Below are 144,179 nucleotides of genomic sequence, written 5' to 3' on the forward strand. Positions count from 1 at the left end.
TTTACATATATTTAAATTAAAATAGTTTATTTATTTTTAATTTAAATATTGTTAAAATATGATTTTATTACCAAACATCTTCTAATTTAGCTAATTTTTTATAATAAAAAAAGCTTACAATTATTTTTATCTACATATTTTTTAATAAATAATTGTTAACCGAGTTAAATGGTTGGTCTCAACTTAACGAGTTGTGTCTTCCGAGACGACGCGGTCTCTTGAGCTTGAGTACGATACGAGGAGAACGCGAACCGAGTTTTGAAACCATGCTTTGATAAGTCGAAACCGTGTTTCAAGACTGGTGGCTTTGAAACCAAAATATATAGAACAAGTCCTCGTCTTCTTCGCGCAAACGCTTTTTTACAATATATATATAATCTTCCCATCAATCGATCGAAGGAGTTGCAGAGATTTTCCTTAAAACCAATCGATCCTTCAACCAGTAAAAAAAAAATGTCTAAGAACGATGAGCCAGCAATTGGGATCCCATACGCCGCGAGCTACCAAGCTCCGCTACCTCAGCAACATCAGGGGTTCCACGTGGGAGTAAACCCATACCAGCACGGGATGATCCCACCAAACGCCGTTTATCACGATCCGAAGGGAATTCCGTTACAACAGACGATATACAGAGACACTCCTGCTCCCTTTAATTGCGTATACTGTGGGAGTTCTGGCGTCACCACCGTTAAGTAAGATCTCAAGCTTTCGTTACGTTAGGGTTTCTGTTTATGTGCTCTTTCAGTGATCTTTGTCTTAGTTGTTGATTGAAGTTTGGTGAAATTCGTGCTCTGAAATGGATTTCTTTGGGAAAAAAACACAAGGAAGAATTGGGGCTAATTGGATGATTCTGGAAAAAAAAATTAGGGTTCTTTAGATTTTTCAAAGGAAAGATTTGGGATTGAAGCAATTAAAAATTTTCAATTTCGAAATACCATAATCTGGAGAGGTTTTTTTTTCTTTTTTTGGATGATTTTGTAATTAAAGATGTTTCAGTTATTGATTGATTTGTTAGAATTCACACTCTGAAATTGATTTCTGGTCGATAAAGAAAGATTTGAGACTAATTGGATGATTCTGGAAAAAAAATATGGTTCATTAAATGTTTTGAAGGAAAGATTTTGGATTGAAGAAATTGAAAGTTCTCAATTTGGAAATATCATAATCTGGAAAGGGTTTTTTTTCCCTGGATGATTTTTTATACTATGTATGGATTGAGAGAAGTGGAGAGAAGAGAAACTCAGTTTCTCTCCACCATGTTTGGATTGACAGGAGGGAAGGTCTCCTTTTTATTATGTGATTGAGGTTCTGAGGTCCCCCAATCTTTGAGGTTCATGTGGGTATTTAATGAAATATTAGCTCTCCATTAAATAACTTAAACCATTTGATTCTCACATTTCCATTATCTGTGAAGAAATTTGTACCAGTCCATACCATCGAACTGCAAAAAAAAAATTAGTAGCTCATGAAATGGCTAATTTAATTAGAAATTTACTAATATTTTAAATAAATAAATAACTTTTCAAGATTTGTGTCAGTTTTTTTGTGCATCTTCTTGGACAAATTAATTATTCTTGTTTATGCGTACAACTTTTTTTTTTTTTTTTTCTTTCTTATCATGTATATTGGGATAGTCTTATTTTGTTACTCAATAGTTTCTTGGAGGATGGAGGGAGTTGTCTGGTTAAGGTTTGGACATTCATGAACTAAGTCCTTTTACTGTAATCTGAGCCACATATAGTTTAACAAAGGATTGAAAAGTGGCAAGAGTGGATGATCCATCATCCATCAATATTTTCTTAACCATATGAAATATTTTGGATCTTTTGAAATATCTTGCAATACAATAGTTATATGACTGGTGTTTTTTTTATTCCGATTGTATCTACACACATAATTACATTATTCAGGTTTCTAACTCAACGATAGAGTACTCGGCTTTTAAGTGCTGCAAGAATCTTTTATATATTTGGATGAATGAATGGATTTGTCCTGATAATAGCTTTTGAACACACTGCCAACTTCATCCTAATTTCCGTAGAAAAAGAGGGGTCACTTGCGGACGGAACCTGTTACAAGCATTGGGATGAGAGGTGTTTTGTATGGGATGAAAAATGCATTTTACAGTACAAGTCTAAACAGATCTTTTAATTTATCAACCTTAGTCCCTTCCTGTTGTTTGGTGTCATTCGACCTCTTCACTAGTTCACCTTCTGATTTCCTTAGCTTATTTCTTCACTTCTTTCACCCTTATTAGCATGTGACTTTGTTGAATTATTTCATTGGTTCTCATTTCAATATTTGTCGCTTACTTTATACATGCCTATGACATGATTATTAGATGAAAAATTATCATCGTGGTTACAATAATATCTTAGAGAACTACATTCTGCAAACCAAATATAGCCTAAGTGTTTGGAGTAATGACTTGGTTTAATATGTTGTTTACATTGTTCAATTACTCAATTTGCAGATGGGAAGCTTTCGGAGGCCCTAAAGAGAGTTAGACATTGTGCTAAACATTTTTCAATATATGGGCTAGAAGTTTCGGGATGGCTGATATTTTGTGAGGATGATCTCTATGGTGAGGAGATCCTCCTCACAAAAAATCAGCCCATTCTGAAACTTCTAACCGCTTCAAAAGTGATTTATAAATAATTGGCGGTCCACAATTCTTCAACTTATAAACTGGGGTTTGAAGTTTCATAATGTGCTGGTTTTTTGTGATGATGATCTCCTCGCCATAGAGATCATACTCACAAAAAATCGGCCCGTTCCAGAACTTTAACCCATATATTGAAACATGTTTGGCCTCCAAAACTCACCTTTGCTTATAGTTGCTCTCTTGAAATGTTTTGTTTTAGGACAAGAATGATTGTTTTGTTGTGCAACTCAGCTAACAACAGAACTAATACTAGTTGGTACCAACCCCAGCCAAGTCATTACCTATTTATTGTAGGATGGTGCCATTTTTTTTTTATCTCCACCTTTCTCTCTTCTCATCTCCGAATTGTCAATGTTAACATTCTCTCCCCCTTTCCTTTCACATGTTGTCTAGCAGCATTGAAGAAATCAAGTAGTAATTGAGTAGACTGATTTTTTTTAAAAAAAAGTGGTAATAGGGGAACTCTGTCTGCTTCAAAATCATTGCTAATCTTTGTTGCTAGTTCGACACATGGGACTTGCCATGTCTATACGTTATCAGTGATCATATATATTTAAGTCCTCTGACTTGGTCTCACATCAGTAATCCCTCACTCCGCATAGAAGAAACCATTGTTCCAAAACCAAGACAACTAAACTGCCTGAAGCAAGAATGTACACAGAAGTTGTGATTCTTGATGTGTATGTGGAAACACACCTATTTAGTAATACATGAAAAATATTTTGACATATTCATTTTTGTGTAATAGATATTTAAATCATCATTTACTCACTTCACAATCTTGTGTTTATGGTTTTAATTTCACACGTGATTATAAGATTGTGATGTAACAATGCAATGCAGATCAAAACTTAGTTTGGCAGCTGTTGTCGGTTGCATGATGCCGATGATGCTTGGATTCTGCTTTCTTTGCCCATCAATGGACTGTCTCTGGCATAAATATCACTACTGCCCAAGCTGCAAAGAAAAGGTGAAATATTCGTAATTAAGTTGTGCCCAATCTGCTATTTTTATTACCGGTTTGGTGTACCAAATGTTCTTGACTGAGTAATTGAGTCTTCCTCTGAACTGTTTTGACCAACTCCAATGCCTTTGTTAGGTTGCCGATTTTGAGAAGTCAGATCCATGCATTGTGGTGGATCCTCCGCAGTGGACCCAGCAGAGCTTTGCAGTTCCAGCTTGATGATTACTTGTTTATTGGCTCATGAACTTGCTTTGGTGGTGCTGTGTGAGAATTTTTCACCCTTTTATTAAGTACTGAATTGGTTTCCATGTAGGGAGACGGTGATCGAGCCAATTCAGGGAATTTATTCTTCTTTATATATATACTATTAATGATGCCAATAGGGTTGATTACACTATAATACCAATAGTTGTTAATATAATTAAAAAGGCAAGTGACGCTGTTGTGTCATACATATATAAAATAATTGAATTAAGGACTAATAGGATTTTAAGTGTGATGATGAATTGAAAATTTTGCACGCACTAGGTTACCTTGACACCCAACCTTATTTTCGAAATTGGGCCCAGATTGTGCACCCAGGCTTGGAATTCTAAAATCTACATAGTGGATAGTTTTTTTATTTTATCTTTTTACGACACAAAGTCAAAGCTTCTTACCAGATTCGTTCGTTCTATATTAGATCAAATTGTGAAACAAACTAGTTTGTTGTACAGTTTGCACTGGGTTTGGGGAATATGGCTGACCAATTTGTGAATAGAAACGTTCTCTGGTTCACTGAATTTCGACATTGTGTTAAGCGAAGCAAATAGTGAAGATATAACATTTATTTTTGAGAAATGTGATGCTCAGTGTTTTCTATTATTTTGGTTTATTTTTAAATTTTGATTAATTGTTGTTTATATATTAAAGTCAAAATTAATGTAGAGGGTGTCACCAACTCATGAGCGGAAAATTAGTTAATTACAGGACCTGAACATTTTGATAAATTTCACGTTTTTATCCTCATGATGTCGGCTAAACATTTGTATCTTATATATGGGTTGGGATATGTAGACTCCTAAGAATGAAACACATGATCCAAACCCATTAAACACAAATTCCGATGGTTGAGATTTGTGAGTATCTTGATAACACAAATCTTGGAGATAACTTATCTCGAGAAGTTTTAATCATTAGATTTTGCATTTAAGGGGTTGGGATCTTGTGTTTTTCCATGAATCAAGGAATCTTCACCCCGTATATGTATATGGGGCATGTACGGCACCTTACTATTTACCCTACGTGTTTTGTCTTACATGGGTTAGTTATATATATATATATGGGGCGTTCAATGGCCAACTTTTTGGCAAACCTTTTGGCAAAACATTTTTCAAAACATGAGTTAGAGGTTTTGGAATGGGCTGATTTTTGGTGAGATGATCTCTAATCCTCACCAAAAATCAGCCCATTCCAAAACTTATAACCCATGTTTACAAGCTGAAAAATCGTGGACCGTCCAAATTTTGTAAACTGTTTTTGATGGGGTTAAAAGTTTTGGAATGGGCTGATTTTTGGCGATGATGATCTCCTCACCGTAGAGATCATCCTCACCAAAAATCAGCTCATTCCAAAACCTCTAACTCATGTTTTGCCAAAAAGTTGGCCACTGAACGCCCCCCTATATATATAGATATATATATGAGGCATGTTTGGCACCCTACCATTTGCCTTACATTTTTTATCCTACATAGGTTAGAAATTATGGAATTTTGAAATGGGCTGATTTTTTTGTGATAATAATCTCTATGATGAGAAGATCATCCTCACCAAAAATCAGCCCATTTTGAAGCTTCTAACCCTATAAAAAGTGGTTTACAAAAAATGGACGGCCCACGATTCTTCAACTTGTACATGTGGGGCTAGAAGCTTCGGAATGGGCTGATTTTTGATGAGGATGATCTTCTCACCCTAAAGACCATTCTCGTTAAAAATTAGCACATTCTAAAACTTCTAACCCATGTAGGGCAAAACACGTAGGGCAAAAAGTAGGGTGCCGAACATTTTCATATATATATGGATTTTGTTACTAACACAATAAAATGCAATAAATACACTTAGGAAATTGGATTTTGTTCCAAAAATGGCCTTAAAAGAATTATTTTTTTACCAAAATACCTAGTGATTCCAATTTCCACAGTGTATTTATTATAACTATGCCACATATATATATTGGTTGGGATTAGCAGACTCGTGAAACATGAACTCATGTTCACACACAAGTAGGACCATGTTTATGCAAGATCCAATGATAGGGATAAAAGATGTATCCTGACAATATGTTTGGATTTCTAAGATACGTCTCAACCATTGGAACTTGTATATACATGGTCCGAATTGTGTGTGAGTATATGAGTTCATGAGTCTAGGATCCCGACCCTATAAATATATATGTTCTCTCTACTTATAGAAATCGGATTTGTTTTAGAATGAAAAACCAAAAAGTCAAATTCAAATCAGGCGAGTCGAAGAATCAGGTATAATAGGGCCAAATCATATATATTCATCCCACACGTTTTAGTTCCAATTGTTTCGTAGGGAGAAAATGCACGTTGAGACATGTATGTAATGCTTGCACCTTTGCAGCTCTTGTTTCATTTGTTTGTTGGATTTTGATGAGGTAGTACCCAACCAGGTATTGACTAGGTCGTGTTCGAAAATTTTGTGCTTTTAGTCCGATCCGAATTTAATTTGTTTGAAAGGTCCTTAACCTAATTTTTAGGGCCCATGGGCTGAATTGACAGCCTGGTTCCGGTGATTCATTTGGTGCCACGTGTATGAGCTAATTCAGAAGCGATTTCGAGGCAACAGCGACACTGGGAATTGAACCCGTATTGACTATTTAGACATGAAAAGGTCTTATCATTTCTTATAATGACAAATGTGTCCTAACATCATACACGACGCCGTCTTAATTGGAATAATTCTGTCACTCTCAGTCGTCGTAAAAGGTTCCCCATAAAAGATCATGAAAAAGGTCTCAATAATTATCTCTCTGTCTCTCTCTCTCTCTCTAGCGTTATTGTATCTGTCTCTCTCTCTCTCTCTCTAGCGTTATTGTATCTGTCTAACTTTATTGTACAGGCATGTTGGACTGTCAATGGATCGGGTCTGGCTTGGATCGGACCAAGAACCAATCTGATCAGATATATCGGACCCATGTTAGGTAAGACATTTTATCAAATCTTGACATTAGGAACCAAATCCAATTACAAAATACAAATAAACTTCACATAATTAGTTTAAAATATGAATTAATTTACATAATTCTTCACATTTTATTGGATCAGGACACTATTAATTAAAAAATAACTCAATCAAATTACATCACATTGTGGTGTCTTAAGACATCATCATCTGATGCCCGACAAAATTTTAAGAATATAATTTAAAGAGATTTACAAGACTGATCAAAGTGTTGCATTTTTATTACAAAAACTCTTTTATAATTCTCACAATTTCAATGAATCCTTACTTTATGAGGTTTGTTACCCACAAAATTTTACTTAATCAAGATTGTTATTTAGTAAACCATGGATTAGGGATCTATGTTATAAAATTCAAATTGACATGAATGATCTATTATATAATATTCTTTGGAGTGGATCATAATCTCGTCTATTTGTGGTATCCAAAAATATAATCTCATGTCATAAGCTTATAATAAAATTACAACAGATAAATCTGTCCCGTAATTCTCTTTATAATTTACATAACTTCTGCATTTTATCCTATCTTCAGTCCATGGCCAAGTGAAAAGAAATTCAATCAAAACGCATAAGCTTTAGAATCAAAATTATTGGAACAGAAATAGGTTGGATTTTGGGACTAACTAAATCCGTTGCCAACCAATCACATGTGACGTACTGCCACCTCCATATGATTCAATCACTAGCGTTCTAAGGTAATCAGGACCGTACATTAGTTGAACTGTATCTTGAAATGACCATGACACTGTTTTCTTCGACATGTCTGATAGGTTGCACATGGTCTAATTCGTTGAATCTTGTGATGATTGGGGTATTAATAATATTCCTAAGAACAATGATTTTCTGACACCATTATGACATATATACCCTTTTATTGATTTTATGTTATATGAACTTCAAGATCGCATTGGAGACTAATGGAATCATAAAAGATTCTCTACAATGGAAGTCTTGTAATCCACTAAAAATTAGTCTCAACGTGCCCCTATTGACATTATTAACTAAAAATGTAAAGATAGAAAAATATCATATAAACTAATAGATTTTTTACCATTCCATCTGAACATTTTGCATTATCAATTTCTCGAGTATATAGGTTAAAAATTAGGATTTCAAGGTCTCGATGAAATGCATTTAATTAGAAAGAACAACGACAAACTGACTCTCCCCTGTGTCATAGTGCCCTTCTACTCTCTTGATTTGGCATGTCTATACAATCATGAAGTTTTCTCGGGATACACAATTGCACATCCCTATAAGTATGTGTAGTTGTATATTTCGAGGAAAATCTATGATTTTGTGCACATGCCTCATTGGGAGAGTAGGGGCAAGTATGTTAAAAGGAGAGTCAAGAAATCACGACTCAAATAGAAATTATAATGCATGCAAATTTAATAAGTGTAATGGGTCCCACGTATTAGAAGGGTTTTACCTCTTATAAAATGCCCTTAAAAGGTAAATTTTTCTCGACAAGTTGTAAACGGATTTTTTATGTCAAATTCTTTTAGAATCATGCATGAGTGACCTCAAGCGAATCTCATATTGCACTTCTTGACATGAAAGTGGATACAAACCATAGATGTTTTCACACATATCTCGATGAAAAGTATCTATGATTCTCGTACACTTTCACGTCAAGAAGTGCGATATGAGATTCCAACTTGAGGTCACTTTAGCATTATTCATTCTTTTATTAATATTCCTAGTTTTCTTCCTTAGAATTAACATTTTGCTATATTTTTATTATTTTTAACCGTTGGGGAGGAAGCCGAAAAGTCCAACAAAAAATTTGGTACTAAAAATGGTACAGAACAAAAGACAAGAATGTTATAACTTCTAAGGTGAAAAGTTACTTTAAAAAAAATATTAATATCATTTTATAAGAGAAGGGAGATACTTTTATGACTGTTGATAATTTTGACGACTTTTAGTGGACTGACTTAACACACGGTGATGTGGAATCACATAATTTATTAAAAGGAATAAACAAAAAAAGGAGTTTCTCTCTCTTGCCAGTAGTGAAAAAAGGAAACTTTCAAATCTAATCACCTTGTGACATTTAAAATCATGATCCGATGAAATGGGATTATAGAGGATAATATTATATGAAGTTTTTATTTCAAAAAAAAAATAATAAATATTCACCGTTGAATTTTATTTTTAAATGTTGGTGTTTGGTAGCCATTCGTTTTAAACATCATGGATCAAGTTCAAAAAACAATTGTTTTTAATTTTATTTATTTATTAATTTGAATATTTTCATAAAATCTAGATATCTGTGTTGTTGGATTGTCGATGTGATAATCAATGTGGGTCCATCGCTCCTTTTTAAGATTTGAAATCTAAATACAAATATATATATATATATATATGGGCAAAGAACATGCAAGAAAGAGAAACTTTCTCTCCTTTTTTTTAATAAGTTATGTGCTTCCATGTCAACGTGTGTCAATAAGTCCACCAAAGTCTGTCATATTATTTGCACTCAACCTTTATTTCAAGAATAATGATAAACATACTCCCCCTCTACTCTCCTTACGTGGCCTGCACATCGAATCATAATTTTTCCTTGGGATACACAATGACACATCCTCATAAATATATGCAGTTGAGTATCTATAGTAATAATAATAATAATAAAATTATATGGTTCTATGCACATGCCACATCAAAAGAGTAGAGGGGGAGTATGTCAAAAGGAGAGTCAGAAAACCACGACACTTATTTCAAATAGATAAGGTTCGATATGCTCATTACTTATATTTAGGATGGTAAAATTCTAAAAAACCCAACTTTTGGTATGTAAGTTTACAAAATATGAGCAAATTATTAAGCCAATGGATCTCAATACTCTATAGTGTGTTCTTCTTGTAGCACTTTTTCCACAATTGAGTGAGCCTAAGGTTGAAAAAAATATCTCTTCAGGCTTTTTTCATGACCTATATTCTACTTAAAAAATAAAAATAGTTTTTTTTCACTAACCAAGGACTTTGAAAATGGATGGCCACCGATCCGAAATTTAAATAGAGAGATTTTGTTATCTTATCAATGCGATGGTCTCTCAATCGTTCAAAAATGTTACACAGTGCTATGGGCAAAAACTACCACAGAGGATCCGCTCCCTTATTTCTCATACAACTTCAAATCATGATTCATCGATAGTGGGGTCATAATCTAACGAACATTCTAAAATGAATTTTTTTTAAAAAAAATCCATTGATGAGAATGATCATATATTAAAATGAGAGAGCTATCAGTGGCACAACAACTTTTACTTATTATACTCAATTTCTTAAATTATTAATCACACCCCAATTATAGCTCATATAAAATCCTAAATCCCAAAAATAGAAATTTATACACCAAAAAAAGAGAATTTCTATTGGCGAATATGATGGAATTTAGAGTTCGGTACACTGTTCATTTTACTTCCCAAAATACACATTTGTCCTTTTTATAACCTACAAACTAGTGAGTTCGTCACTTTTAATACATCTACGAAGTCATAGATGTTCTACCGAATTCATTGATATAAAAGTGACGAATTCACTCAAAATGCATATTTTGAAAATTAAAATGAATAATGTATCAAAACTGGAATTTGGATATAAGTTGCGCACATTTATGAAAAAATCCATCCACTTATTTTCTATATTTTTAATTGGGGTGTAATAAGTAAAAGTTACGGTGCCAATAGCAACTATTTAATATAATCATGACAAGATTTCCTGGACAATAAATATACCCATAGAAATTATAATCTCACATTGTATTATAAACATACTCAAATTATATATTCATCAGGAATAGAAGTCGTGATAATCTCTGACATATGCCCCCATCACAAAATCGTAGATCATTGACCTTGGGATACAAAAGACAAAGATTTATCATATAACTTAATTTGAATGAAAATAATTTTTTCAAAATTACCTACTTGATAATATTTTGTTTATTGTAGTTTACTTATATTTATTAATATTACTTTCCTTACATGAAAGGAACTCATGAGATTCTTAATGTTCAACACCATTAACTTTGAATAAAGTTCTAGTGGGCCAAATGATATAATAATGAATCGTGATTTTTTTATTCGAAAATTTTCAGTTTGTACACGATTGAAGTGGCAAGGGAACAGAACCATAGATCTTTTTCTTTGGGATACACAAGGGAAACGATCACTGGTTATGTGCCCTTGCCATGTCAATCGAGTACAAACCGAGTGAAAATTTCCTATTTAGAAAATCATTAGCGTATGATAATCACACATACACATACGCATACACACAATAAAATCAAACTTGGTTTGAAGATCGTTAACCTACGTGTGAAATTTGTCTAATTGATCAAAGTCTTTCTCAAAAATTTCAAATTGCTCAACTCTAGAAATATCTCACACAATTAAATCATTTTTTTTAATCAAAATACCCTTAAATAGGAAACATGTTTTTCTAATAAATAAACATGTGGTGGTAAGTATCACATATTTTTTCAAATTTCTTAATTGAGAATGATCTCTTCTTTATATTTATCAGGAAACTAATTAAAATTTTTCCCAAGAGACATAATAAAACAAAAAAATAATCTACTTGAACTACAACAACAAAATATAAAATTTAGTCTTCTCTTTTTTTTTTTTCTTTTTCATCACGATTTATATTCATTCTTAATTGTTCATATATATTTTAAATTATTTGTAGAGTACACATCATTTTCATTGAATTTATCAAACCTTCTTCAACAATGCTAATAAAAAAGATCGAATTATTATATCGTGGGAGGTGAAACTGAGATCTGACTTGGCAAGTGCAAGAACCATAGATTTCCTCGGGATACACAACCATACATCCTAAGGAGAAAAAATCTATTTTAAATTTTGAATATTGCTCAAGTATTTGAATAAATCGATTTTAAATTGATTAAATTTTTTTAAAAAGATGATCAATAAGACAAAATACAAGATAAAATGTGTACCTCCACTAAGAATTAGGATCCGTGATAAAAACGAATATGACACGTGGCACTTTTGGGCTTAAAGGGTCATTTGGCCATGGTCACGAGAGCACATTATTGTAGAATATCAAATAAAGGAATCAACTTGGTCGACAGATTCATAACATCTAGAAGCACAATATCCTGACACGTGGCAATTGAAAATGAGGTTAAGAACTACTGTCTTGTGGGGACCACATAGAAGATTTCATGATTTTTCGAAATAAATAATATTTAGATGGGGCCCATTGAATAAGAATTACAATGAATTAGACAACAAGTACCGAAACAGTTGTCACGTGTTAGGTAGAGTTAGGGCTTATTAGCTCAGTCCACGTGGCACTATTACATCATTTTGTGAATTAAATAACAATATTTCTATATGCAACAAATGCAATATTTTGAAATGTGTATCCATGCAAAAATAGTAATTTTTTAATTGTAATACTCAAAATAGTTTTCTTTAAAAAAAATATTTAAAAATTTAATTATTTAAAAAAAATTTAGATATTTCAAATTTTTTACTCCTCCCTATAAATGATGCATAGGCTATCTTCCTGCTTGTAGCCTAAGCTATGAATCATCTCATGAATGAGAAATTGTCAACCAATTAAACGATATAAAATGCTCTAGGATTTTATAAACATGGACAATCCTGAGGGGTTGGCTAAATGTAAATTTCGGAACGATAAGCAAATAATTCTCATAGATCGTGCGTTTCTCTGGGGCCACTCGTGAGAAAGCACCTTCACTTACCTTATGTGTGTAATGTATGGGCGTTGCACAAACCCTGAGACTAATCTTTGGACAAGACCATGATCTATAAACTGGACAAAATCTAGATACAAACTGGCCCATTGTTGTTTACAGGGATACTCGGTTATCAAAAAAATAAAATAAATGATAGGATGAACACATTTTTTTATTATAATAAATTAGATATTTCAGAGATGAATTCTTTTTAAAGAAATTTCATGTATTTTCATTGGTCAACGCATACCAACCCTATAAATAATGTGAGACTTAAAAAGGGTAATCAATAGCTAAGTATATGGTTTTTGGCATTAATTTATTGGCTTATGTAACATTTACAAACTTATAAACAATATCAATGACTTTATAATTCATGATCTTTGTATGATAGGCACTATGACTCAGTCCAAATAATATATATTTAAAAGAGCGGCCCTCCATTCACAAAATCAACATATATGTTAAAAAGTGAATTATAATGAGGGTAATTGAAGAAAGAGCTCTCTCAATTCAATCAAGAACGTAACGTAAAGCTCCATGAAATCAACCTAATAATGTATTATTACATTTCAACCATAATCCAACCAAATAATACTTGGATTGAGCCTTTGTTGGATCAGATTCTTATAAGATTTTGTTATTAGGATCCAAATCCGATCCAAGTATAATCAGATGAGGCCTGCATCAGATCAAATCGGATTTAATATTGAAAATATAAATAAATTCATATATTTGATTTCGAATTGGTCTAATATAATCTCATCAAAACCCTAATCCTTGATCCATATTCAATGTTAGTAGTTTTGAACTTGATCTAACTAGTTGAAAACCTTAATTGTTCCCATGTTTCATTACAATATTGCATAGTTTTAGTAGAGATTTTCTAGAACATTCTAATCAAGTTGCTCTATTGAGTCAAGTTTATCGTGTAAGCACAACATCCAATGCTTTGTATTTTATATGTATCTCAATAATACATATCCCAATGATAATTATCTCGAGAATAATTTTTAACTATTGGATTTTGTGGTTACACAATCAAGATCACGTGTTATTTCTTGAGTCAATAGAACCCAAACTTATTATCAATGGTAAATTTTAAATTGAAATATGTATTATTGGTATTTTTTTTACTGCATAGACTATGAATTATTACATCTATCATGTTTCCTTCTAGTGATTAATCCTTGTAAATATAAGATTTTCGTTTTCGAAAATCTTTACTACTTGGATTTGGAGTCGCCACTATTTTTTTTTAGAAAATGGTGTAAATGGGCATTCGAAAAGAAGTTTTGTAAAAATCATTTTAATAGTGACTTTCGTATAGTTAATGACTATTGGTCTACCTAAGATCTAGGTAAGGGGGTCCATATAAGGGAATAGGGAAGGTGTTAGGCACCTTACTCCTTCCACCATTAGCGGTAACCTTGTATTCGATCATTTTGAAAAATAAAGATAAAAGTCAATAAAATTGATTTGTGCCCTCAAGTGCGAGGGGCTTTAATTTCGATTTAAACCGAAGAAAGCTTCCTTATTGATAAATGAATCCTATCATGGTCCATAGCTTTGGACATCTTAAAAAATATAGACTTTTTTTGGAAGAATGGTTATGTAAAGGGGTAGGTATTTTGATTTATAAAAGATGAAAGATATGATGACACATAGTAAAAAAGTATGAAGATGTATGAGTTAGGTGAGTTGATTAAGGAGAAGGGGTGTGGAGGGTATATAAATGACTTGTGAAGTGTTTTGAAGGTAATGTAATAGGGACAGGTGGTGGCATGTGGTATGGTGTTGGAATAGTAATGTGATGATAATGATTTCTTTTGGGAAGTTGGTTGTCAAGGTGACATGCATGTATCCACCTTAATGATCAAGGGTTGTTGACTGATTATGATCATAAACATGAGTATGTGTTTGGGTTAGAGTAGGGGCCTAGGCTTAGGATTGGATAATGGTTTATATTGGTAGCATTTAGGGTTGGTTTAGGTTCATTGGGCTTAAGGGTTGGGTTGAACTTGATTAGGTTAAGTTAGAATGATGATAAATTGAGAAGAGAATGGGTTTAGATAAACCTTATTGTGGGTCCATAGGATTATTAAGAGTTTTAGGGTCTTTGATTTGAATAAAAATGTCGAATTTTGAATATTTTGGTTTTAGACTCGTTGAATATTTTTTGACAAAAATATATATATTTTTTAATCCTTTTCGAGCTGGGCCCGTTCAAATTAGGGGTGTCTACAATCCTTAAAAGAATTTTTTTAATATTCAAAAGCATGAATAGTTTCGATGAATGATTACATCAATCATGTTTTCTTTTAATGTTATAACTTTTATATGAATTCTAATAGGATTTTATGCATTATTGTTCAAAAGCTTCAATAGTGTCAATGAATGATTACATCAATCATGCATCCTTCTAGTGATATAATCTATATAAGAATTCTAATTGGATTTCCGCATTAATTTCCAAGATCATCAATGAGTATATATTTTTTAAAACACATGTTGATTTTTGAATAATGATGATAGGTTTTGGATAGATACTTGTTATACATTATAAACAACAAAATCAAGCATTAATTTCTCGAGAAGATATACGATCATAATAATATATCATAGTCGATATCAAATTCTCGAGAATTGATCACTTTTGAACATAATGACCAAAAAACACCGTTTTTTTTTTAATGCATCTTGTACCTCTGACGATTAAAACATAAATAATAAAAAAAATACAAATTTTCCCAAATGTCGTATTTTTTTAACATTTAAAACAAGTGTTTTTTTTCTTCTTTTTTTGCTTCAGAAAATACAAATAAATAACTAAAGATTTTTTTTTTTAGTGAGAGATTTTATACATAATAAAACTTGGTGATTCATAAATGTAGAAATACGAGATATGATGATAATATCCTAATGTTGGGATTTTTCATTTATTTTTAAAATTTATTACTTTGAACGAAAGATATGTTGATGAGTAAATTTTTTTTTCTAGGTATCCTAGCATGTATGATTATGTTTGAGATCATGTTATATTGGAAATATAAAATAAATATCTTATATATGAATTTTGTTAAAATGAAAATTAGATTTTATACCCAAAAAACCCTTAAAATTTTATTTTTTACCAGAAATATCTTCAGACACGTTAACAATACCCCTTATATTACTAAATATATACAATTTTCATAATTCTTTAAATATTTTTTATATTTACTGTTTGATCGTTTTTTCCTCATTTTCTATGTTTTTCACCTTTTTCGTTTTAGACCCGTACTCCGACTTTACCACTATACCTTGGACAAGAGACAGTAACATTGGAAAGTTACGTTCGCGACTTTTTAGTGGGGTCTCTTCATTGAGACAAGACCAAGTCAGCAATCTTAGATTTTCAGCTTTAGATGTTTCTCTCTCTCTCTCTCTCTTATAGTAAACTTTAAGGAAAATTCTGAATTAGCATTGAAATTGACTTTATTTCATACATTGCTGACGTAGATATGTCTAAGGAGCCATAGATCTTTTCATCGAGATACGAGTGTGAAACATCTATGGTTTTTGCACACCAATGACCCAAACGATGTCAATTTCGATGTAACTCCAGCGCTACCAAACTTTAAAGATACACCAACAGAGAAGTAAAAGTTACCTCTTTCCCGCGTTTAATATTTTCCCGGGTGAAGTGGATGTAATAACGTCTTGTTTTCGTAGAAGTAAATTGACAGAAATACCCCTACCCTTGAATGGATAAATAATCTTTGGCTGTTATAATGATACAATGATGGATATATCTTAATTCACAATCTTTAATATTATAATAAGATATGGGTATTGTTTAATGAAATTCGAATTAAATAGTTTTATTGATTTAAAAATATTACATTCCATGTGAATGAGGTATCAAGTTTGGGATATGTGTTGACCAATTGACTTTTCATCGTAATAAAACAATCAATTGACTTATACATAGAATTGGAGAGTCTTCGAGGTGTCAATTTGAAATTGAATATATATATATAGGATCCCATATAAATTGATTTTTATGTAAAAAATGATTACGAACAAACCTCCCAAGTGATCATTTGCTGAACAAAAAAGTAAATTCAGAGGGGTTGACTCCATGACAATTTTAGATTGATAAGTGGTTAATGCTCATAGGTCGTGAGTTCGATACCCAATATGAGCATTAATTCCTCAGGGATCACAGTCGTTAGTTCGATACCCAATGTGAGCATGGACTTGATTGGTAGGATAACTATGATATCGAATGAGGAACAAATATTCATTTTTTGAATTTTATGTGCTGAACTGATGAACCAATGGAAACTCTCACATGTATATGAAAAGCAATAGTGATTAGTTAGTGGAGAGAGCTTCGGAACGATTTAAGTGCTTGGATTTTACTTTTTTTTTTCTTCAATACACATGACATATTGCCATAGGTTTATCAACTTTGCACATAAAATTCAAAACAACAAATCTCTGTACCCAAATGAGTGATACACAAAATTAAGAGGTCAACTGATATTGACATTCTTGTAACAAATTGGATATTTGAAAAATCTATAAATAGATAATAAGAGCAAGAGATGTGTAATTCCAAATCATATTTCTTTCATGATTGTCATATTTAATCTTGTAATTTTTATAAAGTAAGATTTATTTTTAAGTTTTTTTTATTTTTCTTTTAATTCTTTAGAATTTTTATTTGAATTTTCATTGGAATCCATTTGGACACTCCTTCGATATCATATGATTTTTTTAATTATTTAACTTTAATTCTTACTTTTTAGAGTTTGACTAGCTTTACTAACATAGTGAAGAAAAAAAGGCCTTACTAAGTCTCATCCACAGTCTAAGGGTTCTCGAGATTCATAAAACAAGTCCTCAAGATATTATTTAACGCATCTCGATATCTTTTTGACGGTGGATGAGATTTAACAGAGCCTTTTACCTCATTATCTTAGTAAGGAAAGCATTTCTCTACTTTTTATGCTCATTCATTTTACTAGTATTTTTCTATAATAATAATAATAATAATTCAAAGTTAGGTGTTTACCCTTTATAGAATATTCGATATTAGGTTGTAATTATTTTATTTTATCAACAAATATATTTAAAAGGTTAAATCTGTCATTTAGAAACACAAGCACATGTACATGAACTATAAATAATTTAAGTCCCGTTTGGTTCCAAATAATAACGTAGTTTAATAATGTTCATTAAAGTCAGTAAGCCCCAAAGTGGGGCCCACACTCCTCCGCGTAACCCTAAATTAACACTTAAGCCCAAAATCCAAACTGCACTATTTTGCAGATTCATGTCCTGTAGTTGCCCAACACTGCCAATTCATCGTTGTCACCTTCGTTACTTCTCTCTCTCTCTCTCTCTCTCTCTCTCTACTGTAACCACCAAAAACCAGAAAACCGCCATGAAAATACCAGAAAACCACCATCTTCATCTCTCAAACCATCTAATCTCATCTCTAATGGAAGAAATCCCACACATACAGAACTTCAAAGGAAAATGGTCTGTAATCAGAAACAAACTCAAAGATCTCCCAACTCAACTTAAAGATCTATCCGATTTCCCTAATTTCTCTTCCAATCTTCTTTCTTCTGAGCTCTTACAGAACATATCTCAAACCCTAACTGACGCTCTTGAACTTGCAAAGAAGTGTAGAAACCCTAATCTATCTGCAGGAAAGCTCAGAACTCAAAGCGATATCGATTCGATTGCAGCGAAGCTCGATCAACATATCAAAGATAGTGATCTTTTGATCAGGAGTGGTGTTCTTCAAGAGAACTTTGTTGGTTCGTCTGCAACGGTGAGTTCGAAAAGAGAACCTGTCCGAGCTGAGGCGAGAAATCTGATAACTCGGTTACAGATCGGTAACTCCGAGTCGAAGAATGTCGCCATGGATTCGTTGCTTGGATTGCTTCATGAGGACGATAAGAACGTGTTGATCGCTGTTGCGCAGGGAGCGGTGCCTGTGTTGGTTCGGTTGTTGGATTCGAGTTGTGTGGTTATTAAGGAGAAAGCTGTTTCGGCGATTTCTAGGGTTTCTATGGTTGATAGTAGCAAACATGTTCTGGTTGCTGAGGGGCTTTTGCTTCTAAATCATCTTCTTCGAGTTCTTGAATCTGGTAGTGGGTTTGCAAAGGAGAAAGCTTGTGTAGCTCTTCAAAGTTTGAGCTTTTCGAAGGAGAACGCTAGGGCTATTGGATCGAGAGGTGGAATTTCTTCTCTTTTGGAGATTTGCCAAGATGGAACACCTAGTTCTCAAGCTGTTGCAGCAGGAGTATTGAGAAATCTTGCTGGGTTTCATGAAATCAAACTGAATTTTATCGAGGAAAACGCAATTCCAGTTCTTATTGGACTTTTGGCTTCAGGGACTTCTCTAGCTCAAGAGAACTCAATTGGGTGTCTCTGTAATTTAGTATCAGAGGATGAAAATTTGAAGCTTTTGGTTGTAAGGGAAGGTGGAATTGAGTGTTTGAAGAATTTCTGGGATTCGAATCCAATGGTTCGGAGTCTTGAAGTTGCTGTTGGTTTGTTGAGGGACTTGGCTTCTTACAGGCCTATTGCTGAAAATCTTGTTTCAAAAGGGTTTATACCTCGAATGATGGGGGTGTTGAGTTGTGAGGTTTCGGGGGTCAGAATTGCGGCCTCGAGAGCTGTTTATGAGCTCGGGTTTTCCTCGAAAACGAGAAAAGAGATTGGAGAATCTGGGTGTATTTCTCCTTTGGTTAAGATGTTGGATGCTAAGGCAGTAGAAGAGAAAGAATCGGCCGCAAAGGCACTATCTTCTCTAATGCAATATGCAGGAAACAGAAGGGTTTTTCGGAAGGAAGAGAGAGGTATATTGGGTACAATTCAGCTTCTTGATCCTTCCATCCATAATTTAGAGAAAAAATACCCAATTTTGATTTTGCTTTTAAATGCTCAATCAAAAAAGTGTAGAAAACAGATGGTTGCAGCAGGGGTTTGTGTGTATTTGCAAAAACTTGTTGAAATGGAGATCGAAGGAGCTAATAAGCTTCTGGAAAGCCTTGGAAGAGGTAAGCTTTGGGGTGTTTTTGCAAGAACATGAGAGAAGGAAATACAAATCTAAATATTGGTTTATTGACAGAAAAAAGCTTCATAGTTCTCTGTTTCACGGAGGGGGCATGTGAGCCTCTCTTGATTTGTATGTACATTAGTATGTACTTATGTCTTCATTTTATCACTTATTTGTTTCCTTTCTTCTGCAAATCCTTGATTATGAACTGTTACTGTAATTGCTGGTGTATACATTTGTGTAGAGAATCTTGGTTTGCTAACTTAAAATGCAATAAATGAAGATTGTTGTTTCTTTTCTGTGCTCATGGTTTCTTCTTTGCTAGCTTGATGAATTAACTGTGCAATTTTTTTATTTTTTATTTTTACTTTCTCTAGCTTTATTGTTGTCAAGTAGATTGATATCCTTTTATTTCTTTAAAAATCATTGAGATACCCAATTTTATGATAAATAGGCCAGAATGTTAACCAACTACTCCAAAGGACCGATCTGTTGGAGAGGGGGAGAACTATGAATATAAGAGGGTCACGGGGCTTAATTGGGGTATGACGAGAGTAGAGGAAAATATACACTCTAACAATCCCCCTCAACCGTAAGGGTAGAAATAATCAATCGAACCCGTGCCTATACGAACCTAGCACTTTGAAAGAGAGGGGGAGGGGGGACTATGAATATAAGAGGGTCATGAGGCTTAACTGGGGTATGATACACCCGAGAGTGACAGAAAATATACTCTCAACACAGAACTCTGGCAAATGCGGGGAAGACATGACAACAATGGAGTGTAGTGCTTCATGGACTCCTTTTTTACAGTCTCTTGTGTATGTGTAAAGTCTTCCATGGGTCTGGTATGAGGACTAGGTCTTTTTGTTTTAGTTGTTCTATGTTCTTTTCAATCGGAATTATGGTAGGAATGTAGGATAATACTTTGAGTTTATCATGGAGGGCACTTGCAGAGAACGCACTCTATTGTGGGGTTCATGGACACCATTTCCTGGGGTCTTATATTAGAGGATCCTAGATCTAAAGCCAACCCAATTGAGTGATCATAATCACACAGCCTATTGATATCTTTTTCTGAAGTATTTGTTGTCCGCCCTTATTATAAGGTAATGTGATAGATTGGATGATCACTATCTGATTGCATTTTGATGTGCCCACAGTGCGAACCAGCTATGGTACTATACTCGTGAATATACATATAAGGAAGAAGTGAAAAACCATCGAGGTAGGAATCGTAGAAGATCCTACAACTCTCAAGTCATAGGCATTGGGCGATCGAGGTACTATGTATCTTAGAATTGTTTTATTAAGTTGATTTATTGTAAAACTTGGTGCATCACGAAAGGCCTCATCTATGTGTACCTTGGTCTGACGTAAACTATTGTTACCATTTACTAGGGTTCCAAGTCTTCATATAGTTGTAGGACTTGTTCTGAACCCCTTGATGCTTCGTTGCTTTGAGTTGAAACCCTAGCCTTCAATTTTTTGCTTGGCCTTTTCTTTTGGGTGAGGGGATGGTAGGTATGGGTTAGTAATTAGTAGGTTAGTGGGTGAAGACTTTTTTTGAGTTCTCCAGGTTAGTAGCATTAAACATATGACTTCACCAATTTAGTAAAGCTGGGATGTTCACCAACCTCCCATGGTTGTTCCCAGGTCAATAAGAGATGGAAATATGGATATTTAGAAGCTTTGGATATTGTTGTTGTGTCTTATTTCTTCTGCCTCTTAATCTCACCTCATCTTATTGATTGAAGGACTAAAGGAACCAAGACTTCTGAGAGTTGTAGTTTGAGTCTATGGTACATAAACATTCTGGGGGTAAGTGAGAGCAAATGAAACAGGAGGTTTGATCTGTCTTCTTGAACAGGAAAGGAGAGACTCGGGAGTTGGGATCAGTATCTAGTTTCCGAGGTTCAATGTAAAAAAACATGGGCATGTAGCACAGAGAATATTTGGTTTGTTGTAGCAAGATGGGTAGAACTGTGAGTGGAGAAAGACTGATTTATGTTTGGAGCACTAGGAGAAGAAGAGGAAAGAATACCCCCTTTAATGCAAACTCAGGAAACTATAATAGGCATAGATGTATATGTTATTTGTGGGTTTTTATATGTTATTTGATAGAAATTGAGAGAAAGTGAGAAAATAGAACAAATTACTTCCTATTCTATTATTTTCTCTTCTTTTATCTACTATCTATCCAGACGGCGTGGAGAGAAAGTTGCTTTATGTTCTCTTCTCTTCTCTCCGTCTCTCTCAATCCAAACAGACTGTAACATTAGAATTCTGAGCTTACTTTAACCAAGCAAAGCATCTCTATGGGAACTAGGTCTTCTTTGCTCCCTCTGTTAGAAGCTGATGTTAAATACCTCTTTTTTACTTAAATGATTTCTGTTTTATATTCTTCTCAAAAATGTACTCTTTAATCTGTTGAGGATACAATCAATTGTGTATCTATCAGAAATCTTGGTATCTAAAGATTTTTTTTCATTTTTAATTAAATATTTTTTTAGTGATCTTGACTTACCCATCCATGATTTGATTAATGTCCACCTTGTTTTCAAACTGATGACATGCCCCTTGACCTATGTTTTGTACGATAGACTAGGGTAAAATGACCTAAATGTCCCTTGACCTAGAAATCTTGATTTTTTACCCAAAAATCCATCCTTCTATCACTACAAAATTTTATATCATGTTCTTGAGAGTTGAAGGTTGAAGAAGATAGAATTTATGAGGTTGCTAAATAGGGTTTATTTTGGGAGAAAATGAAGGTGTTTTCGCATTTTACATTAGGGGATGAAGATAGTTCATACTTCTATGTTCATATTAGGTCAAGGAGGGTATGTTATTAGTTTGAAAACAATATGACCGAAAATCACTTTCGGCAATAGATTGAATTTCAAGGAAAATATAATTACAACAAAAATTACATTTTCAAGAAAAATACTTTTAACATTTTCACATAGAAAATGTAAAACGGATATTGGGCATTCTACTAAAAAAATTTCGCAATCATTTACCAGTGGAATGATTTCATCTTTATTTAATTTAAGTAAAAATTAAATAAAAATAAAGAAGAAAATTCAATTGGTTTTGATTAAAAAAAAAATTGGACGAAAAAGTGATTGACTTTTTAAATCACCTCTATTTTCGATTACAGTTTTCATAAAAAACACTTCAACAACTCTTGCCAAAAGACTTTTGGCTAATAATATGTCCTTTATCACCAAGCATGTGCATTCATACTGTGACAGTTCAAATTAGATCCTTTTAATATTGTATTTTAATGGGAAATATTTCTTTAATCCAAAAGAAAATCAGGCCATTAAATAATTTTTTTTATGTACTGTGGATATCTAATTTTATTAAAATTTCCATTAAAGATTTTAAAAGTCCTTGTAGACCCTTTTTTTTTTCCTCTCTCTATCTAGATACCATTATCATCATACTTGTCAACCTAGACTTGAAAAATTGGTGAGAGAATTATTTTTCTTGAAAAATGTGATTTTTGAGTATGTAAGTACGTTTTCCTTGATGATTTTCTAACTTGGGAATCTACACTGCGTTTGGATAGAGCTTCTTGACGACTTCTGCTCTTGCGGGGAACTAGCAAACATTTGGATAGATTTTTACTTTGGCGTGGAGAGGTTTTTGCTCTTGCGGGGAGAGGTTTTTTGCTCTTTGTGGAGAAGCTTCAAAGATCTGCTCTTCCGCGAAGAGGTTTTTTGCTCTTGCGGGGAGTGATTGAGCTTTTGCTCTTGCACGGAGAGGTGTATCCACACAGGCCCTAGTCTCTCCAACAAAATAATTTTTGAGTTGTGCTAGAGTTACCTCAAGATTGGACCTCACATCACACATCTTGACGTAAAAGTGGACAAGACCCATAGATGCCTTTTCACTCATATCTTGAGAAAAGTGTCTATGATTCCCATACACTTTCACATCAAAGTGCGCGATGTGAGATCCAATCTTAAGGTCACTTCAACATTATTCATAATTTTTCTGTCTCCTAATTTTATTTTCTCATGATGATCCATCCTTACTGTCAAATCAACTTTCTTTTTGACATTATTTTTCATGTAATCAAACAATGGATTTCATGTTCAATCATTTTGTTTTAAGAATTCATACTCCCTTGAAACTAAATCCCCTTCATGCCCTCACAGTTTGTTTGTTTGTTTGTTTTTTTGGGATTTCTACATTTTTTATTCAATTGTTGGGTTTGGAGATTTTTTATCCTGTTCGATTTTGTTTCGATCCACCTTCTTTGCAGCTAATCTTCGAGTTCATCCATAAACATGTCGAAGATATCATTTATTTACAAGATTTAAAAAAACACAAGTGTTAATTTTTTTCTTGTCTTTATGAGAGAAGACCCCAACCATTTACATATTTATTTTCCCTTAAAATTGAAATAACTCTCTCCAAGTCTTAGTTTTTCAACTTCATTACTAATTCTCATTTTGAAAAATCATTTATTTTAATATGAGATCTACTGTGAATTTGGAGATACCTATTTCAATATGATTATAAAAGAAAATTGCAAAGAAAATAAAGAATAAACTAAAAAAATCATGATTTACGTGGTTCAATTACATGCTTAGGTTATAGATAAATCCAATCTTCTTCACTAAAAAATTAATGGAGAAGAATATAAGAAATAAACACTAAAAGTTTTAATTCCAATCCCAAACCCTGAAATCCTTGTACACCCCTCTTCCTATCCCACTCAAAACCTAGAAGAAGAAAATACCTAATTTAATTTAAAAAAAACCTCCCAATATTACTAGTTATGGTGTACAAAACAAGAACCTATCATAATCGTTAGATTAAATCTTAATTTAACGATTGAGATAAAAGGCACAATAAATAATTTGAGATCTTCCCTCATTTGCAATTAGTTGTATACGTTAAATAATAATAATAATAAAAAAGTAGAGTATCAAAAGTGTCAAAAATAAAAGAGTCAAGATAATCTTACTACCCTACGTGGCATACTCAATCGACTACCTGACGTGACAAGTTCGAGAATCGTTGATTTGCACTCTTTGGGAAATATGATTCCCTCAAGATACGTGGAAGTGCAGTTGTGTATCTCGAGGAGCACAGATCTATGGTTCTCGAACTTGTCACGTCAGGGTAGTCGATTGAGTTTGTCATGTGGGATAGTCAGATTATCATGACTCAAAACAAAATATTACTTTTAAAAGATAAAAATATCTCTCATTTGCCATCCATAACATCCATTCATTTTGTAGATAAAATATAAAATAATTATTGTGCTCAAGTGGATTTTAAAAAAAGTCCAACACAATTAACATTATGCAATCTATATGTTGAAAATCATGATTTTTTAATTTTTTTTTTCACTTTTATTTATTTATTTTAAATTTAAAATTGGACTTTAAAATAACGCAAAAGAAAACAACAAGGTTAAGTCTTATTTGATTTTATTTTTTATACTATTAGAAATTATATATTTTTAAGAAATATATAATTTTAAAAGTATAAAATGTAATGTTGAAAATGTAAAAAAATAAATAAAAGATGGATGATTTTGAGAGAATTTTTTTTTTCACTCTAAGTTGCCAATAAGGGCATTTAGATCATTAGGGGGAGGATGCTATTAGTTCATTTCAGAAGTTGTTCCAGTTAAGAAAAATAGAAATAATAGAAAACAAAAAAGAAAGGAACAAGATAAAATCACACACAGAAACACTAAGATTTGACGTGATTTTCTCAAGATTGAGGTATATCCAAGGATCACACCAATTCTAATATGAAGAGAAAACTTGCAATTATAGATTACAAATTTTATCGAAAAAAGAATTATATACCATAAAAAAATAATTAGAATTTTACATATAGTAGTAAAATTATAAAAATACCATTAAGAAATTTTTTGGACGGGCCTCGCTTCCCAAATGCCTCCTTCCTTGTTGTCGACGCACGCTATTAGGATAGTAAGCAAGCTACGTTACTTGCATTCTAGAAACGGTAACTTTCGCGACATCACTGAAAATCCTATTTAATCTTCTTAGATATACCACTGAAACAAAGTGATTTCATTTTGTCTCTGTTTTCTTTTTAGATTTCAAGGATGAGCTAGCCGATCCTAACATCATTTATGAGGAGTCGAACGACAAAACCTCTTCCCTGTCAATGTCAAGTTCAATTGTCGAGCATTGTATTAAATGATGAATAATACACCTTGATGATAGGTACCATCAAGCCCTAAAAAATATAACATTTCGAATCCGATTTATTTATTAAATGAATCGAATATAAATTATCCGGATTTAAATTTAAATTCAAATATTAATATATGATATCCAAACCATTTGAGTTGAGATGGCAAGTATATTTTTTTGGATCCAATTCGGATATAATTATCCGGTTACCCAAAAAAAAATCCGTTGACTGGTCTATTATGCACGTGCAGTTCACACGAAACCTTATCCAAAACAAGATTTCGACTCAAAAGCTAAAAAAAAGGGTAAAATGTCTGCTTCTATCTATAGTTTTTTTTTTTTTTTAATAGTCAGAATGACTAATATGAAATTAGATCTAATTATATAAATGCCACCTGTCCTTAGAAAAGTATACCATTGCACTTAAGTACCAATCCAAGTGTCCCACGTGTTTTCTTTCTCGGTCAACAAATCACCAAAGTTAATATCATGTTTCTCGGTCAACAAATCACCAAATATCACGTGTAACGTGTTCTAACTTCTACGTGAAAGTTTCCTCTTTCATTAATCTTTACTTCGACTGTCACTTGTCCACATATATATTGGTGTGTTGTAAGTAATCGTTGGTGTGCAACCCCTTTAATTTAACAACAAATTTGTAGTTTTCGAACAAAATTTGACGCGTAGCTTTCTTGACTTCTTTCACTGTCGAAGAGATTTTTTTTTGGTCAAATATCGATTAGGGTTTCTGAGATTAAGTAAGGTTTCTAGGGTTTCTTCTCTTCCCCTGAAATGGCTAAGAACCCAAAATCAAGAACTCTCTGTGATTTTTGCAGCGAAGAGATCGCAGTTCTGTACTGTAGAGCTGATTCGGCGAAGCTTTGCTTATTCTGCGATCAACATGTGCACTTGGCGAACGATTTGTCTCGTAAACATCTTCGATCGCAGATCTGTGATAATTGTAGTTCAGAACCAGTTTCGATTCGATGTTCGACTGATAATCTTGTTCTTTGCCAAGATTGCGATTGGGATGCTCATGGTACTGTTCGATCTCCTCCTCGCATGAGCGAAATCCAGTTGAAGGATTCTCTGGTTGTCCTTCGCCTCTTGAACTTGCTTCGAATTGGGGATTTGATCTAACTGATAAGAAATCGCAACCTTTACAAGGTTGTAATAATTCGATGTTCTCCAATTGGTCTTCTCTTGATTCAATTCTGTCTGTCGATTCATGGATGTACAAATCCTCAGAAATTACTCTTCAGGATCTGATGTCGCCCAGTAGCAATGCGACGTCGGGCCCTAGTGTTCCTTGTGCTGAGATTCCTGCTCTGTCGAAGAGGCAGAATCCGAGATGTGGAAAGCACAAACAAGTGATTTTCAAGCAGTTAATGGAGCTAGTTGAGCGAGATCTGATCCGTGGAGATCGATCGGTTGACGAATTGGGTTCGAGATCACCTTGTAGGAGTGGAAAACAGGGGAGTATCGAAGATCTTGAACCACAAAATAGGATCGATGAGACTATAGATGACATTCAGTTATTGCAAGAGCGAACACCATATACGGCTTTGCTTATGTCGACTGTGCCGACAGATCTAACCGAGAAGGATCATTTAGTAGTTCAAGAGAATAATCTTTGGGACTGCAATGCCACCACTGCTCAGTCCAGTCAGGTTTTTTTTTTCAAGCACCTTCTTTGTTGTATCAGTTGGTGTGATAAATTTGCACCATTTTCATGTTTTTCCTTACTTTGAGATACATTCTGTTGTTGGGTTTAATTAGTTTAGCTTACAATATAATGATTCTTATATGTGAGGAGCTCAATGATTGACAGGGTCGAATCACCGTGAAACAAAGAACTTTGGATTCACAAGGAAAATAAGATAAATAATTATCTAAATGATGGAAAATATATCCCACCATTGTTTAAATAGACTCCACTCTCAGACTTCTAATTTGACTCCACTACTATTACAAAACCGTCAAGTTGCCAAATGTAGTAATAAAATTATAATTCTCCTAAAAAAACTTCCATTTTATCCTTTAAAATACTTAGCACAATAGATAAGAGAGTCATATTAGAAAAAAAAAAAAAATTAACACCTCAGCCCTCTTGTGATCTTGACTTAGATCTGATTAAAATTTTTTGTTCTTGAGATCCATGTCTTTACAAATGAACGGCTACTAAACTCCCAATGTTTTAAGTTTGGGATTTAATTGCATTGCTGATGTGGCGCTCTTTCAACCGTTGAAAGTGTGCTACAGAGGATCCGCTTCTACTAAAAAAAATTTGGATTCAAAATACCTCTAAATATACTAAAACAAGGATTACTACTAATAGGAATTGTAACCCAAAAATTGCATTTTTACCATGGTATGACCTTTTTTTATATGCTTGTAAAATGTGCCCAACGGCCTATGGCTGTGTTTCTATTGTAGTGCTCTTATTATTATAATAAAAGTCATTATGGCTAACAATCACAAACTAAGGTGTGCGTTTAGTCTTTCGGTCCATCTTCTTGGTCCTGTCTCTCTATATAGTCTTATGTGGCCTGTTTTACATCAATTGTATAGATTTTCTCAATCATATTCTATCTATATGTGATTTCTCTACTCACACATGTCTTGATCATTTTTTAAGAATATGGTTAGGGGCCAAACGTAATCAAGAAAACTCATGTTTCCCCTCTTTTTTTTTCCAGAGTTTTAGTTCTTTGGTTTGTTTTCAGAGGGCCACACATATGAAAATTTAATCTAGAAAATATATCTATCGATTTCTTAATTGTCAGGAAAAGAAAGAGACTATAGGACTCATCATAATAATGTTGTTCAAAAGCTGTAGTGAAGGTTTTTTTGATAGCATTCAACCTTCCATAATTTTCATTACCTTTGGGTAGCTTCCCGAACAAACTCTGGCTCATAAAACAATTTTTTTGTTTTTGTTTTTGTTTTTTGGGAACAGAAATTAATTTTATTTAGCTTTATCACTAAGAAATGTTCTGATGGGATTCTGATTTAATCAATTATACTTATTAAAAATTATACTTTTTTGTTGCATCTTTGTTTGGTTACTTCTTTCTTGCGCTATCCTCCATTTGTCTTCTCAAATTTTTTTAGAGTAAAAATCAAATAAAGTTGGTTCAATACTTAAATATTTGTTTCATTTGATCTAAGTTATTCATTTCCTTGCAGATATGGGATTTTCATTTAGGGATATCGAGGGATCATGAAGCGCCCAACCAACTAGAAGGTGGATATGGTACAAGCGGTTCGGATTTTTTGATACAGAATTATGGTGAATTTATTAAAAGAACTCCCTTGGAAACTACAAAAGTTGTAGAAGACTCATACGAGATGAACTGCTCTACCATACATGAGGATATCAAATCACAAAATGTATGCCATTCTAACTGAAGTGATATTTGTAGGAATTTATCTAATTGGAATATGTTGATTCCTTTATTGTGGAATGTAACCCGTTCTCTTTATGCATGTATTTAGGAAAAAAAGGTGGTTCGATCTTTGCTTGGTTTACAAATCATTTCCATGTTCAATGTGAAATGTGGTATTATGTTTTTGCCAAGTAGTAAGTAATGTTTGATACAATAAGATACAAGATATAGAATATTTGATCTGTTTGGGCCTAACTACCGAATCAATTGCATTCATGGAATCCCCACACCTCATAATGAAATATGGAGACAAAGGTTCATTTGCTGTTAAATTCATATAAGTAGATTGGCTGTTCTCATCTGTGTATGTGATGGTATGATATCACATAACATCTCATGAAGTAAATTTGTTATATTCTGTTTCATCCTCTGGACAGCCGAATTCAACATAATTGATTGGAAAAATTGCAGGATAACTCAGCAGGCCAGAGACCAACAACCTCCGAAAGCAACAACGTATCGGGTTTCAATTTGGCTAGACCCACCAAAGATATCCATTTCTTGGAACAGCCTATCTTGGTTAGAGGTGAAACTGCAAGAGAAACAACCAAGGTTGACATGGATTTGCTAGCACAGAACAGAGGCAATGCCATGTTACGTTACAAGGAGAAAAAGAAAAGTCGAAGGCATGATCTCCCTTAGTACTCATTTCCTTTTTTTCCCCTCTTCTTTCATGTTTAAATTACAATTGTGCTTTCTTTCTTCCAGAATTTCAAACTATTTTAAGTTTATATCAATTAAACCATGAGCAGGTATGATAAGCACATCCGGTACGAGTCTAGGAAGGCCAGGGCCGATACTAGGAAGCGAGTTAAGGGGCGATTTGTCAAGGCTAATGAAGCTCATGATGTTGAAATTAGCAGTTGAAAGGAACTTAAATGAGCTTCTACCATGTTATCTGTATACTGATGTTCCAGCTGCCCTAGAGGTATGTTGATTTGATCCAAGCAATTTTGTGTGGGTATAACGGAGTTCACTTCTATGGCGCCTTCATTCCTATATGATGTATAGAGTTCGTATAGAGTTTCTTACCAATGTGAAACTCTAAACATCGTAAGTTTTTTTTAGTGCATCTAGAACCAAGTTTTTCCGATAATAAACTTGTCACTATGGGTTATGCCAGTGCTTTCATCAAACTATAAATTATTTTCGTGGTTTGACAAGAATTGATCAATCTAATGATTATCTAACGCCAATTGTAATTCAGTCAAAAATGAAATTACAAAATTGAATAAAGAGAATTCTTACATTTCACATAACTTCACGGAAACAAACAGCCGCCATGCATAGAAACCAAAACTTCTACACAACAAATTTCTTCTCATATTAACAACAAAGCTGATTTAATGGTTTGGGCCCTGTGATCTGATCGATATGAATGCAGACGAAACCGTGAGGATCACGGAGAGAAAGACAGCCACAAAAGACAAGGTGATTGAAATCTGGACTCTTTCACAGAACACGTTTAAGTGGTCACAAATGGGCACCCAACCAGTATAGTTGTTTCCATTACGACCCAGAAACCCGATTGTAGTTGCAGCCGTGCATGCTGTGAGCAACAACACCATCACCTCCTGACAAGAAAAAAATTAAAAGGTTCATATGTCATTATCTCTTCGCAAAGACTTAAAACAAGTTTTACGTATATGGTTCTCTATCTATGTGGTTCTTACAAAATCCATAATAAACAGGATGAAATATTTCTTTGGATTTGAAATGGGTATGATAACAAAAACCATTGACAGCAGAATGAGCACAAGAGCAGTGGCATTTGCAACCACATAGAACCTGTAATATTGAAACACGGTGAAGAAGAGAAATGATGTTAGATGGAGAAGAAAAGTTTCCAAAATTAGAGGATTTTGTTTCTTTTGTGGGATTTGTTTGATCTTATTACTTGAAGGGTGTCGAGTCGGTGTACTTGGCATTGATCATTATGTTTAGAAACTCTGTGGTTTGCTTACTAGTGACCGTCAGCCATATTACACACAAAGTGGCTACAATACCGAAAATTCTCCAGAGAGTTTGGCACAAATGACATCCTTTAATAATTTTCTGAGGTGGGTTTGCCTCAGATTCGTCCCTGTTATTCTCCATTAGCTGATCTTGAAAAAAAAAAATAGAAATACCAGAAGAATGCAGGAGAAGAGAGAGAGAAGGAAACAGAGCAGGAGTTAATTATAAGCTTGAAAGAGCGTCTAAGAGAGCAATAAGTCGTAGAAGTTGGACTGTTAATAGTAGACCGAGTCTTCGTTCTTACGAAGACTTCGCTTTAGGGAGAAAAGTTGAAATTCTGTTACAAATCCAATTGACAAATACAAAATGACCACAATACCCTCGTCTACAACTAAAAAACAAAATCCCTGATTTCTTGTTTCTTCCTTAAAATCAGTCAACTTGGATTCTTGATTAATTATTTTAACCAGTCATCTTAACTTTAATATTTTATCTACTTCCAACTTTCAAAGCTCATCTCAAGAAAGAATTTTTGTGGAGGTTGATAACAAGAAAATTCTGGTTTTGAGAAGAAAAATCAAATTGGAGTTTTTAATTTAAATGATTGATTTTTTTGGTAGAAAAATTTAAGTTTTTAAACAAGGGCTAGGTTGAAAATGATGGATACATTGAGATGAACAGTTTGAAGGTGACTGATTTTGGAAAGAAAAAAAAAAAAAAAATTTGGCTAGAGTTTGAAAATAAGGGCATTTATGTTATAGAACATTAATATATAATAATAAAAATCGAATAATGTTGAAGTGACCTCAAGAATGAAGATTGTACCTCATATCTCACCAAATTTAATTAGAACCTTGATATCTGATTGAGCAACGGGTGTTGGAAAAGTGGTGTTATACATTTGTTCTTCCTTTATTAACAGTTTTTTTTTTTTTTTTTTTAAATCCGTTTTTGAAAAAATAAAATAGAGCGACCGTTTTAATAGGCACTCCAGTATAAATTGGGTGTCAATGGGTTGATTCGATTCCTAAGAAAATTAGAATAATAACAACTTATATTTTTTTCGATTTCGATTCTTATTGATTCTGGGTCCGAAACCACCAAGAAATACTAGTTGATTTCAATTATTAAAAGTCAAATGGGAAAAAATGTTTCAAAATCATTCTTAAAAAAAATCCTTCTAATGAATAATAACATATTATCTATAAAATATTTTAATATAATTTGTTACACTAAAAATATGATTTTAATGATTATTTTTTTCAAAAATTAAAATTCATCTCCTTACAAGTAATAAACTTTAAGAAGAGAAGACCCATTTTAAGTTCCAATGTTTAGTTTATATGACAAAATTGAAGAACTTTATATAATATATTTTTATTTTAAAATATAGGAAAATTTTAAATCACGAATAATGTAAAAATAATTGATAAAATAAATTGATTCTCGTTACCCATTGGATGAGAGATAGAACCTTAATGATTCTCATCCTATCGATTCGGTTCCATAGTATACCCGGCCTTAATTGGTTCTAATGGAAAGGGAATCCAAACCGGTGTTTTTTGGTTTCCGGGTAAATGGGTATCCATTGACAGCCCCTAGATGTAATTATGTAGAGAAAAATTGAAAATGGTAGAATATAAATGACTAATTATTTTGCTGACAAAGTTGTAAGTAAATTTGCTTACAAACAACAATTTGACATGTGACACAAATGATGTAAACATTAGGAGAGAAAATTTCCCTCTCCTGTCCATGATGGAAAATGAAAATTTCCTAATGTGATCATCTTGTGGAATTAAAAAACATAATCAGATGCAATGTGGTTGTAGAAGATTAAATTTGATGATCCTTTTATATATATATATAAAAAAAAAGATTATTTTTCACTGTAGAAATTTATCTTTAAATTTGGGTGGTCGGTAGCCATCCATTTTCAACTCCTTGGATCAAGCTCAAATTTTTGTTTTTGTTTTTGAATGTGAGTTTTTTCATGAAATTTAGAAGGAAACGGTGTTCTTCGAATGCTAATGTGATAAGGTAGTAATGATTAGATTTTAAAAATAAAAAAATTAATGAACTAAAATAGTTTCAATGTTTTTGGGGTTCGATTTCATTGGAATGATTTAAACAACTAAATAAAATCATGGATCTCTAGGTCGCACTAGAGAATTGTTATTATGCAAATAGATCTAGGTAGTGTGAATAAAATTGAGCCCCAATTGATCTTACTCAGGACCAAAAATAAAAATAAAATATTATAAAGGAATTTTATACTAGAAAATGCTGTCATTGGGTATTGAACTCACGACGGTTCTAGTCCATTCCTCTAAAACTCTTCAATCTCTTTGGGTGTTCTTCGAAATATCTTTACAATCTGCTTCTACCTTAAGTCATACGTAAGCCTTCAAACCCAATAAACACCCAAGATTTGTTGCATTATTAATGGGCCGGTTTTTGGATGATAGGCCTTGACTGGCCCACTTTGGACCAGCTTTGTGTAGTTCAATAGATAGACCCATTTAGTTATCTAGATGGGTTGGGCTATCTAGGCCGAACTTTATGTTTATGGATGGGCTTGGGCTTGACAGATATGTGTGTCAGGACTCAGGAGACCAGAACCAGCCCGATAATATATTTTATAATTCTGATTCAGATTACATATACGAAAAATTATAGTTTGACCCAGTCCAACCGGTAATTAGGCTTGAATACTAGTAGATCGGGCCAAGCTAGGACATAGGGGATTTTTTTTGGCCCAGCACAGCCATTAGAAATGAAGGTCTTGGGTAAGATTTCTAGGCCCAACAAGTACAATGTCATTTAGGGGCCAACCGGCCCATTTCACCATAACTCTTACTCTATCGTACAACTTATCAAACAAAAATATGCTACAAAATGGAATGACCGACTCAAATTGAACCCTTTCCTAACTATGATAGTGAGGAAAAAGGAGTTATTAAGCCTCATCCACCGTCAAAAAAAAAAAAAAAAAAGACCTCGAGATTTGTTATGAGTCTCAAAATTATTTTTGCACATCTCGAGGTCTTTTGATGGTGGATGAGGCTTAGTAAGGCCTTTTTTTTAATCCTCATATTCATTAAACTGGGCCCACTGAGCCATCAATGTTGGGCCCACCTCATTGTGGACTAACACCCCAAAGATTCAAATTTCAACCTCTGACTGGCTTATTATATTTCCACGTGGAATTTTTTAAAATAAAATTATGGATACACTATTGTAGGTCATCATATCAACGAGTACTTGCATGCTCAATATGCCATTTATATCAGCACGTTTCCCTAACCCACATTCCACAAAACAAAATTGCTAGGGATTCCCACTGAAACAGATCCCTATCTGAGTTTCATCCTACAAATCAAACCTCGATTATTCTAATTTTTTTTTTTTTTTTAATCAGAAAAATATAATAGAAAAGTCATATAATACAAAAAAAAGATTTAGAAATTCAAACACACATATCTATATATAACTTAAAACATCCATGGTTCCATCATCCATATATGAACATCACTTCAAACACACTTTCTCACTCTCTCTCTCTGTCTAAATTAATTAAACTATATAGATTCTAATCTCTTGGACTAGTAGAAAAGATGATAGATACTAACATATTATCCTCGTCACTGTTTCTATTTTTAAGGTCCGTGTCGGACGTTCTTCAAGACCCGAAAACAACAAACCAAAACGACACGAACACAGAACACATTAAAAACAGAAACTATAAACGAAGAGTAAGATCGAGTTCTCTTATGTTACTGGTATCTTCAGAGCCAGGAGAGAGCGACCTGGGAGTGGAGCCGTCTAGGGTGACAGAAGCCGCCGCGCCATAGTAGAGAGGGTGACCATGAGTTTCGAACCAGAAATCTAGAAACGGTGCACTAGGGCCTGAAGTCGGCTGCTCAGTATGGAGTCGACCGAGCCTTTCAGCTGCGAAGTTTCGACGAGCGGCGGCTCTCTCTCGCTTGTGTGCGTTCTGGTGTCCACCGAGAGCCTGAGATGTTTGGAACTTTCGAGAACAATACAGACAAGAGAACATTCGAGAAACAGTGGGCGGTTTTTTGGCGGAGGTTTCGGAAGGTTGTTTGAGGAAATCGTAGAGACCGTGATTCTCATTCGCCATTGCAGAGAGAGAGAGATGTGCAGAGTTGTGTGTGAAGTGTGAACTTATATGGAGGTTTGGTTTTTAGGCTTTTAGCTATATATAAATGCTTATACGAATATGATTGGTTGTTTTTTTAATGGACGAAAGTGCCCTTAATGGATAAAGAGAGTTAAATAAATGAAGTGAAGAATATTGAGGTATTATTAGAATATATATATATTTATAAATATTTAACAACCTCTATTTATTACTTGTAAATGTAAATTGAAGGGGAATTTTTTTTCAAATTAGACCCTGTTTGGAGATTAGATCCTTTGTCGTGTGTATTCTCAGTGGTTCCCTGTAGTGCTTTTTAATTAGTAGAGATTGACATCTTGAAAACAAAATCAGACAACTCAACTTTAAAGGGATGATGGTGTAGATCAAATTTGAATATTTTTTTTTTTTGAAAAAAATTGAATTCTTTTGAGTTCAATGAAGGCTTTGAAAAGGAAGGTCCAGGACCTCCAATTTTTTTAACAAAATAGATTTTGTGGCTATGTGACGTGGTTGTTCTTCAATCGTCTAATATCACTACAGGGTACTATAGGGAAAACACATTACAGAGGATCCCTTCTCCGCTCCTTGAATTTTGTTGGACCAAAATTTATTTTTATTAAAGAACTTCTGACACCCCTATGTGACCCGTGACATAGCATGAGCTAGAACCATGGATTTTTCCTTCGGGATACACAATTGTAAATCTCCATAAATATATGCAATTGTGTATCTCGAGGAAATAATTTATGATTCCATCACATGCCACGTTAGGGAGTGTATGGGGGTGTGTGTGTGTGTTAGAGGGGGGCATCAGAAAACCATTATTCTGAAAGAATTTATAAAGATTTATGAGGCCTTGAAAAATAAGTCATTTGCTTATAATAAATGGGGTGGCACACGTTAAAATGCAATAAATACAATTTTGTATCTCATAAAAAAAAATCTTGATTAAGTATCAAAGGACATGATGGATTTTGACAACCAGGAGTAGGATGGGCGGTTGACAGTGAATCTTGATGGAAATTTGGGATCTCCAGTTGTTGGGTGGTCCCTAATCCTGATCCTCCGAATTCTTTTGTAGAAGGAGACCTCAAGAGAGTATGACATCATATAATGTTCCATGAGGAGCCTATCTACTTCCATAGAGTTATAAGAACAAAGCAAATCATACACAATGAATAATATTAGTTAAAAACCAATATGTAGGCCTAGCCCATCATCGTAAATCGTATTGGGTAGTGTCAATCGATCCAGTTACTAATTTGGGCCAGATTCATTGTGGGGTTGGTCAGACAACTTATATTATAATTATATTTATATACGTATAAGTTTGAAATTGTGTCTGATTTGACTTGTGGATATAATGTTATAATCTACTTCTAATGTTTTCTATGCAATAAGTCTATTTGGCCTCGATAAATACAACTATATATGTACTTAGTTTATGCATAATTGGACGGGTTGATCTCAAAAAATGGCCAAAATAAGTTGATTGAGATAATGAGACTATGAAAGTGAAATGAATATAGTTGAATTAACAAAAGACATGGAATTAGACATAATCAAATTAAAGAACATAATTCAATTAGCCACACATAATAGAGTAGCTATACATGCAATGGGTTCTTTTTTTTTTTTTTTTTTTAAGGGCTATGGCTCATCAAAAAGGTTAACCATCTTAGACCCACAAGTGACGAAAATTTTGTTAAATTGATCGGACCACAAGTCAATTTGGTTAGATCTACTTATTTTTCACTAGAAAAATTAAAATACAAATCATAATTTTCCTAAATTAACACCAATTTCTTTATTTATTTATTTAAGATAAGTTACAAATTCTTATTGGACCAAGCCCTATAAGATTTTTAAATCTATATTACCTTGAGAGCACATAAAAGTTGTAATATAATTGTCTAAAATTTAAGGAGAAAAGAAAATTGTAAGAGGGGCAAAATGGTCAAAAGTGAAGAATAAAGGACGTGATCTGGAAAGTACAGAGAGTGGCAAAACTTCCACTTTCTAGACTGCAGAAGTTGGTTGTGTCTGAGTGACCGGAAAGGAGAATCTGCCTTCCCACCATCACAGATGATATGAGAGAGAGGCTTCAATCTGATTGGCTCATCGATTAATCAGAGACGTCCGTTCCGTATCTGTAGAATCGACATGTATCTCTGTACTACAGTTGAGTGGAGATTCTTTTAGCCAATCATGAAACGAGTTCCCCGAAACAGAGAGATGTTATATCTGGAAGATCGTTCAGAGAATATCATAGAAACGGAAATACTAAGTTACCAAACCCAATATGGGACTAATTTCTATGAGATGAGACACAGATATCGTTTTGGTGTCTCATCTCCTCCTACTGATCACTGATGAGATGAGACACAAATATATTTTTCTATATATATATACTACGCTACATGTTAGCATAGCAGACTCTCTATGTAGTATGTACGACTCTCCACTCCCAATTTCTAGGGTTTTTTTCTTTCCTTCATTGGGTTGGACTAGGTTAGCTGTTCTAGTATTCCAAGACGACGTCTGTATCATTTTCTCTCTCTTTCTAATAATGGAGGAAATAACTTTGAAGCGGAAAGCACGCTTTCAAAGAGTGGCCTCCTCTCTTTACATGAAACGTGGCTGTTTCACATTGGGGTGATTATTTGAGATATCCTATGTTAGTCTAATAAGTTGACATGTTACTTGACCTTGGTCTTCTCTTATTTACTAATAAAAATTATTCAAATATGTTGATTATGATAAGGGTATTGAGGTCAGTTTTTATTAGTCTAGAAGAAAAGACTAAGGTCAAGGAGCATATGGTTAATTTTGAAACATTTCAAAGATATATCTCCAACGACAGCTGGCATGAAAAGTACTCCTAGTGATTCCTTAGGATTGAATTATGAATCCTAGGAGGTGTTGAATCACTATTTTTAATCTTATTATGTACTCCCAAGAAGGGTAGGTCAAGTGTTCGAAAGGTCGTGAAGCTATGATTACTTTGGGCCCACCTTTCAGGTCCAATTGATCTTCGACTCAACCAGTTGCATGTAAAACTTTTTGAGGGAGTGGTGCGTGTGACCGTCGGATTCATCTCACCAAGATAAGCAACAGAAAAAGAAAATAAATCATATTAGGCCCTCCATCAACTTGTATGAACTTTAGTAGTCGTATATTTAAGTAAGGGTGTCCATGGTTACCCAATTGTCTAATATATCATGGACTCAATTATTTTTTTAATTCAATTTTAATACCATCTTAGAGATCCATTTAAGTACAGGGAGACCGATGGTGGATTTATTTTACTTAATTTGTGTTTATTAAAACATCAAGTACTCTAAGAGTTCGTTTGGATAGAAAGTAGAAAGTAGAAAGTAATTTTTTTTTTTTTTTTTTTTTTAAATTAAGATAAAATTTTACTTTTTAAGATAGTTTTCTAAAATGAATCCAAACAAGATTTTTAACTTTTTTTTTTTTCAAAAATAAAAAAATGTTACGTTTTTTTTTTATGTGTATTCAAACGGGCTCCAATTTGTTTTTAATGACAGGATATCTCAAATCTAAAAACTTGACTAGTAGGGGAGAGACAAGACAACTGTCTTCTCAAGCACCATATCTCGCCAAATCCCCAAGGTAAATGAGGGAAGAAAGATTTTGTGAGACATTATCATGAAGAGTAAACAATAGATGAGGAAGATTGAGAGACGATCTCTGTATGGGGGTGTGGTTTGGGAGCATGGGTGCAACTTGGTTCGATTAATTTGGGGTCAAATTGGAATCGAACCAACCTTGGTCGATTTCATAAAGTGAGAACCAGAGACAAACCAAATTACCATAGAATTGAACCAACTCGAACAGAGCTAAGGTTGGTTTGGTTCGGTTAGATTCTATGGGTTTCCAATATCCTAAAAATTGGTTTGAAGCAACATATTTTTAAAGTACCCATCAATAAAAAAAAACTCATTAATCTATTCTTTCAAAAGAAAAAAATCATTAATTTTTTTTCCATCAATTAAAGAAAGTCATTAATCCATCCATAAGAAAAAAAAAAAAAAACTTGAATCTATGTATCATATAAAAATCATCTATTTATCTACAAAAGGGGTATAGTTTATCAAATAAATTAATAATATTTATTTATAATTTTATTAATATAAATATTCGGTTCTCGATTTAATTTGGTTCCATACAAGACTTGAACTAAGAACCAAACCAAATTGCTCGGTTTTCTATTTTGTTTACCCATAACTTAACCGAAGGTCAATCTAAACCAAACAAATCCAAAGCTCTTAATTTCGTTTTGTTCTCAATTTGCACTGGACCAAGTTGCACCCTTAGTTGGGAGTAAATTCTTGTCGGTGGGATTTCAATTTCCCAAGGGTGAGGGTGGGAAAACAAATTCCCACCCATACGAGTTTTCTAGTTTGTTGCGAAAATGACTTTCCAACGTTAAAAATGAATCAAACATTATGAAAGTTGTATTTTCTTTGAAAATTTATATTTCACCATATTTTTCTTGAAAATCACAATTTATCGTATTTGATTGCAATTTTACCACGAAAAATGTTTTTCCACCATTTTCTAAAAAATTAGCAAAGGCATGATTTCATTTTCCTACTTTTATCTCTATGAAAAAAATGAAATTCACCCTCCAAAAAAATCCTCTTATTCTTTTCATCCTCTTTCTCTCCCTCTCTTATTATTATTTATTATCTCACCTCTTATTTTTCTCTTCTTCATTTTTTTTATTCCCTATATGCAATCAAACAATAAATTTAATTTTTTTCCCATCTCATTTTCCATGGATTTTGAATTAAGAGATTGCATTGGCACACAAACTTTTACTTACAACACACCAATCCTTCTGAAAGTAAATGTACCTATTATTTGGTGTGTTACAAGTAAAAGGTGATGTGTTAATAGTAGTTTTCTTTTGAATTTCATAGAGCTCCACTTTTCTAACAATCAAAATGTCAAATAGATCCTTAATAAATAATTACCTATTTTGTATCTAATGGCCTTTATCTATTTCAAGGTACCTTCACCCACTCGAGAAAAAGCAAAGGAGAAGAGAACCAAGTATGGTTGCAATCTATTGGTACTTGGCACAAGAAGCCCACATCAAACACGTTCTCCATGATGGACTGTCGTATAGTTTCTATTTTCAAATTTAAGGGTTTAATACAAGTGACACATGTTGTCCAAAGAGAGAGCCACGTAACAAGTAACAAATAATGTGATGTCCTATTTGCCTACTATGCATAAGTGATCAATCAATAATATAAAAAAGGCCAACTCAATTACACGATGGCACCATCAGATGGGATCATTATAACTGGTTATTTGTTGGACGGTTCTGATTAATCAACATTGGCAATGTATATATAATTGAAAGTAACAAAGATTAACCATAGGTGAGGTGCATCCTGACTGCTGAGGATGACGTTCTCCCTAGTTGTAAAACCGAGACGGTTCTAACTTCCAACCGTGACATGTGGGACCCACCACTGAAAGCATCTAGACGTTGATCTAATACTATCACGTTCCATCTTTTCCACACTGGGCCCACCAATATTTATTCTCACGCCACCAGCCCACACCATTGAAATATATATATATATTTAATTATATTTTACTGAATAATTAATAGCTTTATATATTATATACTAACAACAATATTGGGTCCACATCTTTACCATTTGGGAGGTACTACAGAAAGAAATTAAATTTTCAGTAATAAATATTTTTGTTTTTTTGCAAAGTAGGGATGTTTAAAAGATCTGATTGATCAAACAAAAGATTCACACTTTACAAAATCAATCGATTGGTCTAATTCAATTGATTTGACCGATGGTCCGATTATCGTACCTCTCTACATTTTTGTCAATATTTGATTTAAGGGGTGAATTTACATTGAGAGCAATAGAAGCACTTATCACTAAAAGAATTTTGAAGTCTATAAATATACATGAGTTATTGTGACCGATATCAATGACGGATAAGAAAATCTATTGTTATTGCCCCCATAATTTTTTTTTCCTCTTTTGGTTGCCCCTCACAAAAATATTTTTACTTTTAGTTGCCTCCATGAGAGCAAAATCTTGGGTCCACCTCTGTTTTACTTTCTCTTTATATTTTGAAATTGATGACATAACTCCCTTTGATCAAAGATTTTTTTGGATAAACTAATAAAAATGATTTTAAAATGTCTTCATCTTCAAACGTAATGGAAAATGAGTTAGGCTTGTATGATTAAGATTTTCATTTTTAGGTCCATATAGATCGTTGTGTTGGCAAAATAACACAACCCTCTAGTTCATAGTTTATATCAAATTTAAAGTGAGTGATAATATCTATTATTATTTTATGTAATAAAAAAAAATATTAATGTGGATTTGCATCAACAATACTCATCTTTCTCTCGTTATAATAACAACTAAGAGAGAAAATGACATATGTCATTCATGTATCTCCATGATTCTTAAAATTTTGAATTATTGTAATTGCGCCTTTAATTTTTTTTCAAGAATTTAAAAAGATAAAATATAGAGTCGTGTTTTTTTTACGCTCCCTCTGACACACGCCTCCAGACGTGCCATGTGACAGAATCATTGATGTTTTTCCCTCGGGATACACAATTGTACATCCTATAAATATGTGCAATTGAATATCTCAAGAAAAGAATATATGGTTCAAGCACATGCCACGTTAGGGGCGTGTGTCAGACAGGCGTCATAAAATCATTAGTATAAAATATATTATTATACACAAATTACTTTAAATATATTAATAAATCAATTGATGATATTTTATAATTAAATGTTAATAAAATACATATTTAAGTCAACACTAACCTATATTCTCTCATTATAACCATAAAGATAACACTTCAAACTATGTAGCAGTACATTTGATCATTCTCAAACGAAGATTATCATCACCAAAGGACTACCTATGTTCGACGAATCAGGATTAAACACACACAGCAGCCCAATACTTTAAAAATAATTATAAAGTACATAACAAGTACAAAAAGTTCCTTTATCTATAAGATAAGATTTAAGATCATATTGTCTATGTTAAATATTCCCTTTATACCATACAAACATAACTATCAGTATTGGCTTACACAACAAACTCTCTTTTTTGGAAAAAATTACAAAAGAAAAAGGGTTGATTTTTTAATTAATTATAAAAAAGATACTAAAATTTTAAAAATAGTACTAATTTTCTAACTCATTGTGACAGAAAAATGCATTGGCGTGATTTGTGTAAGAATAGTAGATTTTTTTCCTTAACTGCACATATTTACGGGGATGTGTAGTTGTGTATCCCGAAAGAAAAAATCTATGTTTCTTGCACAAGCCACGACAGTGAGTTTTTAAGTTAATCTGTCATAGTTAAGTTAGAAAATCATTACACTTTTAAATATCAAAATTAATTTTACACTCTGAACGGATCAGTGTTTTATTGAAATCCCTGGACTGTTCAATTTGTTTGGATTTGATTCAAGATTTTAAAAATGGACGACTACTAAACTCTCAAATTTAAAATTAAAATTTAATGATAAAAAGTAATTCTTATATTTTTTATTCAAATTTTAAGATTATAGATTTTTCCCTCGACATTTGTATGGCATGGGATCATGTTGGCTGCCAAAAGGTGAACTCAACAACCCTTAGTAAGATTTCAAATCTTACTAATATAGTTAGTCTAACCTTCCTCTTTTAAATACTCTAATGTGAAATTAATCTTTGAAAAGAAATGCTGGACAGTTTAACGAGTTAATCGTTATTAGTAATTTCTTAAAAATTAATCTTTTTTTAGTAATTAATTAAGAAATTAATTTTTTATTTATTTATAGTAATTTATCTTTTTTTTTTTTTTTCTGTATTTCTAGGTCACATTGTGAAAAAAGATGCACATTTTCGCTTTCTCTAAAGGGGAAAGCAAAGCATCTGACATGGAGTAAATTAAACTTGAAATGTACCTCTTCTTCTAGTCTGCAAATATCTCTTTGATCGAAAATTTGCAGAGAAACAAGTTGATTCTTGTTGAACAAGAACAGATCGAAGTGACGATGGTGGACTTCGCACGCGTACAGAAAGAATTGGTTGAGTGCAACAGAGACAAAGCGACTTCTGGAGTAAATATACAGCTCCATGGAGACGATCTCTCGCACCTCTCTGGAACGATTACTGGTCCAATAGCCACTCCTTACGAAGGCGGAACCTTTCAAATCGATATTCGATTGCCTGGTATATTTTTACAAGAAATTGTTTCTCTTTCTCAGCATTGATCGGTAGATCACACCGATGATTTTCTCTGAAATTTTGGTAATTAGGATAAAATTTTGTGCAAAGAAACAATTTTTTTTTTTTGTTAATTTGTAGAACTTGATTGAAGTACTCAATTATCTGAGTTTATTAGGATTAAAGTTTGTGCAATTTTCTTTGTTAATTTGTAGAACTTGATTGAAGTAATGAATTATCTGAATTTATTTATGTTTTTCAGCATTGATAGGTTGATTACACTGATGAATGTGTATGAAATTTTGGTAATTAGTACCAAATTTTGCTTGTTAATTTGTAGAACTTGATTGAAGTTATTATCAATTATCTGAATTTGTTTCTCTTTTTAAGCATTGATATGTTGATCACACTGATGAATTTCTTTGAAATTTTGGTAATTAGGATCAAAGTTTGTGTAATTTTCTTTGTTACTTTGTACAACTTCATTGAAGTTATCAATTATATGGATTTTTTTTTCCTTTTTCAGCATTGATGGATTGATCACACTCATGAATGTCTATGAAATTTTGGTAATTAGGATTATAGTCACCAAGTCGGGGTTTGGGAATAAATCGGCAGGTAAAAAAAAATTGGGAAAAAATCAAAATAGTGTTAGGACAGTGTAATTTTTCTACTAAGTGGTGTTACCATTATATCATCAAATCCTATTTTAAACTATAAGAATAAATGGTTTGCGAAAAAACCCTATTAAATCACATTTTTGTTGGTTAAATCACGACTTTTTGAAAAAATCATGATTCAATCACCAGTCTTTAAAGTCACGACTTTTTGATTAGGATCAGAGTCTGCAATTTTCTTTGTTTAGTTTGGAGAACTTGATTGAATGTATCAATTTTGAAACCTACTTTTAGGGGTTCTGACTTCTGAATGCTTGATCTTGTTGAATTGTTTTTTTCTATTTAGGGAAACAGTAAATGATGATGTAAGTGAGTCTTTTTATTAAGATATATGCTTATCTTGTTGGATTACCCATTTGGAATAAAAGAAAAGGAAAGTTTACTCCCGTAGAGTTTGGTTGATATTGTGCGTATAGTTCTTCCCTATTCTTGCCCCAAAGAATGTGGTTCACATAGAAATCATGTGGGACAATCAAAGCATATGGAGATCATCTTTGCAGACTAAATGTTCATCCCATAGTAATAAAGTTCGGATTCGGTATTTATTCGGTGAGGGTTCAATTTGTATAATTTTGGGTAAGTTTCGTAAAAGATTCGATAAAATTTTGGAGATTATGAAAAATATTTTAGTGGATTTCTTATCAAAACCTATCATCTTCAGTCTTTATCTAAATCCTATCTTCTTCTTGATGTTTGGATTAAAATTTTGGAGGTATTTTGGTGGAAATGTTTCGATGAATAGTAAATTTCTACTACAATATTATTTTTTGAAAAAGCTTTTAATTACTTTTAGTTACTAATAAAAAAATTACATATAACATTCGTTCGTTAATATAAATTAATTACGATTAGTTAGTTATCTATTTCATATTATTTTAATGTATTCGAAGTATATTAGTACATTTATATAAGCATGCATACAATTGATCATGTTTTAATTAGTTAGATCCATTAGCAATTTATTCATACTTATTCAAAAAAATAAAGAAATATAATAGCACATGAATGCAATACTTAATTTCAATGTCTTACATATTAAGTTGAATGTAGTTAATGCAACATTACTATTCTTGCCTCTCGATACATGTGTGTATGTGTAGAAAAATGTTGTTGATATTCAATTTCTCACTCCATATGGTAGTTTATTGTATTTTGATGACTTAATAAATGTATTTTAATGCCTATTTTATCATTTTCTACAGGGTCAATGAAAACTTCTTCAATATTTCATTAATTTCCAAATATTGTATTCATTTCCACACTAATCAAAATATTTCCACGAAATATTTCCATTTCCAGACAACCAAAATAGACATTGAGGTGATCGGCTATAGTGAGTCGTTTCTGGTAGGCATAGTATTAAATTTTGACATATTTCCACGAAATATACCGAAATATTTCCATTTCCACAAGTTCCGACACGAAATTTAACTGACAGATTCTTTTTGTATATATTTCGGTGGAAATCACTGTTCATTTCGCAAAATATTTCGATGAATATTGAATTTCGACCGAAATGAACAAATTTTCGGTATAAAAATGCAATATTTCGATGAATAGTAAATTTCTACTGCAATATTCTTTTTTGAAAAAGCTTTTAATTACTTTTAGTTACTAATAAAAAAATTGCATATAACATTCGTCCGTTAGTATAAATTAATTATGATTTGTTAATTATATATTTCATATTATTTTAATGTATTCTAAGTATATTAGTACATTTATATAAGTATGCATATAATCGATCATGTTCTAATTAGTTGGATCCATTAGCAATTTATTCATACTTATTCAAAAAAATAAAAGAAATATAATAACACACGATTGCAATACTTAATTTCAATGTCTTCATACTTAAGTTGAATGTAGTGAATGCAACATTATTAGTCTTGCCTCTCAATACATGTGTGTATGTGTAGAAAAATGTTGTTGATATTCAATTTCTCACTCTGGTAGTTTATTGTATTTTTATGATTTAATAAATGTGTTTTAATGTCTATGTTATCGTTTTCTACAGGATCAAAGAAAATTTCTTCAATATTTCATTAATTTCCAAATATTGTATTCATTTCCACACTAATGGAAATATTTCCATTTCCAGACTAATCAAAATAGACACCAAAATCAAAATTTAATACCTTGCTGGTAGGTTTCGCTAATGATTTCTCTTTCTATATATATGATCACCATGCTTTCATCAGTTGCCCACTTCTGCAGTTTTGGCCTTTATGTTTTCTGTATGCTTAATTAGGTCTTGCTAGTGTTCATCCGTTTGATGTTTTTTGGGAGGAAAATCCAAAAAATACCTAAGTGCTGACATGTTGATGGCGGACTTATTTTCCAGATGGGTACCCTTTCGAGCCTCCAAAGATGCAATTTATGACAAAAGTTTGGTAAGGAACTCTTTATATTTAATTGTCTTAATTTTGATTTTTTACATTTCATCAGTTTGTTGTTTTCATCAAATCTGATGGCACACTATATTCTAGTCCTAGAAAAGATTAATCTCCCCTGGAGCCAAACCTATGTACTGCTAAGGTGGGCATATCTTTTGGAGGGAATTTATCAAAACAGAAATCAAGACTTTCACTGACAAACCATCTTCCTAGAATTGGTTCTTTATTTTCCCTGATCTTCATGTATTTTTGCACCATTGGATTTGAGCTAACTAGCCACTTATGGATGTTAAATGCAACAGAAAGTAATGTAGATCTTATATATCTACTCTTAGAGCATCTTCAATGCTAATGCTAAATTTGCCTTGGGATTGAGTGGAATCAATTTTCTACCATTGAAAGCAAATTTGACCTGGTATTGAGTAGCTTGCAATATAAAATGGAATCAAATACATGGAGCCTTGCATGTCAGCTATTGAGTGTTTTGTTTGAGTTGTTGAACCTTAATAGGGCATTTTTTTTTCCAAAAAATAAAATTTGGTCCATGTTATATCCTTCTTACTGAATTTATCTTAGATTTTGAGCTTATAAAGGATGCCTCATAGATTTTTTACTTCCAAATCTTCCTCCAAAACTTTTTTGTAGGCACCCCAATATCAGTAGTCAAAATGGAGCTATTTGTCTCGACATCTTGAAGGATCAATGGAGCCCAGCTCTCACTCTGAAAACAGCACTACTTTCTGTGCAAGCATTGCTCTCTGCGCCTGAACCTGATGATCCTCAAGATGCTGTGGTAGCCCAACAGGTCTTGTTTTTCCCATGTTCATCCCAAAGCCTTCATATTGGCGGCTTTAGTTATTTTTTCTCTCCATCCGTTATTCCACTGATTTTTGTATCTTGGAATGTTTCAGTATCTTCGAGACTATCCAACCTTTGTTGGCACAGCTCGTTATTGGACTGAAACTTTTGCAAAGAGGGCATCCATAGGAACCGAAGAAAAGGTATTATTTGCATACTTCGTATCTTCGCTTCAAATAAGTATATTCTTTATCTAGGTTTCTATCAATAAAAAAGACTTATTTCTTCATTACAGGTACAGAAACTGGTGGAGATGGGATTCCCCGAAGTTTTGGTGAGGAAAACTCTGGAAATAGTTGGCGGTGACGAAAATATGGCTCTTGAAAAGCTTTGCTCTGGTTAAAATGGTCGTGCAGCGGCTTCCATCATCTTCTTCACTCTTGTCAGTTTCTCTATCTCCTTGAGAGTCTGAAAATTAATATAAAGGCAAGAGAGAAATTCCACAGTAAGTTATAGCTAATTTAGTGGAAGCCCTAAGTAGATCTATCTTGAACTATGTTTTTTACCTGCAAAGCCATGTCTTCTACAGTCACTCTATCCATGCTGTCATAATCTAATTGATAAGCTACTTCTGCTCAGGGTAAGAGAGCGTTAAAACTAATGATAGATAATTATTGGAAATTTGGTTATAAATTGTCTAGTAATTTACTTTGGAGTGAAACTGTTGCATCTGCTATAGCATATTCCTCTCTCATTCTTTTATACAGCTCAGTTAACTTAGACAACACCTGTTTGTTGTGCACACAATATGTCGATTAGATACACACGAAGAAGAAGAAAATGTAGAAACCTGTAGAGTATGGAAAGATTTGACCTCAGCAGAGTTGGAAGTTGGTATGGTGGGGCCACTTTCGATGATCTCTCTGGCTAGTATATCTAGGGGTACATCTATCCAAATCGAAATCCCATGTCGCAAGAAAGCCCTAGAAACATTAAACAAGACAACAACATATTGCACGAGGTATAGATTTAACCATGAAAGCTGAGTCACATTGGCATTATAAACTTTGAAACAAGAAATTAGACCAATTATGATTCTTACAGATTGGTCGAGCTCTGAACCGCACCGTCTCCAGTGCAAACCACAAGACGAACCATGGATGATAACTGTTTGAGTACTTCAGTCTGCCATAGAATAGCATTTTAATAAGAGTGACTAGCCTTAGTAAGCCTCGTCCACTATCAAAAGGACCTCGAGATTTGTAACAAATCTTGAGGTCTTGTTTTACACATCTCGAGGTCTTTTTGACGGTGGATGAGACAAGGCCTTTTATCTCACCATGTGGGTTAGGAAAGTGTTAGTGTTTTAATAAACATCTGCCAATTAACTTGGAATATCTTTCCGGAGACACCAATGCCTACAAGCTGTTATATTATACATGGAAAAGCATCATAGGAATTTGAAGAGATTGAATCACCTCAGAGTCGCGGAATCCTTTCTCATCACTCTCTCGAAATGATTTGGTGCCAGACTCACCACCAAGAGCTTGCTCGACCAAACTGTCACTGAACGCAGAAAGACAAAACAAACAAATCAGGTAGCTTTAACTATCGGCTACGGTGCCTCTTTTTATTAGGTTGAAATGAGGTTAACAAATCTATACCTGTCGAAGTAGTAATATCTTAATGCTTCGGCTAAAACTTTTCCCAGGTGGGTTTTCATGGCACTGCTCATCCCTGTACATGAAATGATTTATCTGAGTTAACAAAGTGTATCCCCATTACAAGGGCAGAGCCAGGATATTGTCTCTGTGGGGGCAACTAAGACCCACTAAAAATTCTTCTGGGACAATAGCGGCGGAATTATTTTTTGATTACTTGTCGCAATGGCATATAAATCCTTATAATTTTTAAAATTCTTGTGGGGGCGTTGCCCTCATTATTCTTTGATTTGGATTCAGACTTCCTAAATTCTTATCCCTAAACTTACCCACAAGAAATATGGAAGTTCCTCTCAGTTCGGACGTGATCTCTGCCGCCTTATTCTGCATTAAGAATAACATTAGTAAAGCAAGAACACAAATAAGCAAAAAAGTGTCAGCTCTCACTGGTTAGGAGCAAACCAATAGTCTCACCTTCACCGCAAGAGATGGATCGGACTCCATGACCTTCGTTGTTAGACCTTAAAAATGAAACACAATGAATAAGATGGAACATAGTGTCCAATTTTGGAAGAACTTTCAGAATTTTTTTTTCCTCACAAGGTCCAAGATAGACCAATCACATGAGCCCGCGTGTGTTGAGAGCATCCCAATTTACAAAACTAGCCTCATTTATGCTTTACGTGTCATGCATTAGAGAACCTTGTGAGTAAAAAATTTCTCGAATTTTTCAGAGTTCATCGTACTGCAATTCTTTGGAGATTTAATGTATACAAAGTAAATATCCTTCATATTCCAATGTGCCACATCTGAGCATTCAAAGCCTTACATCAAAGTGATCAAGACCAAGATAGATATCTATAAGAGCAACTAATACATGACCTATCCCGCTACCCATCCCCTTTCAATTGTCATTTTGGGTCATGAAATCCAAAATAGGGGTTTCCAACGCACGACCCATCCCTCAACCTCTTTTAGGTTTTGGGATTTCCATGACCCAAAATTGGTGGCTCCCCACAACCTCTCCATTTTTTTAGAGAAAAAAAATTCAATTAGTTAACCAAAAATATTACAATTTCAGACCATTTGAAATCTGAGTTGAATTAAAAAAAAAAAAAAATATATATATATATATATATATATATATATTAAAATATTTATAAATAGTAAATTTTGGGTAGCACGGTTGAAATGCATATCCCATGAACATCCTAAGTGACCATCACATGCCCATGGTTACCCTTTTATGGGTATGGAGATGGGTATCCCCATTGGAGTTGTTCTTTCAAGCAGAGCTGGGAAGAGTATATACTCCTCTCTCTCTCTCTCTAAGTCTCGAGTAACATACATGAAATACTAAAAAAATCAAATTAATTAACCAATCAGAAAAAAAAAAAAAAATCAATTCGTTAAAATGCTAAAGTTTCCTTTCCTGACAATTAACTAACAAAGTCAGGAAATTCATCAAACACTAGGCGCACGAAACCATCAATAAAGATTCACTGCCGCAAACTTAACCCTAAAATTAGATTTCATTTGGAGGTGAAGGCAGCTCACCTGGAAGTTGATCATCGAGTGAGCATTTTGTTGGAGATGTTCGAAGCGAGGGAGGAATCTGCGTTGTTTTAGTGTAAGACAGTGAGGTTTTCTGAAATCTGTGATATTGGATTAGTTTTATGAAAGGGAGTGAGCTTAGCAACGTTGGAGCTCCTCGTAGATGGAGAAATGGTGGACAATATTTCGCAATCCTACAATTCGAATACAACATAATACTTCTCTCCATTTTTCGATTTCGTTTCCACACCTCTCTTTCTCACTCTCTTGGACACTGTTGGCGTATACCTTGGCTTGGGGCACCATTTTGGGTTGTATTTTAACACCATACAGTGGAAGATGAGTCATGCTGGAGTGACCTCTGACCTCATTTCGCACTTTTCTGACGTGGAGGTGTGCAAACAACCATAGAATCTTTTCATCACTCGCATCTCAATGAAAATCATATGTGGTTGCAGCTGGACATGCTCAACCCAAGTAGCGAATCCTCAACCCGACCCGACCATCGGCCTAAGCTCATGATTTTCTAAAATCGGGTTGAGTTCGTCGGGTTAGTTCGGGTTAGCCTGAGTTAGGTAATTTAAAGAGGGGGGGGGGGGGGGGGTTGATCATATTGGATTTATTGAACATTGAATAACCCTAATTTCATTTTGATTAGTAAATAAATTTTACATTTAAAAAAAAAGATATACAATATCAAAAACAAAATTATTAGTAAATAAAATCTCATGAAACCTTCAAATCCATCATTGATAGAATATTTAGACTAACAATACTAGAACAAAGTTCACATTAACATTAATTAATTGTCTACGTTAATATTAGTATATAACATCAGGTTTGGATTGCTTGTACTCTTAACTTGAGTTCAATCCGAATTAAAATCGGATTGAGATGTTCTAACCTAGGCGCAATTCATCTTTTATATAACTTAGTCCAGGCTCACCCATCAATCGGGTTGAGCTTGGGTAAAGTTCGGGCCAGGCTACCCTAGTTACACACACTACCATGTCAGCAAAGGGCGAAATTAGGTCAATCTTTGAGCTCACTTCAACATGATTTTAATTCTTAATACTAGGGGTAGCAATTCTTAACAAGGTTCACAAACAAAACTAGAAAATAATACGAAATTAGTGGGTTTGGATTAAGCCTAATTATTTTCGGGTCATAATTGTGTCAACATGATTATTAAATGAGTCATATATGGGTTACAGGAACATCAATCCATTTTATATGTTTTTTGACCTGTATGCAACTCGACTTACATATAACCCATTTATATCATTAAAATAAGAGGCATCACAGCAGCAACAACTATTTAAGGGATTTAAATTACAATTCTTAAGGACTTTATAGCTTTAATCATGTCATATGCATGGGTTATGCATGTCAACCTGAAGACAACACAATCCAACTTGTATATTAAATGGGTTACATGGGCCCGTGTTACTTGCATAATAAACGAGTTGGGTTCTGGTCTTATTTTGACATGATTATTAAATAGGTTGAGTTTGGATTGGTAAATTTTTAGAATATCCTTACCTCAACACAACATGAACACGATACAACTCACTGTTCATGCCTAGACAACTTGCACTATATTGGATATTTTTTCTTGATGTTCATCTTTTAAGTTGGTCACTTGCCTCTATTAACTCCATGTTATTAGAACCCGTGCACTTCGTGGGCCATATATGATAAACGATATCATTAGATTTATTTGTTATTTTTAGGGCGTTTTAGAACGCTAGAGTTTGCTTGTGCCGTAGGCACGACTATCTTCTTTGTGGTTAAATAATGTAAGAGAGAAAAGATAATAAAATTGAAGGGATATTCAGGAAAAATGAGTAGAAGATGAAAGATAATAAAATTGAAGTATCTTGAAAAGTCTGAAGAAAACAATACAAATAAAAGTAAAAGTTTTGCCCTTGAGATAACTTCTTTGTGGGTATAAAAATTGAGACAAAAAAGAGTGATCTAACCACATTTGCATTTTGATTGGAGTTCATTAGCACATGCATCCTCTTTGGAGTTAAGGGAGTAAAAGAGAAAAAAATAAAATAAAGTTGAATATGTATTATTAAAATTTTGAGGAAAGGGAGGTAAGAGATGAAAAAAAATAAAATAGGCTAAAGAGAAATATAATAAAATTAAAGTGAGAGAAAAGGAAAGACAATAAAGTGGATCCCATAGATAGTTTTATCATTTGAGTCAACTAGAACTCATCTCAGTTGGATATTTGATGAGTCATAATAAAATAATAAATATTTTTCTTTTATAAACATTAATAAATATATTATATTTTAGAGTCCTGATAATATGATTTGCCAGTGGCATACTCAATCAACTCCTTGACGTGGACAAATTCGAGAACTGTAGATCTTTATGCTTCGGGATACACAATTCTCCTGGGATACACTTTTTTTTATGGGAAAGTGCAATAGTGTATCCCAGGCGTACAGATCTACGGTTCTCAAACTTGTTCACGTCAAAGAATCGATTGGGTATGCCACCTAGCGAGTCATATTATCACGATTCTATATTTTATTTGATCTGTCTGAGTGAACATGTGAGTTATCAACTTGAGTCGACTCGATGAAGATTCCAATTGGACATTCGAATTTTGAAAAACGGTGGTTGTTGATTGACTGATCCTTCGATGGGATTCCGTAATATTCGCATCTATGTTGCTAGGAGCACTGTTGAGCGTTGACGATGGACCATTATTTCCACCAATAACATAAGGTCGGATTAGATCGTTGAAGGAAATCTTATTCTCAAGTTTATAATGCCACACCAATTTAAATAAGTAAATTTGGGTTAAAAATAGAAATGCAATTTAGTTCTCACACACGTTGCCTCACATTATTGTTATAGAAGTTATGAGTTTTAACTTTAGTCAGGATCAGATAAGGTGTCCCGTTCCTAGAGAATAGGAACGGGTGTATGTGTCACGTTTTGGTAGGAATTAAACACATTGGGCTTCTGACCAAGCCATTTTCTTCATTGCACGTAGCCCGATGTATTTAATCATCAATCAAACTGTGCCACATTACTCCGGCTCACAACTCCAAACTTAAAATTGTTAGGAGCATGCACAACACGGTGATGATCGCCATGACCTCAAGTCTTGAATGGGTTCTCGACAATGCTTAAAATGGGTCTGATTCGGGTTGAATCTAAGTATATACATAGTCAGATCTAAATTCAACTCGGATCCTATATGCAAAAATCATATCCAAATTATTTTACTTTTCTTTAAATCCAAATCCGGCTCCAGATCTTATTCAACCGAATTACTTGAATTGGGTCAGATAATTTTGAGTTGTTCAACATTTTTTGTTGTTGTTATATTTCTTTTTTTATTGTTATACTATTTAATTTTACCATTATAATTCTTTTATTTTTCAAAGCAATGTATCATTCAAATCTAACTAGATATAGGGATGGATTCATATTCAATTCGGGTTAAGAGATATCAACTCATATTTTTATTAGGTTATACTTCAAGGGTCCAACCCGCTAAATTTGAATACCTGATCGACATCATCCGTAAATCCTCACTTTCGTAATGAAATCAAGAAACCAAATGTTGATCAGGAGTATCATGTCTATGCAATTGACGACGATATTCTAGAAAAAAAACAACAATCACAATTGTCCAAAATCAAGGGAAACACTATGGGCACTTGAAACGGAAAGCAACGGAGGAGGAATCTTCCTAAAAGAAGAAAAGTACATAAAATTAGGGTAAATTTTACTTTTTATAAGATTTCAATTAAATCATTACCTGAGAATTTGACTTTAGCAATCTAGCCCCTTTGACATATATTACCAACCGAACCTAGAAACAAAGGAGGTCAATTATTTGTTGAATATCTCAAGACATCGCACTGAAGGAAAGATACTCTATAATATATAAAATTTTAATTAATGAAGTCATATAATACACTAAAGAAGGATTAATGACACAAAAATATGGAATTGTGAAATAAAAGGAGAAAAAAAGAAGGAATTATTTACCACAACATTCTAACAACCCTCATTTACTTTATTTTTGTCATTCCTAAGAAAGTGTGTTAATTCCTAGAAGATTGGATTTGATTTTCAAATAAGTCCATGTTTTTCTTCACATCAAACGGTCATGTTGATTGAAAGCCTCAACCGTGGGTTGAGGGGAGGAAAGTCTTTTTCTTTAAGAGTAGATTTTTTTTTTCCAAGTAAAAAATTCTAATGAAAGAAAGACCTATGAGGTGAAATTGTTAAAAAGAAAAGTCTGGATCGCATGTACCCAAAGTGGATGATTGAAGCCCTTAGATTACGACATATGTCGCGTGTATTGGGGTGTGGGAGTAAGGCTTCAATCCTTCACCTTAGGTGCGTAGGATCCACACTCTAAAAAGAATGATTATTTTTTAGGAAGTGGATCCTATGTAGCCAATTTCTTCTGTAGCTCTTGTTCTACAGTCCATAGAACATCACATTCAAGAAAAATACCCACGTAGTTCTCTTGCATTCATAATTTAGATCAAATTTAGAAAATATATATGTATATAAAAAAAAAAAACTTTTTTTTTTTTTGGCGTTGATTAAGTTTTTTGAAAATGGACGATCATTGTACTCTTATATTTGAAGGATTGGATGCAATCATCGTAATAACATGGCATACCCTCAAATGTTGATACGGGTTACAAGACATTCGCGCTATGGAAGATATGGGTCTTGCTAAAGTGCAATAAATACACCTGGGAACTTGAATTTTGTATCGAAAATGCCCTTATAAAAATTTATTATTAACAAAATACCTCAGATTCCAATTTCCCAGTATATTTATTGTCCTTTAAAAGTAGATTTTTTTAAAAGTAAAAATTCTAATGAAAGAAAGGCTTAAGTGGTGAAATCATTAAAAAGAATGACCTTTCTTATTAGTCAAATCTAATTGCAAGATTTGGTGTGTTACAAAATAAGTTGGTGCGGCGATAAAAAAAAAAGGGCAAAAGAAGTGGATTCATGGGAACGAGGGAGAAGTAAAAGCGGGGAGTGAGAGAGCATTAATAGAAGAAAAATCCAGTAGAAGACATTCGTGTAATTTTCTGACACGTGTCAATTCGGAGCATCATAGCAATCCCCCACAATTTATTTCACACCAATAACCTGCTGTTAACATTTATTATTTGGACGATCAATATGCAGCCTTAATTTTTCATCAAATAACAAAACTACCCTTAGCCCACTTGTGACCATTTTGTCCTTTTGCCAGGGACGCGCGATGACAGAGTAAGGACAAGACTCGTCCAAAATGTTTTTTTATTTTTTATTTGTTGCTTTACTTATTACGAGCGTTTTAAAACATAGAATATAATTTTATTTTATAATATTATAGATAAATAAATATATGTAAAAATAATTTATCATAGACTAATGGTTTTTTGACTCAAAATTTTTGCACTCAATCAATACTAAGTTGACGTGGCAAGGGCACTGAACTATAAATTTTTCTAGTTGTGTCCTTTTCACGTCAATGGAATATTAATTGAGTGAAACTTTGCGAGTTAGAAAATCATATTTAAATTTGGTAGATTTTAGATACTAATTAACAAAGACTCCATAGTTTTTTCCAGAGGACATGTTGTATTTATAGTTTTTTGGATGTTTGTGGGTGTATCAGTTGCCTAGCCATATTGTATATCCTTTTATATACCAAGTGATTAGGCATTATATTTCAAATTTCATTTATTTGTATATCGTAGCATGTAACAAAGATGACACTTGACGATTATAGATGTCAGTTTCTTTGGACCATGTATCAAATCTTACCATGCATCACTATCTCTTTTTATTAAAGATAACATACCAAATAGTCGTCCTTCGATCTTGACGCAAAATGTATATAAGAAAACAATATTTGCAATTGGGTTTGGGCCGATTAGTAAATAGGCTCGAATGCTTTCTGATTATTCCGGGCTTGGATATTAGTAGATTTTTTATTGGGCCCTATTTGACCCAACCATTGTACGCACCAATCTTCATCTAGGATTTTGAGGTTCGGCCCATTGACAGCCCTTGGATCCTGCATACTCACAAGGCCTCTAATCCTACCCAATTTAAAATCAGTGGCATTTTCGTTATTAATGGAAAATTAATGTCCCATTTCATGTCAGAGAGAAAGACTCTTGAAACAGAAAGTTGACGTCCTGTCTCATGAACGATCTCGTTCGCGGGTTACTGAAGTCTCCGAAGTCCAAAGACTTGGAACTTCGTCTTAAATGAATTCGGTCCATTAAACCGCGTTTCGGTTGAACCGTTTTCCGTAACAAAAAACCAGAAAATAAATGGCGGTTTCGAACTCTTATCGTCCAAAGTACACAACTGACACCACTGGTGGTTCCCCATAGCGGTTTCCTTGCTAATTCTTCACTGGAATACCAGTCATAGAAACCGGCAGTAAACCATTAATCCAATGTGGCAACAATCGGGAAACCGCTTTTGGTGTTTTACAAGTTGAGCAATGGGTTGCATTATCAGTAAGACATCAGCCGGAGACGGCCGGAAACGGGATAGAGTGTCAGACCGTCGGGGAAAAGTTGAAGAACCGTTAGATGCCGTTAATGATGGTGTTAACGGCGTTAGGTTTAGAAAGGAAGTTGTAGAGAGGGAGAGAGAGAAGATCCGAAGGAGTGGAGAATTTCCTACTGCGGAGCGGTCGAAACCGAGGTTGAATCAGTCTCTGAGAACTCAACACGTGTGGCCTGCATGGCTTTCTGCGGTCGCCGGCGACGCGATCGAGGGTTGGACCCCTAGACGAGCTGACTCGTTCGAGAAACTCGATAAGGTTCTCCAAACCCTAATTTTCAAGATCTGAATTTATCTCTGTTCTTGATTTCTTGTTCTTTGCAAATGTGATTTTTTATTTATTTATTAAATTGTAATTTTTTGGTTAGATTGGTCAAGGGACTTACAGCAATGTGTACAAAGCTAGAGATTTGATTACTGGAAAGATTGTTGCTTTGAAGAAGGTTCGATTTGATAATTTAGAGCCCGAGAGTGTGAAATTCATGGCGAGAGAGATTCTTGTTTTGAGGCGTTTGGATCATCCAAACGTGGTTAAATTGGAAGGTTTGGTTACTTCGAGAATGTCTACTAGTCTCTATTTGGTTTTCGAGTACATGGAACACGATCTCGCAGGGCTTGCGGCTTGTTCAGGGATCAAATTTACCGAACCACAGGTCTTTCTTGGATCTCTCTAGTTTTAGTTCCTCAATTTTGGATAAAATTTACTCTATTTGGTCACTTATATCCTCTTAAGATTTCTTCTTTTTAATCCAAATGTGTTCAAATAAAATTTTTGCCCTTTGCAGAGAAAAATAAACTAAAATATTAACACTTTTCATAATAAGTGTATTGTTGCGAGTTAAATTTATGAACAGTTTTGGGGGTTCGATTTTGTGATTCTCTGATTACATTTATAAACTAAAGTACGGCAATTTTTTTTTAATCTTTGGTTTGTCAATTTTGTTGAAATATGGGTTGATCTAATACTTGTAATCCTATAAGTTTCAGGTCCCCCCGGCTCTGAGAAAGAAATTAAAAAAATCATTAAGTATCACTGTACATTAGTTTTTCATTTTTTTTTTTATATCAAACAGAACGTGGTTTTTATTTGATAATGCTCAGCTCAATTGACATGCATGCATGCATATTGCATGTATTGTGAATGTTAGTTGTTGGGTTACAATGTGCTCCAATGTTGATGTTTGATCCTTTGAAAAAAGAGTCATGATAATCTGACACCCCCTCTGACATATGCCCCCATCACAGAACCGTAGATCATTTGCCTCGGGATACACAAGAAAAGATTTATGATTCTGCATATCCCGAGGCAAATGATCTATGGTTTTGTGATGGAGCCGTATGTCAGAGGGGGGCATCAGAAAATCATTATTCTTGTAAAAGCTAAGCATTTTAGGTTTAGCAAGCTTTGACACGGACACATTGACCAGAGCCATGTAGTTATAGACTTATAGGGAATTTTCTAACCATTTATGATTAGCTGTAGACACTTCGATCTGTTGCAAGTCAGAAATAATTGAGAACTATAGGGCACTAACTGATAGAAAAACTAAATCTTGTAGAACTTGATTCCTAGAGAGTGATCTCAACTTCAGTTTTCAAAGACAAACCTTGACAATGAGAAACACTAAGTTGGGCTCATTTGAGATTGTCCAGCTAGGATGTGTAGTGATGATAAGATTTCGAACAATGCATTTCAATTTGGCAGCCCACAGTTGGTCCAGATATTAGCTACTAAAGTACAAAAGCCCTAAAGATTCTTGAAAAGGTTCACACAATAGCATAACCTAAGCATCAATCCCTAGTCTTTACCAAGCAAGAAGAATCTCCTCACTGTCTCCCCTTGGATTTGTCATTTTAAGTCCGGTCCGGTCCCAATCCGATATGATAGATATTGTTCCGGATCTTATCTGTTCCAATTCAAAAAGTCAATATTTTTGGATCAGTCCTAATCCAACCTGATTCGATTTAATATAAGTATATAAATATATTGTAAACATAATATAAAATATAAATATACATCAGTTATATTTCAAACAAATTATCAGATCAGGTTCCTATTAGATCCTGGTATGGTTGATTCAAAACTGATCCAATAAGTTATCAAATCAGAGTCTCTTCGGATCAGGTCCTTATTGGAACCCAAATACTTGATCTAGACCTGTACTTATTGGATCAGAATGGATCGGATTTTGGGTCTGAAAATAGCATCATATGCTTGGTATTGTCATGCATGAAAATAGCATAAAATGCTAATAAATCTGGAATTTTTAAACAAGTAGTTATCATCTCTCTTTTCTGCATGAACTAGAATATTTAGATCCAAATTGTGAAGTACATGTATAAGCTTGCCTTTTTATTGGGTATGATGAAGAGAAAAACTTACATTTATCGCAGAAACTGTTCAATTTTTGGGGCCCTTTTTTAGGCAACTGTTCAATTTTATAAGTGTTTTTAATTTCTTTTTATGTACTGGGACCACTAGAGTGGTATGGAGCTACGGATTTAACTGTTTACAATGATGATGTACTTCTCAAACATTTCTTCCTTGGCAGGTTAAATGCTATATGAAGCAATTACTGTCTGGGCTTGAGCATTGTCACAGCCGAGGTGTCTTGCATCGTGATATCAAGGGTTCAAATCTGCTTCTTGACAATGAAGGCATCCTTAAAATAGCTGATTTTGGTCTCGCTTCTTTTTATGATCCCGACAAGAGGCATCCCTTGACTAGTCGAGTTGTTACCCTTTGGTACCGTCCCCCAGAGCTGCTTTTAGGGGCCACTTATTATGATGTTGGTGTTGACCTTTGGAGTGCTGGCTGCATTTTGGGCGAGTTGCTTGCTGGGAAGCCAATAATGCCAGGACGAACAGAGGTACTCCCATTGTTAGTATTAGGTTCTTTAAGGTCAACAGTTTTAGAGATCTACAATGTTGAATCATTTTCATTATTGGGATCATGGACTAATCATATTGCGTTTCTTCAGGTTTCCTTTCTGTGCCATTGTGCACATGTTTCATAGATGGGTGTCTAGTATGAAATGCAGCAAAATGGGACCAATTCAATAGGATAATTATACTCACTTGAGTAAACTATATCTTGGATCCTCTATTATGACTTAGTTTTTCGGTTCAAAGTGGTGAGGGATGTTTGTAGGAGAAAATTTTGGGTGAACCCTATAATTTGCATAGACTGGATGGATGAGAGCAGTTGTAGATTAGTTTAGAGTGGCTGAAGATCAGATAGAAGAAAGAAGAACAACAGAGGAAAAGAGAAAGATATTAGAGAGAGGAGGAAACAAGATAAGGGTCAATCGACCCTTCTCTCATACTTTATTAAAACATTTTAAGAAATCACAAAACACCTCTTCTGTACTCTTATTATCTATATATACCTCTACCTACATATATAAATGATTACTGAACATTCCATCAAGAGTGCAGGTTGTGACTATAAATATCAGATTTTTATGGCTTAGGTTAGTGTTGCTGAATTTGACTTTCTTTGATTTCATGCGTGATCGATCAGGTTATTCTGTTATAGAATACCTCATGGATAGCAATAATAGCTGCATCAATTGGATAGTCCTAACAATTGGATTAATAACTCTATTGTGGGCCCTTTCGCAGACTTCTATTGTCAGTTCAAAACAAAGAAAGTTATCAGATGGTTATGAATATCCAATTTGCCAGGCTTTGGGCCATTGATTTTACAACCTAAATTTCTTTTCTTTCTTTTTAAATATATTTTTTTCAATAGGTAATGCAACCTAGAGATTGCTGGCAAGAGTGGAGGCCATCACTGTTCTATATTCTCCCCTAAAATATACTATGATCACCAAAGTTCTGTTTCAGGATTTTCTACTTGACCATGCTAATTCTTTATTTTGATTCTATAAGAATAACATATACAAATTTTTAACTGACATATGAATTTAGACTCTAAACTTAGAGTCCATGCTCCTATTAGTCATCAACCTTCGATATGTTCACCTTTATCATTTCTGAACCACTTGTAGCATTATTATTATTTTGTTTAGTCTTCACTCAGTTGATTATTACATGTTTAGGTGGAACAGCTGCACAAGATTTTCAAGTTATGTGGTTCCCCATCAGAGAAATATTGGAAGAAGTCGAAGTTGCCACATGCAACCATTTTCAAGCCACAGCAGCCATACAAGCGCTGTTTACAAGAAATTTTTAAGGATTTTCCGCCTTCTTCGATGCCATTGATTGAAACTCTTCTTGCAATTGACCCAGATGAACGTGGAACTGCCATTTCTGCTCTTAAAAGTGAAGTGAGTGTCAGAATTATAGAACCTTATTTTCCTAGATGGCTTTTATATTTGTTAGTATTTCATATTTCCATATTTATCATTTGATGATAAGATTATTAGTGGTTCCATTTTATTTATTTATCTTTTTTTCTTTGTCTGTTCCCTGATTTTTCACTGAAAACCTGATGTGGTTTCATGACGTTTTTATCCCTAGCAGCTTTCGGTTTGTAATGTGAAAATGTTTGGTGTTTGTGAATGATGCTGAGGTTGCATTATTCATGCCATACATGTGGCCCACATATGCGCCCATAGTGACTAAATTCTCCCATTTTTTTAGAAAGTCTCGATTAATTCACTATTCTTCCAATTGGCGATTTTATCCCGACTTATTCACAAAGCTTTGAAAATTACATTTTTTATATTATATTTTAATATAACATTTTGTAATTGTATTGAATATTTTTTTATGAATACCGCGCCACCCCCCACAAAAAAAAAAAAAAAAAGAAAAGAAAAAGGAATGGGTTTGATATTATGATGTTAAGTAATAGTTTATTTTAATTTTTTTCACCTTTTGTGGAATTTTTCTGACCTTTTCTCTTTCCGAATTTTCTCAAATCCAACTTTATCACTATGTAAGGGTCTACCTAGGGGTATAGCCTCTTGAATTGGGATTGTTGAAAGGCCTTATAAATCATATAATCCTATGATTCTTTTACTATAAATCATGCTTTGACTGTCCTCGCAATGTTTTTGGGCTATTATTCATCCAAAAGGTGGGTCACTTATGACTCCTAGAAGGACTAGCTTGAGACCATACCACTGGTGGTGAACTATCTTTTCTTACCAAATAAGTAAGAGCAATTTTCCTCTGTTAAATGACTTAACTTGCATCACTTAATTAGGCAAAATTGGGTGAAGGGACCTGACCTTGAACCCTCATCCACGTTGAGGGATCAACAGTATACTTGATGGGCCTGCATGTCCCAAGCACCATCTCCTTTTGCCTGCCTTCTTCACATGCTGTCACTGTTGTGTAAGAGTCATTCTTAATGGAATTTGTGCATATTTTTTGGTTGTTTCCTTAAAGGCTGGAAACTACTTTAAACCTGAAGCAGTCCCAATAAGACTCTCTAGCCTGATAGCATTAAAGCTATTGGAAATGGGCGTGTGGACAGCTTCAGTGTGGGTGTTACTTGTTATTGCTGCATTCTTGGTCCATTTTATGTCCCAAGTAGCCAAAGTTACCTCTGTGCGTATCATACCATTCTTTGGATCTAGCCAAATAGATTCAGATTATAAGAATCCAGGTTCTATTACTTTGTGCTTTGCTTTAATCTCTGTTTGCAACTGGATGATTCAAATTTTGGTGATTGACTTTTTTCATTTTGGACAAATTCATTTTACAGTTTGTTTACTCCTGATTTGGGAAATTGACCTTTATTTCAGACACTATGTGCATTTGTATCACCCAATTAACTCAATGGCTACCTTTGAAAAGCCTGTGGGGTATTTATGTCAGTATCTTTGTGCTAGAAAGACTTCTTTAGGAAGTACACAAATAAAATATATAATTGAAGGTTTGATTAAATGTTATAATGTGAATTTTGGATGGTATAACTTTTTATGTCAATAATTTTTTTTAGAAGGTATATATGTAAAGAAACATAGAGCACAAGAAGCCCAAGAGGTTGAGAGGACCTGTCAGGTCAAAAACTAAAAAGATCCAAAGAGGACTAATACCCCACTTCAATGAATGATTAGTAATCCCATCTAAACCCAAGTCCACAAATTATAATTGACATTACTTGACAAGGGAGAACCAATTAAAACATTAAGGCTTTGGTATTAATGACGACAGCGTAAGGCGTTGGTGGTGATAATGATGAATTGATTCTTCTTTGCCCTCAACCACACTACTTTTCCTTTCTTTCCATGTACACCAAGAAATGGTGAATGGAAGCATTCTCTGAATATGGTGCGGTGCCATCTCTAAGAAACAATGCATATGAACTAGCTCTGACAAATCTAGTAAGTGGTTCATAGATTCCCAATGGCTTATACATGTAACTAAAATCTACAGTTATTTTTTGTCTTCTGATCTAAGCGTGAAAGTACTATATCGGTTCCTGATCCAAATTCTGCCATCTGTAGAAGAGGGGGTATTGATGAATCCAGTAATGTTTACAAGGAGCAAAAATACTATATCAACCTCCCATTGTTCAAAATCCTTCTACATCCATATCCTTGGAAGTATATCTTCACCATCCCTGATTGCAAAAACAAACTTTGTCTCCCCTTCCAACGTTAAAAGACTAATATTTAAATATTAGAAATGCTGTGAAGCAACCCTTTGATTGTGCAATAGAGCTGCTACTGCATTCACTGACCGACCTCACACTTTTTTTTTACCTTGCACTCTTCTTTTTTTCCTTTACACTCTCTCTCTCTCTCTCACACACACACACACACACACACACACACACACACACACACACAATGCTAGTACAGTTGCATAAGAGCGTGAATATTTATCTTCATCTTGGATTAGAGCCATGCTAAACCCCAGCTTGCTTTAAAAGGGGAAGGAAAACCTAATTTATGGAGCTATATATTGGTGTAACGCTTTCCAAGTCTTGCTGGCAAGTGTTTCTCTTTAGATATTATTAACATATTCATACTGAACAGTGCCAATGATTTATATTCATTAGGTACACTTCACTAATATATTATCTACTTTAACTGTTAAGATTACTAGTTTGAGAACCGTAGTTATTTCCGCTCTATGGTTGTCTTAACCTGATATTGCCTTTCATTCCCAGTGCAGTCAGGAGGGAAAACAACCAAATTATTATAACAGATCATCATGAATTTATAGCTGTTGTCCAGTCTCTCCGAAAGGAGTGCCCTATCTTCTTATGAGACTGAAAATAAGTGTAGAAAGGAACTTGTATATGAGATTGCGACACGATATCAAGCTAACTTACTTTAAAATTTATGCTGTAAGAAACTTTGCAATGTGTTACTGGATTCCAAATAAGCAAATATGGTTCATTCAACACTGAATTTAGCTGGTTGTTTACTTTCTATAGGGAAAGACCTCAAAGTATCCCTAGAGTCCTGACAACTTTTAGGCAAAACATAATTATTTCTATTGATGGAATGTTGTTATTTAATTAGTACTGGTTTCTGGTGGCAGTTCTTCACCACGAAGCCTTATGCCTGTGAGCCATCAAGTTTACCAAAATATCCTCCAAGCAAAGAAATGGATATGAAATTGAGGGAAGAAGCAGCTAGAAGGTGGACTTGTTTTTTCACTGTTTTCTACAATTCTCAAGTGCTTTCATCCATCTAATAACAGATTTGTTTCTTGTTTCCACAGGCAAAGAGGCTTGAGTGGGAAAGGAAATGTTGGTGATGGCACAAAGAGAGTTCAAGCCCGTGATCGGGGTGACCGAGCAATTCCTGCCCCAGAAGCAAATGCTGAGCTCCAAGTGAATTTGGATGTATGTGATACTAGCTCTCTCTTGATTGGTTTCACATTGTATGAAGCTATTTTCGTACTTTGTTTTCCCAACCTGAGCAACTTTTTTCTCTAAATTGTTTTTCCTCTTGTTTCTAGATGAGTAGAGTTAACAGATGGTCTAAACCTCTAAGGTAGGGGTGCAACTTGGTTCGGTTTGGTGCCAAATCATAACCGAACCAACCTAGGTCGGTTCCACCAAGCAAGAACCAAAACTGGACCAAACTGAGTTAAGGTTGGTTCGGTTCTATATGTTGCCAATATCCTTTAAACTTACTTGGAAGCAACATATATTTTAATGAAAAAAAAATGAAGAAATAATAAACATCAAATACTTCATATCTCTGTCCTAACTCCTAAGTAGTAAGCACAATGAAAAAAATCAATCATCATCTACCTTTCTTCATGCTCCAATCCATAATAAAATGTATATTTATTTATTTTATAAGGGTTTGGTTCGGTTCTATATTAAGCCTTGACCGAACCAAATTGGTCAGTTCTATGTTTTCTTCACCCAGAATCGAACCTCAACTTAATCCAATTCCAAACTGAACCAAACCAGCCCAAAGCTATTGGTTTGGTTTGGTTCTCATTTGAACCAGTCCAAGTTGCACCCCTAGTCTAAGTTCTAATCTAATAGACTAACCCAAGGGTTGAAATATACAATTTGATGAGATCGACCTTGAGATATTTTCAGTCCAAGGTCTAATCTGATAAACCGTAACTGCAGCCCAAGGGTTGATATCCACCATTTGATGGGATTGACCTTACTGATTTAGCAAGTCAGGAATCTACCCAGTTTTGATAATTGTAATCATGACCATTGGACCTTTTTTCTGGACTCTTTTGTTACCTAATGAAAGAATGCAATAGGATCATCAGTCATCAATTTGGACCTTTAGAGGGATATTTGGTGAAGGAGCCATGAATTGTGACTGCAGCTATTTTGCTCATGCACATCATTGTAAAACCTTTTTTGTGATATATAAGACTTAGAGTCTCATTTAAATGCATTTCTTAACATTGCTCATAACTACATTATAGAAATACATGAACATTTCGTATCTGAAATCTAGCTATCTTCATCTCAAAGTTTGTCTTGATTCTTAACCTTATCCATTGATGTTAATAATTTTTTGATTTTTAGCGGTGGAGACAACTTACGCAACCAAATACCAAGAGCAAGAGTGAGAAGTTCCCACCTCCCCATCAGGATGGAGCAGCTAGGTTTCCATCGGACGCATCACGCAATGCCTCAGTATCTTTTGGTGCACCTGTCGTGTCTTTTACTTCATCAATTTTTGAACCAAATTCATCGAGAATCTCACATTCAAGCTCCGTGAGAAATCCTACAGCTTCTGGGGGACCTTCTCAAAGGAAAGTTAACAAAGAAGAGCCCCAAATGGCTCCATCGCGCACATTTATCCGTGCATTCAGACCATCTTCTCTCATGCGCTCAATGGATCTGACAATTAAGGATAAGCAGTCGGTTTCTGGGGTTTTCGGGAGCTGAAAGTAGAGACAGTAATTGGAAGAGGTCGGCTGAAATTGTTTTTTGGGATTAGATGCTCTTTTGGGTTAGTTCTTGAATCATGTTTTCCTTTTTGTTTTCGGGTCAATTTATTAAATATCGTCCATAAAAGTGTTTGGTTTTTAATCGACACAAAGAAAACCAGACTTGATATTTCTGTTCAAAGTGTACAGATTTTGGATGCTAGGTGTTACAACAATAGACAATGAGAAAATAATTTCATCTTCCACGACAATGCATTATTCGAAAGGTTATTTCTCCTCTCTTTGAGAACCCTGAGTTTCTTTTAGGGGTCTGAGTTTTTTATGCCCAGTATTTGTTGTAGTACAAACTAGATATTTTTCTTCATTGCTGAACATTATCATTTGTCCATTAAAAACTGTCCTATCTTTGAATCTGAACTTGTGAGGTTGGAGGTTGTGATACCATGGTTTGGGGGAATGGTGCCGGGATCTACCGAGTCTGTAACTTAGATTACATGTTTTATGATAATTAGGCACTTTTTTGGTTAATATTTTGATAAGTAGGAGGGAAGATATAATTAGGAACTGAATTCATTTGGGAAAATGATGATAAACCAAGAGAGTCAATTGAGATGATTGGAGTCCTAGTTGAAGTCCTAAAAGACCGAAGGTGGTGGTGCAAAAAAAATAAATATGAACTTGACTTTAGACAGAGTGGAATGAAAGAACATAATCCCAAATCTTTGAAATAAGGTTTTGTTGTTGTTGCACAAACAAATTGGTGAAAGTAGGATTGGCTTCCTGGTTTGACACTCACCAATTTACTAAGTTGTCACCTTTCCCACTCGACAAGGTTATGGCATCCTTGCTTGCATGTTTAACCTTGATGTTATTTCGTAAGGGATAAAAAAAATTCATGTTATTTGGAGTGAGAATTTGCTGTTAACAAATGAGGGTGTTGAGTTGCTAAATCAATTACAAATTGCATCATATTCATTAAAATATATATAATAAAATTAGAAGGAGTGAAGAGAAAAGATAAAAAAAATATAGGTCGATGAGATATTTGTCCACACACAAAATTGTAGCAACTCAGTTGTGTTTTATTATATAGATTAGAGTACACTAAAGCCTACAGTACAGGCATCCTCTTTAGGGGTAAAAGAGGAAAAGTAGTAAAATTGGAGGGTGTATTATTAAAAACTCTTTGGATTTGAAGGGATAAAAGAGAAAAGATAGTAAAGTTAGAAGGATATTATTAAATTTTCTTTTTTTTTTGACTCCCCCTTTAACATACACTCCCCTACGAACTGTAGATCATTTGTCTAGAGATACACAAAATCATAAATCCTTTTCTTGTGTATCTCGAGCCAAATGATCCACTGTTCTATGACGGGGTGTATGTCAGAGGGGACGGGGTGTCAGATTATCACGATTTTATTGAAAAAGGGAAGGGGTTGGGAGAGGAGGAGAATAGAAAAAAGGTAAAGTGGGATCATTGTACTGGATGAGACATTTATCCCCCACGAGTGGGTCCCACCATTACGTTTTATTACGTAAATTTGTTAGACAAGGAGAAAAATATATTGCTACATGCATGAAACTTTAAGCCTGGAATGTTATTTTTCAGTGGATTTGTGGAAGCTTGACGTTGATTTAACAACTTAGCACCATTCATTGTTTCACTTCTTATTTAGAGTTGACATTAAGAGAGGCACAGCTCCTTAATTAACACATGAATACATATATTGATGAGGCATCAATCAAGGGGAAGGCGATGATCGCCCTGTTGGAGGTGGTGGTGGAGAACGGAAAATTGCCATTGGTGGTGGTCGACTAAAATCAATCAAAGGAGGTGGTGGAGGCTGACTATCAGGAAGTATCTGCATCAATCCACGTATACCTATACATAGTAACACTGAGTATAAGAAATCTCGACAGACAGAAGGTATACACTTTTTTAATTATTTGAGAGCTTAAGTTATACTGCCTCACCAACTTTTTAATCGAGCTTGAATCATGGATTGAGCTTTACTCAATCAATTATGATTTTAAAAACCAGTGTATCATCTTGGACAAGTCATATCATTTAAATTAATTTAGAATTATTTACTAATACATATTTACTTAGATTAATTCTGGAATGACCTCAGTGGGGGACATTTTGATGTAGTGGCGCACACATGCCTGTAGATGCATTTTCTCAAAGATACAAGTAAAATGCATGTACGGACATGTGCGCACCACCACGTCATGGAGTTCTTGCTGAGGTCACTCCAACATGACTCATTTATTTAGGGTCTGGTTCAACAACCAAAGTCCTAGCAAATCAACTCTTTCTGAAACATCTAACCCCATCTAAAGTGATTCATAAATTAATGATAAAAAATGACGGTCCACAATTCTTCAACTTATAAATTAGGGTTCGAAGTTTCAAAATTGACTAATTTTTTGTGAGGAGCCCATTCCAAATTTTTTAACCCATATAGGACAAAACACTTTGGCTAGGACTTTGACAACTCGACGCTATCCATTTATTTATAGATAAATACATATTATTTTTTTATTAGGAAGTGTTGGGACACCCTAAAGAGAGTCAAACATTTTTCAATATATTAAAAGTTTTCGAATGACCTGATATTTTGTGAAGATGGTCTTTATGGTGAGGAGACTGTCCTCACAGAAAATCAGTTCATTCTAAAACTTCTAACTCCAACAAAAGTGGTTTACACGTAATCAACATTCCATGATCATTCAACTTGTAAATTAGGGTTAGAAATTTCAAAATGGGTTGATTCCTCCTCACCATAGAGATCATCGTTACAAAAAATTAGCCCAATCAAAAAGTTCTAACTCATATATTGAAAAATGTTTGGCTCTCGTTAGGACCTCTGATCGCTCCCCTTTTTTAATTATCAAGTGAGTTAAGTGTGTGTGCTTGAATTACAAACATTTAAATCATTAGTTATCATGAACACGACCAAGATTTTCATAGTATCAGATGAGTCATCTTGGGTCTCTGATGAGTCGATGTGATGGATGATTCACATTATCCGTTTCAGTAGATCAGGATGACTCGACGGCCAGTCATTTTGGTCTTGTCAAGTTTTAAAACCATGCATCCACATATACTAGAAGTAAAAGATACTAAAAGTACAAAAAAAAAAAAAAAAAAAAAAAAAACTAAAATGGGGCTCACCTTCCACAGCTATGGCCCTTGAGACTAGTAAGAGGGCAAGGGAAACAAGCACAACATGAAGAAGTTCTGCACTTTGAACTCCATATTGGCCTTTGTGAGAGACAAAGAGACTTTGTGGGTTGTATAAGCTAATCAATTTGTATGTTCATCTAAAATCACCCTTTTATCCTTAGTTTTCATTTTTTTTTTCTCAGTCAAAATTGAAGTTATGTGTCTTTCTTGACGAGGTCCTTATGTTCTACAAACACGCGTTCTACTTTGTGACTTGGTGAGTTTTCATTTATTTGACCCTTGTAGTTGTTATAAGTGAGAACACTAATTAATTATTAATGGGTTGTGAATCATTCGCATTTCAAAATATCTGAACCTACAACACAAAACCTCTCTTTTTATATATGAGTGCTGATTTTCTAACTCAATCTGTAAGAATAACTCCAAAAATCACTAACATGACATGTGTAAGAACGGTAGATTTTTTCCCTCAGAATTCACAACTGCACATGGGAAAAAAATCTACAGATATATATATATATATATATATATATATATATCTAAACATATTAGATCTCTCTTTTATATCTCTAAAAATATTATATACTGTGTCATTTAAAAAATGGTCCGAGACTGATACCTACGTTCATGACCAAGATAAGACGAGACCATTAAACTCTTCTTCAAATATCAGGAAAAAATTACTCAATAAATCATCTCAGTATTATTAATGAACGACACAAGATGAAATATTGAATTTTAAAACCATGGTACCGTATGCAAAATATACCAAAACAACTTTGTAGTATGGAAAAACATGTTTTAATTATTTGAGATGATAGAAATCTATCTACATATTTACTATTTTCTAACCGGATTAAGAAAAAGAATCAGGAATAGTGTCTACATGACACGTTTTGGTAGGTGTTTAAAACATAATCCCGATGTGTTTAATTTTCAACCAAAACATGCCATGTACTCACTAAGCATTCAATACAAAAAAGACCTTTCTCGATGTGGAGTGAGCCAAGTCAGACTACTTGATTAGGCCCATGCGGGATTTGGTGGCAGCGTCTTTGAGGCAAATTTTTTTGGGTATATATTGTATTTTCGAGTAGGGTTTCTTTATATTTTTACTCTTTGTTCCTTGCGGCTGTGGACAGAGAGACGGTAATCTTTATCGTTGATGTTGAATTTTTTCTCCTTCTTCTCCATGGATGTAGGCAATTTGCTGAACCACGAAAATCTTGTGTATTTATTTTGTTTTTTTATTTTTACTCTTGTTACGCTTCCCCCACAACATCTATATAACAAATTTTGGTTTTGGATCAAATGTAAAACCTATTTCTTTCAACAAAAATAAATTTACTAGTTAAGTCAAAAACTCTCAACAAAGACTTGGATTAATCAATTCTTTTGCCTTGATCCATTCATTCCTTCCCAACTCTCTAAGGTTAACAATTGATGTGAGGCATATGCTTTTTACAAGGATCTTGGTTTGAGACGCAAGCCTTAATTTCCTTTTAGAGTGCTGATTTTCTAACTAGATAGTCTTCACTCAATTGACGTAGCATGTAGATCTTTTTTCCTCAGGATACATAATCACACATCTTTTATGGGGATGTGCAGTAGTGTATCCCAAGGAAAAAGATCTATGGTTTTGTGTCCATGCCATGTCATCCGAGTATTGACCAAGTGAAGATTTTCTAATTAGAAAATCATTATTCTTTCCTTTATGGTTTAGCCTTACGTCTCAAGACATTTTTAACAGTCTTATCCCGAGGCATGAGCGCCTCTAAAAACATTGGTGTTTATTAGCAAGATGGTATACATAAATTGAGGAGATGTGCCAACCAAATTTGAACTCCCATACAACAGTCCTATAGTTGAAACTGCAAATCTTCTTCCATCTTCACCATATGCGCTCTCCACGCATTAGCATTTCTCCTAACTATTACTTAGGGAGAATCCGCGAGAAATCCTACAGCTGCCGGGGGACCTTCTAGGAGGAAAATCAAGAAAGAAGAGCCCCAAATGGCTCCATTGCGTACATTTATCCGTGCATTCAGGCCATCCTCTATCATACACTCAATGGATCTAACAATTAAGGATAAGCAATTGGATTCTGGAGTTTTCGACAGTTGAAAGCAGACGATAATTGGAAGAAGACAGCTTGTTGTGATATGTCTAGTATTCTTATTGGGCTTGGGATTCAATAGGCAAAACGGTATTAAGGGGGACGTTTTCCGAAGCGGAGTGGGCTCGGCCCAAAGTGATTCATATATATATATATTTTGCAGGTAACCAGAGTAAAAATATAGAAGAAAAATTAACACAAGATTTATGTGGTATGACATAATTACCTACGTCCACGGAGAAGAGGGAGTAAAGATTCATTATCAACGATATAAAAATTAAAAATTACAGACTCTTTGACCTCTGCCACAAGGAACCTCACAAAACAGGTCTCCCTTGATATCATGTTGCCTCTTGAAGCCCAAGTCCAATAAGAATAATAGACATCTTACAAAAGTTTAGCCGACCCCAAATCTTTAAAATAAGGCTCCGTTGTTGTTGTTGTTACACAAACAAATGAGTGAAATTAGGGATTGGCTTCCAAGTATTAGCACTCACCAATTTACTAAGTTGTCACCTTCCACACTTGATGAGGCTATGGCCAGGGGCGGATTTCCAGTGCGGGCAATTGCCCCCACAAGAATTTATGAAACTTGATGGAGCTACTTAAAAATAAATTTTTTACGCCCCACATAATTTGTTAAATTTTGACGGAGTTATTTATAAATTAATTTTTTTTACTCCCCTCCCCATCCCCCAAATTTTTGTAAACTTTGAAGGACTTATAAATTAAAAATGTTTAAGATCATCAAGAAATTTGTCCCCCTCACAAAATATTTTTAAATTTTGAAGGACTTAATAGGCATCATTGCTTGCTTGTTTAACCTCGACGTTATTTATTGAGGGATAAAAAACTCCATAAGAATTGGCTGACAATTAAAAACTGGGACATATTACAACATGCATGAAGCTTTGGGCCTTAAATGTTAGAACCAGGATCAGGTAAGGTGTCCCGTTCCATTAGTACAGGAGTGGTGTCTACGTGGAAGAGGACGGCTGAAATTGTTTTTTGGCTTGATTAGTTGCTCATTTGGGTTAGTTCTTGAATCATGTTTGCCTTTTTTGTTTTCGGGTCAATTTATTAAAATATCGTTCATAAAAGTGTTTGGTTTTTAATTGACACAATGAAAACCAGACTTCATATTTCAGTTCATAAGTGTACAGATTTTGGATGCTAGGTGTTACTACAATAGACAATGAGAAAATAATTTCATTATTACATCTTCCACAACTATGCATTGTTTGAAAGCTTATTTCTCATCTCTTTGAGGTCCAGTATTTGTTGTAGTACAACTTAGATATTTTTCTTCATTAATGAACATGATAATTTGTCCATAAAAATTGTCCTATCTGTGGAGGCTGTGATGCCATGGTTTGGGGGAAATGGTGTCGGGATCAACCAAGTCCGTAACTTAGATTTCATGTTTTATGATAATTAGGCACTCTTTGATTAATATTTTGATAAGCAAGCACAAGGAAAGAGAGAATTAGAAATGATTACATTTGGAAAAATGTAGGAGTACTCCAATAGATGATAAATTAAGAGAAAGTTGTCTGAGATGATAAAAACATATAAATTACTTGGCTTTGGCCAGAATGGAACCAAGGAACACGAATTTGTTTAGTTGACCCCAAGTCTTTGAAGTAAGGCTTTGTCTACGCTGTTGTTGCACAAACAAATTGGTGAAAGTAGGGATTGGCTTCCAGGTTTTCGCACTCACCAATTTACAAAGTTTTCGCTTTCCACACTCGACAAGGTTATGGCATCCTTGCTTGCACGCATAATTTTGATATTGTTTCTTGAGGGATAAAAACTTCAAGTTGTTTATAGTGAGAATTTGCTGTTTACGAATGGGGGTGTTAAGTTGTTAAATTAGCAGCAAACTGCCACATATTAGCTAAAATATATAACTATTTGATAGACAGATCAATCGAGGAGAAAATCATATGGCAACATGCAGGAAGCTTTAGGCCTTGAATGCTATTTTTTAGTGGATTTGTGGCAGCTTGACATCGATTTAACAACTTAACACCCTTCATTGTTAACAACAAATCCTTATTATGTTTTTTGAGGGGTCATGCCAGCTGATATGAAGGTGGACTTGTGAATTCCGACAATCCCCCTACTTTCTTCATAAAAATTAAAATTAAAATAAAGGATAAAAGAGAAAAATAAGAATGGTAAATTTCTAAATAATTACAAATTTTTTGATATTTTTGAAACGTTGTTAATGTTGATAAAGTCATCACGTAATATTGACAATTTAATAACGTTTTGTCAACATTATGTGGTTATTGTGTCAATACATGTAACACTTTCGATGTTTTTGAAAACTTCCATAATTATTTAGAAATTTACCCAAAAAAATAGGAAGGAACTTTGAATATGTTGATTTATTATTATTAACATCACAATGCAACACAAATAGCAAGGATATAAGATACTTTACAAATGGAATTACTACAAGAACTTTAGCCAATTTTAGTGAAATTTTTTTGTTCCACTTCTTATTTAGAGTTTAAATTAAGAAAGCTCCTTAATTAACATATGAATACTTATACATAAATGTATTTATTGTGTAAAAAACTAACATGTCCTTATCTTTTTCACTAAAAGACAAAACGAGAAAGGATATTATTGAAAAAAAAGTGTTGGACAATACTAATGTCCCATGAAGTCTTGGATGTTAGCATTCCCCCATATATATATATATATATATATATATATATATATTGATGAGGGATCAATTAAGTGATAGGCGATGGTCGCCCTCTAGGAGGAGGTGGTGGAGAACGGAAAACTGCCCTTGGTGGTGGTGGTGTTGGTGGTCTTAGTGGTGGTGGTGGTGGTGTTGGGCGTCTTTGTGGTGGTGGACTTCGTGGTGGGCTTCGTGGTGGTGGACTTCGTGGTGGAGGCTGACTATTTGGATCTACCTGCATAAGTACTCGAATGCCTGTACATAGTAACACTTTTGAGTATAAGAACTCATGACATAAAGCAGAGACTTTTTTAATTAAAGAGCTTAATTATATTGCCACACCAACTTTTTCATAGAGCTTGAATCATGGATTGAGCTTTACTAAGTCAACTATGGTTTTAAAGACTAGTGTATCATGTTGGACAAGTCATATAGTCTAAATTAATTTAGAATTAATTACTAATTATTTTTTAATTATAAGATGAGTTAAGTGAGTACTTAGGTTACAAAGATTTAAATCATTAAAAAATTTATTATATCAAAAAAATGCTAAACCAAGTTGACACGTTCAAGTTTTCATAGGCACAATTTGTAACCCCCCTGACTCAGTACGATATTGTCCGTTTTGAGCCAAAACCTGCACGGACTTGTCTGTTGGTATAAGAGCCCATCCACATTGCCATGTGTGGACCAACTTAGCATGTGGGGTCGCCCTATCGAGACTCCAGGTTCTCAACTAGGGGAGTCTGATGCTTTAGTCCCATATCGACTATATGTATGGATCGAATTGGGCCCTCTAACACCGTGGGCACCATTTGAGGACAAAACCGTGAGGCTTACAGCCAAAACGGAAAATACCTACCAAAGGTGTTGGGCCGGGCTGTGTCACGACTCATATTTTTGCAGTATCAGACAAGTCATCTTGTGTCTTCGATGAGTTGGTGTGATGAGCGATTCACATTATTCAGGATGAATCTTGTGAGTCATTGTGGTCTTGTCAAGTTCTATAGAAGTAAGAGATACTAAAAGTCAAAAAAAAAAAAAAAAAAGGAATAAAAATGGGGCTTACCTTCAACAGCTATGATTCTTGAGAGTAGTAAGAGGGCAAGGGAAAAAAGCAAAACATGAAGGAGTTTCTGCACTTTGAACCCCATATTGGGCTTTGAGAGGGACAGAAAGACTGTTACATAAGCCAATCAATTTGTATGTTCATCTGAAATCTTCAGAGCCCTTTTATCTTTAGTTTTCAGCTTCTTTTATATATTATTTTTTCTTGGTCAAAATTGACAACTATGTGTCTTTCTTTCTTAGTTAAACGTGTTATTTTGACGAGGTCGTTTCTCATTTAAAAATACTAAACCCACTTGACACGCCTGCGTTTTCATAAATTCGACCAATATTTTTAAGAGATAATTACAAAAACGTGACCAACTTTTGACGAAATTTGCATTCCGACACATAAGAATTTTAAATATTTTATTAGTATGAAAAGTATGCTTGTCTACTTATATCTTTGAATGTAGAAAAAAAATGTGGGAAGTTTCAAAATGGTTGGGTATGAGGTCGAAATTACTGGCCCAATCATACATGTATTTAAAATATTTATCTGAAGTGCCATATATTAGTTTTGATATTTTTTTATTTATTTTTACCAAAACGGGTACAAGAAGAGATTGTACTCAATTGACCTTTATATATTTGTTTTAAATTGACTTGTTTTTGAGGAGGTTCATAAGAATGATATAGAAGTGAAATAACGAAAGTGGTCATCTAATTATAATGAGTGCCATTTTTGGTTAATAGAAATTAATAATATCTAAATGGGTAAATGTTGGGTTTGATAAATATCTTAAACACCTGTTTGGGCTGTTAATTTCGATTAAATACTTGCCCGTTTTTGGTAAAAGACTCTAAATAAGTTCATTTTAACATCACTAACTATATGCAAAAATTAATCTATAAAAATGATTTATTTGGAAAATTCAAGAGTTTCAACTTCAAATTAATTTTTGATGAGATTAAGAATTTCAAAATGATTGAATCTTGAAGTTATAGATAAATGGATCAAGTTCAAGAGCCAATAACATAGTCAATGTGTTTTGTCCTATACGAGTTAAAATTTTCGAAAAATTAGCACATTCTGGAACTTCTAACCCCCATCAAAAGTGGTTTACACATTAACGGTAAAAATTAATGATCCATAATTCTTCAACTTGTAAATTAGGCTATAAGTTTTAGAATGGACTGATTTTTTGTGAAGATGATCTCTGTACCATTTTGATCATCCTCACATCAACCTCACGAAAAATTAGTCCACTTCGAAACTTCTAACCTATATTAGACAAAACACATTAGCTAAATTAACTCGTTAATTCATGCTAAACTTTTCATTTATCAAGAAAAAATTACTCAATAAATCATCTCGGTATTATTAATGAACGACACAAGACAAAATATTGAATTTTAAAACCATGGTATTGTATGCAAAATATACCACAACAATTTTCTAGTATGGAAAAACACGTGTTAATTAATTACTTGAGATGTTAGAAAATCTAACTGATCTAACTACATACTTACTCTTTTTCTACCCGGATTAAGAAAAAGAATCAGGAATAGTGTCTACATGGCATGTTTTGGTAGGAGTTTAAAACATATCCCGATGTGTTTAATTTCCAACCAAAACATGCCATCTACTCACCAAACATTCAATACAAAAGGGACCTTTCTTGATGTGGAGTGGGTCAAGTTAGGCTACTTGATTAGGCCCATACTGGGTTTGGGAGTAGCAAGGTGAATTTTTTTGGGTATATTTTATATTTTCAAGTAGGGTTTCTTTATATTTTTATTCTTTGAGGTTTTTTGCGGCTGTGCATAGAAAGTTTGTAATTTTTATCGTTGATGAAGAATTTTTTCTCCTTCTCGTCCGTGGACTTAGGCAATTTGCCGAATCACGAAAATCTTATTTATTTATTTTGTTTTTTTCATTTTTACTCTTGTTACGCTTCCCCACAACATCTATATATCAAATTTGGGGTTTGGATCAAATGTAAAACCTATTCCTTTCAACAAAAATAAATTTACTAGTTAAGTCAAAAACTCTCGACAAACGCTTGGATTTATCAATTCTTTTGCCTTGATCCATTCATTCCTTCCCAACTCTCTACGGGTAAAAATTGGTGAGAGGCATATATGCCTTTTACAAGCATTTTGGCTTGAGACGTAAGCCTTAATTTCCTTTAATTAGAGTGCTGATTTTCTAACAAAAAAGTCTTCACTCAGCTGGTGTGGCATGGACACGGAACCATGGATCTTTTTTTCCTCTGGATACGTAATCACACAACTTTTATGGGGATGTGGAATTGTGTATCCCAAGGAAAAAGATCTATGGTTCCATGTCCATGTCATGTCAGCCAAGTATTGACCATGTGAAGATTTTATAGTTAAAAAATCATTATTCTTTCCTTTATGTTTTAGCCTTACGTCTCAAGACATTAACAGTCTTATCCCGAGGCGTACGCCTCTAAAAACATTGGTGTTTATTAGCAAGATGGTATACATAAATTGAGGAGATGTGCCAACCAAATTTGAACTCCCATACAACAGTCCTATAGTTGAAACTGCAAATCTCTTAATCTTCTTCCATCTTCACCCTATGCGCTCTCCACGTATTAGCATATCTCCTAACCATGACTTAGGGAGAATCTGTGAGAAATCCTACAGCTGCCGGGGGGACCTTCTAGGCGGAAAATCACGAAAGAAGAGCCCCAAATGGCTCCATTGCGTACATTTATCCGTGCATTCAGGCCATCCTTATCATACACTCAATGGATCTAACAATTAAGGATAAGCTATCGAATTCTGGAGTTTTCAACCGTTGAAAGCAGACGATAATTTGAACAAGACAGCTGGTTGTGATATGTCGGGTCCCGTTCAGCACCAAATATTTTGGCCAACATTTTAGCGAACCATTTTTGTCCTACATGGGTTAGAAGTTTTGGAATGAGCTGATTTTAGGTGAGGATGATCTCTACGGTGAGGAGATCATCCTCACCAACCCATTTCAAAACTTCTAGGCCCATGTTTACAAGTTGAAAAATCGTGGACCGTCCATTTTTGATAGGGTTAGAAGTTTTGGAATGGGCTGATTTTTGGTGATGATGATCTCCTCACCATAGAGGTCATCCTCACCAAAAATCAGCCCATTCCAAAGCTTCTAACTCATGTTTTGAAAAATGTTTTGCCAAAATGTTTGTTTGGTGCTGAACATTTCCATATATATGTTTTTTTTTTTTTTTTTTCTTGGTAAAAATTGAAAGCTATAATGTGTCTTTCTTTCTTAGTTAAACGTGTTATTTTGAGGAGGTCCTTTCTCATTTAAAAGGAAAATACTAAACCAACTTGACATGTCTGCGTTTTCATAAATTTGACCAATATTTTTAAGAGATAATTACAAAAACGTGACCAACTTTTGGCGAAATCTGCATTCCGACACAATACTTTAATAGTATGAAATGTATGCTTGTTTATATCTTTGAATGAAGAAAAAAAATGTGGGAAGTTGCAAAATGGTTGGGTATGAGTTGGAAATTACTAGCCCAATCATACATGTATTTAAAATATTTATCAGAAGAGCCATATATTAGTTTTGATGTTTTTTTATTTATTTTTACCAAAACGGTTACATGAAGAGATTGTACTCAATTGACCTTTATACCTTTGTTTTAAATGAACTTGTTTTTGAGGAGGTTCATAAGAATGACATAAAAGTAAAATAACGAAAGTGGCCATCTAATCATAATGAGTGCCATTTTTGGTTGATAGAAATAATATTGAAATGGATAAATATTGCTTTTGATAAATATCTTAAACACCTGTCTGGGCTGTTAATTTTGACTAAATACTTGCCCGTTTTGGTAAAATACTCTAAATAAGTTCATTTTAACATCACTAACTATATACAAAAATTAATCTATAAAAATAATTTATTTGGAAAATTCAAGAGTTTCAACTTCATATTAATTTTTGACGAGATTAAGAATTTTAAAATGATTGAATCTTGTAGTTATAGATAAATGAATCAGGTTCAAGAACCAATAACATAATCAATGTGTTTTGTCCTATACGGGCTAAATTTTTTGAAAAATTAAAACATTTTGAAATTTCTAATCCCATCAAAAGTTGTTTACAAATTAACGGTAAAAATTAATGATTCACAATTCTTCAACTTGTAAATTGGGCTATAAGTTTCAGAATGGGCTGATTTTTTGTGAAAATGATCTATGTACCATACTGATTATCCTCTCAAAAAGTCAGTCCATTCAAAAACTTCTAACCCATATAAGACAAAACACGGCTAAATTAACTTGTTAATTCATGTTAAACTTTTCATATATCAAGAAAAAGTTACTCAATAAATCATCTCGGTATTTTTACTGAATGACACAAGACGAAATATTGAATTTTAAAACCATGGTACTGTATGCAAAATATTGCACAACAACTTTCTAGTATGGAAAAACATGTGTTAATTAATTACTTGAGATGTTAGAAAATCTAACTGATCTAACTACATATTTACTCGTTTTCTAACTGGATTAAGAAAAAGAATCAGGAATAGTGTCTACATGGCACGTTTTGGTAGGAGTTTAAAACATATCCCCCATGTGTTTTATTTCGAATCAAAACATGCCTAGTGAGTACTCACTAGGCATTCAATCTATGGTTTTGTGTGCACCTCCACATCAGCACAGTGTGAAACACAGTGAATTTCGCAGTCACTCCAACAAAACTCTTTTTTCCAATGATGAGCATGATCGTTTGTCTAGAAAAATTATCTCATCTTTTCATTTGAACTTACTAAAGTTGGAGGCTGTGATGCCATGGATTGGGAGACATGGCATCAGGCACATCCAAGGGCTTAAAAGAACAAGGATGGGGATAGGAAAAATAAATATGAACTCACTCTTAATAATAGAATCTTTGGCTTTAGAAGTGGAACACAATTTATTTAGTGGACCCCAAATCTTTGAAATAAGACTTTGGCAGTGTTTGTTTGCGCTATTTTTCAGCGTTTATTGCTGGAAAAAAAATAAATTCAGCACTTTTTGTCAAAATAGTGCGTTTGTGTACTCTATATTTTCAGCGCTTATTGTTGAAAATAAGTGAAAAAAATTTAGCATTATTTTGATGCTGAAAAAAAGTGCTAAAGCAGTAAGCATTTTGCTTTTTTCGACATGGACAAGTATTCTTTTTTTTTTTAGCACGGACAAGTATGCCCTTATACTTAAAGGGGACGGTTCAGCAGCCCTAAAGTTTGCCAAGTTTGGTGCCAAACATTTTCAAAATATGGGTTAGAAGCTTTGGAATGAGCTGATTTTTTGTGAGGATGATCTCTATGATGAGGAGATCATCCTCACCAAAAATCAGCCTATTCCAAAATTTCTAACCCCATCAAAAGTGATTTACAAAAATTGGACGGTCCACAATTCTTCAACTTGTAAACTAGGGTTAGAAGTTTCAAAATGAGCTGATTTTTTGTGAGGATGATCTCTTCACCGTAGAGATCATTCTCACAAAAAATCAGCCTATTCCAAAACTTCTAACCCCATCAAAAGTGATTTACAAAAAATGTTTGGCACCAAACTTGGCAAACTTTAGGGCTGTCGAACCGCTCCCATACTTAAAATGATATTACCTCTTATATCCCATGAATAAGTATGTAAACACCCCACAAACTAATAAACCCACACCATGACTAAATTATTTTGTCTTATATGGGTTAAAAGTTTTGGAATGAGTTGATTTGTGGTGAGGATGATCTCCTCATTAGTATATAAGCACCCCACAAATTAATAAACCCACACCATGGCTAAATTATTTTGTCTTATATGAGTTAAAATTTTTGGAATAAATTGATTTTTGATGATGATGATCTCTACAATGAGAAGATCATCCTCATCAAAAATCAACCCTTCCTGAAATTTCTAACCCTATCAAAACAAGTTCAAGAACCGTAAATCGTCCATTAAAAAAAAAACTATTTTTGATGGGTTAAAAGTTTAAAAATGGACTGCTTTTTGGTGAGGATGATCTCTAGACCATATAGACCATCCTTACTAAAAATTTGTTCATTCCAAAAACTTTAACCCATATAAAAAAAAAAAAAATTGGTTATGGTGTGGGTTGCCCTTATTAATTCATAGGGTGCTTTTATAATTACACATCCTTCATTTCCATCGAAAATTATTCATCCAAAATTAAGTTCTTTTAATGTTGATTTCAAATTTTGGTGACTTGTATGACATTATTAGTTTTAATTTGAAATTTGTGGGCTTTTATAAATAAAAATTATTATTTATAAATTGAAGATTTGAGTATTATTTATTATTTAAAAATGAATTGTATTTTAATTTTATAAGAAATAATATATTTTATTGTATTTGATAAGAAATAGACATTTGAAACATGCAAACAATGTATAATATGATTGCAAGGGTAACGAAGACAATTTACCAACTTCAGCAATGTGTAACAAACATGATTCAACACCTAAACAAATTTTTTTTTCCAGTACTTATAAGTTTCAACGCTTAATGTTATTCAGCACTTATTTTTTTCAGTTTAACAAACAACACCTTTGTTGCACAAACAAATGGGTGAAAGTAGGGATTGACTTCCAGGTTATAGTACTCACCAATTTACTAAGTAGTGACCTTCCACAAATGACGATATTATGGCCATAGTAAAAAAAACGATGACTTTTTGAAAAAAAAGTGTTTAAAACATGTTTCACATCTTTGACGACTAAAATGATTAAAAAACAAGATTTTTTTTTTCATTTGTGACAAAAAACATCGTTTTATTCCTATTTTTTTTGTTTTTTTTCATAGGAAAAGAAATTAAACACTTTCTTATTTTTTCAATGTGGGGTTGATAAATAATAGAATTTGATGATTCATAAATGTAAAAATATGGGATTTGATGATAATAATTAGATTTTATGAATTTTCATTATATATATATATACACACATAACTTTTAATATATTTTTTTTTATCTTTTATTTGTATCGTTTTTTCCCACTTTTTTCTGTGTTTTTTTTTTTTTTTTTTTCCATTTTCAACTTTTTTCTGAAGTTTTCCCTTGTGGATGTAAACCCCTTACTCTGACTTTGTGACTATGGTTATGGCATCCTTGCTTGCATGTTTAACCTCAATGTTATTTCTCGAGGGATAAAAAACTTCTTAGAATTGGCTGAAGATTAAAAAAACAGGGACATATTACAACATGCATGAAGCTTTGGGACTTAAATGCTAGAATCAGGATCCGGTAAGTTATCCCATTCCATTATAATAGAAACGGTGACTAAGTGGCATGATTTTGTAGGAGTTTAAAACGCATTGGGCTGAGTTTAAAACACATTAGGCTCCTAATTAAGCCATTTTTACATGGCATGCAGCTCGGTATGTTTAATTTCCAACAAAAAATACATGCCATGTAGACACCGATGTTGATATAGGAATGGGACACCGCTCTAAATCCCAACTCTAAATGTTATTTTTGGGGGCCATCGTGGCAGCTAGATGATGATTTAATAACTTAACACCTTCAATGTTAACAGAAAGTACTAAATATGTTTTGAGCTTATCTCTAACAATCCACCCTTCAACATGAAAATAAAATACAAATAGAGAGATTTACGAGATACATACATTTGTTGTATTTTTATTACAAAAACTCCCCTGGTGTTTTGACAAGAACTTCATAGGGACCTTATGTTTTCAAGTTTGTTATTAACAAACCTTAGAATGTGACCCACATCATGTTAAAACACTAAATGCTTATAATACTCTCAACTCTTTAAATCAAGAGTCATGATAATATGACGCCCCCATCATAGAATAATAGATCATTTGCATCGGGATACATAAAATCATAAATATTTTTCTTAATCAAACACCTCCTTATATCCTCTCTCTTCTCAAAATTGATTCTCTCCCAAAATCAAGGATCATACCCAAATAATTATTATTTTTAATCTGAGTTTCACCATGAAATCGAGTAGGTTATGATGTTGGATTAATTGTCAATGGGCAATGTTGCATTGGTTCAGTTGCGATTTTAGGAATGTTGAGAAGGAAAGAGAGGATACACGAGATATTTGATTTAAAAAACTAAGAGTATTATAGATATGTAATATTTTAAAAATAATGTGAGTCCCTTTCCAAGCATTCCCCTAGAATTGTTAGAATTCCAAGAGAGATTTTTAATAAAAATGCAATAGATGGGTTTGGCCAATAAATCTCTCTAAAAAATAAAATAAGAATATAAAGAAAGGACAAAAAAAAAAAAAACTCTGAATATGTTGACGAGAGCTTCTTTTCCTCACCAACTTTTACTTAGAGCACCCCAAAATGTAATCCATTGTCAATATCATGTGAATCGGGGTGTTTTGGTGTGGCAATAGAATTAGAATCTCTATGTTGATTTGTTCATTTGCTTATTCTTTCAAGGTTTGATGGAAGACAAATATCAAGGATACTCGAAGGAAAATGCTAGCCTCACTAACATGGCTATTGGGATGGTAGAGATTCTCAAGAAAAATGTATTCCTACGAAATATATATATTACCCTATCAGATTGAATCTAATTTCAAGGAAATTTGTGTTTCTCATTAAATCCTAGCCGTCGTATTGAGGGAGGGCCTCTCTCATAGGTCAAGCCTAGGAAAGTTCACTTGATTAACTGCCGCATTTGCTGTGTGGGCCAGGTGCATGTGGCCATGGATTAGTCCTGTCGGGTATGACTGGGAAAAACTGGATCAGGCCTGACCTATGGACTGTCTGATGAACCGGGGCCCGGTCCGCTATCAACGGGGATACCATGTCCAAAAAAGAAAAAAAAAAAAAAAAAAAAAAGCCTAGGAAAGTTCGATAAAAGATATTTTACAGCCAATTTTAATAAAGAATAATCTATTACCTATTATAAAAGAGATTTATTTCGTACGATTTTTTCTCTTGACGAAAATATCTTTATTTAAAATTAAATTCCTTTTACACAAGAAAAGAAAAATCTATAGTTATGTGCATATTCCACGTCAATTAAGCATGTTTGAATTTGAATTTCTTTGTTTTTTTCACTTTAGAATTACTCCTTAATATATATATGGGAGCGGTTCAGCAGCCCTAAAGTTTGTCAAACGTTGTGCCAAACATCGATACTAGTACTCTTTGTGGCGGTTGTGATCGATTGAAATCAACCAAAGGAGGTGGTGGAGGCTGACTAACAAGAGCCATTTGCGCCGGTCCACGTATGCCTAAGATGGAATGTAGATACATTTTTAGAGATTTTATATTGCCACACCAACTTTTCTTTATAACAAACCAATTAATCCATTAATTTATACTCTACGGATAGGGATAGTTTTTTTTCTCATTACAATTCGTTCTCAGCAATGATACTAAATTACTAATCGAGATATTGATGTTATTTAGTAAAGAAGAATTGTGATACACCATATCAAAATTCTAGATGGGTAGATTAAATAAACGTGGGATGTTTTGTATCATAATTCTTATTTACTAAATAACATCAATTTCCATTTGATATGTCTTCAATTAGAACTCATAGAAAAACTGATTTTGTGTATCCATCTAATGGTAAAAAATTATCATGAAAATTGATTGAATCATGAAGTGAGCTTTACTCAATCAACTATACATGGTTTTTAAAACCTGTACATCTATCATCTTGGACAAATCAAGTCTTTTAAACCAGTTTAGAATTAATTACTCTAAATACTTGTTATTTTTTAACTATTAGGTGAGATAAGAGGATGCTTAGATTACAAACATCCATTTAAATCATTAAAAAACTGATTATATCAAAAAATACTAAACCGACTTGACACGTCCGTGTTTTCATAGATTCGACCAATATTTTTAAGAGATAATTACAAAAATGTGACCAACTTTTGAAGAATTTTTCATTCCTACACACCATTCATTTTAACCCGAAAACATGTCTAGCGAGATCACACGTATTTTTTGAAAAGTGACAATCTCACTAAAAAGTAGCAGGATTGCTATCTTTTATCAGCGAGATCGTCACTTTAAAAAACATGCAATCTGCATATATGTTTCTGGAGATCTGCATTTATGTTTCTGGAATTAAAATGAATACTGCGTTTGAATGACCCGCAAAAGGTTAGTTGAGATGGTAAGGATGATTGGATTTGCTCCCTAGGTCACTCCTTCAAGTCTCTAATATGCCCCTCCACATAAAATGATATATTTAACTGTTCTTACATGCAGGTGGATGGTATGTGACGCCAGCCATAGCAGGAAAAAAATGTGTTTGAATGAGAATTTCTTCATATTCTGTTCACGAAATGGTAATTTTCCCTATTTTTAAACTATCAGATTAGTCATCTTGATATCTAATGATGTATGTGGAGGACCCACATTTTCTTTTTTGGTAGATCAAGATGACTCGCCGCATCGAGTTTGAAAACCATGTATCAATAGATATCATTATTTTTAAGTTAAAAAAAAAAAATGGGGCTTACCTTCGACAGCTATGGTCCTTGAGAGTAGTAGGATGTCAAGGGAAAAAAAGTACAACATGAAAGAGTTTCCGCACTTCAAAGCCCATAATGGCTTGTGTGTGTGTGTGTGTTTGTGTGTGTGTGAGAGAGAGAGAGAGAGAGACTTGTAGATTGTATAAGCTGATCAATTTCTACATTCATCCGATATCTTCAAAGCCTTTATATCCTTTGTTTTCAGCTTTGAGTATGTGTGGTTGGTTGGCCATAATTTGAAAGCAGAGTCGTGATAATATGATGCCCCCATTATAGAACCGTAGATCATTTGCCTTGGGATACAGAGAATCATAAATATTTTTCTTGTGTATCCTAAGCAAATTATCTACGGCTCTGTGATAGAGGTGTAGGGGGTGTTCGAGGGGAACGTCATATTATAAAGTTTCTTGAAAGAATAATGCTGGAGTGATGTCAAGCATTATTTTGACGAGGTCCTTATGTACCAATCGTAATTGGTCCCCACAACACAAGAGTCGTTATACTTTGTGATGTTTTAATTATTTAAGAGTGACCGTCTAGAGTGGTGTCCCATTCCTATTGCAAACTACGGGGTCTCGAAGGCACATTTTTATTAGAAATCAAACACATCGAACTGCCTACGATTAGAAAAATGTCTTCTGTTATTAAAAAAAAAAAATCATAATTCAATCCCAAAGCACAAAAAGTCGTTCTACGTTGTGATATTTCATTTATGTAAGAGTGCCATGTAGACTCAGAAGAGCCATATATTTGTCTTGATGTTTTTTAATTTATTTTTACAAAAACAGGTACACGAAGAGATTGTACTCAATTGACCTTTGTACCTTTTAAACGGCTTTGTTTTTGAGGAGGTTCGTAAGAATGATATAAAAGTAAAATAACGAAAGTGGCCATCTAATTATAATGAGTGCCATTTTTGGTTAATAGAAATAATATCTAAATGGATAAATATTGCTTTTGATAAATATCTAAAACACCTGTTTGGGCTGTTAATTTCGACTAAATACCTGCCCGTTTTTAACATCACTAACAATATACAAAAATTAATCTATAAAAATAATTTATTTGGAAAATTCAAGAGTTTCAACTTCAAATTAATTTTTGACAAGATTAAGAATTACAAAATGATTGAATCTTGTAGTTATAGAGAAATGGATCAGGTTCAAGAGCCAATAACATAACCAACGTGTTTAGTCCTATATGGACTAAAATTTTCGAAAAATTAACACATTCTGAAACTTCTAACCCCATCAAAAGTGATTTACAAATTAACTATAACAATTGATGATCCACAATTCTTCAACAAATAAATTGGGCTATAAGTTTCAGAATGGGCTGATTTTTTGTGAAGATGATCTTTGTACCATATTGATCATTCTTAGATCAACCTCACAAAAAATCAGCCCACTCCGAAACTTTTAACCCATATAAGACAAAACACATGGGTTAGTGGCTAAATTAACTCGTTAATTCATGCTAAACGTTTTCATATGATTAATGATTTGACAAACAATTTTTCGACAATGAAGATGTCTTAATGAGGATGACCCATTTAAAGGTTGGATTGTCTCCAACATGAGATTCATGGGCCTTATAGAAGAAATACACACATTGCAAAGCAACTTCGAAGTCGTTCCAGCCTACCCATCCCAAAAATAAATAATAAATAAATAAATAGCAATAACAAGTTTAAACCAACTCTAAACATGAACTTAGGGGGTTTTGGATCAAATGTAAAACCTCTACCTTTCCACAAAAATAAACTAGTTTAACTCAAATTCTCAATAAAGACTTGGATTTGACAACTATTTTGCCTTAAAGGCTTGGCCCATTCATTCCTTCCCAACTCTTTGTAGTTACGTGGCTTCTTCCACACACTGTCTAATATTTTTAAAGTGCAAAATATGTGAAAGCTGTACCGGTGATCATAGAATTACTTAACAGCTTGACAAAATCTCCGAGCAATCAAATGATGTACACTTTACAGATCCCACATAATTACTAACAAGATGTTATGACATAAAAGAACGTAGATAGATATAGTAAAAGCATATATAAACTAACTTTCAATAGCTTAAGATTCGACCCCAAATCTTTGGGATAAAGCTTTGCTGTTATTGTATTTATTAGCAAGATCGAATACAACAGCCCCATGGGTGAAACAGCAAATCTTTTTTCCATCTTCCCCCAATGTGTTCTGCACAGATGAGTGTTTTCTACCCAACCGTGATATTGGGAGGGGAAAAAATAGTACAAATTTTCTTCAAAAAGAATTGGTTTAAATGTTTTCCAACCTCAACAATGTGCCAAACTACACATTCTCTGTTGGGTTGTGAACGTGATCACTTACAAAAAAGAAGATAAAACAGGGCACGATGATTCTGATGCTTTAAGCTAAGCAGCAGCTGCCATTGGAACCGATCTGTAGCATGCCCTCTTGGCTGCACGGACAATATCCTCAACCTGCACAAGGCAACACACATATCAGAAAAAAACATGAAAAGAAAATGAGTTAGATTTTCACGACAGACTGAATTGGATATGCTTGATCTAACTAGGAAAATTCACAGAATGTCGTTGGTCCGATGCTTACAAAATAGAAACTGCACTGGCATTGAAGTGATACACATAAGTAGACAGCGACCAACTGTCTCTGGGTTCCACCCACAAGACTCAATTGGGCCAAATATCAACCTGACCAGATGAATGCAATGTAACATGTAACATATGGACTATCCCATCATATCTGACGGTCAATATTGGTGTGGAAGACCACCTGGGTAGAACCCCTTTGATGGATGGTTCCCAGAAACCTTGTATGTGCATTTTTCGTAAATAGCCATGTTATTTGTAGACCACTAGAGTTTACCCGTGCCATAGGAACGGGCATCCTCTTTAGGGTTAAGGGGGTAAAAGTGAAAAAATAATAAAGTTGGGAGGGTATTATTAAAAAACTTTAGGATTAAAGAGTTAGAAGAGGGAAAATAATAAAGTTGGAGAGGTAATTATTAAGAAAGGAGGAGAAGATGAAAGACAATAAAGTGAGTGAACGAGGTAAAAGAGGAAAGATAGTAATATTAATGAAGTGGGTTAATGGGGGAAAAGGGAAAAGACAATAAAGTGGGTTAACGGGGTAAAAGATGAAATACAGTAAAGTTAAAGGAGTATTATTGACAAAGGTGGGAGGAGAGGAAAGACAATAAAGTTGACGGGGAAGAGGGGGGGGGGGATGAAATAAAATGTGAAGTTGTGTGAATCCAACCCACTCATTTGTCTCAATCTTTATATCCTACGAAATTGTAGAATTGAGGTCCACCATTGTGTTTTATTACATAGACTAAAGTTTGTTTGTGCCTACGGCACGAGCATCCACTTTGGAGTTAAATGGGTAAAAGAGGAAAGATGGTAAAGTTAGAGGGGTATTATTGAAAAGGGGGGTAAAAGAGGAAAGATAGTAAAATTGGAGGGATATTATTAAAAAATTGTAGGGGGGGGAGAGAAAAGACAATAAAGAATAAAGTCGAAGGGGGCAAGAGGAAATGCAATGTAGTGTGGACCCCACTCCATTGTAGTTGATGTGGGACGTTTATCCCCCACAAAAATGTAGCAGAGTGGGACCCACCGTTGTGTTTTATTATATAGATTGATTGTAGTTTATATCATATTGAACATGTATTTTCAAATTCACCACACATCCGAAAGAAAATAGAGCTCCTAATTAGAAGAAAAAAATGTGAGAAAATAATTGACCTCAGGGACAGCCATTCTCTCAAGATTTGCAGCATAAGGCATGGGAACATCAGCTCCTGCAATCCTTTCCACAGGGGCGTCAAGATACCCAAAGCTTTCCTCGACAACTGATGCGCTGTTGAAAGCACCACACTTCCAAAATAACTAAGCCTAGAATAATAAATTTAGAAGAAACAAAAAGTAGTGTGTATCAGGAAAAAGAAAGCAAACCATATCTCGGCACCAACACCATGCTGAGGGAAGCCTTCTTCAACTGTAACCAATCTATTGGTTTTCCTAACAGAAGCATTGATTGTGGATCTATCTAATGGCCGAATCGAACGGAGGTTTATAACCTATATCAATAAAGAGTGGTCATTATTAATTTTCAGGAGTGAAAACATGAACTTTTTTTCCAGCCATGCAAAAGCCATACTGATAAACTGGGAATTTTTGTATCCTTTCCATTATGTGTCTACCTCAGCACGAATTCCTTCTTTTGAGAGAATCTCTGCAGCCTGGATACATGGATATTCATATTAGTTTCAAACAAAGATCACACAATGACACCATTCTAACAAAATACAGAAGACTTAAACTGAAGGACCTTTAAAAGACTTCAAAAAAACTCAGCCAGTCAAGGTGGATTCAGTAACACTGGTTTTATCATAAATGTAAAGGGAAAAAACCTTTATAACTCCAAATGAGGCAATAAAAGCCCAGGGGCTTTGGCATCTCAAAAGAGACCAGTCGAAGGCAACAAAGCCCAAGCTTCAGAAAATTAATATAAAATAAAAAAAAGGTACATTCAACTTCTGAGACCTGAATGAAGTCCTAAAAGAATTTACCCAAAATAGAAAGTAGAACCCATGCTTCAACCACTTACGGTCATCATCTAGTGAATAACCTTGAGGTGGTTCACTTAATCCTAGATCCTATGATGCTCGAAAAAGTCAAACCTGTGCCCATGCCTCAAAGTCTCTATCTCCTTGTGACACTATTACAACCATTTATGCTAGCTCAATTAAACTCATGTAGGACAACCTAGGTTTTACCAATTCTAGATCTATTCTACTTCAAGAAGAGTGAGGGAAAGATCAGTTAGGTGGTGATGAAGAAGAAAGACAAATTATAAAAAGGGTTTTAGGCTCAAAAGGTTTTATTTGTCATTGTGAAAGGTTTCACAAGGCCAATTGATTATATTTTAAAGGGTAATTACGAAATATTGCAATAATGTTAAAATTAATTGGGACAGGTTTTTGATAGATTATATATGCACTAGGGTAGGTTTGGGAAGTTTCTTGCGACCCAAGAAGGGCTTGGCTGGACTATTTTATGGTCCAAAGAATTAAAATAATAATAAAAAGATGACAGATTTACCTTGGAATTACACCAATGATTTCCATGGCATCACCAAGTTGAATACCCCAATATTCAAGCAAGAAAAAAACAGAATCTTTTGTAATTGTTTTATCCATTCATTTATTGTCTCCCTAAAATAATTTATTGCATTGTTTGAATAGAAAAGACCAGTTGCTAAAACCTAAAGGATATCTAACTTGACTCTACCTTATACTTGAAGTTAACTTTCCTATAATATAAACCTTCCAAAAATAGTAAAATTTATAATTTGAAAAAAAACTTCTACTAAACTTAAAATACCTAATAATAAACTTTTAAAATAACCTAAAATAAATTTAAAAAAATTATATCCTTAAAATTCATCCAATCCATTAATGAGCTACAAAACCTACTAAATAATGGTCCATGATCTCTGATGTCCCCATCACTAAGATAACATGCAAAATGGGTATTTCACCAAATTAATATAAAAGGCATTTATGGTATTTACAAATAGCCTTTTAACTGTTAAAAAAGAACAACTTAGTTATCAAAAATGCTTTTTATTGACTTTGTAAATAGTTTGGAACATGTACTCTCCCAATAAAATAAGATGATTTCATCACATGTTTTTGTAATTCACCCATAAAATAAGATTTTTATTACAAGTATAAAATCCTTTGAAAGCATCAACAACAAAAGTGACTTCGTCATTTAAAGAGAGGCAGTCAAACCAATTGAGACATTGCAAAAACCTTCTTTAAATTTTTAAACCTATAACCAATAACTCTTATGTAGCTGGGTAAGATATATATGGCCACTGAAATGCAAACACATGGCACATCATATTTGTAACTAATCCATTAGATAATATGTCTAAAATCATTCAGACCTTAGATCTTATACATCGGAACAAGAGTGGAAGGCAAACCTGGAGAGCATAACCAACCATCTTTGAAAAAGCTGTAATAGTCACATCCTTTCCTTCTCGCTCAATCTGTCAATAGTAAATGTGGGACAGGGAAAATAGCATTAACAGAGACCGTCCCAAATAATTGGTGCAAGGATTGGATGGTGATGGTGGTTAAATCTGCTTAGTAACTCTTTAAAATCTCCAGAAACCATACCTTAGCCTTCCCTATTGGAAGAGAGAAACTAGGATCAAGAGCTTCTGTAGAAATAGGGAAAGATTCACCATATCTGGAGCATAAGATTCACAATCAAGGTGCCAAAATCTACATTAATCAGGTCACACTGCAAGTTTCACATGTTGAGATTATAATGCAGGGACCTACTTACAGCAACTCATTTTCAAGGAAAACAACAGGATCAGGGTCCCTAATAGCAGCTTTTAGCAGACCACGAGCATCTTCCGATGAGTATGGGGTTAGCACTTTCAACCCAGGACAGGCACCAAACCATGCTGCATAACACTGTGTATGATCTTGAGGTGAGTATTTTATAATATTACTTTTTGTTTCAGAAATTACTTTTAGATAGAATTTAACTTAAATGGGTTCTGAATCTGAAGGCCAAGGTAGGAGTAATAAAACAGGTCTAATACAGAAGAACCCATGCCAAATCTTGAAAGTTGAAACTATGCTAAGAAGGAAAAGAGAGAAACAAACAGGATTCGTTCAGCCAAACCCAAATTTTTGGGAATTAAGGCTTCGATGAGGATGACTGGAAAAATCTAGAAGATCTACCAAGAGACAACACTTATCTAAGAGAAGGTTTCAGTGACAGAAAAAAAAAACGTGTACATACTAATAAAATGCCCTTACCTGGGAGTGTTGAGCACCAACCCCAGCAGCAGCACCATTTGGTCCTCTGAAAACAATTGGAACAGATATCTGACCAGCAGACATGTAGTTTGATTTCGCAGCAGAATTAATAATGTGATCAATAGCCTGCAAAAACATCCAAAATCAGTTCCAGCAGGAAATCAGTGAGAATACAAACAAACATTCGCTTAGAATTAAAAATATCACTCTAAGCCTTACTAATACATATTTAATTCACTTCTTTAATTAATAAAGCATACATCTTAGTGATAGAATATATACATTCGAATATTAGTAAAGCATGTATATCAATACCAAAAATTAGCTCAAACCACAGGCATAGTCCAGATATTATGTATAAGTAGAACAAGGTTTGCATGTCTGGGGTTAGTTTTTGTACATTGAAAACCGATATGTACCAGAGATGGTACGATACAAACCGAGACATGAGTCAAAACAAGCAAAGAGAGAGAAAAAAAAATATACAAAACCAAGACAAACCCCCAGCATATTGTACTTGTCAGGTAACGGGATAATTTAGAGCATGATTCGGAACATGGATCACTAGTTTCGATGACTTGTAATACGATGATCCAGGCACCTTTCTCATTTTTGGAGTGTAATCTAGGATCTAACCTATGACCTCATGGTTGCAGTGAAGTTGTCAATCAATTGAACTACGACATTGAGCCACAATTTTACATATTTTTCTTCCATTAACTTTTATCATATTGCCCTCCCTCTATCTTTAACACCCAAAAGCTTTTTCCATGTAACAGTCTAAAATTTTGTTTCCTATTATGGAAGCTAAATACTAATAGATTATAGAACTGAGGTAGGTTCTGATCTGAGTCTAAAATCACTTTTAATTTGCTCTATTTTTTTTATCAAAATAAAATTTTCCATTATCTAGCTTCTCTAACCAAACACTGTTATCACAGAAACCAATGTTTTTCTTTTCAAACATTAAGCACAACCTGAAAATTAACAGAATGATTCTATACATCATGTCCTGGACATTTTTGAGAACTCCAAATCAGTTCCTAAGATTTTACCAAAAAGGTTTTACGTTTCGATTACAATGAGGTTACATGGTCACATGTAAAGATAAGTATAGAAAAATAGCAATTCATGGAATTAAGGTTGTTAACAGTGTTAAGTGGGGCCTAGGCAACAACAAAAATTGTCCCTTTATTTTTATAGATTTATTAAAAATAATGTAAAAAATAAGAAATAGGAAAAAAATATATTGACAAATATCAATATTTGCAAGTCAATAATCAATTAAAACCCATGACCCAACAAGAAAACCTAACATTTGCAATTTAAAATCCATCACAGTGACAATTAAGAAAAATATGTAAATAGAGTATCTTTAATTTAGTTTTCATAGATATCAACTAAGTTAACAAAAATCCTCTACTCTGAAGTCAATAATGTCCTCATCCCTTCAATTAACTGGAGCATTGTCACCACCACCATCATCGTTGTTGTCATCTCCCTCCTCCACTTGAAAGGGAGCCCTAACTTTCAACTTTGAGAAGTCTTAGAAGTATAAATAATACAAAGATCTTTTTATAAAGCCCTCAAAGTTATGGTGAATATTTTAGACATCCCTATGTTTTAAAAAATCTAATAAAACATCCTAAACCATGGTCTTTTTAAAAAGAATAAAGAAAAACAGTTTTATTTATTTATTTATTTATAAAAATCCCACTTTAAACATTGGGTGCTTGAGTAGGCTAGGTGGCTGTTTCAGCGCCTAGGTTCTGCTTTTGACAACTATGCATGGAATCCATACTAATGAAACAAAAATCTAGAGAAAGATGCTTTAATATACAGTTTTATAAAACTTTAATTATTTTTTGGACTAAATGTTTCAAATGAGCATTAAAATATTACAACCACAATAGAAAAGAAATCTAACCTGCATGGAGAAGTTAAATGTCATAAACTCTAAAACAGGTCGAAGACCATAATAAGCAGCACCAACTCCAATTCCAGCGAAGCCAGCCTACAAAAGATGCGACAAATAAATGTTGTGAGGTGATAACTAGTTCTAAAAGAGAGAAAAAGTATCTCAATGCAAGTTCAAATATACCAACTGACAAAAGAAAAATGATTAAATAGATCAACCACGATGATTCCACAAAGGAACAACAAATCCATTAGATAGTTCAATCATCAGGAGCAACCTCTGTGATTGGAGTATCAAGAACCCTCTCAGGACCATACTTCTCTAAGAGGCCTTTAGAAATCTACACAAAATGCAGGTGAAGTGGACTTTCAGAGCAGTAGAAACAAAATATATCAATCGTCTCAAAGATGAAAAGAATTATGTTTCTATCTTATCAAGGAAGCCTAACCTTGTATGCTCCCTGGTATTCACCAACCTGCAATATGAAGAGAAAAAAATAAGAACAGAAAAAGAAAAAGAAAGCTGTTTGAAAAAATGTTTTTGTTCTTTGTCCTTTGTCCTTGTTACCTCCTCTCCCATCAAAAATACTTTTGGATCAGCAGACATTTCCTCGTCAAGTGCAGAGTTTAGAGCATCTCGCACTGTCATCTGGGAGAAAATTTATAAATTTTCATAATATAAGACCAAGCTGTTGTTACACAAAGTATGAATATACATCAGTGCCACTAAAACACTAAAAAATCTCGGGTCGAGAAACAAAGAGAAGGGTGACTAGATTAAGGTAAAATATGTCTCAACTCTCAACAACATCGTATGCTTTCCACTTGCATAGTTTCAAGTCCACCGTCAAATCCCAGGGCTCACTTCATTACTAATGCACCATAAATTTGATGAGAGAGATAGAGAGAAAGACTTCGACAAACAGATAGAAGACGGGTGGAACCAGGATTTTGGCTATATGGGGGCAATTAAGACCCTTAACAAAATTTAAAAAATATTGTGGAGGAAATAGCAGCGGATTTTTTTTTCTGCCATTGTTATCAGTCATAGAAGCATATAAATCCTTATGTTTGTTTTAAATTTCTTGTAGGGGGAAGTGCCCCCACTGTAAATCCATTCCTGATAGAAGCATTGCATTAGAATCACATTTTTATTCTTGAATTTCCTTATATAGCGAGAATTCAAAGTAAATATGGAAGGAAAAAAAAATTGACCATTCACATACTAGAAGAACTATAGAAGCCCAAAATCAACCAATGAGAGAATGAATTATTTATAGAGAAGTATCAAGTATGTAACAATGGATATGAGTATTACTAACTACACTTTGATGGAACAATTAGCTTTTGTGCCACTCTAAATCAAAATCCAAGTATAAGAGCAATCAGCTACAATTGATCAGCAGAACTTCCTTGCACATTTACAATGAGTCAAACGAGCCCCCTATATTGGAATGATCAAATGACGATTCCACCTCCGGTGTGTGCAATTATCACAGTATTCCCTTCAAAACCCAAATTTGTAATTGTCCCAAAGCAGGGTATTACCCTAGTAACAAATTGCAGAGTTGGTAATTATTTGGAGGAGGTTCAATTCAATTAATTTGGGTAAATTCGTGAAAAATGCTTGAGTAATTCAGAGAATGTACTACTGATTTTTTTGGGGGTTTCTTATCAAAACCCATCATTTTTAACCTCTCCAAAAATCCCATCTTGTTCTTGAAATTTGAATCTTGAAGAAAATAAAATTTTGAAGCTGAAGTGCAAATATGTTACCGTATTCTATGACTAATCGATACATCGCCAATTAATTCGTTGATTCATCGATTTAGTCAGCAAGGCCCTTATTCGGAAAATTTTGTGACTATGGGTATTACACCTTGGGTGCACCAAGTAAATTAAACAAAAAAAAAAGCTCAAACAGAATGATAATATTGAGATTGAAATCAGTTACATCGCTAAGCTCTAGATAGCGATCCAATATGACCATCTAATTCCATATAATAAGATATAATGCATTACTAATAATAAAAATAAAACTAAATGAAATCTATTATTCATGGAGTAAATTAGAATCCAGAAAAAGAAAAAGAAACAAAATTTAACAGAATTCAGAAAGACCTCTTTAGTGGCGGTTGCGTAACTTCTTGATGCAGACACCGCAGGTCGCATCCTCTGCAAAGACTGCCCTAGAATCTGATATAAAATACAGAATGTTCTTTAATCAAACCAAACTATTAATCGAAATTAAAATTACACAAAACCAAAATCAATTAATTACAGAAACGTTAGGTCTTACCGAAGCAGTAATGCTTCCGCTACCAATTTTCTGTCTTATAATCCCCCACATCTTTCCTTCTTTCACTTGAGATAGCCCTAATCGATCAAAAACAAAATTATTTGTACCTGAAATTTCACAATCCGAAAACAATGATGAAATATCAGCATCAAGAGCTCTGATCTATCGTTTCCATTTTCTATTAACCTATAATTCAACGAAAGAACGAAGATTAAACAGAGAAGACATAAAAAATCACTAATGAGCAATGTTAGATTTCATTCAAATCAAATCAAAGAGAAAAAAAAGAGCAGAAGAAATCAGGGAGAAATTAAAATGTTTGAATCAGCCATGGAAACAGATCTAAGAGATCAAAACGAGAAACTAACCGATTAGGAGAATCCACCTGTTTAGCTCTCTTAAGATCGAAATCGATCTCTCTTATTATGTGGAGAGAGAGAGAGAGAGAGATTAATTGTCGTCAAGTTGAAGTGTTTTTTGTTGAATGTCTCGGAGAGGAATGCACGTGTTGGGAGGGTAGGTAGGAATGTAGGATTTTATAAGCAATTTTTATTTTTTATTTTTGAAAATTAAAATGGGTAAGTAAGTCTATCTTCATCAATATGACCGTTGAGATGCTACGGAGTCCAAACATAATGTATCGCTAGGAAGAAGTTATCCATCCCTAGACGATACAAAATGATCTCTAGGAAATTTGTCCTCGAATCCTACCAGTCATGTTGTTGATGGAGAGGCTTAAAACGTTCGGTTTATAGTGCCAATTTGTGTGGGTCACTAAAAAACGTACAAATCTAATAAGAGCGTGCTACACGTGCTAGCAAAATCATACCTACCCACCGTCTCATAATCATAGATCATTTGCTTTGAGGGGGTGCAACTTGGTTCAGGTTGATTCGGTTTAGAGTAAAATCATAATCAAATCGACAAAAGTTAGTTCTATTATATGGGAACAAGAATCATACCGATTTGATCTAGAACTAAACCAACTCAAATCGACCTTAATTTGGTTTGATTCCATGGGTTGTAAAAAATAAAAAAAAATAAAAAAAATTCTTACATAAATTTATCAATAAAATTATGTAAACACATGAATTATGAAAAATTAAAAATCCAAAAAACAAAAAAAAATTATGAGACCACATAAATATTAGATTAATTAAAATTTTTTTTTTTTGAGTTTCTAAGAATTATCAAAAAAATTAAAATTTTTTTCCAAAATTACAAAACCCATCTCAAAACCAAATGAGTTCCATGAGGTAACCTGTAGTCGTATGCCCCGCAGAGAGAGAGAGAGAGAGAGAGAGAGAGATCCCGACCGCTGGAGTTGAGAGGCAGCGCAGCCCGCAACCACACCTCACCTGCAAGAAACAACAGAGAGAGAGAGTAGAGGAGGGAACGATGAAAGAGGGAAAAGTAGTTTAGGGTTTTAAAAAGAAAAACAATTATATTTTATTTAAAATTAGTTGTTGATTTGATTTTCGGTTTAGTTCGATTTTTTATTAAGTCTAAATCAAGAATCAAACCGAATTCATCGGTTCTTCATTTTTTAAACCCGAACCGAACTGTTAATTAGTCTAAACCGAACCAAACCAATCCAAAATATATTATTTGGTTTGATTCTCGGTTTGAACCGAATTAACTTACACCCCTAGTACATACCAAAAGGATTTATGATTCTGCATATCTCAAGGCAAATGATCTAATGATTATGTGGTAGGAGAGTAGGGGGATGTCATATTGTGTAATGATTTTCTAACACCCTCATCACAAAATCGTAGATCAATTGCCTTGGGATACATACAAATATATTTATAATTATATGTATCTTGAGGGGATCAATTGATTCTATGCTGATACATGTGTTGGGGGGGGGGGGGGGGGGCTATTGAGGCTCTCCATCAAACTCATGGTTGGGATGCTAGTGATTTCCAAGAAAACATATCCCTAGGAAGAAGCATATTAATCCTTAGAGGATCTTTACCTATCCTAGGAAAATCTATGATTTTCCTCTTTATCTTGACTGTCGATTTGATGGAGAGCCTCAACGGTGGATCTGTACTTATCCTACCATCTACCATCTACATTATAAAATATATTATTTCATCTACTCACCCCCATATGCATATTGTATGTTATTTTTTATTTTTTTATTTTGTGCTAACCGAGTGTCCGGGCCTGCTATCACGCACCACGACTAATCTCGGGGAGAACTACCACAACAACTCACTGTCATGATCCCCCAGTTAAATCATGAGAAAATCCAAGAGGGAAATCAAACCTGTGACGTGCGCCTAACTCACACTTCACGTGCTCGTCCTTACCACTTAGGCAACCCATGGGTGGGTTACGTTATTAAATACTAGTAGGTGACATAATTAGGATTAAGAGTGTGGGGGATCAGGATCTTGGTTTACGAAAGGCACTTAATGATTGAGAGATCTTGGAGGTGGCTATTCTTTTACATTAGGTATCAGGGACTTTGAATGACCTAGCAAAGGAAGATGGAAGGACTTGGGTTGGTGGAAGGGAGGGGATTTTCACGGTTAGTAATTTCTATAAGGAGAGGGTTCTATGGACTAGTCATGTGTCGTGCCTTAAGAAACAATGAATCATTGAATCATTTAATGCTCCATTATTTTATAACAAGAGAAGTTTGGTCTTACTTTCTTCAGTTGTTTGGAGTGAAAGGGTGTATATCTTCATCTTGAAAATTGACCTCAGTTGGGATTTCCTTTCCTTAATTGTAAGTGTATTCTTTGGAGTTTGATGCTGTTTGCGATTGTTTGAGAAATTTGGAAAGGACGTAAATGGAGAATCTTTGAAGACAATGAATGCTTGATAGAGGTTATTATTAATTTGATCTTGTATTTATTGTATTTTTGGAGCAAATCTTTCAAGAAAAGTAGAGGGGTTTTCTTTGAAGATTATATTTTTAGATGGGATGTTGTTTGTAATTTGGTGTCGGATGCTTAGATATTTTTTTCTTGGACTAGTAGCGGAAAGGTATGCCTCTTATTATCTTGCACTCTTTTGTCGGTTATCTCAACTGACTCTCTTATAATAATAAAAAAATTATTAGGATTTATGCATGATTAACTTTTATATATATATATATATATATATATATATATATATATATATATATAAATTCTTTAATATTTTCAAATAAATAATCGAATTTTACATCATATTTTCTCATTAAATATATTATAAAAGTTTTTCCTTTAAAGTGATTTTGAAACTACTTTAATTTAGCTAGTTTTTAAAATTACAAAAAATATATTTATATTGTGTTATCTTCAAAATCACTTTAGTTAATATTTTAAATTAAAGGATAATATGAATATAATTTAAAATTTTATTTTAATCATTCAGACCCTTGAAACTACTTTCATTAATGGATGAAAGTATGGATAATGAAGACCGAATTCTAGGTTATTTTTCAAGAAAGATTCGACACATCTTTTTTTTTTCAAGATACTACTACCCATAAGGGTCAAAATAAAAGTCAGTCGTTATGATTCAACAAGGGTTGTATAGTTTATAAATTCTGCAACAAAGACTAGAACGTGTTTTTCATTTTTTTTTTTCAACATTCGGTGTACAATTCAAGATTCAAGTTCTAAACTTGATTTTAATTCAAACCAAGAAACATATCAACTTGAATGGAGCAACTAAGGATATAACATTCTATAGTATAAAGTTTGGTTCCAAAAGACCAAAGAGGTTGACACCAAATTGATACAATGTGCTGCAAGACCCACTTCAGTTGCACAACTTATTTATCATATAACAAGCAATTAAGCGTATTGCTTCTTTGGCCTAGCTACTAAGGCATCATCTTCTCAATCTCTTAGTTGTGAAAATATTTTACCCACGTATGACAGCCCAATTTCACAAGGCCTCATGACTTCGTAACCATAGTCACCAAAGTCATTGATTTTTTAAGAAGTTGTGATTAAATTGTGATTTTAAAGATTGGTGGTTAACTCATGACTTTGTGAAAAAAAATCGCTATTTAAAAAAAAAAAAGCGTGATTTAATCGTCCACTTTTTAAAGGGTTTTTTCACAGATCATTTATTTTTATAGTTTAAAATAGGATTTGATGATATAAATGATAATACCACTTCGTTGAAAAAATTACATTGTCCTAACACTATTTCATTTTTTTTTTCCGATTTTTTTCAACCTTTTCCCTAGCCAACTATTCCCAAACCCCAACTTGGTGACTACGCTCGTAACACTAACTATCACTTTCAACATCCTATCTTTGTGTCACAAGCTTATAATGCTTCTAGCTTGCTATTTATAGCTCTTCTTAGTCTAATTATTCTAGGGAATTTAAGTACAACATGGCATAATGAGTGGATTATATAAAATAAGAGTTCTTGTATGACATGTAACGACGATACTTCTTCATTGTTAATGCTACTTTATTTTAATGTTTTTTCCTTAAACTTATGGTGCATGTACTCTTCAAATTCCTTGAGGTAACATGCCAATGGGTATGGCCTATTTGTACCAAACTTCTTTTCTTTTTGTTCGAAAACATCAACACCAACAAGATCTTTTGTCGAAGATTTAGGGGAATGGAATTCAGGGTATAGCCTAATTGCTAAACATTATCTCAAAGATTTATGGTTGACTAAAACGAATCCTGATCTGTCATGACATTCTATCGAAGACCATATCTTCCATTACAATGTGTCTTCAAAATTTTCCACACTACCTTGAACCATGTCAATTTTAGTCTTCCTCTCATTCCTTTAGCGCCTTCTTTAAGTACTAATAAGTTTTAAAAAAAATTGAGAACAAATAGTAAAAGGAATGTAATAATAAAATCATATAAATATTAAAAAGAACGTAATAATAAAACTACCCTTAGATAATTTTTCTTGGGCTAGTTGCGGAGAGGTATGCCTCTTCTCATCTTGCACTCTTTTGTCGGTTATCTCAACTGACTCTTTTATAATAATACAAAAATTATTAGGATTTATGCATGATTAACTTTATATATATATAAATACTTTAATATTTTCAAATAAATAATCGAATATTACATCATATTTTCTCATTTAATATATTATAAAAGCTTTTCTTTTAATTTAACATATTAACTAAAGGGATTTCGAAGATAACACAATATAAATATAATTTTTGTAATTTTAAAAAACTAGCTAAGTTAAAGTAGTTTCAAGGGTCATATGGTATTATAATTTTACATGGTAAGAGACATTTGTAATTTAAATGGTTCGTGTATGGATAATGAAGACCGAATTCTAGGTTATTTTTCAAGAAAGATTCAACACAGCTTTTTTTTTTTCAAGATAATACTACCCATAAGGGCCAAAATTAAAGTAAGTCGTTATGATTCAACGAGGGTTGTATAGTTTATAAATTCTGCAACAAAGACTAGAACGTGTTTTTTCAATTTTTTTTTTTCAACATTCCCCTTCCTTTTGGGGGTGTACAATTCAAGATTCAAGTTCAAAACTTGATTTTAATTCAAACCAAGAAACATATCAACTTGAATGGTGCAACAAAGGATATAACATTCTATAGTATAAAGTCCGGTTCCAAAAGACCAAAGAGGTTGACACCACATTGACACAATGTGCTGCAAGACCCGCTTCTGGTACACAACTTATTTTTCATATAACAAGCAATTAACTGTATAGCTTCTTTGGCCTAGCTACCAAGGGATCATCTTCCCAATCTCTTAGTTGTGAAAATTTTTTACCCATGTATGACAGCCCAATTTCACAAGGCCTCATGACTTCATAACCATAGTCATCAAAGTCATTGATTTTTTCAAAAAGTTGTAATTTTAAAGATTGGTGGTTAACTCACGACTTTGTGAAAAAAATCGCTATTTAAAAAAAAAAAGAGTTTTTTCACAGATCATTTATTTTTATAGTCTAAAATAGGATTTGATGATATAAATGATAACACCACTTCGTCAAAAAAATTACATTGACCTAACACTATTTCATTTTTTTTCCGATTTTTTTCAACCTTTTCCCTAGCCGACTATTCCCAAACCCCGACTTGGTGACTATGCTCGTAACACTAACTATCACTTTCAACATCCTTTCTTTGTGTCACAAGCTTATAATGCTTCTAGCTTGCTATTTATAGTTCTTCTTAGTCTAATTATTCTAGGGAATTTAAGTACAACATGGCATAATGAGTGGATTATATAAAATAAGAATTCATGTATGACATGTAACGACGATACTTCTTCATTGCTAATGGTACTTTATTTTAATGTTTTTTCCTTAAACTTATGGTGCATGTACTCTTCAAATTCCTTGAGGTAACATGCCAAGGCAACAAGAATGAGATTCAATGGGTATTGCCTATTTGTACCGAACTTCTTTCCTTTTTGTTTGAAAACATCAACACCAATAAGATCTTTTGTCAAAGATTTAGGGAAATGGAATTCAATGGGTACAGCCTAATTGCTAAGCATTAACCCAAAGATTTATGGTTGACTAAAATGAATCGTGTTCTGCCATGACATTCTATCAAAGACCATATCTTCCATTACAATGTGTTTTCAAATTTTTCCACACCACCTTGATCCATGCCAATTTTGGCCTTCCTCTCATCCCTTTAGAGCCTTCTTTAAGTACTAATAAGCTTTAAAAAAAATAAAAATTGAGAACAAATAGTAAAAGGAATGTAATAATAAAATCATATAAATATTAAAAAGAATGTAATAATAAAACTACCCTTAGGTGATAGCATGGAAACCACCTTATCGTGGGTATCATCACCCTTCGGTTGACACTAATCCCATGGTCGCACGTACCGCTCCTCAGAAAGTCCTACGTGCAAATGGTTGAGTCGAGGGTCAACTGAATCCTCAAGGGTGGCCCCAAAGAATTCATAGCTTCGTTGGGTTTCAAACATTGGACCTACCCTCTACTATTCCAAAACTTCTAACCCATATATTCAAAAATGTCTAGCACAATGTTTGGTTTTATATTCGTAAGACAAGAATTCACCAAATTTAACTTCTAATCTTACTAAAGCCAACAATTTTGAAAAGAGTGACGACAAAGTAAAGCAAAGATGTCATCTTTGTTGGATATGTGATTTGAATCAGTCAAGACCAAGCATGTCCACCTCAACTCAATGGTGTCAAATATTTGGATGATCTTAAACCAAATGAAGAGACATCCACAAAGTATTTCCTTCATTCTCTTAATCATTTCTGTTTCATGAAACAGACGTCGAGTTGTTACGTCGAGTTGTTAAGCGAACCCATTATTTCTCCTTCAAATATGTAGACTGTAGAGTTCCAATGAAACTCTTCGATCACAAATGCCCCTTTACATGAACAAACTACCCAGAAAGTCAAAAATGTATAAACCTAACAGCAGTTCAACAACTATCTTCAAGAGGCAGAAGGGTATCAAGGGGGACCTTTTCTATATATATTACGGGTAACCAGAGTAAAAATAAAGAAGAAAAATGAACACAAGATTTATGTGGTACGACATAATTGCCTACGGCCACGGAGGAGAGGGAGAAAAGATTCATTATCAACGATATAAAAATTAGAGATTCTGACCTCTGGCACAAGGAGCCTCACAGAAAAGGTGCCCCTTGATATCATTTTGCCTTTTGAAGTCCAAGTCCAATAAGAATACTACTAGACATCTCACAAAAGTTTAGCCAACCCCAAATCTTTAAAATAAGGCTCTATTGTTGTTGCACAAACAGATGAGTGAAATTAGGGATTGGCTTCCAGGTATTAGCACTCACCAATTTACTAAATTGTCACCTTCCACACCTAACGCGGCAATGGCCAGGGCCCGATTCACAGTGGGGGCAATTGCCCCCACAAGAATTTATGAAACTTGATGGAGCTACTTAAAAATAAATTTTTTACCCCTGCGTAATTTTTTAAAATTTTACGGAGTTATTCATAAATTAATTTTTTCTTTTACCCCCCCCCCCCCCCCCCAAAAGTGTGAAGGACTTACTTATAAATTAAAAATATTCAAGATCATCAAGAAATTTGTCCCCCTCACAAATTGTTTGTAAATTTTGAAGGACTTAATAGGCATCGTTGCTTGCTCATTTAACCTCGATGTTATTTATTGAGGGATAAAAAACTTCGCTGAAAATTCAAAACTGGGACGTATTACAACATGCATGAAGCTTTGGGCCCTAAATGTGGTATCTACGTGGAAGAGGACAGCTGAAATTGTTTTTTGGCTTGATTAGTTGCTCATTTGGGTTAGTTCTTGAATCATGTTTTCCTTTTTGTTTTCGGGTCAATTTATTAAAATATCGTTCATAAAATTGTTTGGTTTTTAATCGACACAATGCAAACCAGACTTTATATTTCTGTTCGTAAGTGTACAGATTTTGGATGGTAGGTGTTACTACAATAGACAATGAGAAAATAATTTCATTATAACATCTTCCACAACTATGCATTATTCGAAAGCTTATTTCTCATCTCTTTGAGGCCCAGTATTTGTTGCACAAACTAGATATTTTTCTTCATTGATGAACATGATCATTTGTCCATAAAAATTGTCTTATCGTTGGAGGCTGTGATGCCATGGTTTGGGGGAAATGATGTTGGGATCAACTGAGTCCGTAACTTAGATTTTATGTTTTATGATAATTAGGCACTTTTTGATTAATATTTTCATAAGCAAGCACAAGGAAAGAGAGAATTAGAAACGATTACAAACGGGAAAATGTAGGAGTAACTCCAATAGATGATAAATTAAGAGAAAGTTGTCTGAGATGATAAAGGCATATAAATTACTTGGCTTTGGCCAGAGTGGAACGAAGGAACATGAATTTGTTTAGTCGACCCAAGTCTTTGAAGTAAGGCTTTATTTATGTTGTTGTTGTACAAACAAATAGGTGAAAGTAGGGATTGGCTTCCACGTTTTAGCACTCACCAATTTACAAAGTTGTCGCTTTCCACACACAACGAGTTTATGGCATCCTTGCGTGCATGCTTAACTTCGATATTATTTCTTGAGGGATAAAAAACTTCAAGTTGTTTATAGTGAGAATTTGCTGTTAAGGAATGGGGGGTGTTAAGTTGTTAAATCAATGGCAAACTGCCACAAATTAGCTAAAGTGTATAACTATTTGTTAGACAGAACAATCGAGGAGAAAAACATATCGCAACATGCATGAAGCTTTGGGCCTTGACTGCTATTTTTTAGTGGATTTGTGGCAGCTTGACGTAGGTTTAGCAACTTAACACCCTTCATTGTTAACAACAAATCCTTATTATGTTTTTTGAGGGGTCATGCTAGCTGATATGAAGGTGGATTTGTGAATTCTGACAATCCCCCTACTTTCTTCACAAAAATTAAAATCAAAATAGAGGATAAAAGAAGAAAAATAAGAATGGTAAATTCCTATATAATTAGAAATTTTTTTGGTATTCTGAAACGTTGCTAATGTTGACAAAATCATCACGTAATATTGGCAATTTGATAACGTTTTGTCAACATTACGTGGTAGTTGTGTGAATACATGTAACACTTTCGATGTTTTTGAAAACTTCAATAATTATTTAAAAATTTACTCAAAAAAATAGGAAGGAACTCTGAATATGTTAATTTATTATTATTAAATATTCTTTGGGGGGACAATAGGGTAAGATTGAATATGTAACATCACAATGCAATACAAATAGCATGGATACAAGATACTTTACAAATGGAATTACTATAAGAACTTTAGCCAATTTTAGTGAAATATTTTTTGTTCCACTTCTTATTTAGAGGTTAAATTAAGAAAGCTCCTTAATTAATACATGAATGTTTATACATAAATATATTTATTGTGTAAAAGACTAACATGTCCTTATCTTTTTTACTAAAAGACAAAACGAGGAAGGATATTACATTGAAAAGAAAAAGTGTTGGACAATGCTAACGTCCCCATGAAGTCTTGGACATAAGCATTCCCCCATGTACATATATCTATATATCTATATATATATATATATTGATGAGGCATCAATCAAGGGTTAGGCGATGGTCGCCCTCTTAGAGGCGGTGGTGGAGAACGAAAAATTGCCCTTAATGGTGGTGGTGTTGGCGGTCTTGGTGGAGGTTGACTATCAGGATCTACCTGCATTAGTACTCGAATGCCTGTACATAGTAACACTTTGTTTATAAGAACTCATGACATAAAGCAGAGACTTTTTTAATTAGAGAGCTTAATTATACTGCCACATCAACTTTTTCATAGAGCTTGGATTGAGCTTTTACTAAATCAAATATGGTTTTAAAGACCAGTATATCATCTTGCACAAGTCACATGGTCTAAATTAATTTAGAATTAACTACTAATTATTTTTTAATTATAAGGTGAGTTAAGTGAGTGCTTAGATTACAAAAATTTAAATCATTAAAAAACTTATTATATCAAAAATTTAAGACATGTTTCTCACTCTTCAGCATCTCCAAATAATAGGTTTAGGTTGTGTGTATAAGAGAGAGATGATCACTACCGTCGATGTGTCATACTACCAAATTGTATGTCCCCAATCATTTTAGAGATATGAATATTTATTTCTTTGGGATAAGCAATTAGGTATTGTGGGTCAATAGATCAGTTTTGGATCAAATTGTTGTCAAACTAGTACGGAGTAATAAGAAATTTAGTAGATTTGGATCTGGATACAATTTCGATATAATTATAAAATTTATAAATTTATTTAAATTAAAATAATTTTTTTTTATTTTTTAATATATATATTTAGTGTAATTATATATTTATTAAGGTATTTTGATCATTTTACCAGAATACAGTAGAATCCAGTAGCTGTATCAAACAATAATTACTAAATTATGGCAAACAATACAACACTTTTTACAAGATTCTATCAAATAAGTTTTTTAGTGCTTTAACTTTTTACAGTTATTTCTAACAGTTGCTTTTTACAGTAGAATCTGACAGCAAAAATTGATAGTGTTATCAAACGGGTCCTAAATAATTATTAATGGGTTGTTGATCATTCACATTTCAAAATGTCTGCACCTACAACACAAGACTTCTCTTTTTTATATTTCTAAACATATTAGATCTCTTTAATAAGTTTGGGAGTCCAAGTTAAAACCAATTGACAATGAGTAGAGAGGCTCAGGAGCTTATTAGGCAATGAAGGTTCAATGTGGGACTAAACTCAACATGCCCCTACACGTGTGGGCAGGAATGGGTTAAACCATGTGGAGTTGTGAACTAGATGACATCGTGGAGAGAAAAAACCTGCTCTGATACCATGATAAGTTGGGGGGGGGGGTCCAACTCAAAACCAATTGGCTACGAGTAGAGAGGCCCAAGAGCTTATAAGGAGAGAGACAAAGCCATGAGTGTCTGATAAGTTTGGGGGTCCAACTCAAAATCAATTGGTAATGAGTGGAGAGGCTCAAGAGCTTTTAAGGAGAGAGACAAGGCAATGAGTGTCCGATGTGGGACTAAAGTCAACACCCCCCCTCCCCCACCCACATGTGTGGGCTGGACTGGGCCAAAACATGTGGAGATATGAATTGAGTTTCATGAAGGAGAGAAAGGCCTATTCTGATATCAAGATAAGTTAGGTAAAGTCAACACATCAGACACTCATTGCCTTGTCTCTTTCCTTATAAGTATCTAGGCCTATCCACTTGTTCGGTTGTAAATCTTACTAAATAAATGCAGAGATTAAGATGTGAACTAAGACTTTGGGCAAGTCGAATTCGTTCCACAGGGACAACTTGGATTCAAATGTTCAATTGGTTAAAATAAAAAATAAAGTTAGAAACAAATTGGTTTTAAAACAGAATTGATTTGTTGCAAAAATGAAATGAAAATTACTTGAAATTGAAATTAAAAACAGAAAATAAAGATTTAAGATATAAGAAAGGAGCTTAGAGAATTCAAGATTACCATTGCAAGTTACCCAAAAATGCTAATTAATTCTAAAATATGACTCAATCCTCGTAGCAAGTCATTGCTCGTGGATCGGAAGATGATTCGATGTAACCATTGATTGGAACCCAAAAGTCTTCATGAAGGTCTCTTGTTTATGTAAGATTATCCGACTTATGCTTCCATTCATCACAGAGCATGAATGTTCTTGAGCTTATCTAAGTAACACTCATCAAAGCTTGAAATGGAAATCTAAATTGGAAGATCTTATCATGAAGAGATTCATAAAATTAGCATATAAAATAGAAGTAATGAATTAAAATAGTATTAATAGAGTGAACTTGTTCCGGTATTCTTGACTTCTCTAATGAGAATCTAGCTGATCATCGCAAGGATCATGTTGCAACAATACTAAAAGCAAGAAGATGATAGATGGAAAGAAAATGTAAAATAGAAATGCAACTTGATTCCTTTCTTGATGATCTCTCAAAAGAGTTACAATAGAGCCAATGGTTTACTCTTGATGTTCTCACTACACTCAAAAGCTCACCTAAAGGAAAAATTACAGAGATTTAAAAGAAGAAAAACCAAAAATTATAGAAGAAGAGAAGGAGAGAAGAGCTCCTTCCTTTCAAATCAACCTCCCAATTTATAATGTTCGTATTCGGGTAATCGGGGTAATTTTGCGGATAATTAGATTCGAATGATCCAATCAGTTACAACCACCGAAGCTTCTGTAAAAATCTCAAGAATAAATTCCTCAAAATGACCACGGCGCGATTTTGGCTAGCCGCGACGCGGTGACGTGGCGCCCAAAATCCTTGAGATTTTGTCGGATGCTTCCTCTTTGCTCGTATGTTGTAACAATAATTGTTACACCGTTTATTGGTTTCCGAATATACTCTTTTCACCTGAAATTAGTAACAAACTATTGTTAGCCACATTAATTTGGGATTTAATAAAATTTATTATTATTTTAAGGGAACTAGTACTTAAACTTGTGATAATTTTAATGAAATTACGATCCCAAAATGAAATTATTGGGACCTTATCACCACTTATTGTCAATTGGTTTTTAGTTGGACCCCCAAACTTGTCATAGTATCAGAGAGGATCTTTCTTTCCTTCACGTCACCCAATTTATATCTCCAATTACTTCGGCTTAGTTCGGCCCATATGTGCAGGGACGTGTTGAGTTTAGTCCCACATTGGACACTCATTGCCTTGTCTTCCTCCTTATAAACTCTTAGGCCTTTCCACTCATTGTCAATTGGTTTTGAGTCGAACCCCCAAACTTATCATGGTATCAGAGTGGGTCTTTCTTTCTTACACGTCATACAGTTTATATTACAATGAAAGCGCCCTTGATCCGCGGGGTGCGCGGATCCGCTTTTGACCCTTGAGGTTTGGAAGTCGCCACCTAGTTATTAAAGTCTAGGAACCAAACTGATTCTAAAAAAGGCAAACATTACTAATCTACGAAAGAAAAAAAAGGCCCGGGGATCACGTTACGGGGTTGGAAGGTGTTAGGCACCAACCCCGCCCGGCCAAAGCCGGTCTCTACTAATTTTTCAAATAAGTTACATTGCTAAAAAAACTAGATAATAAAAAAAGTAAGAAATTATACCTTTCCATAGCAAAGACTTTGTTCCCTCAGATCCGACAAAAACTGCTCCTTGTACCGTACTCCTTGCTTCGTTCTGTCTCCGGATTTGATTTCTGATCTCCGAGGCAAGGTATCTCTTTTTTTATCTGGATTCTTCGAGTTTGTTATGAATTTTGGAGTGTTTTTGAAAGACTTTTAGGTGTTTTTTAGGCTAAAATTGAAGTAGGGGTGTTAGGTAAGGAGTTGGGGCTCAAAAACTAGGGTTTATGGGAGGCTAGGGAGGCTTTTTGACCTACTTCTCTTAGGGTTTATGATTTGATACGAAAATAGGGTGTGAGGACCTCTATTTATAGATTTTTTTTAAGGGTTGATTAAGATAGAATTAGTGTTTGATTATAATTTTTTTAGTTAGAGTTGTATTTTAGTTAGAATTGTTTTAGGTAGAGTTGTATTTTAATTATAATTGTTTTAGGTAGAGTTATATTTTAGTTAAAACTCTATTAAATAAAGTTATTATTTAATTAGAACTCTATTAGGGTTTTGAATTTTGGTCTTATTTGATTGACTTTTAATATTTTGACTTTAGTTTTAATTGATTGACTTTTAATATCTTGACTTTAGTCTTGCTTTGACTTTAATTTTGACTTTAGTCTTACTTGATTGACTTTAAATTTTTGGAGAACCCCCCTCTATTATATCTTTAATTCTTTGGACCCCCAAATATAGGGTTCCTTAAAAAAATATCTCACGAACCCTCAACAATTTTTCATGAGAACCCGATTGATCGATTTTTTTAGTTCAAAATTTTAAATTAATTTCATTAATGTTTCACTTTAATTATTTAATATTTTATTTATTAATTTTGAAAATTTTAATTATGAAAATTGTGAAATTACTATTTTACCCCCGGAGAGGACTTTTCACGTTTTAAGTCAGTTTTTAATGTTCTAAGATATTTTAGAATCGATTTTTCATAAGGAATTCAATGAAAATATTAGTTTGTGTCATTTATGAAGTTTTTTGTGTGTGAAATGGTTGTGAACTTTATGAGGGGCATTTTCGTAATTTTGTCAAATTCTGTGAAAATTGGTGAAATGATTTATTTGGTTTCGATTTATTATTTTATGTGTTTGAATGAATTTTCCTAATCGTAACGTAGGCTCTAGGGTAGTTTTGATGTTAGGGGTATTTTGGTAATTTGACTAATTTTTAGTGATTTTTATCGTGAAACTTCTTTTTGATCTAAAAAATGATTATTTCTATGTTCTGAGGTCAAATTTTCCTAGCGTAACGTGATTTCTACAGTTTTGTCAGTTTGAGATACTTCTTCTGGATTTGTGAAACATATCTGGTAACAAAATAAAGCAATGGAATAAACATCCATCATTGGGAATCGTTGCGATCGGGTTGACGAGTTGATTAATCAGGCGAGTGCAAAAATGGGGTGTCTACACACAACATGTTTTGGCCTAGTCTGGCTCACGTAGAGGAGAGAAAGGCATGCTCTGTGCATGGTTTGATTTAAAAAATGGTCCTAGACAAATACCAACGTTCGTGAGTGAGATGAGACAAGATCATCGAGATCTTCTTCTTCATAAATTAGGAAAAAACTACTCAATAAATCATCTCGATATTATTAATGAATGATACAAGACGAAATATTGAGTTTTAAAACCATGGTACTATATGAGCGATATCTACGTGAAAGAGGACAGCTGAAATTGTTTTTTGGCTTGATTAGTTGCTCATTTTGGTTAGTTCTTGAATCATGTTTTCCTTTTTGTTGTCGGGTCAATTTATTAAAATATCGTTCATTAAAGTGTTTGGTTTTTAATTGACACAATGAAAACCAGACTTGATATTTCTATTCATAAGTGTACAGATTTTGGATGCTAGGTGTTACTACAATAGACAATGAGAAAATAATTTCATTATAACATCTTCCACAACTATGCATTATTCGAAAGCTTATTTCTCATCTCCTCGTGGCCCAGTATCTGTTGTAGTTCATTGATGAACATGATCATTTGTCCATAAAAAATTTCCTATCTTTGGAGGCTGTGATGCCATGGTTTGGGGGAAATGGTGTCGGGATCAACCGCGTCCATAACTTAGATTTCATGTTTTATGATAATTAGGCACTTTTTTGATTAATATTTTGATAAGCAAGCACAAGGAAAGAGAGAATTAGAAACAATTACATTTGGGAAAATGTAGGAGTAACTTCAATAGATGATAAATTAAGAGAAAGTTGTCTGAGATGATAGAAGTTATAAATTACTTGGCTTTGGCCAGAGTGGAATGAAGGAACGCGAATTTGTTTAGTCGATCCCAAATCTTTGAAGTAAGGCTTTGTTTATGTTGCTGTTGCACAAACAAATTGGTGAAAGTAGGGATTGGCTTCCAAGTTTTAGCACTCACCAATTTACAAAGTTGTCGCTTTCCACACTCGATGAGGTTATGGCATCCTTGCTTGCACGCTTAACTTGGATATTATTTCTTGAGGGATAAAAAACTTCAAGTTGTTTATAGTGAGAATTTGTTGTTAACGAATGGGGGTGTTAAGTTGTTAAATCAATGGCAAAACTGCCACATATTAGCTAAAATGTGTAACTATTTGTTAGACAGATCAATCAAGGAGAAAACCATATCACAACATGCATGAAGCTTTGGGCCTTGAATGCTTGTGGCAGCTTGACATTAATTTAACAAAAACCTAACACCCTTCATTGTCAACAGCAAATCCTAATTATGTTTTTTGAGGGGTCATGCCAGTTGATATGAAGGTGGATTTGTGAATTCTGACAATCCTCCTACTTTCTTCTTAAAAATTAAAATTAAAATAATTGATAAAAGAAGAAAAATAAGAATGGTAAATTCTTAAATAATTACAAAAGTTTTCGGTATTTCCAAAACGTTGTTAATGTTGACAAAGTCATCATGTAATGTTGATAATTTGATAACGTTTTGTCAACATTACGTGGTACACCACGTGAAAATTGGAAAATTCGACATAAAAAATTGACAGGCCAAGGCCCACGATTTTAAAAAACTAAATTTTAATGGTCTAGGACCGTCGAAATTCTAAATATTCTCAAATTTGATGGTTTAGAGCTGTCAAATTTCTCCCATCCTACATTAATTTGACAGTTATGACTTGTCTAGAAAGAAAATTTGACAATGAAAAATTCGATGCCAATTTGACCCTTTAGTCCATCGAATTTTATGAAGTTTGACAGCCCCGAGCCGTCAAATTTGGGCTTTTTTCACATTGTGGTAGTTATGTCAACACATGTAACACTTTCAATGTTTTAGAAAACTTCGATAATTATTTAGAAATTTACCCAAAAAAATAAGAAGGAACTCTGAATATGTTGATTTATTATTATTATATATTCTTTCGGGGGACAATAAGGTAAGATGGAAGATGTAACATCACAATGCAACATAAATAGTAAGGATAGCAGATACTTTACAAATGGAATTACTACAAGAACTTTTCCTTATCTTTTTCACTAAAAGATAAAACGAGGAAAGGTATTATTAGAAAGAAAAAGTGTTGTACAATGCTACGTCCCCATGAAATTTTGGATGTTAGCATTCCCCCCCTCCCCCAATATATATATATATATGAAGCATCAATCAAGTGATAGGCGATGGTCGCCCACTTGGAGGCGGTGGTGGAGAACGGAAAACTGCCCTTGGTGGTGGTGGCGGTGGCGGACTAAAATCGACCAAGGGAGGTGGTGGAGGCTGACTATCAGGATCTACCTGCATCAGTACTCAAATGCCTGTATATAATCACACAGAGTATAAGAACTCATGACATAAAGCAGAGACTTTTTTAATTAGAGAGCTTAATTATATTGCCACACCAACTTTTTCATAGAGCTTGAATCATGGATTGAGCTTTACTAAATCAACTATGGTTTTAAAGACCAGTGTATCATCTTGGACTAGTCATATGGTCTAAATTAATTTAGAATTAATCACTAATTATTTTTTAATTATAAGGTGAGTTAAGTGAGTGCTTAGATTACAAAGATTTAAATCATTAAAAAACCTATTATAATAAAAAATGTTAAACCAAGTTGACACCTTCGAATTTTCATAAATGCGATCTGTAACACTTCATGCCAACAGTACGATATTATCCGTTTTGGGCCAAAGCCTGCATGGGCTTGTCTGTTGGTATCAGAACCCATCCACATTGCCATGTGTGGACCCAACTTAGCATGTGAGGTTGCCCTATCGAGACTCCAGGTTCTCAACTAGGGGAGTCTGATGCTTTAGTTCCACATCCACTGCATGTAGGGAACCACTTGGGCCCTCTAACACCGTGGGCACCTTTTGAGGACAAAACGTGAGGCTTACGGCTAAAACGGACAATACCTACTGAAGGTATCGGGCCAGGCTGTGTTACGACCCATATTTTCGTAGTATTAGACGAGTCATCTTGTGTCTTTGATGAGTTGGTGTGACGAGCGATTCACATTATTCAGGATGAATCGTGTGAGTCATTGTGGTCTTGTCAAGTTCCAAAACCATGCATCCACATATACTAGATGTAGAGATACTAAAAGCTGAAAAAAAAAAAAGAATAAAAATGGAGCTTACCTTCGACAGCTATGATTCTTGAAAGTAGTAAGAGGGCAAGGGAAAAAAACAAAACATGAAAGAGTTTCTGCACTTTGAACCCCATATTTGTGCGTTCATCTGAAATCTTCACAGCCCTTTTATCTTTAGTTTTCAGCTTCTTTTATATATATTTTTTTGCTTAGTCAAAATTGAAAGCTAATGTGTCTTTCTTTCTTAGTTAAACGTGTTATTTTGACGAGGTCCATTCTCATTTAAAAGGAAAATACTAAACCAACTTGACACGTCCGCGTTTTCATAAATTTGACCAATATTTTTAAGAGATAATTACAAAAACGTGACCAACTTTTGGCGAAATTTGCATTCCGACACAATACTTTAATAGTATGAAAAGTATGCTTGTTTACTTATATCTTTGAATGAAGAAAAAAAATGTGGGAAGTTTCAAAATGGTTGGGTATGGGATGGAAATTACTGGCCCAATCATACATGTATTTAAAATATTTATCAGAAGAGCCATATATTAGTTCTGATGTTTTTTTTATTTATTTTTACCAAAACGGGTACATGAAGAGATTGTACTCAATTGACCTTTATACCTTTGTTTTAAATGAACTTGTTTTTGAGGAGGTTCATAAGAATGATATAAAAGTAAAATAACGAAAGTGGCCATCTAATCATAATGAGTGCCTTGGTTGATAGAAATAATATTGAAATGGATAAATATTGCTTTTGATAAATATCTTAAGGACCTGTCTGGGCTGTTAATTTTGACTAAATACTTGCCCGTTTTGGTAAAATACTCCAAATAAGTTCATTTTAACATCACTAACTATATACAAAAATTAATCTATAAAAATAATTTATTTGGAAAATTCAAGAGTTTCAACTTCAAATTAATTTTTGACGAGATTAAGAATTTCAAAATGATTGAATCTTGTAGTTATAGATAAATGAATCAGGTTCAAGAACCAATAACATAATCAATGTGTTTTGTCCTATACGGGCTAAATTTTTTAACACATTCTGAAATTTCTAATCCCATCAAAAGTTGTTTACAAATTAGCGATAAAAATTAATGATTCACAATTCTTCAACTTGTAAACTGGGCTATAAGTTTCAGAATGGGCTGATTTTTTGTGAAAATGATCTATGTACCATATTGATTATCCTCTCAAAAAGTCAATCAATTCAAAAACTTCTAACCCATATAAGACAAAACACGTTGGCTAAATTAACTTGTTAATTCATGCTAAACTTTTCATATATCAAGAAAAAGTTACTCAATAAATCATCTCGGTATTATTACTAAATGACACAAGACGAAATATTGAATTTTAAAACCATGGTACTGTATGCAAAATATAGCACAACAACTTTCTAGTATGGAAAAACACGTGTTAATTAATTACTTGAGATGTTAGAAAATCTAACTGATCTAACTACATATTTACTCGTTTCCTAACCGGATTAAGAAAAAGAATCAGGAATAGTGTCTAGATGGCACGTTTTGGTAGGAGTTTAAAACATATCCCCCATGTGTTTTATTCGAACCAAAACATGCCTAGTGAGTACTCACTAGGCATTCAATCTATGGTTTTGTGTGCACCTCCACATCAGCACAGTGTGAAACACGGTGAATTTCGCAGTCACTCCAACACAACTCTTTTTTCCAATGATGAACATGATCGTTTGTCCAGAAAAATTATCTCATCTTTTCATTTGAACTTACTAAAGTTGGAGGCTGTGAGGCCATGGATTGGGAGACAAGGCATCAGGCACATCCAAGGGTTAAAAGAACAAGGATGGGGATGGGAAAAATAAATATGAACTCACTCTTAATAATAAAATCTTTGGCTTTAGAAGTGGAACACAATTTATTTAGTGGACCCCAAATCTTTGAAATAAGACTTTGACAGTGTTTGTTTGCGCTATTTTTCAGCGTTTATTGCTGGAAAAAAATAAATTCAACATTTTTTGTCAAAATAGTGCATTTGTTTACTCTATATTTTTGGCGCTTATTATTGAAAATAAGTGAAAAAAATTCAGCACTATTTTGATGCTGAAAAAAATGCTGAAGCAGTAAGCACTTCGCTTTTTTCGACACGGACAAGTATTCTTTTTTTTTAGCACGGACAAGTATGCCCTTGTACTTAAAATGATATTACCTCTTATATCCCATGGATAAGTATATAAGCACCCCACAAATTAATAAACCCACACCATGGCTAAATTATTTTGTCTTATATGGGTTAAAAGTTTTGGAATGAGTTGATTTTTGGTGATGATGATCTCCTCATTAGTATATAAGCACCTCACAAATTAATAAACCCACACCATGGCTAAATTATTTTATCTTATATGAGTTAAAAGTTTTGGAATAAGTGGATTTTTGATGATGATGATTTCTACAATGAGAAGATCATCCTCACAAAAAATCAGCCCTTCCTGAAACTTTTAACCCTATCAAAACAAGTTACCATAAATCGTCACTTAAAAAAAAAACTATTTTTGATAGGTTAAAAGTTTCAAAATGGACTGATTTTTGGTGAGGATGATCTCTAGACCATATAGACCATCCCCACTAAAAATTTGTTCATTCCAAAAACTTTTACCCATATAAAAAAAAAAAAAAAATTTGGCTATGGTGTGGGTTGCCTTTATTAATTCATAGGGTGCTTTTATAATTACACATCCTTCATTTCCATCGAAAATTATTCATCCAAAATTAAGTTCTTTTATTAATGTTGATTTCAAATTTTGGTGACTTGTATGACATTATTATTTTTAATTTGAAATTTGTGGGCTTTTCTAAATAGAAATTATTATTTATAAATTGAAGATTTGAGTATTATTTATTATTTAAAAATGAATTGTATTTTAATTTTATAAGAAATAATATATTTTATTGTATTTGATAAGAAATAGGCATTTGAAACATGCAAACAATGTATAATATGATTGCAAGGGTAACAAAGACAATTTACCAGCTTCAGCAATATGTAACAAACATGATTCAACACCTAAACAAACAACTTTTTCAGCACTTAAATTAAGCACTTATAAGTTTCAACGTTTAATGTTATTCAACACTTATTTTTTTCAGTTTAACAAACAACACCTTTGTTGCATAAACAAATGGGTGAAAGTAGGGATTGGCTTCCAGGTTTTAGTACTCACCAATTTACTAAGTAGTCACCTTCCACAAATGACGATGTTATGGCTATAGTAACAAAAAACGATGACTTTTTGAAAAAAAAAATGTGCTTAAAACATGTTTTACATCTTTGACGACTAAAACGATTAAAAAACAAGATTTTTTTTCATTTGTGACAAAAAACATCGTTTCATTCCTAATTTTTTTTTTTTTTTCGTTTTCATAGGAAAAGAAATTAAACACTTTATTGTTTTTTCAATGTGGGGTTTGATAAATAATAGAATTTGATGATTTATAAATGTAAAAATATGGGATTTGATGATAATAATTAGATTTTATGAATTTTCATTATATTTATATATACACACACACACACACATAACTTTTAATATTTTTTTTTATCTTTTATCTGTATCGTTTTTTCCCACTTTTTTCTGTTTTTTTTTTTTTTTTTTTTTTTTTTTTTTTCCATTTTCAACTTTTTTCCGACGTTTTCCCTTGTGGATGTAAACCACTTACTCTGACTTTGTGATTATGGTTATGGCATCCTTGCTTGCATGTTTAACCTCAATGTTATTTCTCGAGGGATAACAAGCTTCCTAGAATTAGCTGAAGATTAAAAAAACAGGGACATATTACAACATGCATGAAGCTTTGGGACTTGAATGCTAGAATCACGATCCGGTAAGTTATCCCATTCCGTTATAATAGAAACAGTGACTAAATGGCATGATTTTGTAGGAGTTTAAAACACATTGGGCTGAGTTTAAAGCACATTAGGCTTCTAATTAAGCTATTTTTACATGGCATGCAGCTCGGTATGTTTAATTTCCAACAAAAAATACATGCCATGTAGACACCGATGTGGATATGGGAATGGGACACCGCTCTGAATCCCAACTCTAAATGTTATTTTTGGGGGACATCGTGGCAGCTAGATGATGATTTAATAACTTAACATCTTCAATGTTAACAGAAAATACTAAATATGTGTTGAGCTTAATTATCTCTAACAATCCATCCTTCTACATGAAAAAAAAAATAAAAATAGAGAGATTTACGAGATAGATACATTTGTTGTATTTTTATTACAAAAACTCCCCTGGAGTTTTGACAAGAACTTCATAGGAACCTTATGTTTTCAAGTTTGTTATTAACAAACCTTAGAATGTGGCCCACATCATGTTAAAACATTAAATGCTTATAATACTCTCAACTCTATAAATCAAGAGTCATGATAATATGACGCCCCCATCACAGAATCATAGATCATTTTTCTCGGGATACATAAAATCATAAATATTTTTCTTAAATCAAACACCTCCTTATATCCTCCTCTTCTCAAAATTGATTCTTTCCCAAAATCATGGATCAAACCCATTTTATTATTATTTTAAATCTGAGTTTCACCATGAAATCTAGTGGGTTATGATGTTGGATTAATTGTCAATGGGCAATGTTGGTTCAGTTGCGATTTTAGGAATGTTGAGAAGGAAAGAGAGGATACATGAGATATTTGATTTAAAAAATTAAGAGTATTATAGATATTTAATATTTTAAAAATAATGTGAGTCCCTTTCCAAGCATTCCCCTAGAATTGTTAGAATTCCAAGAGAGAGTTTTTAATAAAAATGCAATAGACGGGTTTGGCCAATAAATTTCTCTAAAAAAAAAAAAAAGAATAAAGAAAGGAGAAAAAAAGAAAAAAAAAACTCTGAATATGTTGATGAGAGCTTCTTTTCCTCACCAACTTTTACGTAGAGCACCCCAAAATGTAATCCATTGTCAATATCATGTGAATCGGGGTGTATTGGTGTGGCAATAGAATTAGAATCTCTATGTTGATTTGTTCATTTGCTTATTCTTTCAAGGCTTGATGGAAGACAAATATCAAGGATACTCGAAGGAAAATGCTACCCTCACTAACATGGTTATTGGGATGATAGGGATTCTCAAGAAAAATGTATCCCTAGGAAAAATATATTAATCCCTATGAGATTGAATCTAATTTCAAGGAAATTTGTGTTTCTCATTAAATCCTAGCCGTCGTATTGAGGGAGAGCCTCTCTCATAGGTCAAGCCTAGGAAAGTTCCCTAGTAAAGATATTTACAGCCAATTTTAATAAGAATAATCTATTACCTATTATAAAAGAGATTTGTTTCGTACGATTTTTTCTCTTGACGAAAATATCCTTATTTAAAATTAAATTCCTTTTACACAATAAAAGAAAAATCTATAGTTATGTGCATATTCCACGTCAATTAAGTATGTTTGAATTTGAATTTTTTTTTTGTCACTTTAGAATTACTCCTTAATATATTTATATCGGAAAGGTTCAACAGCCCTAAAGTTTGCCAAACATTGTGCCAAACATCAATACTAGTACTCTTTGTGGCGGTTGTGGTCGATTGAAATCAACCAAAGGAGGTGGTGGAGGCTGACTAACAAGAGCCATTTGCGCCGGTCCACGCATGCCTAAGATGGAATGCAGATACATTTTTAGAGATTTTATATTGCCACACCAACTTTTATTTATAACAAACCAATTAATCCATTAATTTATACTCTATGTATAGGGATAGGTTTTTTTCTCATTACAATTCGTTCTCAACAATGATACTAAATTACTAATCGAGATTGATGTTATTTAGTAAAGAAGAATTGTGATACACCATATCAAAATTCTAGATGGGAAGATTAAACAAACGTGGGATGTTTTGTATCATAATTCTTATTTACTAAATAACATCAATTTCTACTAGATATGTCTTCAATTAGAACTCATAGAAAAACTGATTTTGTGTATCCATCTAATGGTCAAAAATTATCATGAAAATTGATTGAATCTAAAGGGGAGACAATAAAGTAAAGAAAGTATTGCCAACACCAGCACAATAAATGACGCTGGGAATATTTGTATTAATAGAAGAGTGAGTATACACGTGGTGATTGTACAAAGAAAAGAATCCTGATGAGCAGGACCACAAGCTAAATAGAACTACCTATAACTAATTACAATATCATACTAATTACAAAATGCTAATCTTGCTTATCATCACCCCGCAAACGGACAGGACGGTGAAAGACTGTCAGTTTGGTACGCAAGCGAACAAAACGCTGAGTAGGTAGAGGTTTCGTCATGATGTTGACGAGCTGATCATGAGAGGGTGTGAACTTGAGGGTGAGGAGTCGTTGAGTGACACGATCACGAACAAAATGATAGTCCAGTTCAATATGCTTTGTGCGTGCATGAAGAACGGGGTTTGCTCCCATATGAGTTGCAGAGATGTTGTCACAATAGAGCACAGGAGTAATAGACAGCATGAGTTGCATTTCAGAAAGAAGAGTTTCAAGCCACATCAACTCAGCTGCTGCATTAGAAATCCCTCGATATTCGGACTCAGCACTGGAGCGGGACACTACGCGTTGCTTAGATGATGACCAAGAGATGAGATTGTTGCCAAGAAAACAACAATAACCACTTGTGCTCTTGCGATCGTCTGGAGAACTAGCCCAGTCCGCATCGGAATAACAGTGAAGTGTCAAGGAGGACGAAGGGCTATATAGGATGCCATGTGAAATGGTGCTTTTGAGATAACGAAGGATGTGCTTCACAGCTTGCCAATGGGCGGTGGTCGGGTAGTGCATGAATTGGCAGACCTTGTTAATAGCAAAACAAATATCTGGTCATGTGATGGTGGTGTATTAAAGAGCTCCAACAATACTACGATACACACTGGGGTCCAGTAAGGCTTCACCATCATACATAGACAGAGAAGTGGAAGACAACATAAGAGTATCAATGGATTTACACTCAGGCATGGAGGCACGGTGAAGTAAATCACGAACATATTTTTGTTGACTGAGATGTAAACCAGTGGAGGAGCGAACAAATTCAATGCCCAAGAAGTATGATAAGGAACCAAGATCCTTCAAAGCAAACTGAACATTAAGTTGAGCAATCAAAGCATGTAGCAAAGGCAGAGAACTCCCAGTGAGAACAATGTCATCCACATATACCAAAATCAAAATAATAGCATCCGAATCAATACGTATAAAAAGAGATGTATCAGTTTTAGAAGTATTAAAACCCTACTGCAATAGACAATTACTTAGCTTAGTATACCAGGCTCGAGGACTCTGTTTAAGGCCATAAAGGGCTTTGGACAACCGGCACACATGAGATGGAGCAGTAGAAGAAACAAAACCTGGTGGTTGTTCCATAAACACGGCATCAGACAGATCGCCATTAAGAAAGGCGTTATGGACATCTAATTGCCTCAATGGCCAGACAAAATGGACAGCCAAACTTAACACCACACGAATGGTAGTCGATTTGACAACGGGGCTGAACGTTTCAAAATAATCAAGGCCGTGTGTTTGGTGGTAGCCTTTGGCCACCAAACGTGCTTTATAGCGCTCAACCGTTCCATCTTGCTTTAGTTTTACCTTATAAACCCAGCGGCAGCCAACAATCTTGTGATCATGAGGTTTGGGAACTAAAGTCCAGGTCTGATTTTTCATAAGTGCTTGGTACTCAAGCTCCAAGACTTGTTGCCAATGAGGAACACAGGCGGCTTGCCTATAGTTGGTGGGCTCAGTCAAATCAGGACCAGCAGAAGCAAGTAAAACTTTTGGTTGATAGATACCGCATTTGGCACGGGTTTGCATAAGATGAATATTTGATGCTGCAGGTGGACGATGAAGAGCAATACCTGGTAAAATAACAGTAGGTATACTGGGTATTGAATTAGATTGTGCAATATTGTGAGCATTATAGTTTGTAGGAGGGAAAGGAGGGTGAGGGAGAGGGTGAGAAATAGGAGAAGGAGAGGAAGAAGAAATGGGAGAGGAGGAAGGACAAGGAGAGGGAGGAATAGAGTTGGGAGCGGAAGTTGTCATAGGCGGGGAAACTTGAGAACACGAAGAAGGAGACGGAGAAAAGGAAGAATGAATGAATTCAAATGATGGAGAGGCATGAGAAGGAAAAGAGGTGGAAGACGAAGGAAAGGACAAAGATTGAAACGGATAAGAAGATTCATCAAAAATAACATGGCGAGAGACATATACACGACCCGTAGCAGGTAAAAGGAAAAAATAACCCTTATGATATGGGCTATAACCAAGGTAAACACAAGTGGTAGACCTATATTGAAGTTTGTGTTGGTTATAGGGTCAAAGAAATGGATAGCATGCACTGCCAAAGAGATGTATAGAGTTTAAGTTGGGTAGGCGATGATAGAGAGTTTCAAAGGGAGAGTGATCATGTAAGACTGGGGTAGGGAGTCTATTAATTAAATATACTGCCTGTTGAAAGGCATAAGGCCAAAAGGAGAGAGGGACATAAGAGTGAGCAAGGAGTGCAAGTCCCTTCTCAACGACATCACGATTTTTCCTTTCAACCCTCCCATTTTGTTGGGGAGTATGGGGACAAGAAAGTCTATGATGAATGCCCAAGGATTCAAGAAATGGTTTAAGAGATCGAAATTCACCACCCCAATCGGTTTGGAGAGTTTTAATTTTGGCCTCAAACTATGTTTCAATCATAGCTTTAAATTTGAGAAAATAAGGCATTGTATCAGATTTGAGTTGGAGTGGATAATACTAAGTGAACCTTGTATGATCATTAATAAACAACAAAAAATATTTAGCACCAGTAACAGTAGTAATGGGTGAAGGGCCCCAAAGATCAGAATGTATTAATTCAAAAGGAGCCGATGCTCGAGTACAAGAGAGGTCAAAAGGTAATTGATGGCTCTTGGCCATTTGACAAGCAACACAAAACTCAAAGGAGCCAGAAAATGGCTTGTTACATTGATTCAAAACACGTTTAACCACTTTGACAGAAGGATGGCCTAAGCAAGAGTGCCATAGACTAAGAGAAGGAGCTGCTGTAAGACTGGACAAGATGAGCTTGAGGAGGAGAAGATGAACTAGATGTAGCGGACACAGAACATGAGGAGTGTGGTGGAAGGACTTTGTATAAACTATTCTCAAGTTGACCCTTGAGAAGGAGTTTCTTCGACAGCTGGTCCTTCACAAGAAAGTAAGAGGGGTAAAACTCAACAAAGGCTTTATTGTCAGAGCATAATTTAGTGACACTAATAAGTTGTTAGGAAATTTCAGGGGTGTGTAGAACGTGTTGAAGAGAAATAGGGTGATGAAAAGAAGGAAGCACAATATTACCAATATGATTAATACGCATATACTTACCATTACCTACCATAGCTTGCTCTTCACCGTGATACAGAGAAGCATCCTGAAAGTGGCCAAACTCATTGGAGAAGTGATGGGTTGCACCCAAATCGAGGTACCAGCCGGAATCACTTGAGGAAGGTTGAGATGGAGTCGAAGAGGTAGTAAGCATAGCAGCAAACTAGTTCGGAGGCTGGGCAGGTGGTGGTTGAGGTGTAGGATTTGGAAGTTGGGGTTGGTAATTGAGATTTGCTCTATGGTAACAAGTAAGGGCTGAGTGACCCGGTTTGAAACATATTTGGCACTGGGGCCTATGTCCAGATGGACGTGGTGACCATGAGTGTGGTGCTAGTCGAGGTTTGCCAAGAAGGCCCAGAGTATTGGGAGGGTAATAGGGCTGTTTGGGTGAGTATGGATGAGGCATTCGTGGTGGTTTGGAGGAGGGGTAGAACGGTTTATTTTTCTTTGGAGAAGAATGGGTGGCGAGGTTGGCTTGAGCAAAAGCAAGCTGTTGAACTGCTGAGCGTTGAGTCAAGCGGTACTAAAAAATATGGAGAAGGCTAAAAACTTCCTCCAAGGGAGGTCGATCAGGTATGTTCTGAATAGAGGTGACGAATGAGTCATATTCTGCTCCAAGGCCCTCCAAAACATGAATGAGTTTGTCCCTGTAAGGCAATGGTTCACCAATGGCAGAGTAATGGTCAAAAACATATTTCAGACGAGAAACATAATCAGTGACAATCAAACGGTCTTTCTTGATGGTTTACAACTGAGAGCTAAGGCCCATCACGATGGCTATGGATGGAGAATGATACATCTGGGTCAGAGAGCGCCAAATATCACGAGCTGTGTTGTATTCAACAATACGACCCATCATCGCAAGTGTTAGAGAGGAATAGATCCAACTCATCACTAGCCGATTGAGGCGCTCCCAACTAATGAACTCCGGATTGGGCTGAAGCATTTGGGCATCGAGAAAACGAGGAGGATTAGGAGTAGTGCCTTCAAGGTAATCCTCAAGTCCATGAGCAATAACAATGTTGAGAATCTGATTACGCCATAGGAGAAGGTTCGTCTCATCAAGTTTGATGGATAAAGGTTGTGTTAAGGATGGAGAAGGAAGATGAAATGGGGCAGGTTGTTGTTGAGCATGAATAGGAGCAGGTGGTTGTGGAGCCCTAGGTGGTGGAGCTGGTGTAAGGTTATTGGCTGTTGGTGGGCCAGTAACACTGGCAGTAGAATTTGGGGAGTCTGTCATGGGTACAGGGGATGCCTAGTCTGCTCTGATACCATAAAGGGGAGACAATAAAGTAGAGAAAGTATTGCCAACACCAGCACAACAAATGATGCTGGGAAGATTTGTATTAATAGAAGAGTGAGTATACACGTGGAGATTGTACAAAGAAAAGAATCCTGATGAGCAGGACCACAAGCTAAATATAACTACTTATAACTAATTACAATATCATACTAATTACAAAATGCTAATCTTGCTTATCAGAATCATGAAGTGAGCTTTACTCAATCAACTATATATGGTTTTAAAAACCTGTACATCTATCATCTTGGACAAATCAAGTCTTTTAAACCAGTTTAGAATTAATTACTCTAAATACTAGTTATTTTTTAACTATTAGGTGAGATAAGAGGATGCTTAGATTACAAACATCCATTTAAATCATTAAACAACTGATTATATCAAAAAATACTAAACCGACTGAAATCGCCTCGACCCGTGTTCACTAAATAGTGGATAGGGGTCCGATTTATGAAATGGGGGACTTTAAAAAAAGGGAGTCGCCACCTAGTTTAGGTCTAGGAACCATAAATAACTCCAAATGGATAATGGGTCGATCCACGGATCAGAGGTATGGGTAAGGGGTCAGATTATGGGTTTCGGAAGGTGTTAGGCACCGAACCCGCCCGATCAAAATAATCGGTCTCTACTACGATCCAAAATCATCCTATGGTCAACATACAAAGACTACAGTCAAGGTCACAGTCCAATCATCATCATCAATTCATGTTGGATTTTCCAACCAAATCCCATGGCTAAAACTTATCCCAACTGTCACATGATTCTTCTTTGAATTCCACGAAATATGGAAGGGTTTGAAAAAACCCTAATGAGCTCCATGACCTGAAATTAATTAAAAATTCCACCTGCAAATATTTTCCAAACTGTCCAAAATAGCAATTGTCAAATTGGAACTCAAAGAATTTCCAAATTGGAAATCCGAAGTTCCCCAAATTAATATCCAAAAATATATGTTGAATTCTCAAATTAGAATTTTCTAAAAATTGAACTTTTCGAAAATAGAAGTTTTCCAAAGATATCACAGTTTTTGAGTTAGAAACTCCTAAATCCACGAATTTTCTAAATAGGAAATTACAAAATCATTTAAATTAGAAATTGCTAAAAGGTGAAATTCCTCAAGTAGAAATTTATAAATATATTCCTTCCTTAAATAGAAAATTGTATAATTTCCATATCAGAAAATTCCAAATATCAATTTTCAAAACGAAATTATGAATGGGAATTTCCGAATTAAAAAATGTGGATTTACTAAGGATCACCAATTTGAAAATTTATGAAATAACAAGACAAAAGTTCACAATACCATGTTTACCAAATTGTAGATCAACAAGTACCAATGCATACAAAATATTGGAGATCGACACACATCAATGCATACCAAATATTGGAACGCAAATTATTCTCAAATCGACTCAAACGGGCATGCATCTAGGACCATCAATTTTTTCAAAACAACTATCATGCTTAAACACAAGAATCATGTCATCACAAGTTCATAAAAAGTGCATAAAAAAAGACAAAAACAAAACAATTACTTTCCTAATACTATCAATATGCAAAAAAAACATGAAAAACATATATAAACCGAAATATCCTAACATGCAAAAAAATAATAAAATAACAAATAACAAATAAAAATAAACAGATGGAGAAATAAAAACATTTTCCTAACCTTATTGAGGCACAAAACAAATAAAAACATAGAGACCTATATAAAAAAAAACTCTTCTAATCCTACCAATATGCAAAAATAATGAATAAAAAAACGTAAACTAAATATTCTCCTAACCCTATCGATGCACTAAAATAAATGAAGCATAAAAAAACTCGAAAAATCCCCCTAATCCTACCAACGTGGAAAGTAGAAAACATATAATGATAATAGATACAAAACTTACCCACAGAACGATGATAGGGGCCGATTCCTTCAGAAATGACCCAAAGGCTCGTGAGCACACGATGCCGAGAGACGAGGACGGTGAGACAGATGCCCTGATACGTACTGCGATGATGCTGTGACAGCAACTAGAAAAATCTGAGTTGAGAAGTGGCTGTACAAAGTGCAAAGAAGATGATGGCACGAAGAGATGGCCACCGGGATGCTGATTGAAGATGAAGACTGGAAGAGGCGTTGTAGCAATGTTACAGGGACGTGGTTTTGCTGTTGGAGATGTTGTTGAAGAGGTAAAGACTGTTTTTGGTTGGGCAATATAGAGAAGAACAAGTGGAAGAAGAATAAGAGAAGGAATGAAGATGGGGGCTGGTTCAGGAGTGTTGCAGCAAGTTGAACGTGAGAGAGAGGTGAGTTGTAGGGGAGGTGAAGTGCTGTAGAACGCAGGATAAACTGCTGGGGGCGCTGGTTAGCAGCCAACAGAGAGAGAGGGGAGTTCAGGGAGTGAGAGGAGACTGCAGAGAAGAGGAGACGTTGAAGAAGACTAGAAGAAAACGTGGAGGAAGATGAGCAGGATGTCCAGCCGAGTTCAGCCCCTTGAGCAGCCGCCTTGGAGAAGAAGAAGAGAAGATGACGTCTCTGATCTATGCTTGCTGTCCAGAACAAGAGAGAGAAGTGTGAAAAGGGTTGTGTTACATGTAGAAGCAGGTGTCCTTTAATCTACTGGAGAAGAAGATGATCAAAGAGAGAGAGAGCCAAGGGAGAGACGTCTGTCAGTCTAATGGAGAAGAAGAAGATCTGAGGGTGAGAGATGAGAGGAAGAAGACGTCTTTCTGTCTGTGAATACTGGTTCAGCCCCAGGGTCTTGAGAGAGAGCCAAGGACGTTTTTTTGGAAGAAGCCCCTTATGGAGAGAGAAACGTCTCTCTTTAATAGAAGTCCTCCTTCTATTTTCAAATTTTTTTTCCCTTTCTAATTTTCTCTTTCTTTTTTCTCTTTTACACGTACTTCTTTCTTTAGCTTCTTGTTTCTTTTTTTGGGGGAGAATGGTGGTGGGGTGATCCCCCGCTACTCGTAGTTAGTTAGTTTTTCTTTTTGTCGATTTTTGGTTGGTCGATCGATTGGTTTTGTTTCACGTTTTTATTGGTTTATTTTTTTATTTTGAATTTTATTAATTGATTAATTTTGTTTTGGATTTGGTTAAAATTTTAATTTGGATTTTAATTTGATTTGGTTGATTGGGTCCAATTTTAATTAGATTGATTTTAGTTGTTCGATTTTAATTTGAAATGTTTAGTTATTTAATTTTAATTGTTTAATAGTTTAATTTTTAATTTAAGTTTTATTTGTTTAATGGTTTTGAATTTGTTTAATTTTAATTTTCATTGTTTAATTTTGAATTAAGTTTTAATTGTTTAATTTTGAATTAAATTTTAAGCTTTAATTGTTTAATTTTAAGTTTGAGTTTGAATTGTTTGGAATTATTTTATTTGAATTGTTTGATTTTTTTAATTTGAATTTTATTATTATTGGATTTTTAATTAGATTTGATTTTGTTACATTTTCCTAACGGTCGAGGTCTCTAAGTTGAGTTTGGATGTCGAGGGGCATTTCGACCATTTTTACGATTTTTCTTAAATTTCTCCGTTTTCGTCGATTTGGGTCCCGTTAGACTCGAAATCATGTTTTGAGTGCAATGGAGGTATTTTCGAAGTCTTTCAGAGGTCCAAAATTTATGAGGGGTATTTTCGTCATTTTGTCGATTTTTATGAATTTTTACGAATTCTGGCGTGAGGTTTCTTTTAGTCCCAACGTGATTATTTTTATGTTTCAAAGTCGTATTTTCCTAGCATGGCGAGGTCTCTAGGTTATCGAACTGTGTGGCGAGCCTACGCGTACGTGCTTGCTAAATCGGGTGTGACGTATGGCGATCCTAAGCGTGCGTAAATTTCTATGTCGAGTCGCAACGAGTAGGGGAGATGAAAAGAGTGGAAACAAAGGGAATTAGGGACAGTACTCACAAGCCTCTGAGTTCTTTACGATCATCACTAGGAATTCACGGTAAACGGGTGACGGATTGTCGAATTAGACAGATGCAAAAATGGGGTGTCTACACTGACTTGACACGTCCGTGTTTTTATAGATTCGACCAATATTTTTAAGAGATAATTACAAAAATTTGACCAACTTTTGAAGAAATTTTCATTCCTACACACCATTCATTTTAACCCAAAAACATGTCTAGCGAGATCACACGTATTTTTTGAAAAGTGACAATCTCACTAAAAAGTAGTAGGATTGCTATTTTTTATCAGCGAGATTGTCATTTAAAAAAATATGCGATCTGCATATATGTTTCTGGAATTAAAATGAATAGTGCGTTTGAATGACCCACAAAGGGTTAGTTGAGATGGTAAGGATGATTGGATTTGCTCCCCAGGTCACACCTTTAAGTCTCTAATATGCCCCTCCACATAAAATAATATATTTAACTATTCTTACATGCAGGTGGATGGTATGTGCCGCCAGCCATAGTAGAAAAAAAATGTGTTTGAATGGGAATTTCATCATATTCTGTTCACAAAATGGTAATTTGCCCTATTTTTAAACTATCAGATAAGTCATCTTGACATCTAATGATGTATATGGATGACCCACATTTTCTTTTTTGGTAGATCAAGATGACTCACCTCGGTCGAGTTTGAAAACCATTTATCAATAGATATCATAATTTTTAAGTAAAACAAAAATGGGGCTTACCTTCGACAGCTATGGTCCTTGAGAGTAGTAGGATGGCAAGGGAAAAAAGTACAAGATGAAAGAGTTTCCGAACTTCAAAACCCATAATGGCTTGTGTGTGTGTGTGTGTGTGTGTGTGAGAGAGAGAGAGAGAGAGAGAGAGACTTGTAGATTGTATAAGCTGATCAATTTCTACGTTCATTCGATATCTTCAAAGTCTTTATATCCTTAGTTTTCAGCTTTGTGTATACGTGGTTGGTTGGCCATAATTTGAAAGAAGTATCATGATAATATGATGCCCCCATCATAGAACTGTAGATCATTTCCTTGGGATACAGAGAATCATAAATATTTTTCTTGTGTATCCTAAGCAAATTATCTACGGCTCCGTGGTAGAGGCGTAGGGGGTGTTTGAGGGGAACGCCATATTATAAAGGTTCTTGATAGAATGATGCTGGAGTGATGTCAAGCATTATTTTGACGAGGTCCTTATGTACCAATCGTAATTGGTCCCCACAACACAAAAGTCGCTAATACTTTGTGATGTTTTATTCATTTAAGACTGGCCGTCTAGAATGGTGTCTCATTCCTATGTCTCAAAGGCACATTTTTATTAGAGATCAAACACATCAAAGTGCCTATGATTAGAAAAATGTCTTCTGTTATTAAAAAAAAAAATATCGTAATTCGATCCCAAAACACAAAAATTCGTTCTACTTTGTGATATTTCATTTATGTAAGAGTGCCATGTAGACTCAGAAGAGCCATATATTTGTTTTGATGTTTTTTAATTTATTTTTACCAAAACAGGTACATGAAGAGATTGTAGTCAATTGACCTTTGTACCTTTTAAACGGACTTGTTTTTGAGGAGGTTCATAAGAATGATATAAAAGTAAAGGGTCCCGTTCAGCACCAAACATTTTGGCCAACATTTTAGTCAACCATTTTTGTCCTACATGGGTTAGAAGTTTTGGAATGGGCTGATTTTTGGTGAGGATGATCTCTACGGTGAGGAGATCATCTTCACCAAAAATCAGCCAATTCCAAAACTTCTAGCCCTATGTTTACAAGTTGAAAAATCGTGGACCGTCCATTTTTTGTAAACCATTTTTGACGGGGTTATCATCACCAAAAATCAGCCCATTCCAAAACTTCTAACCCATGTTTTGAAAAATGTTTTGCCAAAATGTTTGGTGCTGAACATTTCCCAAAAGTAAAATTACGAAAGTGGCCATCTAATTATAATGAGTGCCATTTTTGGTTAATAGAAATAACTAAATGGATTAATATTGCTTTTGATAAATATCTTAAACACCTGTTTGGGCTGTTAATTTCGACTAAATACCTGCCCGTTTTGGTAAAACACTCTAAATAAGTTCATTTTAACATCACTAACAATATACAAAAATTAATCTATAAAAATGATTTATTTGGAAAATTCAAGAGTTTCAACTTCAAATTAATTTTTGACAAGATTAAGAATTTCAAAATTATTGAATCTTGTAGTTATGGATAAATGGACCAGGTTCAAGAGCCAATAACATAACCAATGTGTTTAGTCCTATATGGACTAAACTTTTCAAAAAATTAGCACATTCTGAAACTTCTAACCCTATCAAAAGTGATTTACAAATTAACGATAACAATTGATGATCCACAATTCTTCAACTAATAAATTGGGCTATAAGCTTCAGAATGGGCTGATTTTTCGAGAAGATGATCTTTGTACCTTATATCAACCTCACAAAAAATCAGCCCATTCCAAAACTTCTAACCCATAAAAAACAAAACACATTGGCTAATGGCTAAATTAACTCGTTAATTCATGCTAAACTTTTCATATGATTAATGATTTGACAAACAATTTTTCGACAATGAAGATGTCTTAATGAGGGTGACCCATTTTATGGATGGATTGTCTCCAACATGAGATTCATGGGCCTTATAGAAGAAATACACACATTGCAAAGCAACTTCGAAGTCGTTGGTTCAACTCCAGCCTACCCATCCCAAAAATAAATAATAAATAAATAAATAGCAATAACAAGTTTAGACCAACTCTATACATGAACTTGGGGGGTTTTGGACCAAATGTAAAACCTCTACCTTTCCACAAAAATAAACTAGTTTAACTCAAATTCTCAATAAAGACTTGGATTTGTCAACTATTTTGCCTTAAAAGCTTGGCCCATTCATTCCTTCCCAACTCTTTGTAGTTATGTGGCTTCTTCCACACATTGTCTAGCATTTTTAAAGTGTAAAATATGTGAAAGCTGTGCCGGTGATCGTAGAATTACTTAACAGCTTGACAAATCTCTGAGCAATCAAATGATGGACACTTTACAAATCCCACATAATTACTAACAAGATGTTATGACATAAAAGAGCGTACATAGATATAGTAAAAGCATATATAAACTAAGGGGCTGTTCGTTTGTATTTTAAAAGCTGGCTTATTATGCTTTTTTAGCTTTTAAGCCAAAAAAAACCACAATAAGAGTGTTCGTTTGAGCTTTTGTTGCTCCCACAAATATCAACAAAAGCCAAAAAATGGCTCTTATTTAGAGACGTCAAAATGAAGCTTTTTTATTTTGCTTCTACGCAGAGCCGATCATCGAAAACGACTTATGTACAAAGACCGAAATACCCTTCACCTTTGTTTGAATTTCCAATGAATAAACTTAAACCCTATTTCGTTCGACTCTCAACGAATGTAAATCCCTTCATCGTCTCTCTCGTTGCAGCTCGCAGCCTCTCTGTGATCTCTTCTTCTTCCCCAAACCTTTTAGGTTTTATACTTGAGAGATACCATGCCCGATCTATGTGTTTAACGAAATTGGAAGAGCTTTCGTATTCATCCACCATTGAAGCTCACTCCACAAACCCTAGAACCAAAGAGGCTGCTCGTTTGAGCTTTAGAAGCTGATCTTTTTGCAAAAATTACAGGGATGCCTCTCGTTCCTTCTTGTGTTTCGATTTTGATTTTGATTTTGATTTTTTTTTCCTCTATTTGATGTTAATCTGTAGAACCTTCTCCATTTTATTTCTCTTTCATGAATTTTTGATTATGGGTTTCTTTTGTTCTCTGTTTTTTTTTTTTTGTTGTTGTTGGTATTTAAGTAGATTTCCCTTATCTATTTTGTTGTTTCTACATCTTCAAGTCTACAATTGGTACATGGATAGGAAAATTAAACTTACGAATAAAAAGCCTTATAATTATAGAGATTTGGGAAGAAGAGCAAACTTCTTTATGAATTGATAGGGTGGAACAATGATAATGTATCTTGGGATTTTGTTTTAAAGGGTTATTTCTACTCTTCTATCAAACCCCTCTTCAAACAAGATCATGGATTTATTAGTTTCAGACGAGATCATGGATTTAGAATCGAAAAGGCATCTTTGGGTACACGCAAATTTTTTTTTTTTAGAATCCAAAGGGCATCTTTATTAGTTTTCGAGTTAAACGCATATTTTTTTTATATGTTTCATCAAGTTATAAATATTCAAAATTCTCATGATTTTTAAATTCTTGATAAAATCCTGATTTTTTTAACCAAATCACAGTTTACTTATTGCATCACAATTTATTTAAAGAAAGATTTATCCAGGAGAAGTAGTTGCATTTTTTGTTAAAAGAATCCCTTGGAGTTCTGACAACTCCAATGGAAACTTTAGGGGCTGTTCTTTTGAGTTCAATACAGTATACATAAATCTTGTAGAAGGTATATACATTTTGAGTCCAACTCAGAAGTTTTTTGCTGATGAAAAAAATATTGTAGAAGGTATATACATGTTGATTTTAGGTAGATTGGGTGGACATGCCCATCTATTTTGACCGTCCAATTGTAGTGCCATTATTTTGGATGGCACGGGCACGATAATGGCTACGGCCATGTGTGCACATTCATTCACCACACATCACGACACATTTTGGCGTTTTTCTTAGGTTTGTGTTCCTTAAGCATCAACTATCCCTCTGTTTCCTCATCTTTATGACCTAGGACACGACCTCAAATAATCCCCATTTGTTATACATTATCACAAGTGTCCCCTTGAATTTCTTCCTTGTTTCTCTTCATCATCTTTTTTCTATTTAACTTCGGATGTTTCGGCTCTATGTTCATCAAATCTGTGGTAGAATCCAAGTCCTCCAGTTATCATGTCTTCACATTTTTTTATTCTGACACCAATTTTGTTTATAAGTGAACTTAATTGATTTAAATTGAAAAAACAAGTAACAAAACCAATGAGACTTACTTGTATTACCAACTCTCATGTGGCAGTATAAACAGGGCCAGTGACAGAGTAACCATTTTTTAGGAATGACAGAATTGCAATGGTAATGTGACCTTATAACTAATGAAAACAAGATACGTTAAAAGCATTCCACCGAAGTGCTATTCTCATAGGCCAACTCTTTAGTTAAATAGATACTTTTAAGGCCGAAAGAGGAAGAAATTGCATGCCTCAAATAACAAAATATACGTGAGGTAAGACCTCAAAACTTATGTAGATTAAATAGGCAAGTGCACTTGCATCAACAAAGACACAGAGTGTTCAATAAATTAACAATAGGAAAAGAATTCAAAAACAACAAAATTGAAGATATTACCATTGATAAATATTGGTTTGTGTATGTGCACCACATGTACTGGTTTGTGGAACTCTAAAACTTGAAAAAACACATTTTATAACGAAAGCAAGTATCAAAATTAATTAAACATAAATTTTTTTTTTTCAAAATGTTTGAACAAATGTCAATAAAAATTAAACTCCAAATGATATTCCTTTACATGGGTAACCAAATTAAAAGTAACCAAACCATAAAATAACATATGATTAGAACAAAGAATACCCCTCTTAAACAATGACCAAATTAGATAAAAATGTGAAGAATGGGACCCAAAGATATTGACTAAAGAACATGCATGGTGATGTTGATATGTTATGTCCCCAAGAAATAAGAGTTTTAATTATCATACAATTATTGTCTAAATGATTTTGGTGTATTTGTTAAATCCATATAAGTTAAAGTTGACCCATTTTCCATTGGTGTCAACTTTCAATGTGTTCTTTCAAGACGTGGAGAATTTTACCTTAGCAATCTCCTATCTAATTCATGAAAAAATCATGATTTTTTGTTTTTTTCGGAAGAAAGTATTACATGTTGTAGAAGGTATATACATGTTGATCTTAGCTAAATTGGGTGGACATGCCCATCTATTTCGACTATCCAATCGTAGTGCCATTATTTTGGATGGCACGGGGCACGGTAATGGCCACGGCCATGTGTGCACATTCACCACACAACACGACACATGTTAGCATGATGTTGTGTAGACCATCCATTGTTGTGATATTTGGAGAAGTCCATTTATTTAAGAGGTAAAACCATACTTGTAAGAAAAATCATAGTTGGAGTGATCCTTTTTTTGCATCCAGATAGGTTTGATGGTGATGTATTGGTAAAAATTGGTATTGGGGATTCTAGTGATGAAAGGTACAAGTAGAAAAATGTTTGATGTGAGTAGTGGTGGGGTTAAGCACCTTGGCTAGTCTCCCAACTTACTTGATTTCATTTATGGATCTTGTTTTCTTCTATACTTTTTTCTCTTTTCTTCTCTATTTATAAGTATGGGGGGTGAGGTGAGGTGGTCGGTGGAATACATGATAGACCAAATTCACTAGCTTAGCGTAAATCTAACATAAGACATGATTTGGTCTTTTTCAATATTCTATTATTCTATATTAATTGGTATGTGTGTGTGTGTGTGTGAGAGAGAGAGAGAGAAAGAGAGAATATTTTTGTAAGCTTTGATGCTACTAAGAGCATCATGTAGAGAGATAGAGAGAGAAAATTATTTGTGTATTAATTTGTTAATTTTGCTACTTATGTAAAGATGGACTATCTGTTTTGGCTCACAAAACTTTGCAAAAATAAGGAAGAGTGAAATCAAGGCATTCTCTCGTGTATGTATAAACCTTTTATTTGGACCTCTTTCCGTAGTAAAAGGTTTACAACTAAATCCGAAAATGAACTAGTATCTTTAAGAGGGAATGGTCTTTTCCTCATATAAACAAACCATAACATGTGTGATGTAAAATAGTGTTCTCATTCCTTGATATTAGTTTTAGTGATAACATATAAAGAGGGACTATTTGTTTTCAATATTTATGCAACTTTATTTAGGAACTTTTGAATTTGAATTGATCTTGGAGATGTAAGTTGAAATGCATTCCGATCTATTTGATTTGTTTGATTTATTTGTTAACAGATAATGGGATTTTGAACTTTCTAGGTCTCGACCCTTCTTATAATTTTTATTTTATTTTTTGAAGTTGGGTTCGATTTTAATTCGGTTTAAACTCACCATTGCTGAGTTTTTTTTTTTTTTTTTTAAGTTAGGTGCTGCCTGTAATTGGGTTTAAAGAGGGTGTAGTTCTTGTAATCGAGAAGCGTATCAATCCATTGCTGGTTTGTTTTTCTCTATTTTTTTATTTAAACTCACCTCACATGTGGAATTTATGCAGATAAATGCAAATTTATATAGTTATTTGCTTTATGAATTGATAGACTAGATTTCTTAACATTTTGCAATGTGTATGAGATATTGCGTGGATGATAGATTATGTATTATGCAGTGTATTATATGGATTTTTTTTTTATCAGGAAAATTTCATATGTCCATTTTTAAGAGGAGATGCTGCCGAAATTTCGATAGAATTATAAACTTTATAAATTTATTTAAATTAAAAATAATTATTTTTATAATTTTTTAATATAAATTTATTATATTTATATATATATATATATATAGTGTAATTTTATATTTATTAAGGTATTCTGATTATTTTTTATGCATTCTAGGTGCATTATCAACAGTATGGGTATTTTGATCATTTTACCAGAATCCAGTAATAAAAAGTTGTCAAACGAACATGCTTTTCCGACTTTTGTGCTTCTGTAACGAACAAACTTCTGTTGGATGTGACTTTTCAGGTTCCAGGCTTCTGCTTCTTCCAGAAGCCAGCTTCTGGAGTTGAAGCTGGCTTCTGTAAAGAACAAATCCTAACTTTCAATAGCTTAAGATTCGACCCCAAATCTTTGAGATAAGGCTTTACTGTTATTATATTTATTGGCAAGATCGAATACAGCAACCCAATGGGTGAAACAACAAATCTTTTTCCATCACAGGGCACGATGATTCTTATGCTTTAAGCTAAGCAGCAGCTGCCATTAGAACCGATCAATAGCATGCCCTCTTGGCTGCACGGACAATATCCTCAACCTGCACAAGGCAACACACATATCAGAAAAAAAACATGAAAAGAAAATGAGTAAGATTTTCAAGACAGATTGAATTGGATATGCTTGATCTAACTAGGAAAATTCACAGAATGTCGTTGGTCCGATGCTTACAAAATAGAAACTGCACTGGCACTGAATTGATACACATAAGTGGACAGCGACCAACTGTCTCTGGGTTCCACCCACAAGACTCAATTGGGCCAAATATCAACCTGATCAGATGAATGGAATGTAACCATGTAACATATGGACTATACCATCGTATCTAATGGTCAATATTGGTGTGGAAGACCACCTAGGTAGAACCCCTTTGATGGATGGTTCCCAGAAACCTTGTATGTGCATTTTTCATAAATAGTCTTATTATTTGTAGACTACTAGAGTTTACCCGTGCCATAGGAACGGGCATCCTCTTTAGAGTTAAGGGGGTAAAAGTGAAAAAATAATAAAGTTGAAGGATATTATTAAAAAACTTTAGGATTAAAGGGTTATAAGAGGGAAAATAATAAAGTTGAAGAGGTAATTATTAAGAAAGGAAGAGAAGATGAAAGACAATAAAGTGAGTGAACGGGGTAAAAGAGGGAATATAGTAAAATTAATTAAGTGGGTTAATGAGGGAAAAGGGAAAAGACAATAAAGTGGGTTAACGGGGTAAAAGATAAAATACAATAAAGTTAGAGGGGTATTATTGACAAAGGGGGGATGAGAGGAAAGACAATAAAGTTGACGGGGAAGGGGGGGAATGTAATAAAGTGTGAAGTTGTGTGGATCCAACCCACTCATTTGTCTCAATCTTTATATTTACGAAACTGTAGAATTGAGGTCCACTATTGTGTTTTATTACATAGACTAGACTTTGTTTGTGCCTACGGCACGAGCATCCACTTTGGAGTTAAATGGATAAAAGAGGAAAGATAGTAAAGTTAGAGGGGTATTATTGAAAAGGGGGGGGGTAAAAGAGGAAAGATAGTAAAATTGGAGGGATATTATTAAAAAACTAGGGGTGAGGGAGAGAGAAAAGACAATAAAGAATAAAGTCGAAAGGGGCAAGAGGAAAGGCAATGTAGTGTGGACCCCACTCCATTGTACTTGGTGTGGGACATTTATCCCCCACAAAAATGTAGTAGAGTAGGACCCACCATTGTGTTTTATTATGTAAATTAATTGTGGTTTATATCACATTGAACATGTATTTTCAAATTCACCACACATCTGAGAGAAATAGAGCTCCTAATTAGAAGAAAAAAATGTGAGAAAAAATAATTGACCTTAGGGACAGCCATTCTCTCAAGATTTGCAGCATAAGGCATGGGAACATCAGCTCCCACAATCCTTTCCACAGGGGCATCAAGATACTCAAAGCTTTCCTCGACAACTGATGCGCTGTTGAAAGCACACACTTCCAAAATAACTAAGCCTAGAATAATAAATTTAGAAGAAACAAAAAGTAGTGTGTGTCAGGAAAAAGAAAGCAAACCATATCTCGGCACCGACACCATGCTGAGGGAAGCCTTCTTCAACTGTAACCAATCTATTGGTTTTCCTAACAGAAGCATTGATTGTGGACCTATCTAATGGCCGAATCGAACGGAGATTTATAACCTATATCAATAAAGAGTGGTCATTATTAATATTCAGGAGTGAAAACATGAACTTTTTTTTCCAGCCATGCAAAAACCATATTGATAAACTGGGAATTTTTGTATCCTTTCCAATATGTGTCTACCTCAGCACGAATTCCTTCTTTTGAGAGAATCTCTGCAGCCTGGATACATGGATATTCATATTAGTTTCAAACGAAGATCACACAATGACACCATTCTAACAAAATACAGAAGACTTAAACTGAAGGGCATTTAAAAGACTTCAAAAAAACTCAGCCAGTCAAGGTGGATCCAGTAACACTGGTTTTATCATAGATGTAAAGGGAAAAGACCTTTATAACTCCAAATGAGGCAATAAAAGCCCAGGGGCTTTGGCATCTCAAAAGAGACCAGTCGAAGGCAACAAAGCCCAAGCTTCAGAAAATTAATATAAAATAAAAAAAAGGTACATTCAACTTCTGAGACCTGAATGAAGTCCTCAAAAGAATTTACCCAAAATAGAAAGTAGAACCCATGCTTCAACCACTTACGGTCATCATCTAGTGAATAACCTTGAGGTGGTTCACTTAATCCTAGATCCTATGATGCTCGAAAAAGTCAAACCTGTGCCCATGCCTCAAAGTCTCTACCTCCTTGTGATACTATTACAACTATTTATGCTAGCTCAATTAAACTCATGTAGGACAACCTAGGTTTTACCAATTCTAGATCTATTCTACTTTAAGAAGAGTGAGGGAAAGATCAGTTAGGTGGTGATGAAGAAGAAAGACAAATTATAAAAAGGGTTTTAGGCTCAAAAGGTTTTATTTGTCATTGTGAAAGGTTTCACAGGGTCAATTGATTAAAGGGTAATTACGAAATATTGCAATAATGTTAAAAGTAATTCGGACAGGTTTTTGGATAGATTATATATGCACTAGGGTAGGTTTGGGAAGTTTCTTGCAACCCAAGAAGGGCTTGGTTGGACTATTTTATGGTCCAAAGAATTAAAATAATAATAATAAAAAGATGACAGATTTACTTTGGAATTACACCAATGATTTCCATAGCATCACCAAGTTGAACACCCAATATTCAACCAAGAAAAAAACAGAATCTTTTGTAATTGTTTTATCCATTTGTTTATTGTGTCCCTAAAATAATTTATTGCATTGTTTGAATAGAAAAGACCAGTTGCTAAAACTTGAAGGATATCTAACTTGACTCTACCTTATACTTGAAGGTAACTTTCCTATAATATAAACTTTCCAAAAATAGTAAAATTTATAATTCGATAAAAAACTTCTACTAAACTTAAAAAACCTAATAATAAACTTTTAAAATAAGTAGGAATTAAAATAACCTAAATAAATTTAAAAAAATTATATCCTTAAAATTCATCCAATCCATTAATGAGCTACAAACCTACTAAATAATGGTCCATGATCTCTGATGTCCCCATCACTAAGATAACATGCAAAATGGGCATTTCACCAAATTAATATAAATGGCATTTATGGTATTTACAAATAGCCTTTTAACTGTTAAAAAAGAACAACTTATTTATCAAAAATGGTTTTTATTGACTTTGTAAATAGTTTGGAACATGTACTCTCCCAATAAAATAAGATGATTTCATCACATGTATTTGTAATTCACCTATCAAATAAGATTTTTGTTACAAGTATAAAATCCTTTGAAAGCATCAACAACAAAAGTGACTTCGTCATTTAAAGAGACGCAGTCAAACCAATCGAGACATTGCAAAAACCTTCTTTAAAATTTTAAACCTATAACCAATAACTCTTATGTAGCTGGGTAAGATATATATGGCCACTGAAATGCAAACACATGGCACATCATATTTGTAACTAATCCATTAGATAATATGTCTAAAATCATTCAGACCTTAGATCTTATACATCGGAACAAGAGTGGAAGGCAAACCTGGAGAGCATAACCAACCATCTTTGAAAAAGCTGTAATAGTCACATCCTTTCCTTCTCGCTCAATCTGTCAATAGTAAATGTGGGACAGGGAAAATAGCATTAACAGAGACCGTCCCAAATAATTGGTGCAAGGATTGGATGGCAATGGTGGTTAAATCTGCTTAGTAACTCTTTAAAATCTCCAGAAACCATACCTTAGCCTTCCCTATTGGAAGAGAGAAACTAGGATCAAGAGCTTCTGTAGAAATAGGGAAAGATTCATCATATCTGGAGCATAAGATTCACAATCAAGGTGCCAAAATCAACATTAATCAGGTCACACTGCAAGTTTCACATGTTGAGATTATAATGCAGGGACCTACTTACAGCAACTCATTTTCAAGGAAAACAACAGGATCAGGGTCCCTAATAGCAGCTTTTAGCAGACCACGAGCATCTTCCGATGAGTATGGGGTTAGCACTTTCAACCCAGGACAGGCACCAAACCATGCTGCATAACACTGTGTATGATCTTGAGGTGAGTATTATATAATATTACTTTTTGTTTCAGAAATTACTTTTAGATAGAATTTAACTTAAATGGGTTCCAAATCTGAAGGCCAAGGTAGGAGTAATAAAACAGGCCTAATACAGAAGAACCCATGCCAAATCTTGAAAGTTGAAACTATACTAAGAAGGAAAAGAGAGAAACGAACAGGATTCGTTCAGCCAAACCCAAATTTTTGGGAATTAAGGCTTCGATGAGGATGACTGGAAAAATCTAGAAGATCCACCAAGAGACAACACTTATCTAAGAGATGGTTTCAGTGACAGAAAAAAAAAACGTGTACATACCAATAAAATGCCCTTACCTGGGAGTGTTGAGCGCCAACCCCAGCAGCAGCACCATTTGGTCCTCTGAAAACAATTGGAACAGATATCTGACCAGCAGACATGTAGTTTAATTTCGCAGCAGAATTAATAATGTGATCAATAGCCTGCAAAAACATCCAAAATCATTTCCAGCAGGAAATCAGTGAGAATACAAACAAGCATTCGCTTAGAATTAAAAATATCACTCTAATCCTTACTAATACATATTTAATTCACTTCTTTAATTAATAAATCATACATCTTAGTGATAGAATATATACATTCGAATATTAGTAAAGCATGTATACCAATACCAAAAATTAGCTCAAACCACAGGCATAGTCCAGATATTATGTATAAGTAGAACAAGGTTTGCATGTCTGGGGTTAGTTTTTGTACATTGAAAACCGATATGTACCAGAGATGGTACCATACAAACCGAGACATGAGTCAAAACAAGCAAAGAGAGAGAAAAAAAAAATACAAAACCAAGACAAACCCCCAGCATATTGTACTTGTCAGGTAACGGGATAATTTAGAGCATGATTCGGAACATGGATCACTAGTTTCAATGACTTGTAATACGATAATCCAGGCACCTTTCTCATTTTTGGAGTGTAATCTAGGATCTAACCTATGACCTCATGGTTGCAGTGAAGTTGTCAATCAATTGAACTACGACATTGAGCCACAATTTTACATATTTTTCTTCCATTAACTTTTATCATATTGCCCTCCCTCTATCTTTAGCACCCAAAAGCTTTGTTCCATGTAACAGTCTAAAATTTTGTTTCCTATCATGGAAGCTAAATACTAATAGATTATAGAACTGAGGTAGGTTCTGATCTGAGTCTAAAATCACTTTTAATTTGCTCTATTTTTTTAATCAAAATAAAATTTTCCATTATCTAGCTTCTCTAACCAAACACTGTTATCACAGAAACCAATGTTTTTCTTTTCAAACATTAAGCACTACCTGAAAATTAACAGAATGATTCTTTACATCATGTCCTGGACATTTTTGAAAACTCCAAATCAGTTCCTAATATTTTAACAAAAAGGTTTTATGTTTCGATTACAATGATGTTACATGGTCACATGTAAAGATAAGAATAGAAAAATAGCAATTCATGGAATTAAGGTAGTTAACAGTGTTAAGCGGTGCCTAGGCAACAAAAAAAATTGTCCCTTTTTTTTTATAGATTTTTTAAAAATAATGTAAAAAAATAAGAAATAGGAAAAAAATATATTGACAAATATCAATATTTGCAAGTCAATAATCAATTAAAACCCATGACCCAACAAGAAAACCTAACATTTGCAAATTTAAAATCCATCACAGTGACAAATAAGAAAAATATGTAAATAGAGTATCTTCAATTTAATTTTCATAGATATCAACTAAGTTAACAAAAATCCTTTACTCTAAAGTCAATAATGTCCTCATCCCTTTAATTGACTGGGGCCTTGTCACCACCACCATCATTGTTGTCATCATCTCCCTCCTCCACTTGAAAGCGAGCCCTAACTTTCAACTTTGAGAAGTCTTAGAAGTATAAATAATACAAAGATTTTTTTATAAAACCCTCAAAGTTTTAGTGAATATTTTAAACATCCCTATGTTTTAAAAAATCTAATAAAACATCCTAAACCATGGTCTTTTTCAAAAGAATAAACAAAAACAGTTTTTTATTTATTTATTTATTTATAAAAATCCCACTTTAAACATTGGGTGCTTGAGTAGGCTAGG

The 144,179-nt window shown here is 34.0% G+C and overlaps 9 protein-coding genes, 1 long non-coding RNA gene and 1 pseudogene across 13 annotated transcripts in view; 5 read left to right on the plus strand and 6 right to left on the minus strand.

The window, feature by feature from the left end:
• The first annotated feature begins 191 nt into the window (after positions 1-191).
• On the plus strand, positions 192-4,111 carry GILP (GSH-induced LITAF domain protein). Its single transcript, XM_086433117.1, has 3 exons — positions 192-692; positions 3,509-3,635; positions 3,765-4,111. The coding sequence occupies exons 1-3, from the start codon at positions 454-456 to the stop codon at positions 3,846-3,848; spliced, it is 450 nt and encodes a 149-aa protein (XP_086289243.1). The 5' UTR covers positions 192-453; the 3' UTR covers positions 3,849-4,111.
• Positions 4,112-17,905: 13,794 nt separating this feature from the next.
• Positions 17,906-19,981, plus strand: LOC147405360 (ARM repeat superfamily protein). The gene has a single exon (XM_086433118.1). The coding sequence runs from the start codon at positions 17,943-17,945 to the stop codon at positions 19,713-19,715; it is 1,773 nt and encodes a 590-aa protein (XP_086289244.1). The 5' UTR covers positions 17,906-17,942; the 3' UTR covers positions 19,716-19,981.
• A 6,578-nt stretch (positions 19,982-26,559) lies between these two features.
• LOC147405361 (zinc finger protein CONSTANS-LIKE 14-like) lies at positions 26,560-30,447 on the plus strand. Its single transcript, XM_086433119.1, is given in 5 exon segments — positions 26,560-26,915; positions 26,918-27,546; positions 29,066-29,269; positions 29,737-29,951; positions 30,078-30,447. Coding segments are annotated over 5 exon segments (1,410 nt in total). The 5' UTR covers positions 26,560-26,668; the 3' UTR covers positions 30,193-30,447.
• A 221-nt stretch (positions 30,448-30,668) lies between these two features.
• On the minus strand, positions 30,669-31,422 carry LOC147405362 (CASP-like protein 1F1 pseudogene; annotated as a pseudogene).
• Positions 31,423-35,023: 3,601 nt separating this feature from the next.
• On the minus strand, positions 35,024-35,425 carry LOC147405363 (zinc finger protein KNUCKLES-like). Its single transcript, XM_086432921.1, has one exon. The coding sequence runs from the start codon at positions 35,423-35,425 to the stop codon at positions 35,024-35,026; it is 402 nt and encodes a 133-aa protein (XP_086289047.1).
• A 7,940-nt stretch (positions 35,426-43,365) lies between these two features.
• On the plus strand, positions 43,366-48,265 carry UBC27 (ubiquitin-conjugating enzyme 27). The gene is made up of 5 exons (XM_086433121.1): positions 43,366-43,707; positions 46,723-46,771; positions 47,420-47,579; positions 47,686-47,775; positions 47,868-48,265. The coding sequence occupies exons 1-5, from the start codon at positions 43,530-43,532 to the stop codon at positions 47,973-47,975; spliced, it is 585 nt and encodes a 194-aa protein (XP_086289247.1). The 5' UTR covers positions 43,366-43,529; the 3' UTR covers positions 47,976-48,265.
• Positions 47,761-51,130, minus strand: SKL1 (shikimate kinase like 1). The gene is made up of 10 exons (XM_086433120.1): positions 50,791-51,130; positions 49,708-49,754; positions 49,563-49,617; positions 49,237-49,309; positions 49,051-49,138; positions 48,675-48,757; positions 48,447-48,555; positions 48,282-48,360; positions 48,139-48,203; positions 47,761-48,040 (listed from the first exon to the last, which is right to left on the minus strand). The coding sequence occupies exons 1-10, from the start codon at positions 51,014-51,016 to the stop codon at positions 47,972-47,974; spliced, it is 894 nt and encodes a 297-aa protein (XP_086289246.1). The 5' UTR covers positions 51,017-51,130; the 3' UTR covers positions 47,761-47,971.
• Positions 51,131-56,982: 5,852 nt separating this feature from the next.
• On the plus strand, positions 56,983-105,761 carry LOC147405366 (Protein kinase superfamily protein). 2 transcript variants are annotated; one of them, XR_015175908.1, is made up of 8 exons: positions 56,983-57,619; positions 57,729-58,013; positions 59,913-60,230; positions 61,425-61,652; positions 64,831-64,931; positions 65,014-65,137; positions 66,302-66,872; positions 105,719-105,761. XR_015175908.1 is itself a non-coding variant. In XM_086433125.1 (7 exons), exons 1-7 carry the CDS (start codon positions 57,296-57,298, stop codon positions 66,665-66,667), a joined length of 1,746 nt encoding a protein of 581 aa, XP_086289251.1. In that variant the 5' UTR covers positions 56,983-57,295; the 3' UTR covers positions 66,668-66,920. The 2 variants fall into 2 exon arrangements, 1 of the variants encoding a protein (XP_086289251.1); XM_086433125.1 differs by lacking the exon at positions 105,719-105,761 and having other exon boundaries at positions 66,302-66,920.
• LOC147405367 (uncharacterized) lies at positions 74,287-75,908 on the minus strand. Its single transcript, XR_015175733.1, has 2 exons — positions 75,743-75,908; positions 74,287-74,928 (listed from the first exon to the last, which is right to left on the minus strand). It is a non-coding gene; the product is annotated as an uncharacterized LOC147405367 (long non-coding RNA).
• On the minus strand, positions 88,291-97,848 carry LOC147405368 (pyruvate dehydrogenase E1 component subunit beta-1, mitochondrial-like). Of its 3 annotated transcripts, none has more exons than XM_086433122.1 (15): positions 97,693-97,848; positions 97,325-97,431; positions 97,147-97,221; positions 95,594-95,674; positions 95,475-95,501; positions 95,304-95,366; positions 95,036-95,122; positions 93,109-93,234; positions 92,624-92,757; positions 92,452-92,524; positions 92,256-92,321; positions 90,463-90,501; positions 90,215-90,339; positions 90,005-90,119; positions 88,291-88,717 (listed from the first exon to the last, which is right to left on the minus strand). In XM_086433122.1, exons 2-15 carry the CDS (start codon positions 97,373-97,375, stop codon positions 88,649-88,651), a joined length of 1,131 nt encoding a protein of 376 aa, XP_086289248.1. In that variant the 5' UTR covers positions 97,376-97,431; positions 97,693-97,848; the 3' UTR covers positions 88,291-88,648. The 3 variants fall into 3 exon arrangements, with proteins under 3 accessions (XP_086289248.1, XP_086289250.1, XP_086289249.1); XM_086433124.1 differs by having other exon boundaries at positions 97,710-97,840; XM_086433123.1 differs by having other exon boundaries at positions 97,325-97,510; positions 97,693-97,836.
• A 32,044-nt stretch (positions 105,762-137,805) lies between the features above and the next one.
• The window catches only part of LOC147405369 (pyruvate dehydrogenase E1 component subunit beta-1, mitochondrial-like), a 9,381-nt gene continuing 3,007 nt past the window's right edge, over positions 137,806-144,179 (minus strand). The window contains exons 8-15 of the mRNA XM_086433126.1: positions 142,429-142,554; positions 141,944-142,077; positions 141,772-141,844; positions 141,576-141,641; positions 139,772-139,810; positions 139,523-139,647; positions 139,314-139,428; positions 137,806-138,025 (exon numbers count right to left, since the gene is read on the minus strand). Coding sequence (XP_086289252.1) covers positions 137,984-138,025; positions 139,314-139,428; positions 139,523-139,647; positions 139,772-139,810; positions 141,576-141,641; positions 141,772-141,844; positions 141,944-142,077; positions 142,429-142,554 — 720 coding nt within the window. The 3' untranslated portion in view covers positions 137,806-137,983. The remainder of the gene's footprint in view (positions 138,026-139,313; positions 139,429-139,522; positions 139,648-139,771; positions 139,811-141,575; positions 141,642-141,771; positions 141,845-141,943; positions 142,078-142,428; positions 142,555-144,179) is intronic.

This window comes from Akebia trifoliata, chromosome 3 (genome assembly GCF_017979445.1).
Source record: "Akebia trifoliata isolate Shusen 1 chromosome 3, ASM1797944v1, whole genome shotgun sequence".
NCBI lineage: Eukaryota > Viridiplantae > Streptophyta > Magnoliopsida > Ranunculales > Lardizabalaceae > Akebia > Akebia trifoliata.

Coding starts and splice junctions, on each gene's coding strand:
- UBC27 (XM_086433121.1), top strand. CDS start 43,530: ATGGTGGACTTCGCACGCGTACAGAAAGAATTGGTTGAGTGCAACAGA. Junction 46,772..47,419: donor CAATTTATGACAAAAGTTTG/GTAAGGAACTCT, acceptor ACTTTTTTGTAG/GCACCCCAATATCAGTAGTC. Junction 47,580..47,685: donor ATGCTGTGGTAGCCCAACAG/GTCTTGTTTTTC, acceptor GGAATGTTTCAG/TATCTTCGAGACTATCCAAC.
- LOC147405368 (XM_086433122.1), bottom strand. CDS start 97,375: ATGTGGGGGATTATAAGACAGAAAATTGGTAGCGGAAGCATTACTGCT. Junction 95,367..95,474: donor AATACCAGGGAGCATACAAG/GTTAGGCTTCCT, acceptor CATTTTGTGTAG/ATTTCTAAAGGCCTCTTAGA. Junction 90,120..90,214: donor GGTGTTGGTGCCGAGATATG/GTTTGCTTTCTT, acceptor TGCTTTCAACAG/CGCATCAGTTGTCGAGGAAA.
- SKL1 (XM_086433120.1), bottom strand. CDS start 51,016: ATGGAGAGAAGTATTATGTTGTATTCGAATTGTAGGATTGCGAAATAT. Junction 49,618..49,707: donor ATCCATCTCTTGCGGTGAAG/GTGAGACTATTG, acceptor TTCTTAATGCAG/AATAAGGCGGCAGAGATCAC. Junction 48,041..48,138: donor TAGAAGACATGGCTTTGCAG/GTAAAAAACATA, acceptor ATTAATTTTCAG/ACTCTCAAGGAGATAGAGAA.
- LOC147405363 (XM_086432921.1), bottom strand. CDS start 35,425: ATGGCGAATGAGAATCACGGTCTCTACGATTTCCTCAAACAACCTTCC.
- LOC147405360 (XM_086433118.1), top strand. CDS start 17,943: ATGTCCTGTAGTTGCCCAACACTGCCAATTCATCGTTGTCACCTTCGT.
- LOC147405366 (XM_086433125.1), top strand. CDS start 57,296: ATGGGTTGCATTATCAGTAAGACATCAGCCGGAGACGGCCGGAAACGG. Junction 57,620..57,728: donor CGTTCGAGAAACTCGATAAG/GTTCTCCAAACC, acceptor TTTTTTGGTTAG/ATTGGTCAAGGGACTTACAG. Junction 64,932..65,013: donor AGGGAAGAAGCAGCTAGAAG/GTGGACTTGTTT, acceptor TTGTTTCCACAG/GCAAAGAGGCTTGAGTGGGA.
- GILP (XM_086433117.1), top strand. CDS start 454: ATGTCTAAGAACGATGAGCCAGCAATTGGGATCCCATACGCCGCGAGC. Junction 693..3,508: donor TCTGGCGTCACCACCGTTAA/GTAAGATCTCAA, acceptor AATGCAATGCAG/ATCAAAACTTAGTTTGGCAG. Junction 3,636..3,764: donor GCCCAAGCTGCAAAGAAAAG/GTGAAATATTCG, acceptor TGCCTTTGTTAG/GTTGCCGATTTTGAGAAGTC.